General features: G+C 45.2%; 7 protein-coding genes across 10 annotated transcripts in view; 1 reads left to right on the forward strand and 6 right to left on the reverse strand.

Moving 5' to 3' along the window:
• Positions 1-13,282: 13,282 nt before the first annotated feature.
• On the reverse strand, positions 13,283-38,289 carry phf2 (PHD finger protein 2). 2 transcript variants are annotated; one of them, XM_070902337.1, is made up of 22 exons: positions 38,192-38,289; positions 28,928-29,013; positions 28,624-28,738; positions 28,080-28,240; positions 27,099-27,240; positions 26,763-26,949; positions 26,373-26,535; positions 25,255-25,342; positions 25,043-25,149; positions 22,945-23,036; positions 22,749-22,838; positions 21,568-21,921; positions 21,254-21,370; positions 19,494-19,609; positions 19,096-19,274; positions 17,653-17,720; positions 16,691-16,857; positions 15,432-15,760; positions 14,397-14,492; positions 14,195-14,304; positions 13,857-14,109; positions 13,283-13,562 (listed from the first exon to the last, which is right to left on the reverse strand). In XM_070902337.1, the coding sequence occupies exons 1-22, from the start codon at positions 38,287-38,289 to the stop codon at positions 13,465-13,467; spliced, it is 3,216 nt and encodes a 1,071-aa protein (XP_070758438.1). In that variant the 3' UTR covers positions 13,283-13,464. The 2 variants fall into 2 exon arrangements, with proteins under 2 accessions (XP_070758438.1, XP_070758437.1); XM_070902336.1 differs by having other exon boundaries at positions 13,283-13,553; positions 13,797-14,109.
• A 2,929-nt stretch (positions 38,290-41,218) lies between these two features.
• LOC139282866 (constitutive coactivator of PPAR-gamma-like protein 1 homolog) lies at positions 41,219-58,144 on the reverse strand. Of its 3 annotated transcripts, none has more exons than XM_070902767.1 (18): positions 57,671-58,144; positions 56,281-56,527; positions 56,118-56,200; positions 53,328-53,456; positions 52,277-52,367; positions 51,765-51,838; positions 51,413-51,666; positions 50,360-50,453; positions 50,043-50,267; positions 49,687-49,858; positions 48,088-48,337; positions 47,800-47,914; positions 46,532-46,741; positions 44,055-44,250; positions 43,681-43,810; positions 43,468-43,564; positions 42,533-42,544; positions 41,219-41,640 (listed from the first exon to the last, which is right to left on the reverse strand). In XM_070902767.1, exons 1-18 carry the CDS (start codon positions 58,142-58,144, stop codon positions 41,335-41,337), a joined length of 3,159 nt encoding a protein of 1,052 aa, XP_070758868.1. In that variant the 3' UTR covers positions 41,219-41,334. The 3 variants fall into 3 exon arrangements, with proteins under 3 accessions (XP_070758868.1, XP_070758867.1, XP_070758866.1); XM_070902766.1 differs by having other exon boundaries at positions 43,681-43,828; positions 44,040-44,250; XM_070902765.1 differs by lacking the exon at positions 42,533-42,544.
• Positions 58,145-61,460: 3,316 nt separating this feature from the next.
• cass4 (Cas scaffold protein family member 4) lies at positions 61,461-74,116 on the reverse strand. Its single transcript, XM_070902839.1, has 7 exons — positions 74,019-74,116; positions 65,724-66,146; positions 64,968-65,051; positions 64,731-64,847; positions 62,887-64,203; positions 62,640-62,753; positions 61,461-62,466 (listed from the first exon to the last, which is right to left on the reverse strand). The coding sequence occupies exons 1-7, from the start codon at positions 74,019-74,021 to the stop codon at positions 62,053-62,055; spliced, it is 2,472 nt and encodes an 823-aa protein (XP_070758940.1). The 5' UTR covers positions 74,022-74,116; the 3' UTR covers positions 61,461-62,052.
• Positions 74,117-75,128: 1,012 nt separating this feature from the next.
• cstf1 (cleavage stimulation factor, 3' pre-RNA, subunit 1) lies at positions 75,129-82,302 on the reverse strand. Its single transcript, XM_070902860.1, has 6 exons — positions 82,261-82,302; positions 81,709-81,929; positions 81,336-81,613; positions 81,022-81,219; positions 78,170-78,560; positions 75,129-75,807 (listed from the first exon to the last, which is right to left on the reverse strand). Exons 2-6 carry the CDS (start codon positions 81,875-81,877, stop codon positions 75,548-75,550), a joined length of 1,296 nt encoding a protein of 431 aa, XP_070758961.1. The 5' UTR covers positions 81,878-81,929; positions 82,261-82,302; the 3' UTR covers positions 75,129-75,547.
• Positions 82,303-106,684: 24,382 nt separating this feature from the next.
• On the forward strand, positions 106,685-111,351 carry LOC139282883 (endothelin-3; the record flags this gene model as incomplete). Its single annotated transcript, XM_070902788.1, has 3 exons — positions 106,685-106,754; positions 107,170-107,380; positions 111,300-111,351. Coding segments are annotated over exons 1-3 (333 nt in total), but the record flags the coding sequence as incomplete, so codon positions are not given.
• Positions 111,352-136,613: 25,262 nt separating this feature from the next.
• pdrg1 (p53 and DNA-damage regulated 1) lies at positions 136,614-140,018 on the reverse strand. The gene is made up of 5 exons (XM_070902987.1): positions 139,929-140,018; positions 138,903-138,978; positions 138,634-138,708; positions 138,434-138,514; positions 136,614-137,600 (listed from the first exon to the last, which is right to left on the reverse strand). Exons 1-5 carry the CDS (start codon positions 140,010-140,012, stop codon positions 137,518-137,520), a joined length of 399 nt encoding a protein of 132 aa, XP_070759088.1. The 5' UTR covers positions 140,013-140,018; the 3' UTR covers positions 136,614-137,517.
• Positions 140,019-140,889: 871 nt separating this feature from the next.
• Positions 140,890-142,994, reverse strand: part of LOC139282890 (serine/arginine repetitive matrix protein 4-like) — a 3,650-nt gene continuing 1,545 nt past the window's right edge. The window contains exons 3-4 of the mRNA XM_070902794.1: positions 142,933-142,994; positions 140,890-142,859 (exon numbers count right to left, since the gene is read on the reverse strand). The exon at positions 142,933-142,994 is cut by the window's right edge and continues 6 nt beyond it. Of these exons, the coding sequence (XP_070758895.1) occupies positions 141,506-142,859; positions 142,933-142,994 (1,416 nt within the window). The 3' untranslated portion in view covers positions 140,890-141,505. The remainder of the gene's footprint in view (positions 142,860-142,932) is intronic.

Raw genomic sequence — 142,994 nt, forward strand, 5'->3', positions numbered from 1 at the left:
GGAAATGTCCCCATAAAGCATCGCTGTTGACAGCTGCGGCTCGGCCTGCCTGACACCCGGCGTGAAGCTCTAGTCTGCTAACACACACACACACACACACACACACGCACACACACCTCACCGATCATACCACTCCACTGACACGAGACACGCTAACAGGTCAGCCCCCAGCCCCGGCACTGTGGACAACAGGCCAACAGTTAACGTCCTCATTTTCCCCCCCGCTGACAAACAAGAAGAGGAAAGATTACGCTCTTGCTTTTTGTGCAAATGGCAAATAATACCAATAACGAAACCGCATTTTCCGAACCAATCCGTCGGCCCGTGCATGCTCCACTGCGGCACAATTTACTCAGAAACAGAACGCGCGGAGCTAATCCCATTTTAAATGAGTCACAAATTCAATGAAACTCTCTCAAAGCTTACGTAAAATAGAGCAGCCCCAAATTACTGCTATTTGAAATCCTAACTTCTCCGGCTAATCACCTCTCAGAGCAAAGATTTGATTTCAGTCGCAGCTGTTATTAGGGAAAGGTATGCCCAGAGATACCAAGCCCCCCAAAAAAGTGCCCCCCCCCCCCACAAGCAATTACACTCGCTCAAGCATACAAGTTGAAGCCTGGTGCCAAATGAGGTCGTTTTGAAGCAATTTCACTTCCTCGAGCAAATCTCTGAGGCACATTTTCTTTCTTTTTTTTGAGAAAGGACAGACTGTTTACAAACAGACGCTGATTGCATGTGTTGGGCTGTGAGGGAGAGGAGCAGCACACCTGTCCCACACACACACACACACACACACACACACACACACACTTCGCTTTATCGCCTGGGATCTGGCCGCAGCTTCTTCATCTTCCCGGCTGAGACGGACTCTCTCCGCACCTCGTCGGGCCCCCGGCCTCTCATTGCTGTTTGACGATTAACGTCTTGCCTGAGCAATTAATCCTCACGTAGAACCGTTTGCGAAATAGGTAAATGAGGCCTCTTTTTTTTTTTTTTCCAATTTGGCTAACATATTTGTATTGGGATTAAAGCGGCTGCTTGAAATACTGCCTCAGTGTGCTCTCCCTGCAGCTGCGTGGTCCAGAGCCCGGGGCCCCTGCTCACTCTAATGTGCTCTGATGGTCCCACCAGAGGATTTCCTTACACCAACTCCCGGCCCGCCGCTCACTTGATCAGGCCCAGGCCTCAGTGCGCTCATTCATTCATCCCGCGGACCCCCCCCCCCCGAGTATGTGTGTGTGTGTGTGTGTGGGTCAGCGTGTGAGAGCTCACCTCGGCGGTAATGACAGCCCACTGAAAGGGGACCTGTGGTGAGCCCGAGCCAGCCAGATCTTTTCAAGATGCCTGCAATCAGGCGCTCAGGACCGTGTCATTGCACGGCCCCCGTCTCGCGCTCGCGCTCACACCGGTTCGAGCCCCCAGACTCCGACTGTGGCCACGCTGGAATAGCCCCCCCCCCCCCCCCCCCCCCCCCCCGTTGATTCAAAGTGAACATGTCCTTATTCTACTCCCTGAAGCTTTTTTGGCCTCTTCGCAGAACTCTTAATTTGCGTACTGCTTACGTTTTTTTTCTTTTTTTGAGCGTTCAAAGCTTCAAATGCTAACCGAACATCAAACCCATTAAATCTGCCGTACATAATCGGACTCAACGGTGAGGCGTATTTCTCTGTGAAGTTTATTTCCTGTAACACATCATTTAGGGCCAAGTGTTCCCAACAGGTCATTAAAATCCCTATAAAAGGACTAAACTGCAAATGTTTGTGCCACAGGCTGGAAAAACAGCGCTCAATCAAAGCACTTTCGTTTGAATCCCTCGCGTTTCCTCTGCAGTGTGGTGCCCGCGCTTTGAAACCCAAGAAACAGAAAATAAACACGCCGCTCCTGGTAAAGAAAACACGGACAAATTCACTCCGCTTTGTCTGTCTGTCTGTCTGTCTGTCTGTCTGTCTCCCCCTGCAGAAACACACCCACACACACACACAGAGATCAGGTATGGGGTATTATTTACATGTGTTTTATAAGATTCATGTACGTGAAATGAAGATGAACCTTGCAAGACGCGCGTTATATTCTCTCCACGCGTCAGGTCTGCCGTGTGAGGCGTCGCTGCAGGACCCTGGCCGCGTGTGGACGCTGTGTGCAGGCCCGGTCCGCGGCCCAGTCGCTCCGCAGCCCCCCTCTGTATTATCACAGCTGTTGAAGCGTGCCAGTTGAGGGAAATTTTGTCCGCAATTCACCTGAATTAGAAGGCGTAATGGTTTGTTTATTTTGGAGGTTTCGCTTTTTAGCAAATCATTCCTTATCTGTCATTTTGCTTATTGTCCCATTGAATGGCTCCAGAAAAGGGGGGGGGTCGTGGGGAGGAGGGTTAGGGTTAGGGTTAGGGTTAGGGTAAAGGTGGGAAAGCCCCACCTCACGCTCTCAAACAGTGCGATTGTGTGCAGTTAACACATCCGACCACATCTCTCTGGCCTTTTTGTTTATCGGCCTTGTTTCAGATTTCCAACAAAAGAGAGAGACTTCGGGGGGAGGGGGGGAAAAAATGCCACAGTTATTCGAAATGAGAGATTCAAAACGGCTAAAAATAGCTGCTGATTAGAAAGAGTTTTCCCTCTGCTCACGCCGACTTGCGGCGCACATTGTTTCTTCAGCGGCGCACAGCTCGCTCTGTAATCAGCGGGGCGGACGCTTCGAGTCCTCCCGCAGTAGGCCGCATGAGTGAGGCCCGTCAAGATGGGAATTATCACAGGACGGTCTATAAATCACGTCACGGGATGCACAAACACGGGCTGATGTGGTGAACATCTTGAGTCACCCAAAATGCAAACGGGGGGGGGGGGGTTTATACAGACATCTCACATGAGCATGGGGATATTGTTATGCTTATCAATTTTCCATTACGCATTAGATTTTTTTTTTTCTTTCTTTCTTTCTTTTTTTTTTTTCCGCCTCGGTCAGAACTTGCTCGTTTCCGTAAACAACTTTACAGCATTCGGAGGGTCAACGTCCAGAGGCTGGGGAGGGTGGGGGCGGGGGATGGGGAGGATAATTAACAGACAAACAAATAGCTATTTGGAGGGAAGTGGCTCAGCTAGCCGAGCGTTCCTTGATGTGCGGGCTGAGTGTGTTGTAATGGCCCTGCAGATGTCTTTAGCGTTCCTCCCCATTGAGATGCGGTCAGTGTGGGATGTGGAGTGGAGGTTTTTCTTTTTTCTTTTTTTTTTTGTGATTCTTTTCTTTTTTGGTTGCTGGGGTTTGAGGGTTTACACAGAGCCCGGGCAGCCTCGGCGTTCTAAATCAGCCCGTCACACACCACTGCCTCCCCGTCAGAGGCCTATCTGCTACCACTTAACTCAGAAATGCAACAAATTTACTTATAATTACTTAAAATTTGGTCGTGCTTGTAAACACTTGCGCTCTGACAGTTCATTTATTTTGTTTGATTGCCGCCGACTATTTATAGTGGAGGGCCGCCTGCATGCAGATTCCATGTGTCATCTAGATTCTGCAGCGAGACAAAAGTGGCTGGGATGATTATCCCACTGCTTTCGGGGTGTTTATTTACTCACTGAGGTCGAGCAGAATGCGGCTGTAATTGACATGCATTCAAGCCTGGGATGGCAATCCTCAGGGCTCTCTGGGAGTGTCTGACGGAGGCAAAGAACGCTCCTTATCTCCGAAACTCTGTGTTCCGCGCAGAGCGGTCGCTTCGGCTTGTGACCGCCGATCGCAGGTTGCATGTGTCTATGACTCGCCAGTGGAGCTTTTAGCTGCTATTTTCCTCCAGAGTTGGTGGAGACCATAGACTGTATACAAAGATGGACGACATGTCAGCTCCGCCAAAAGTGAAGCCAAAACGTCTCGATCGCCCCCTGGTGGCTGGCTGCAGTATAGGTCATAAGCCCCACCCCCTCCATGTTAGTGGTAGGGACATACACATCAAATAGATTATTCCCAAAGACGGTTTCTGTCATTTCAGGTTGTTCTTATCACGCTGATGTTTGTTCAAGTGTTCGTTTTTCAATTATTATTATTATTATGATTTCAAGTGACAGCTATCACTGACTAGCGATTGGACCGGGCGGGTGTATGGGCGGGATCTCGATACTGCGGCTCCACCCCCCCAATCACCACTGCGCAGACTCTGGCTCCAAATGACGTCACCAGTGCAAGATGGCAGCGGCCATAACATGGCTTCATGTTTGTACAGCGGGAGGAAGTGGAGACGCGTCGGCCATCTTTATATACAGTCTGTGGTGGAGACACGTCGGCCATCTTTATATACAGTCTTGGGTGGAGACGCGTCGGCCATCTTTATATACAGTCTCTGGTGGAGACGCGTCGGCCATCTTTATATACAGTCTGTGGTGGAGACACGTCGGCCATCTTTATATACAGTCTCTGGTGGAGACGCGTCGGCCATCTTTATATACAGTCTGTGGTGGAGACGTGTCGGCCATCTTTATATACAGTCTCTGGTGGAGACGCGTCGGCCATCTTTATATACAGTCTGTGGTGGAGACACGTCGGCCATCTTTATATACAGTCTCTGGTGGAGACGCGTCGGCCATCTTTATACACAGTCTACAGTGGAGACGCGTCGGCCATCTTTATATACAGTCTCTGGTGGAGACGCGTCGGCCATCTTTACATACAATCTGTGGTGGAGACGCGTCGGCCATCTTTATATACAGTCTACGGTGGAGACGCATCGGCCATCTTTATATACAATCTGTGGTGGAGACGAGTCGGCCATCTTTATATACAGTCTACAGTGGAGACACGTCGGCCATCTTTATATACAGTCTCTGGTGGAGACGCGTCGGCCATCTTTATATACAGTGCATGGTGGAGACGCGTCGGCCATCTTTATATACAGTCTCCGGTGGAGACCAAAACAGAGCTAAAACAGAGTGAATATTGAACTTACACACAACTCTTCGGGAATCTTGATGTTGCTCTGCGTCTGCCGGATGAGTAGGCGATTGCTTGCGAACATGCTTTGCGTGAAAAAAAAGTTTGTACGCTGATAATATGTCAGCATCATGTCACAGTTGTGTACAGTGTCATGCGGCTTTAAAAGAGCGACTTTTTTTTTTCCATTGTAGAGACCCTTTAAACCACTAAATACTACAGCGAGAACAAACGGAGAAGTCCAAAACAGGCTCATGACTCCTGGAGGGAACCAATGGATTCAATCTATTATTAGGTCCAATTCCTTTTTTTAAGATTTGCAGTTTTCTCGATACACCCCCGTTCTGTTCCAAGACACTGACACTGATTCCCTCGACTGCACTGGTATTCACATGGGGATTTTCTTCACCCACAAGACAGATCTGTGGCTAATTGACTTGTTATTTAAGATGTCCTTTGGAGCGCGTAACACAAACGAGCAACTTCTTCTCCCTTACAGAAAAACTGTGGGAGCCATGGAGGCGAGATGAGGCCAGCGTTACTCCGACGAGATATCTCCCGATTTTAATTGTCACCATTCCAAAAAAAAAAACAAAACGAAAAGACCCTTCGCTGATTGCTTTGACTTCAATTTAATTTCATTAAAAGCAGTGACTCTTCTTGGCCGTGCGCTCCGGTCTGGATCATTTCTGCTCAGAGTTCACATGGGACTGATAACGCTGCTGCTGACTGATCAAGTACAGAAACTCGCAGATGACAGAAACCTTGAAGGGAGAAAAAAAATCTTTAAAAATCATTTTGATATATTTCACCGCCGGTGATTTGGACCACCGTCGCGTCGCAGAAGGCTGCGCGGGTAAAATGCCTCCTTTCGCCGTGGTGGCCTTTAAACTCCACTCCGCCTCGCAATAAAGCCCAGTGTCTGCAACAACATTCATCTTCATAATAGAGCCTGGCTGGATTTGCCCCCCCCCCTGTAAGGAGCCCAACTTAGCTGGGTTAAAGGAAAGCATTACAGCCAGCAGGCATGTGACCGCATAATTTCAGCCAGAGAGGCCTACGCTTCCTCCGTTTGCTGTCATTATGCCCTCAGTAAGCCACATAAAGGCCCAGCCATCCTGCGGAGATCACTGCGCTCCTTCGCCGCTCCGCCTGATTGGCTATTATCTAAATGAACCAATGTTCTATATCAGGGCTTTTGACGACATAACTACCCCCCTGTTAATATTCAGAGGAAGTGCTGGAGGTCAGGGAGCTCCCAGCCGCTTGACCCCGGGGTCGGGGCGAACCCGAGCCGCGGAGTGGCAACATGGCAACGAATGAGCCCTAATGATTTTAGATGGTATCTGTTACACAGCCGCCCAGAGAAAGCCAATCTCTCCGGGGGCAATCTGGCCGTGGAGAAAAAGCAGAGGTTCAAAAATAAACCCCACTTGTTTCAGAGAGAGAGACAGAGAGAGAGAGAGGGGGGGGGGGGCGCAGCACGTCATTGGAATCCCCATGCAGGACGGTGAATAATTACACCCAGATGACCCCCGCAAGCAGCTCTGGATGCGCCGCCGGTGGATGCATCGTGCGTGCGGTTGTTTAGGGAACCGGAGTCCAGGAAATGCGGCGAATGATTTGGACTGTTTGTTTGTTTACTCAGTGCTTAAGTGACTTCAGCACCTTGTTAAAGAGGTACCCCCCCCCCCCCCCCCCCCCCACCCCCTCCCTCCCTCCCAGCCCATCACAGGAGCCTCTCTCCGGAGGATTAGGTGAGCATTTGCTTCAGTCGGGCTAAAAGAGAAAAAAAAAAGAAAAAAAAAAGAAAAAAGGGGGGGGGCTTTTGTGCAGCCGTTTAAGACACTTGTTGATGCGTGGCATGGCTTTGAGTTTCCCTAAAATACTCCTGTAAACATTGGGCTTACGCGCTGCAACAAAACCATGACCTTAAAGAGCGCTTTCAAAAGCACCCCCCCCCCCCCCCCTACTACTGCGTGTAAACAGAGTAATTGTACTTGGGAGACTCCCCAGTGCCGGCTGAGTGCAATTTATTGCCACGTCACCCACAATGAAATCGGGGGCCGTTGTGATAGCAGCAACGCAGGTAACAGTTCTCAGCGATGGTCTTTATCATGACTGCTAACACCGCCACTGCTATTATTATTATTATTATTATTATTATTATTATTATCACAGTCCGCCCGTACTGATGTAAGTTTATTTATATGATATAAATAAATCAACCTATAATTGAATATAAATATAATTAGATAATGATGTGTTGGTTGGTATACAGTTTTTTTTTTATTTGGGCTATTTTTTTTTATTTTATTTGGATGAGAAAGCCTTAAATTTGGTTATTAGAGTTCTCATCATATCATCATCATGCTCACTTAGATTTTACGGAAGAAAAAAAAAATCTACAAATATGACACTCACAGCGAATATAACAGTAACAGTACAGCTAATTATATATATATATATATATATATATATATATATATATATTACATTTAGCAAGACTCAAACATGAAAAAAACGAAATAACCTGTAGAAAATCACAGACGGAACTCCAGTCAAAAACATGCCTTTTTAGCATTTGGCATTTCTGTGACGAACCAACGTCTCGTCACGCTGCAATCTGACGTTCCAGCTCGCCGCTATCGCCGACGTGACTTCCGCTGCGAGTCAGACTACCGAGGATGATGATGATGATGATGATGATGATGATAATGTCAGAGCAAACAGATGCGCTGTCGCCGATCTACTGTATTCTGCCCGCGCTGGCTCCTATAAACAAAAAAAAAAAAACCCCTCTAAAAATAACTGCTCAGCTCTGCTGACAGATGTCCGCGCTTGTGTGTGTGTGTGTGTGTGTGTGTGTGTGTGCGTGTGTGTGTGTGTGTGTGTGTGTGTGTGTGTGTGTGCGTGTGTGTGTGGGTGTTGCACCGAGTTAAATATGTTGCATCTGTTGTTTGGCTTCTCTGTTTACGGAAATCTATCACAAAGTGCAGCTCGTCGGTGTTTATGTCAGGAGGAGGCCTTGGTGCGGCTCTTGTGCTCAACTCTTGACGGGATCACATTCATTTGCCGGGAACCCGGTGGGGTGGGGGTGGGGGGGGCACACCAGAGCCAGCGGCTGGAGTTGGACACCAAAGCACAAAAGATGGTCAGAGAAATCTCCAGAACTTTGACAGCTACCAAAACTTTCTCTCGGACATGGGCAAATAATTGAAATAAAAAGAAACTCTTACATCTGGTTTAAGGCGTCGAACAACCTATTAATAAATACATAACAAAACCTTGTGTGTGTGTGTGTGTGTGTGTGTGTGTGTGTAATTAATAACGCTCTCATTTATGGGTGGGCTCCCGCTTTCACCCCGTGACACGTCGTTTCCTTGATGGGCGTCAAAAAATTAAGGATGAAGTGTTGTTTTCCAGTTCCAGAATCTCAGGCCCGCCAAAGGTTAAGGAAACACGCCGCCATAAAACAGAGCCTCAGTGTTTTACTTGCACTTCTCAAGCTGTCGGACCTTTTTTTTTGGGGGGGGGGGGGGTTTAATGCTGAGGCAACACTGTGTTTTGTTTGACAACGGTTTTTTGACTTTTGTGCTTCCTCTCGCTCCATTACTGAAGGATCTTTAAGCCCCCCCAACTTTCAGAAAGCTTTGTCGGGGCAGCGGCGTGTGCCCCCCCCCCCCACACACACAAGTCCACCTGTCCAGGAAGAGTGGACTCCGATGCAAATCTGCCCCATGGTAATAACCTGTCAGAAAATATTTAGAAATCCTTATGAAAAGTAATTTCATTGATACATTTTTGGGAAGCAAACCAAAACACACAGGGGGGGGGGTGTGTGTGTGTGTGTGTGTCAGCGAAACGCCAGCAGAGTTCCTGTTGGCTGACAGAGCAGTTAATCCACGCCGAGCTCCAAACAACAAACTGCAGAGGGACACAAGCTTTCAAGTCTGCCACTTTTCATCACGCATCGGGGGTGGGAGGGTGGAGGGTGGAGGGTGGGGGGGGGGGCAACCCAGGACTCTTTGTGGGTAAATCGCTCCGGGGTCCCGCACACAAGTGGCGGATCTCTGTAGCTTTACCAATCTGTTGGCAGAGGAATCACTGCGCGTTATTACCTGTGACATCCCTGAACTCTGGAAGAATGGGATGCATAAAAGGCAGAGCAATGTGTGTGTGTGTGTGTGTGTGTGTGGCGGGGGTGGTGGGGGGGGGGCATGGCCACACAAAGGCAAAAACTTAACCTGACATTCCTGCGTAATTAAGACATCTCTCACGCGGCACGTTTCTCCTGACCACTGGGGACTCTCACACGGGACCAGAGGGTTTTATCAAAGCAACCGAGGGGGGCAGGCAGCCCCCCCCCACCCCCCACCCCCTTTCACATCTGCGACCACTAAGCTGAGCGCAGCGCCGGCCATGACTGCAGTTAGACTGTAACACTCCGCAGGCATTGTTTTTAAATACACTGACGTTTAAATTGTGATCCCACTTGCCCTCTCCAGGAGGGACCAGTGGAGCTGACAAAGACGCGCAGGAAGGAGGCGAGAAACCAGAACTTGTTTTGTTTTTTTTGTTGCTACATGTTTGATTAGGCTTGAGACTGCAAAAAAATAAAAAAATAAATAACACAATTCAACACAATCCAGGTATTTTTTTTTTTTCATCCGGGCGCAGCAATGTGTCTCAATTTCTGGGGAAAAAAAAAAACTCTTTGGACAAATTGTATTGAAGAGGCTGAAATGTTCTTCCCGCACTGGAAGCAACAGGCCGGAGATGCAGACAGAAATGACTAGAGGTTTTGTTTTTTTGTTTGCACATAATTGACTTTTTGAATGCATTATATTAGGGAATGAAATCTTGCAAAAAGAAAAGCACTGGAGGCTTGTCCCAGCAGCAAATCCCCGTAACTCTCGTTGTCAGTGTGGTGAGAACGATCCCGGGAGGACAACAATTCGTGTGATTGTTTCGTTTTCTGATGTCGGAGCACTTGGCGCTCTTGTGTTAACAATTAGCCAACAATAACATCTCACTTTGACGCTAACCAGGGTGGAAGCCCGGAGGGGGGGGGGGGGTCACGACCTTTAACAGCCGCGATCGCAGACCTCCTTCACACACACACACACAGATAGGATTGAGAAATTACATAAAACATCAATGTGAGGAAATGCAGATTCCCATGAAGATCACTGCGCGCGTTTTATTGTGGTGAAATCAATTGCGTCCAGATGCGGGATTAAAACAGGCCGCAGTACAACGCATGAAGGCTTCGCGTGTGATCAGTCTCTAATTACGCACAGCGCGAGTTAATTGACGTATTTTTGGTTGGAGACACTCACTTTAAATGTGCAATAACTCATTTTTTTCTCTTAATCTCCTCATTGATGTTTCACATCCCGTTTCCTTTCTTTTCTGTAATTTTCTGTAAAAAAAAAAAAAAATCTGGATGTAAATTGACATTCAAAAAAAACAAACAAACAAAGAAAGAATCAAAATGTGTATTAAAAAGCGTATTGAATGGTCAAATACATGCAGATCAAGCCTAACCCTCAACATTTTTTTTTGGACTCCACCTAGTGGCGTAGACTCGCTGTTGCTGGGGAGTTTAACACTTCACGGGGGGGGGGGGGGGGGGGCTGCGTGGGGCCCAGATTTAAGGACGAACTCAAATCTGGTGAGGCATCAAAAGCAAACGCGAGGGAAATATTATTTCTCGACCGAGCAGATCCCGCATGAATCTCATGTGTGCATTATACTTAAACGCCGCGACACCCGGGCAGGGCGGGGCTGGGGGGGGGGGGGGGGCGGGGGCGTCCTCGGGTAAAAAGAGGCCGACTACTTGAGAGCATTTTCACGTTAATACATTTTTAATGGTGTTGACTTTGGCTTGGTTTTAATTAATGACTTGGCTAAAGCAGCTGCTGAAGCTCCGGGAGACCGAGCGGGAGTCCAGAGGTGGACCAGAGCCAGATCAGTTTGTGATGCTGTGATTGGACGCAACTACGAGGCATGGCAATGTGAAGCAGGGACGACAACAACAACAACAACAACAACAACCCCCCCCCCCCCCCCCCCGAACATGTTTAGTCGTCACCACAGAAGCCGTCACAACATTGCAAAGTGGGAGAGGAACACATTACAAAGTAGGTTTTCCACAGTAACTGTATTGCAAAAGTAAACAAGGCCGACAATCATATCATATTCAACAACAATATGCTTGTTCCTCGGGAATATGCCATTTTTCTCTCCATGTCTTAGAAAAAGTGAGCCGCGATACTCAAACAGAATCTGTCTAAATACAGAAAAATATATAGATTCAGGTCGAAAAGGGTTGTAAATACTTACTAGTTACTGTAAATAACAGTGAGGGAAGACAGCTACAACAGGTATCATCCACTGTCCTGGCACAGTGGATGCATTTAATGGGTCAGACATACAAAAATAAACCACGACCAAAAAAAAAAGCAAACACACGTACAAATAATAATAAAAAAAAAACAAAAAAAAAAACCTGAAAATATGTCCCACTGACGGAAGAGTTTGATCGGAGCGCATCTCATGCTGTATCTGAAGTGGACGCACGGTTTCCATGTGTGGGACTAAAACGCTGCCGCTATTCCGAGTGTAAGCACATTAAACCGCGTTCAAAAACGCCTTGAACGCATCAAAACAAGAACCGCTGTGATGGCGCAGCTGCGTCTAATTATAATATCAACAATAACAATAATAATAAAAATAATGATGATGATGATGATGATGATGAGGTGCCACATGAGAAATGTTGAACCGTGATAACATCGACATTGAGTGAAGACAGGATGGAGGTTTAAAAAAAAAACAAAAAACGTGGATTCTAGTGCGTAAAATGTTTGTGATGCCCCCAAACACCACCCCCCCCCCCCCCCCCCCCCCCAAAAAAAAAAGAGAGAAGAAAACAATAACTGTCTGCTAAGTAATTTCACAAGTTGATGAAATATTCAAAAACAAAACCAAACAAAAAAAAAACTCTTTAAGAATTGTACAAGTATAAAAAAGCTACAAACATTAATAAATTACATCACTGACACATAAACACTTCACAAGGTGCTAGTAAAATAATTCCGAAAACCCTTCAAGGATACTAGAACTCGAACAAGAGGCTGGTCATAGAAACTTTTAAGAGTTGTTTTTTTTTGTTTGTTTGTTTGTTTGTTTTTTTTTCCTTTTACATCATTTTTTTTTTGTCCCCTCAAAGCTTCGTCTCTTGTTCAAACAGAATCACAATACAGTTAGCTTTGTGTATGTAAGGCCATATGACAATAAAATGTTATTACGTCTTCAGTTGTTTTCCAGGCAACACCGAGAAAAAAAAAAAGAAAGAAAAATAAATTTAAAAAAATGAATCTCTGCTAATAAAAAAAGAAAAGAAAACAAACATTTAAAAAAAAAAAAAAAAAAAGGTAAAAAAAAAAAATTAGCACTATACTGCATATCCATATATATATTTTTATTCGTAAAATTAGCAAAAACCGGTAAAAATGTAGAATTAAGCCTAAAGGGGGGGGAAAAAAGGATACAAAATGTAGTAATTTAAAAGGCTATGTACAAGCTACATTCTATATACTGTACTGTGTGACGCCGTAAAAACGCAGAGATGAGTCTCGGTAGCCGGTGCTGCCTGCGAAAGCAAAGGAAGAGAGAGAGAGAAAGTATCCCCATGTAACTGCAGACCCGACATGGACGAGGCTTATCATTAGCTACAGGTCCCACGTTCAGAGTCAGGAGACCCTGCGCCTTCTCACGCCAAGAACGCACGGGCCTCCACCTCCATTTAGGCCTATGTTAACGCTCGGCCGTGAGACGCATCCCGACACACACACACACACACAGGCACACACACACACACACACACACACACACAGACACACACACACGCTGCTGTTCGATACACTTTGTGCTTTACAGTCGTTGGGCAAATCTAAATAAATATCTGCAGAGTGTTCCAATAAGGAGACAAACGAGCCCCGATCAAAGACTCTGCGACGCCCGCCGCTCGGCACGTGTGGCAATGATAAGCTGCGTCCATGTTAGTGGGAATTAATGTGTAAAAAATCCCCCCAACCCCCCCCCCCCCCCACCCCCCACCCAAACCCAAGCGCACATGCAACTGAATACATGCAAGGGATACTTTCGGAAACAATTTTGGAATGACTGCAATGTACTTCTACTTCATGTTTTAGCAACCCCTGATAAACTGACAGCTGTAGTAAAATGAGACATGTTCTCTTAAAAAATATTTATAGTAGGTTCTGTACACTTTAATATCTGAAAGTTATAAAGTATAAGTAGAGGCAAAAACCTATTTGAGTGATGTTCTTCTTAGAAATTGAAAAATGCATGATTTTCTTTCTTTCTTTCTTGCTTTTTTTTTTTGTTCCCCATTGTTGGCTTTAATCAGTGAACCGGGGGGGTGGGTGGGGGGGGGTGGGGGTTGGGTGGGGGGGGGGTGAGGTTGGGATGGGACCCAGCTCATGAATTCCCAGTCCTACAGCAGTCTGCTGCATGCTACAGGAGGAGCTTTCCATTTCGATGGATCTTTAAAATCTTTCCGAGTCTCTGTTTGGCCGTTGCCATGCCCTTCTTTAGCCGCTTAGCTGCGAAAAGAGGGAGAGAAGACAGGAGATGAGGTTAGAGTGTTAGTGCCCCTCCTTGCATGTAACAACTTCTTTTCATTTTTCGAAAATCGTCGCTCCCTTATCAAACAAAATACTACATATCAAAACCCTGCCTGGTCTGCATTCTTCTTCCCCTGCCTCCGTTGCTCTGCACTTCGTTTCGAGGGCCTTAAACCCGATGCTGTTTGGTGTAAACTCTCCCGCAACCTTCTTACAACTCACCTTTGGCGTCCGCCGACCCCGCGCGATCCCCCTTCGCCGTGCTGTTGCTGTTGGTGCTCGTGGAGTTGGCGCTGTTGTTGGGAGAGGACATGGACGGCCGCCTCTGGCTGAGAAAAACCCCTGGCGCCATGGGCTGCGGGCCTCCCGGCGACTTGACCGTCCCGGTGTTGAACTCGTGGTCCGTCAGGCTGCCGTCTTGGGAGTCCAGATTGTGCTCCGGCGAGCTACTGTCCTGAGAGATTTTCGGGTGCTCCTCGATTACCACCGCCTTCTTTTTGGTGCTTTTCTTCTTCTTCTTGGTTTTCTGCTGCTCCTCCTGTTGACGCACGTTTGTTTTAGTCGGGCGGTGCTTACAGGAATAGTTATTATTATCACGTATAAATGGCGTCATGACATACCTGATGAGAAAGCTTTGCTGCAGCGGCGGCCAGGCCTGTTTCTATGGAGGCCACCCGGGCTCCGTCCCTCGCCGGCCGCTCCTGCCGAGGAACTGAGGGTCCTACACGGGCTGTGGTGGCATCGATATATGAGGGCTCAGAACACATTTATTGCGTAAAACTGCAGAGGGTTACAACTTTCACTGGTAAGGCGAGCGCGTACCTGTCGGGCTGTACGGAGTGTCGTCACTGCTTTTCCGTTTTTTCGATCTGGATTTAAAAACGGGATTATCCTCTTCGGACTCCAACGAGGGGTACACTGAAATCAAAGGAGATTACTGACATGTCACGCGTGCTGGGTTTTCAACGAGGGGATGTGGAAAATGAATCCATTACCGGCCAATTATTGTCATACATATGTGAAGCATAGCATGTGACTTAGGTGCACTTATTTTCTGCGTTCCGCGCATCTAAGATGGTGGAAGTTTCCAGTGACAGCACGCAGGGCAGCTGCGAGACAGCTGTTGACTGCCCCCTTTCTCTCTGCCTGCACACAGCAACAAGCATTCCAATCTGGACATTGCAATATCTGATAATTGGATGATCGAGATAAAAAGAAAGAAGGGCTGTTTACGAAAGAAGGAAAGAGTGCCAGTGTGTGTGTGTGTGTGTGTGTGTGTGTGTGGGAGAAAAGCTTCACGCTGGCCTGAAGAATGTTCCTGCTACAAACATCTAATTAGACACTAACTAGAAGTTCAAAAAGCGTGTAAAATAACAATTTGGGACTCGTGTTAATGGCTTATTAACAAGCCAGGACGTTCCAAACAGCTGTGTTTGGACGGGGTTCACAGAGAAAACATTTCAGTGTGTGTGTGTGTGTGTGTGTGTGTGTGTGTGGGGGGTGGGGGGTGGGGGGGGATCACAAATTGGAGCAACACGAAAGGGCGGTTTTGGAAAGGAGGCACGAAAAATAAACATAAACCCTACACATCTACTCCTAATGAATAGTTCCAGGCCAAACTTAAAATTAGGCCCCTGTGTTGATCCATCAGGGGCCAATCCGTGTTTTTTAACAGCACCTGTTAGCAGCAGTGACAATCAGGCAGGGCGGATAATTATTTTCCCATTGGTTCGCTCAAAAAGTAACTGTTAACTCCGGCCCGACCTCGGTGAGCTCCACTCATCTGGCCCGTTTTGAAACTTCAAACAGCACAGGAACAAGAGGAAATGTGGGCTTTTTTTTTGGGGGGGCGCTCACCGTAATCGGAGTCCTTGAAACATGCGTCCATGTGATCCTGGTCGTCGTCGTAATCCAGACTCTCGATGCTGCTGCTTTTCCTGGGTTTCTTCGGGAGCCGCTTGGTGGGCCGCTTGCTGTTGTTGCCGCCGCCGCCGGCTCCTCCGCCGCCGCCGCCGCCGCCGGCCTTCTTGCCGGCCTGCGCGCCGTGCGAGTTGCTCTTCGACTGGCTATTGTTTTTGGACTGGCTGTTGCTCCACGGCTGCTGCAAGCTGTCTGAAGACGACAGGTTGGCCATGGACAGCATGCCCTGAATGGCCTCCTGTGTGCTGGGAGATGCAGGTGGCTGACTGTAAGTACGTCAATAAAAAATACACAACAACACAGCCATTACACAGCAGTCAACACGCTGGCAGAGGTGAAGAGTGACTGAGAGGAATAATTGAAAAAGGGCTCGGAAGTCCATGTAAATGTCACCAAGTTGTGCTGTTGAGCACCATTACCGTTTGACACCTGCAAAAGATTACAAATTGTACCGAACCTGGAAGTAAAACAGTCAAATCTAAATATCCAGCTACGTAAATATGCTCACACACCTATTAAGCTATTAAGCTGCCGCGCTGCAACAATGAGCAAAGTGACTTATCAAACACTGCTACAAATCACTGCGCCCCCCCCCCCACCCCCCCTTACCCCCTCCTCTCTTCAAAGCGCCAACACAATTTTGAGAAATTAACATATTTCAGCCCGTGTTTTCTTTTTCTTTCTTTCTGTCTTTCATTGCTCATTTGTAGCTTTCAATGTGGTGGAAATGGACCATCAAGAGAAGTTGATCATCAAGAGCTGAAGAAAACTGCAAACAGTCAAAAGGCAAAAGGGAAGAGCCTGGAGCCACGCAGCGTTTGATAGATTACAAACATTGACTTAGCACAAACTGCTGACAGAGCCCAGCGTAAACTGTTGCTTCAGTTGCTAGTTGGTTTTTCAGCTCTGCGCGACGTTATAAAATTCAGCTTTTTCATCCATTTACATCGCCGCCAAGCGGGCCATTTGTTTGTCAGTGGGTTGCCCCATTAAGGTGGGGGGGGGGGGGGGGCGTAAGACCTAAATTGAATTCACTGAAAAGGAGAAAAAAAAAAAGGTCCAGTGGGAGCCATTCAGGAGAGTGAACGCTGTGCATGTACTTGTAACTTGTTTGGATGCAAAGGTTCCACTGGTTGCTGGAGGCAATGGATCGAAAGGGGCAGAGAATAACAACGTCAAGGGGGTGGTCAGTCTACCTGTTGGCGCTGTAGTCAATCCCACCCACTTGCTTGCTCGCTTGCAGCAGGTCAAGGATCCCTGCAGCGCTGCCGCCCTTTTTCTTGACCTTTGAGTTGCGACTTTTCACCTCAGGCTTGGCCTCTGTGTCTATGTGCAGGGTCTCTTCGTCTGAGGAGTCGGCGCTCTGATTCCGGAGAGAGAGAGAGTGAACGGAGAAGAAAACAGACATGAGAGACGCAGCAACGGGCGGAATACAGTGTTGCGTCAAAGTTAAGGCATGAAGCCATTCGTGTGCCCGTGTGTTAGCTTTGCTAATGACTTTGCTTTTTCCTGCCGTTTCATTGCTTATTATGTGACCTGGGCCAGAATAACCCACTAGGGTGCCTCCTCGTGGGCAAAACTGAGCTGTGGACCCCCCACTGACCCGCTCTTTGTGGTTATTCTGTGTAACACAAATGTATTTAGAAATATGCACCATGCACATTTTGACAGACAAAACAGGTACTAATACAGCCCTCCCTCAGGGCCTTGGTCATCTTATTTGATATTCCCATATTTTAAAAAAAATGACTGAAAACAAGAGACACACCATAAATGTGGGGCTTCTGCGACCCCCCCAAACATCTGGATCCCCAGGGCAGTTGCCCACTTTACCCATTTAGTAATCCAGCCTTGGACTGCAGTTAACTATAAGGTTATATTGACCTCTCGTCAGTAAACACAATAGCATCTGGTAGAAGTCTGTTTCCCCTCACAAGTGCGTGGTGGTCCACAGCTTCTTCTCTGATTTACCCACAATGCATTTTTCAACATGATGCTTTTTTTAAATGTAGATGGAATGTAGCTGGCTTCAGCCATTGGACAGTCCCTTCATGTGCATATGATCAGATTAGAAATGCTAGTATATTAGCTGTTTAGCGTCACAATATTTGATTGTTGTCAAGCTCGTTCGTCAAAAGGGATGTCATGCGATGTGTACCTTGGCCACCAAGGGTTGGAACTTTGGTTTCTTGGCAGGCTGAATGGGCTCTCTGATGTCAGACAAAACTGGAAGAAAAAAAAAATGAGCAAATCAATGAGCAACAGCTAAAACACAAATATTTTTTTCATTGTTGATAGTAGGGCTGGGTATGCTAATGCAATAACTTAGATTGGCATTTTGTTTCGCTTCATCCCTTCAGGGGATTATTCTGCTTTGCTCTGTGCTAGCCTGGTCACTCTCTACTGCCACCCACATTTTCAAACAGACGCGTCGATGAGCACTACAGCAGGCCTGTTTAAACCACCGAACGTACCGGAGCTGTGATTCAGAGGATTGGAATGGATCTGGAGCGTAGACTGCGTATAAAGATGGACGACATGACAGCTCCCCAGTATCTGTCATAAGCCCCGCCCCCTCCATGTTAGAGTACGGGACATCAAAAATCAAAAGTACACGTACAAATACATTTTCCCCAAAGATGGTTTCTGTCGTTCCAGGTGGTTCTTATCACGCTGATGTCTGTTCATTTTCACAAGTTTGGTTTTAATGAGTTATTTTATGCTATTAAAAAGAAAACGGGGTGAAACGTCATGATTGACAGCTGTGATTGACTGTAGTGTGCTCGTGATTGGGTTGGGCGGGACACTTGATCCCGCGGCTCCACCCCCCCCCCCCCGATCACCACTGCGCAGACTCTGGCTCCAAATGACGTCACCAGCGCAAGATGGCATCATGTTTGTACAGCGGGAGGAAGCGGAGACGCGTCGGCCATCTTTACATACAGTCTGCGGTGGAGACGCGTCGGCCATCTTTATATACAGTCTGCGGTGGAGACGCGTCGGCCATCTTTATATACAGTCTCTGGTGGAGACGCGTCGGCCATCTTTAAATACAGTCTCTGGTGGAGACGCGTCGGCCATCTTTATATACAGTCTATGTGGAGACGCGTCAGCCATCTTTATATACAGTCTCTGGTGGAGACGCGTCAGCCATCTTTATATACAGTCTCTGGTGGAGACGCGTCGGCCATCTTTACATACAGTCTATGTGGAGACGCGTCGGCCATCTTTATATACAGTCTATGTGGAGACGCGTCGGCCATCTTTATATACAGTCTATGTGGAGACGCGTCGGCCATCTTCATGTACAGTCCATGATCTGGAACAAGGCTTTAACCCTCTTTTATGTACCCAAATATGCCAAACTGCTTAATGCATTGCTATTAACAAACTAACTTTACCTACATGAAACATAGGTTCCCTGATTTAGACCAGGAAATATCGGATCATTTAATGCACATTTTTTTCCCACACTTTTCGATACTCAATGCTTTGGACACATTTAAGTCGACTTTCAAAAAGTCCTGAGGCTTGATACCCAGCCCTAGTTGATAGTTTAAATAAACTGAAACACTACAAGAAATTAGTCCACAATACTCACAGGACTGATCTCTCTTAACGGGGTTCTTTTTCCGCCTGATGGGGAATTCGTCAATCTTCAGCTCCCCCTCATCTGAGACGTACTCGTACTCGTCTCTCACCGGCTTGGTTTTGTCCTCTTTTAGGTTTTGTAATGATCCGAAAACACTTGAGTTGGTCTGAGGTTTCAGCGTCTTGGAGCTGAAAAGGAAACCACGGGACAATAAGGGGGCGATGCGAGGCTCAGCCAGACACTCGCAGTGGGAAGTCCTCGGAATGGGCTCTAATGGATATGGTGCTGATAGCCGCATAGCTCTATAATCACCATAATACACCACATGAGACGGGCTAACGCGCTCGCCTCTAAAAGGACCTCTCATGAAACGTTTATATAATCAATCACAGCCATTCCATACATACCCGAGCATTTTCTTGTGGGACATGGTAAAGCTGAATTTGTCTTTATTGCTTGACAGCAGCGTTCTGTCAAATTTGCACTCTTCCTCCATTTTCAGCAGGGAGTCCGGTTTGCTATTCTGTAAGGGTTGAGAGGGAAATAATGTCAGAGGAAGCAAATGAAATCACCAGGATGTTAAATGACACACTGCCCCAGGCCGATATTGACTGATATTATCTCATCACAGGTTGGTGTGAGCATTACCAGTCGAACCTTCCGGAGAAGCCCTCGATGCTTGTACGAGTCGATGGGATTGGCCAGCTACGTGCTAGCTAACCCTGATTGGCTGTTTGACTCGGACCTGGTCCAGTGTTTTAAAAAACTAAATACAAAAGGGGGCGGGTGCTCACAGACACATTTTTATTAAAGGAGCCCTTCACTTAAATATTAGTTAGTGACGTGCAACAGTCAAAAAGAGTTATTTCAACCAAAATTATAATTCGATAATATTACAGTAGGCAATTCATTGTAATTAAATGTACAAAAACCATGCTGGGAATAAGGAGAAACACTGTAGCTGTCATCAAACGCCGAATACAATTAACTGCAAAATTTGCAGGTGTAACGTATCAAGTTATCACACAAAGGTAATTTTGTTATTTGACTAAAAAGCAAAAAAAAACAAAAACACAACACAATCTCTATTCTGTAGAGCCGCAGAAGAGAGTCGTTTGACTCAAATAAAAAACGTTACTGTTAAAAAGACTGAACTCATCGTGGTGTTAATCTCCACAGATCTTATTCACTTATGACATTTTCTGACCCAATTTAAACTAAACCAAAATCTACTGAGGGGAATGCAAAACAGCCGCCATAGAAATCACCACGGAGCAGACTGTGCAATTAACTGAAATCCAAGAATACACATTTTCAAATATTCGCTCCTCAACCATTTTGACTCCTAAATTAAAGGCATGTGACAACGTGGCGTAACCCGAAACTAACATTTCCCATTGTCCCATGTAATTTTATTTTTTATTGTAAAATTTATATAAAATCGGTAGTAACACACAGTGTAGGCCGAATTGCCCGTCACGCTACGCAGAGGAGCTGTGAACTTTTACATGAATCGACAGTGAGAAGACGTGGTCTCCGGTGACCTTGGTAAACATCTAACAGGGCTTCTACTCCCATCTGCAAATGTTTGGCCTGATGTGAGGGAGCAGTTGGATGGAGATCCTTGGAGGGACTGCGAACATTCCACAGCAGTTTGGCATTGAATTTTCCATGAAACTAAAGCCCTCAAATGTCTTCCGTTCAACTAAATTACACTTTTGCTCAGAAAAAAAAAAAAGGCCTTCCCCTGTCGTTCAGCAATAACGATACAACAAACTTTTTTAAAAAGATGAGGGCATATGTAAATACTTAGATGGAACACGGTGGATATGGACGTGGCGTAATTCCATTAGGTAAACTCTGGGAGGGTGGATGTTTCTGGAGTAGCTCTGATGAGCTGCAGGCCTCAAATGTGCGACTTAGGCCACATCATTATTTTTGCTGATTGCTTTGAAGTGAAGTGTGCAAATCACTTTTGGATGACCCTGCTTTTTTTTTTTTTTTTTTTTTTTTTGGTTCAGCTGCTCAGCTGTAACCTTCACAACTGCTCGAGTCTTCTTTACGAAAGGACGTCAAGCCGTCAATTTGCTTGAACGTTGTGATATCATTTACTCTGGCCAGTAACAAGCAGCCCTTAGTTTCAATCATGCGCTGAAATGATCTTTACCTTATACTTCCATTTTGCTTCAGTCTTGTTTTTATTCTGCTCTCTGATTTCAAACTTCTCCACGTTGTTCTGCTTTGATATTTCCTTCTCTGACATACTCAGGACATTCTTAACAGCCTGAAAAACGAACATATTTGAAGAAAGACACAATTATGAACAGAAAACATCATCCAAGAGTAACTAGGGATTATTTCTTGCCTATTTCTGCATATATGGTTACATTTGCTTTCCGCTGGAAGGGATGCAAAAATACAGTGAAACATAAAGGATACAAATAATAATTCCAATTTACACTAACATCACCACCTGCTCACCTTCGTCTTTTTTGGCTGGTCCATTTTACTCAAGATGTCTTTCGCATGAGACTCAAGAGCTGCAAAGCTGGAGGGTTTAGGAGGCGGCGACGACTCCTTTGCTTTCTTCGCTTTCTTCTTTCCTCCCTCCTTCACCTTCGGCACCTTCGGTGGCTTGGGGGCCTTGGGCATCTTTGGGGGTTTGGGAGGCTTGGGAGGTTTCGGGGGTTTGGAGGCTTTCTTCCTGGCCTTCTCTCTGCTGGGCGAGGGGACGTGGGCCGGGGAAACGGGCTCTTCAGGCTCAGAGTGGGTGGACGGTGGTTCCTCCACTGGTACCTTAATGCTTGGCTCACTCTTGATGGCTTTTGTTGCATTCTAGAAACGAAAAGCAGGGAACTGTGTGAGCTATAGTTTTGTAATTGGCAATTAAACCCAACCAAGACAATTAAAGCCCCCACTGAACAGGGGCTGAAATGATTGATCAATTAGTTGATCGCCAATAAAAAAAAATCAATGACTGTTTTGATAATCAAATAAAGACATTATTTATTTATCAAAGTAATTCCAAACATTTGCTGATTTGATGACCACATGATCATCATTACTCAAATCACTCTGGCACCTTGTGACTGCCATTTGTCATGATTTTTGACATTTTGTAGGTTCAAAGCATGGTAAAAAAAAAGGATAGACTGATTGATGGTGAAAGTGGTCAGTTGGATCCCTCCACGTGATTTTGTCCATGTCCAAAGTTTGATACCTTATTTTCCCAAATTGAAGTTCTGGTATTAAACTGGTGTCTGACCTCAGGTCCGTGAGCCCATAGAAAAAAAGGGAGTAGGCGCCCGACGTGTGCTTGATTTTTGTGATTTCCCGTTAGATAACAAAACAAAGAGAATGCCTTTGTCATTTCGAAAGCAACAAGTGGACAAGCTAAAACTCTGAAGTTTTGGGGTCATTAAAATGGAAAGGGTTCATCAAATTCCATGGTATTTTTCCATCAGATTATGTAATAGTTCGGTTGCAACGTTGGCACTAAGAGAAAGGTCATAGAGTGTCATATTCTAAAAACTATGAATATCCACAGCCATTTGTTTTCAACGGGCAACTTGACAAGGACCAAAATGAAGAAAAACTACAGTTTTGGACTCGAATTTAGTGCTTGATCACATTACGTTCATGCCATAACAAAATCAAAATACCTCTGACAGTCTGATCTCTTTGGCAAGATCCTTAATGAGCTGTGATGGTTTCATGTTCTCTGGAAGCTCATCCTCGTGTTCCAAGAGGGCCTGTCACAAGGAAAACAAACAGAATTGTCATTACCTTTCACAACATCTTAGACGGACAACTGACACACACACACACACACATATATGTATCCCAATGCGTCCATACCTGTTTTTTAGTCCAAGCTCTGAAAGCTCCATTGATGATTTTGGCACCATGTATCAGGTACGGGGCTGGTTGCTTATTTGCTTTATGTAAACCTGCAGAAAAGCAAATGCAAATGTTTCATTCAATCAATGAATGAATAAGCCTCTCACAAACATGACATGAGTCTGTGTTGTCATAAAGGGACACCAAGTCAAATCCTCGGTGAACAGGAGAGAGACTCTTGTCAACGGGGTGACTGTGTGTTTCGACTTTAAAACTGTCCTGTTACCAAAAAAGTGAACCAGAGCTGAGCCCCGAAAACAGCCAAGTGACGTGTTACAAGTTCAAGGCGCATCGAATGTAACTTCTGTGTGTGCGCAGTGTCACTCATGGAGATTCTCAACAAAAAGCGCCATTTTCTGTGTAAGCTGTCAGCAGCTCAGTGAAATGAAGCTGTACAGTATATTTAAAAGTGGTTTTGTGTGTTCTATGTCAAACTTAGAATGTTGAGGTAAAGCAGTGCAGATATTTTCAGATTTTTGAACTGCATTTCCCGTGTGTACTTGTACGAGAAAGTTCCAGTGTGCCCTATTCGATTGTCATTTTAAGCTTAAAAGATTCCCCTTTTGTCAAACAGTAGCTCTGAGAATATATATATATATATAACATATATGATAAGGATCCCTTAAAAAATGAAATATTATATTTAAAAGTCCACGGAGAAATGCACACAGCCCGTATTCAGACGCTGCGCCTTTAAACGAGCCGTCAGGACTTCCTGCAAGGTTGTGATGTCACAACTATACAGTCACCGCACTCAGCCACGCCCCCCCCCAGCAGGTCATCTGCTCTAATCACAGCACCACCCACCAAGTACAGGGACGAGCTCATCCACCCACTCAGTCTGTCTTAAGTTATTGGAGCGCTCTGCTCAGGAACTACTCTTCAGGTGTTTGGAGGTTGTTCAGTTTGTCTCAAACGGCTTGTTTCAGACAGAGGGGGGGGGGGCTGAGGGGCTGCAGAAAGGGCCAGGAGGAGATACATAAGGACTTTTTTCCAACTGTGAATCATGCGAAGCTGCTCGAGTGGAGTCCCAGAATAAAAATATAGAGCTGAAATGAGCAGAACATGGGGGCTTTAAGAAATAACCTGTCAGTGCTCTGAGAATGTGATAGCTTCATCGCTCAAACCTACAGTACCTTCCTGTACTTAACTTATTTGTTAGCCAACATATTCACAGATACCGATACATCTGGAATAAGCTAATGTCGTCCAGGCTCTTTTGCAAACTCCCTGATACGGTCCTTTAAATAAACCTAAAACAAAGTGAAGTATTTACTCCAGATGGTACTCCCTTGATGGCTTGTTTAACTTTTGCAAAGACTCGCCAGTCACAGATTGAACTGCGACGACTACAGCTCTGATTTACGTGAAATTACAGTTTTAATGTGGACTGCCGACTTCATTTCAGAGAAGCCCTGTCCTAATATCTAAGGAGCTCTATCAAACTGAAGTGGATTTACAACCACAACAGGAAATTATTAATAACATCAAGGCAAAAATACGAGCAGCAGCGAAGTGAGCCTTTTTTTCCTGGACTGAAAGAGCTGACCTTGTTAAAAAGAATAATGGTATATTAATGGCAAGGCCTTGTGGGATAGAAGTAGTGTGCGCCACACACAATAGCAATCTGGCTTTAACGCACACACACACACACACACACGCACAGAAAATGGTGGAAACATAAACAGTTGGCCCAAGCCAGCTGAGGGGAGTTTAAACACAGGCTTGTAATGGAGCAAGTGATTCTAGCTGAGCCAAACCTTTTGAAGCTAATCATCTGTGAACTCGGCGATTCACCGATTTAATGACTGAAATAATATTAAAGCATCCAGCTCCTCATCTGCGCGGCAGACACTGCAGCCCCACGCCGAAAAAAAAAAGAAAGAAAAAAAGAAAGAGGCATTTCTGACAGTGTTTGTGTTTTCTCTTGCCTCCACGCATTCTTTCAGGAAGAAACGGCGAGTTGAATGAGGAATGCGAGTTTTACATTCAAATGCCGCGTATTGGAGCAAAATTGTCATCCGCAAATACACACAAAGTGATTAAAGAGTTTAACCTTTGAATCGCTCCAGGAGATGTCGTCCCACATACCAGCACGCCGTCTCAAAGTTGAGGAAGGGGGTGAGAGTTTTGACCTTTAGCCGCTTCTCGATTTCGTACGCTCTGGGGAGAACAAGACAAGAGGTTTCAGCTGAACACCGGCTCCAATGTCTGCAATTGAAACAAAGAACAAACACAACAACGACAAGGCAGCACAAAGGAACAAACCTCATCTGCATCTCCACACTCAGGTTGTGGACAAAGTGTCCAGAGAACGCCAGGCAGTCGACCGGAGTCAGTATTGCATTGATCCAGCCTGAGGGCAAACATAAAGTGCGGTCATTGTAAATAACAAAGATAATCATTCACTCAATATCTCTGATGAAAGGTAAAGAAAGAAAGGAAAACCATTACTAGCACTTGCTGCAATCCACCATGCCTCATTATTCTGTTATTTCATATATTTTGTTATTTTCGTTATTCTTTATTATTCTAAAGCTCTTGACAAACAACAAGCAGAGCCAACGTGCTCACGTAACAGATGATGATGTGCAGTATGACGCTGTTGACATATAGATGGATGATATCATTTTGTCTATCATCCTGAGACTGACCCTTTATACTGTGGCAGCTCTGCCTTTAATGTCAATGGGTGGGGTTTTTTTTTTTATGATTTTCACATGAACATAATGGAGTCCTTTCATTTGTCAGGTATTGAATTTGCTGGACTGACCAAAAACAGACACTGCCGTCTTGTTATTTTGTTCATGAACAATTTGTTTAGTTTATAGCACAACACACAGTTCATCAATATTGTGATATCAAATTACATATAATGTGTTATTTCCATGTGTTAATTATCAACGGGGGCGGGGGGGGGGGGGGTCTATCTACATCTATAAACTGGACAAAAAAAAAAATGAAAATGAGCACTTGTTATATGTCAAAACTTCTTTCAGTTAACGGAACCAACCATTTGTTTCGTTTACAGACCCTGGCATGAAGTCGGATTACCATTTCTCATATCTACTTTAATTACTTAATTTGTGAATTAATAACATTACAGTGCCGTCTTACAGCTTCTTACATCGTGTGTTTAAAAGATAAATAGACCTGCCAATATCTAAATCCTCAAAAAGAAATGATGCCTCCAAAAGCAGGAAAAGATTCCAAAAAAATACTTGTTTGAACGAAGGTCCCGCCTTTGACCGTGCAGATAGCCAATCATAGTTCAGGGGTGGCCCCGTGATTACATTAAAATTGGCGTTTTTGGGTTCGCCACTAGAATTTAAAATGAAGTTGAAGTGTTCAGCTGTATATACACATGACCTGAGTGCAGCTCTGACCTGATGGGATGAACAGAGTCTGCCCTTGCTTCAGGGTACATTTGTAACACTTGTCCACCTGGTCGGCAAAGAACATTTCGCTGTGATTGGACGACGATCTCCAGCGCTCGTACAGAGACAGGTTGGCAGAGGTGGGCTTGATGAGGAAGAAGATCTTTTCTCCCTGCAAACACAAACACACATCAGACTTTCTGGCACCATCAGCGTATGAGTGGCGGACGTTTAATATATTCCACATTTCCTCTAGAAACATTCAGAGTTTTCAGGGGAATCCGCGGCGTAGAAACTGATTCCTCATCACATCGGAGGCAGATGACTGTCTGATACCTATTTTTTGTTACAAGGCCAATTCTGACTCAACATACTGGTCCAACCATGAGTGTGACGGACCTTTAGGACGTGGTACCAGACGGAGGCGCCACCGCACTCGATGTGGAAGTCTGTGTAGCTGTCTTTGACACAGATGAGACAGTATTTGGTGACTTTTGGCTTCCCGAGCAGAGCGTCATCGGGCCAGTAGTTTTCTACCCAAGACAACCGCCGCACAATCTGTGGACTCTCCACTATGCTGTTCATCCTGTCCCAGAAAAACAGAAAAAGAAATGAACACCAGGAGTTTTCCAGACTGGCATCTTCAGAAGCCAAATCTCCCTTTCACAAACTTCATCTCAAACGTCCCCATCAGACATAGAGTGCGTGTGTGTGTGTGTGTGTGTGTGTGTGTACCTTGTGTCGGAGAACTCCAGGTTGATGACGTTTAGCACTTTCTTTCTGTTTGTGCTATAGTAATAATCGACAAACTCCTTGAGTTTCATCTTGCTGTCGGTCTGTTTGGTGACGTCAACGACGTCCACGCCGACATCGGGACCTGAGACAAATAACAGAGGGCGCAGAAGACGTGATAAAACAAGCTGGAGGGAAACTAACCGCCTACAAGCTAAACGTTTTCTTTAAACAGGAAACTGGTTTATAAAATATGTCAGTGTCAGTATGCTGTTGACGTGCAACAAGTGATCTCACCACCCCTGCACGGGGGAAATAAAGAACAGATGCGCCCCCTGTTGGAAAGCAAAGAGTATAGCACATTTTGTCTCCTTTGATTCTTTTAACTTAAACACAAATATTAGACAGAGTACTCATTCTAGGATTCAGGATGTGCATATATGTGTTCCCTGCTCATGCTCTTATTTTGAAAGCACTGCTCAAAATAAAAGTTATTGTAGGAATACAGGGGCACTATTGAAGCTGCACCTGACACTGCGAGTGCAGTAGTAATAGTCGTAGTAGTAGAAGAGATAGAAGAGTAGTTCTACAGTAGATCAGTAGCAGTACTAGTACAGTAGTAGCAGTAATATTAGTGGTGATTATTGCTGTAATTGTAACAATAGCATTTGTAGTAGTAGTGCAATAGTAGTGTATCAGCAGCAGCAAAAGTAGTAGTAATTAGAGTAGAGGAAGTAGTAGTAGTAGAATAAGAAACAGTATTAGTAGTTATAACAGTAATAGTAGTATTGTTAGTAGTGGCATAAAAAGTATTCGTAGCAGTACTGACAGTTTTACTCATACCACTAATTCCAGTAATATTATTAGTGACAGTTACAGTAGTGATGGTAGTATTAGAAAGAGTAGTAGTAAGCAGTAACAGCAGTAGTAAGAACAGTAGTGGCAGTAGTAATAGTAGTAACAGCATCAGCAGCAGTTCCTCACCGACATAGTTCTCCACGTCACTGATGTAGAAGGTGGGGGCAGGCATGGACATGCCCAGCCCGTCTTTCTTCTGAGCCAGGATTGGCTCGTTGAAGCCGTTCTCCTCCAGGTAATCCATGGTCAGCTGACCACCGCTCAGCTTCACCACCACGTCGTCCGCACTGGAACCCACACACACACACACACACACACACACACACACAGCCAGAGTGAGTGCAGGCCAACATGTTACATGTGTGTCGAGGCATTTTCACACATAAAATACAATGAAATGAATTCATTGAATCAAAGAAGTCAGCAACATATGAAACTACCTGAGGACAGATCTAGAAAAGTTATAAGACAGTGCCCCCTGGTGGAACCATTAGTAAAGTGAGGGATGATATTGGCAGGAGGACAATATTTAAGAATCCCTAATGAAATATCAATATGAGGACTCATTTCATTAAATGTGATCCCAGTTAGAGATCCCTAATTGTCACCACTCTATCTCACATCATTACCCCAGCTGTACGGTTCCATAATGAGTCCAAAATGTCTTTACCTGGGAAACGTCCTACTGCGAAGCTCCTTTATGAAAACCTGACTGCCGTTCTGAACAGCTTTGATATCTGTGCTTTGCCCCGTGTCATGTTTGCTCCAGTTCTTTTTCTTTTTCACTGAGGAACAGAACAGAAAAATGAAACAAAAAACATGGGAAACACTTGCCGCACTGCAAGAAATGACTTGAACAAAATCATTTTCGTTTCATATTCAAACGTACAACAATCGCATGACAGAAAGTTGGCAAGGAGTGAAAGCTGAAATGATCAAACCCCCCCCCCGCCGCCCCCGGAGGGGTTACTTACATGTAGATTTGCCATGGGTCTTCTCGCAGTTTGGACAGTGATATATGTCAATATCTGGAGCGTCATCTTCATCCACTTCAACACAGCTGAAACAACACAAGAAACACACAGAAAGTGACCTTAAAGGACCCATTTTCCAACACGTGGAGACGTTTCTTTGTTGTTTTTGAATGTGCCTTCCTTTCTTCGCTTCTCTCTGTTTCCTTGCCAGTCAGTTTCAGAATCGCTCACGGCGACATCATGCATGCTTTTATTTCGGCCAAAGTTACAACCTCCTCGCTGCGATGACAGCAGGGCTGCGGCTAACATGTTCACGGTGCAAAGGGTCGGGACAGTGAAGTAGACGGTAGTCTATAAATTTCCTTCTACACACATGCACATGTACAAGCCTTCTATATTTTAGCGCCGTGGTTTTAAAGCACGGCTGCCGTGAGAGGAAGTGTTGGTTGCTTTGATACGAAGCCGTTCGCGCCTTTCATGTAATGATCCCTTTTACACTTCACACACAAGTTTTACTTTACTATTTATTTCTCATAGAACTTTTTGGGGACTTGAATGTAACCGATGCGAAAGTCTCTCATGTAAAAACAACAACCGCGTTAGAAATATAAACTGCGGCCAGAGGCCCAAGCGTGAAGAGAAATCATAAATGTATGACAACAAAATCAAGTGGTAGGGTTGTAACAACACACACAGGCGGGAAAGCGATTGATTTGAAAAACACTGCATTTGCCTTGTTTCAGATGATGACAGTGAACGTCCCGCTCTTCACCACTCTTTCAGACAGCAGCTGTCACGGTCTTTTGCACAGCAAATTCCTCCCATTTGGAGCCGCTGCTCCCAAACTCAAATAAACTGGGAGTTTCCCCAGAACGTTTCCCTTTTTTTCCCCCTGTGAACTACACAGCTTTACTATACCGCCTACTTGCTTTTTACTTGAAGGCAAACACAAGAGTAAGTGGGTGTGTGTGTGTGTGTGTGTGTGTGTGTGTGTGTGTGTGTGTGTGGACATAGTGGTAATGCCTAGTTCATGACATCCTTAAGCGGGTGGCTTGGAGGAAAACTCCTAAAAATTTGTAATAAACAGCTTTTTGTGGTGTCAAAGAATTCATGAAGAATCTGCGTGAGTGTGTGAAGTAGCAGAAAAAGCCCATGTGCTTGGTTGAGACATGTTTTTACCAACTTCGGAGTTAGGTTTGAGGCTGGTTTTGTCTTTCAACACTGAGAATTAAGCATCTCACCTTGATTACAGTAAAGCTGTGGCACAGCTCTAGAATACTTCTGCTGACAAGCTTCGGTCTGAGACTAAAGGCACACCGTAGCATCAGATTACCTCAGCTTTTTTTCCCACATTGTTGCCGCGTCGGTTTCAGAATTGATTTCACGAGTGTAGGGTATGTTTTTAAAACCTGGGCCAGGTCTAAACCACATCCAAGTCCACTTTATCGCTTTATGAGCTGCAGTGCAGCGTCATCCTGGAACATTTCTGAAACTGACTTCGACCTTTGACCTTCCTCTGTGGGGTGGCAAGAGAAAGGATTCCTCAACCGAGACTGACAAAATATAGTATGATGCATTTCTGTACTTCTACGATTCATGTGATAACACATACAAATGTATGTTTACCTCTGTAATGTCAGAAACATCAATCAAACACATGTTAAATCACACGGCCACAAACAGGGGAGAGAACGACACCGCCAATGATACACCTGAGAAGTGAAAACAGTGTTTTGCAGCGCTGTTATACTCAAAAAACATAACATGGGCAGAGGTGTGATGGCCCCAGGGACACCTCCCAAACCCAAGACTACATGGTTAGGCTTATGAGACCAGCACGGGCAGCCAAAGGAATCGGTTGGCTAGCGTTTGCTAGCCTTTGCTAGCTCAGCTACTTGTACAGTAAAGATGTAATCAGTAGAGAAGCGACGACACAACTGTTCCACCGCGCAATTACAAAACGTATAATTCAGTCAAATAATACACAAAACACATTAACAGTCACAGCCTGAACAGCCGAGCCGCTAGTGCTAGCTAGCACCTTCCAGCCTTACCGAGATACCGGTGCCATGGAGGGTTGTCTGCTGGTGAGCTACCCGTTCTATTACAGAGGAGACATTTATAAAAATAAAAATAAATTTTAAAAAAAGGATACGTTTCACGGGTGTGAGTCCGCGCAGTCATGTCGTACTGCATTTGAAAGTGAATGCTATCGCGAAGGAGGTGTTGTTTTCAAAATGAGCGATCTCTTCGACCTTTTCAGAGAGTGACGTCAAGCTAGCAGCACTAGCTAGCACGTAACCGAGTTCATTTGTTAGCGAGCAAATGCCCGTCCTGTTACGGTGATAAGGAAGTCATTTCAGACGTAACTGGGTAATGTCAGCCATCAATTACAGGATAGGATCAATACTATGAAGACGGCCGACACAGCCGTTCTCGGCTGCGTCCAACGCGGCTAGCAGCGCACGTCGCATCGCCCCGAAACATTTCTACTAGCCAGAAGAACGACTGCAACCAGGACGACGAGAGGTAGTTACAGACACTCGCTCCAATGCAAATCTGTTTACAGTGTTTCCACTGTGGATTTGTGGAAAGACATACTGCTTTTGAATTTTTTTTTTTTATTCAATGTCAGGTGTCTCAAAACCCCTGCACATGAAACTAAAACTACTATGGCTAGATACCACTAGGCTGTGACACCACTAACACTTGTGTTTTTCTAATACAGTAACTGAGACAGAACCACAACACTGTGATGTCAGTGCGGTGAAAGCCTAGAACTAATCCACTGACAGTTTTCAGGCCTTGTGGACTTCCAACAAGTGCTTTTGACGAACAGGAAAGGTCTTTTTGTCTGCGCCAAATGATGCCTAACATGTACTCTGTGTGTGTGTGTGTGTGTGTGTGTGTATGTAAAAATGTATCTGCGTACATCCAGCATCTCTCTATCAATAGCCAGGGTAGTCCATAGACATGAGTCACAGACTGCAGTGAAGTAGAGAAGTGATCGAGGAATGGCCAGTACAGTGGAGAAAAAGGTGTATGTGTATTACATCTGGAATGAAATACTGCCGAACAGCGAGAGGCTTTTTGCAGAAGGAAGGATCCCTCGAGGTCAGGGGGGTCGATCGGGGCCTGCGGTCCAGAGTCTTACCACGATAATCACCGTTATGATCGACCGAATTATAATTGAGATTAAAAAAAAAATGAACCTGCATCTCCGTTTATGGTGCTTTTCATAGTTTTAGAAATGGATGTACTGTGTCCAGTGGTTTTTTTTTTTTTTTTTTTAAAGTGTTACATCATCCGAGAACAGTGTCTCCATTGATTGTCAAGAAGTGAAAAGTCAAGATCCTCAAGTTCTCCCCTCCTTGCCTGAAGGCAGTTCTGACATGATTGTGCATCTATAGGTGGCACATTGGTTTCCATATTGACTGATGCTCAGTATTACAAAACCGCCGATTGTGTGATTACTGTAATCTTCTTTCTTTATCAAATATTATTGAATTCTTTTTCTGCTTGGGTGAAAATCAATCAATCAATGAGCCTTGCAGTTAATGCATGTTCTACTTTGACCTGTCCCTGGTAAGAAACAGTTTTCTTATGAATGTTGAATGGCAATCGACTGCCAGTCAGCTGTGATTTCAATATAGAGTTATGTGTTTCCATAGGTCAGTCTGGAGGAAAATGTTTTTAATCCTGAAGATGTCTTTAATGCTGTTAGGGGGTCCCAACCAAATGGCCAAATGGTGACGTTAACTGACCAGAAACAGAGCCGTGCTGACATCACGGTGGACTGATTGGTTCATTGTAAGGCCGCGTAAGTAACTAGAGAGAAGGTATGCAATGGCTATGCTCAGCTTTCAGTAGCGCTGTAGCTCCCATGCAAGTTTGCTGTTAATACTGGTCGGAGGTTTCACTTCTACTTTCTTCTTCTTACATTCACGCACTGTTACCTGATCAGCTCGTCTTCTCTGTGCCATCGGGGCTGCAATAGATGAATGAATGTCCTGCCATTGCGCACTCAGCACTTCCTGAGGTCCCTTTCTCCGGTGAACCGCCAGAAGGCTTTTACTGTGAAGCAGCTGCAGGACGTGTTGACTTAGGCTTATTTTATGCTTGGTAGCCCAACACTCTCTGACAATTGTATCTCAACAGAGGAGACTATGTCTGTCTATTGTGCACACTACCCTGCAGTTAGTGACAGTAGAATAGTTGTCCAACTCTGCAGCTCTACAGAGCTTTTTAGCCTCGTTTAGCTCGTTGTTTTGGTTTTACAGCACTGTGTCACTGCTCTCATCCACCTCGTTTCCAGAAGCAGGCAGCTGTTTTCAACAATGAGAGTGAAAACAGCTCTGATAAACTCACTGTGCGCTACCTGCAACATGACAGAAGCCCCGCCCCCTACATGTTAGCGGACGGGACATGAGCCAAAATTTAAAAAAATCACGTACATGTCAAATACATTTGATGGTTACTGTCATTTTAGGTCGTTCTTATCACTGGTGTTTGGTCACGTGTTCATTTTTCTGATAAGTTTGGTTTCAATTAGCTATTTGATGCTATAAAAACGGGGTGAAACGTCATGATTGACAGCTGTGATTGCCTGGGTCGGGTGGGTGTATGGGTGGGACCTCAATACTGCGGCTCCACCCCCCGATCCCCACTGAGCAGACTCTGGCTCCAAATGACGTCACCAGCCCAAGATGGCAGCGGCCGTGTCCGGGAGAGTTTGGCTTCATGTTTGTACAGTGGGGAGGAAGTGGAGACGCGTCGGCCATCTTTATATACAGTCTGTGGGTCAGACTGGGCTTCCCCCTCTGTCCAATGTGGGGTTCTAAGCAATTAACAGAGCCAAGCATGGTTGCAGTCAGTGTTTTTCCCCCAAGAGGCATTAATGACTCCATTATAACGAGGAAGATGCCGCACTACGAAACACGCTTGGACCAACTTGGACAGGAGATCGGTGCTTTATTACTATGAATACTGAAATTCCAATTGTCTGGTGGCTGGAAATATGAGTTCAATTGCTTCACTTTGCGTTTGCTGGAGGTGGAAGGAAGCAACTATTTGGTAAGACATATATATATATATATAGAGAGAGAGAGACGAAGTTCCACTAGCTTCTGTAACTTAAAGCTACAGTAGGCAATATTATTGAATTATAATTTTGGTTGAAATAACTAATTTTGACCACTGCATGCCACTAACAATATTTAATTGAAGGGCTCCTTTAAAGAAATGTGATTCTGTGAGCACCTGCCCCCCCCCCCTTTTGTATTTAGTCTTTTAAAAAAGTGGACCAGGTCTGAATCAAACAACCAATCAGGGGGTTCTGTGTCTTGATTCCTCTCTTCCAACCGTTCTGATTCACGCTCCAATCCAGAAGGTGGAACTTAATTAATTGTATGGGCTGTTGTAAATATATGACACTCATACGTTTACGTTCTGCAGGTAGAGAAGGCCAGCATTTCTGGAGTTATTAAAACATTTACAAGTAAACACAGTTACAGTATATTATCATTATACTATTTCTGAAATACATGAGAGGATATTTACGAAGCACTTAGTATACTTTCAGACACTTAAACAGGTATTGGACATTACAGAAACTCCTCTCTCTCGCGTTTCTAACAATAAGCGACAGTGAACGCTGCCTAACACAGAGCAGATTAGTGTGGGTCAGGTAAGATTTTTAAGTAAGACTAAGCTGAAAGTCAGCGGTAAGACCGGCTTTCACTCCAGGGACTGGTTATCTCTCCGACACAAACTACAGCCATTTAAAGAAAGATGGATTTGAAGGGGATTGGTGGTCTGTCAGGGGTCAAGTGTGTGACGGTGGTGGTCAAATGATCCAACACAGTACAGCAACTGCTTGCGATTCATTTGTCAAATTCTAAAAAAGCTACAGCTAAAGGAATATCGTGCGTGAAATATAAAAATTGCAATACACACTGGCCTCAGTGAAGGTGCACTGTAATGAACACTGCGTCGAAGTGTTTAGTCTTTGTGTTAATCCTGACAAAATAGTTGTAAATTGAAGTAATGCCATTCATAGAGATAGTGCAGGAACTAACCTATTTGCTGTACATGACTGACTTTGTCACTCAAAAACAAACTTGAATGTTAAATGGCATAAACATAAGATAAGATAAGATAATCCCCCCTCAGCGGGGGGGAAATTTGCATTGATCCAGCAGCATACAGGACAGTGCAATAGAGACATAAGTAGAAAATCAAGATATAATAAATAAAAACAATAAAGACTGTTGTAAAAAAAAAAAAAAGCTACTAAAACTAAAAACAACAACAACAACAACTGTGATTTACAAATGTACAGATTTACAAACGCATAATAATGGCATTAAGGGCTGTAATATGAAGCAATGACACATCTGAGGAACATGCTCTTACCCTGAGGCAAACTGCAAGATCGTTCTCTGCGCGTTCGGTACATTGATGTGTTTAGCCTAGCTTAGCACAAAACCTGGAGGCTTTTTTCCACCACCAGGGGGCGAAACACACTGACAGTCTTGGTATACTATCATAGCATGAAGTTGCAATGGCAAACACTAATGCTAACGTTAGCTATGACGTTAACGTTTGACTCATCCGACAGCAAGATTATCACCCCATTGGAGACACGCTTCTGTCCAGTGCTGTCCAAATGTACGGCGGGTTGACCTCGACAGACACTGAATCTTTTAAGGCCGACAAAGAATTGTGACCAAGATGTGTACGTGACATATGTACGGGGACATTTTACAGTTGATAAATAAAATGACGTGCCCGTTTCTAATTTACCACCAACATGTCTTTAGCATTTCTGTACAGCAACGTTCTGTTGCGTACGTGTCAGCCGACACGTCGATACATCTGTTCTAAGCTAATATTGGCCAATAATATCAGTCAGTTTATTATTCCCTCTCCTTTAGCTGTGGTTTGGTCTCCGCCAGCTCCTGTGTAAAAGATCTGGGCTCTTAAGCTGCTCGATGACTGACTTTCCTCACCAACTAGTTCAGTCACTAACTGTACGTAGTGTGTTTACCAGAGCCAGCTGAAAACATGTGTTTTCTGCTTTCGCATGAAGGGGTTGACGAGAGCGGTGAGACCTAACCCCTGCAGTAAAATGGTGGAACCATTAAATCAAAAATAATGAGCTAAAAGAGGCTAAAAAAGCTCAGCGGAGCTGCAGAGTTGGGCAATAACCCTCTGTGGGTTTGACCCCTTTCACATTACACACATTCATTTAATACAATACTAACGTAAAAGACTATTGGCTAATGCAGCAATCCAACACCTCCAAAAGCTGACTTGTGTACATGTCGGGACTGTTCATTCAACACAGGGCGAAACAGAAATGTACTGTAAAAACAAAGACATTGTGGTTTTAGGAGCAGTTCGCTATTTCCTGATCAACAACAGCTGGGCACAATAACTGCAAACAGCATGTAAAAAAGCCCTCTCCTGAACACTGTTGTGGCTCAGACACCGCCTGCAACCAAAATGACTATTAGACGTAAATAAGACAGCCTAGAAGTTGTGGGAAAGTGTCGTGTGTGTCTTTCACCCCCCCACCCCCCCCCCCTGCTGTGTGTCTCTGTGAACCCACGCTTAACACTAAACTGATTTCAGTCCTCTTATCCGACTCCGTGACAACAAATAAGCATGTCCCACCCGTGCTGTTACTAGCGTCGTTGCATCTCGTCACTTGTACTGCACCTCCAACTCATCTGCTGTTCGGTTTGTTGGCGTGGCCGTCATCCGGTGACACCGTGCTGATGTCACATAGGACCAGATTCGAGATGTGTGACTCGATTTAAATAACCTTATTTATTCCTTAATGGAGGTTCAGCTCTGGAGCCGGAATGATTGGGTTTTATCATAAGCAGGGGTGTATGGGATATCTTTCTTCTTTCCTTATTAACAAAACATAGTTTCTCCCTATTCAACAGGGAACATAAACCTTTAAGACATGAACTCACAGAATTTCAAACTGTATATGTGTGTGTGTGTGTGTGTGTGTGTGTGTCATAGTGAGCAAAGCTGGTGTAAGTTAGTAAGGGTATAAATTCAATGCATTTTAAAGGAAAATGTCATTATACAGTTTGTTTGGCTCATGCCGATGCGTGACTAAAGGTCACCAGCATTTAATTCACCACTGTGATAACGCTACATGCAGCCCAGGCAGCGGGGGGGTTAGCAGGGAGGGAGGGAGGGAGGGGGGGGGCATTAAAGGGTTAACGTTCAGGCGCGTAAATACTGTCCATTGCTCTGAAGGGCTCGTTCGCCCAACGAAACGCGATTAACAAACGATTTAATGATTTATAAGCACAAAAAGACACCCCGAGTGCAGCCGAACAGCGCGAAACAATCCAAACACAAAGGCGGCTGCAGGGGCTGACTTGTACGGCAGCAACAACAACAACATGAGGGAAATATAACATGATGATAGCAGGGATTTGGTCGAGATCACTGCAGCTCATGCACGGCGGGGGAAAGTGATGAGCGGCGGCGGACGCATACGTCTCCGTCTAACCGCCGTGAAACAAAATAGCAATTAGCCGTAGCTCAAAGTACTGACAAACCAGCCCAGTGAATGTTAATAATTGTCTTCTTTCACCACCACCCCCTCCACTCCACTCCCGCGAAAGCTTAAGGGCATCCAACACGGGCTATTGTCAGCCATAGCTGCTGCCTGGAAGGAAGGCTGCGCGGGGCTGAGCTCAGACTCGGGGTCGTGATTTTTCTACCGTGCTCTGTTTAAAAACACTCGGCGAAAGCTACGAGAACGGTGGGAATTTGACAACATTCACAGACAGTACGCGCGAAATATCGACTTGAAGGCGGTTAGGAAAGAGGGGAAGTAGGAGAGAAATGAGCAGCGAGTCTGCCGAGGCTTCCCCCGCTGCCTCCGCCGCCCGCTCATGACAACGGGAATGGTTTAGTTTGGGGCTATGCGGGGATGTTAAATACCCATTAAGTGCAATTAATAGACAAAACCCGCACCGAAATCACTCAATAAACCAGCGTAACTTTTTAAAAGGGGAATATGTTTAGTGTTATTCGCGAAAAAATGTCACAACCCCGGTCGGCTATATTTAACTCCGCCTTCTTCTTCTTCTCCAAGCGGCCTCTCTTCAGATGTAGACGGGCGACTGAGAGCCACAAAGCTGTCAAACGCGCCGAGACCTCGCCATTTTTGTTTGTTTTCCACAAATGCAAACCGCCACAAAAACACCACGGTGAGCAATCTGGCCTTACCTGCCGTGGAACCAGTCCTTGCAAGCATCGCACTCGATCATAAACTGGGTCACGTCGTAAGGTAATCTGCAGATGCAATATACTGGTACAGTCGCCATGTTCAATTCACAACTACGTCGGGATAGACTGGGGGGGCTGCAGGAGGAACAACGTCCTGCAAACAATATGATCCAATATGATCTTCCCCAGAAAAAAAGCCAGGGGCAGACCCGCCGGACACATGAACCTAAACGCACATCTCCATCGCACCACGGCCGTGTGGTGGAAACGATGGAGGCTCGTCGTAGCAGGCTTTCCTGAAATGCATTATTATTATTATTACTATGTGCATGCCCCCTGGTGACTGTACGGCACCGAGGCGGTCATATTAGGAGCCAGAACAAAACGGAGCCTCGATGTCGTTGCGAAATAAATAAATAAATAAATAAATAAATAAAAGTTACGTCAGGGGAGCAGGTTTTTAAATCAGCGGAGCTCAAATCAGATGAATGAAGGTCCGGATCAATCAGGATTCTTTTTTTTTTTTTTTTTTTTTTTCCCACAGCACATTTGAACGCAGCAGCCTCCATCAAACGCAATACAAAATAAAAGCTTTTTATTATCAGCCTCTAAACTGCTCATTGTTGTTAATGAATACCATCAGGTAAGTGTAGATATATTCTGCAGCTATTACACAATTGCTTACTAATTACGTGCGAAGTATAATATATTAAAATTAAATATTTTAATATATTATTCAAATAAAATAAAACATTTCAGTAGTGCAAAATAATGCATAAAAAAAGTATGGTCATGTATATCATACTGTTATATTACTAAGCAAACTATAATATTATTCATTAGATTAAGAAACAAATAAGATCATTGTTAATAATTACAGAAGCCATTCATTTTCTACACATTTTTGTCAGACATCATGACATAGTAAAATATCTTTGTATTTGTCATTATATAGGGACAGGGTCTTAAGAAAAGGGGGAACACGTCCTGGATTAGCAATATTTGGACATTTATGGGTTATCCTACGATTACACGCGTTATACATGTTGGGGTTGTTAAGGCTGACTCTGATTTTAGATTGAATATATTTTAAAATGTGAGTGTTTGTAGGCAAAAAAAAAACCCTAAATGAAATCAATATAGTGGAGGTTTGGTTTTATCCATTCAAGTTTGAAACAACATTCACACTATGATCTAGGGAGGTAAAGCCTACAGAATTGTTTTTTTATAGTTAAATTTCTAAATAAAATGTAACATTTTGGAGTTGTTTGAAGTACTCTGAACATTTTACAGACATTGGTTGGTGGCTAGTCAATATTTCTAATGCTGGGCATTACTATATTCATCACTGGAAAATTACACCAATGATACCAATCCCAAGTCAAGGTCCACTTACAGGTTTTTCCAGGAGCTTTCAACCGTATCACACATCTTCATCAGCGGAGATTGCCCAGTTGGCATGGCGATGGATGTCAACTTGTGATTTTAGTACATTTTTTCAACCGACAACTGCTGGGATTGTTTTGTGTAATCATTTTTTCCAGACTAAAAAAAAAATGCAACATTGATAAAATCGTAGGTTAAACTAGGAAATGCCATGGTGAATTCTCTATGTCTCGGTCTTAACTGGCGTTTAAGATCAGAGGATCAGCTTAAAATATACTTTCCATTTCCAGAAGGCAAAGCCTTACAAGCTATAATTTAGTAATTTTGCCTGTTTGCATTTAGAGCAGATTTGCTCACTCTGCTTTTAAAAATGAATGCAGGGATTTAAATATGCAGAAAGTCAGTCAGTGAGCAGGGAAAAGGTGAAATATTAATGCCTACATGCTGTTACAGTATGATGAGGGATAAATAAACAAACCAACAACCACTTGTACTAAAAGAATATAGTTTTATTAAGCACTGTAGCGAAGTTGCCTTCAAATACACCACAATCCATCAACATTCAATCAAACCCAACAGCAGTTCATTCTTGTACAATCCGTGAGTTAGGAAGAAACTGATCAACTTACAAAGAAGGTAACCTATTTAGCTCTTGGGGGGGGGGGGGGGGGGGGGCTTGGGGAATTTTCTTATCACTGATGAAAGATGAGAGCAGGAATCAAGTCAAAATTTGAAATGATGATTCTGGTGTAGTAGTAGTATGAAATGTATGTACAAAAAAAAAATAGATTACTGGCTGACGGCTGAAGTCTTAATTGGAAGGTCGAGCACGTTGCTACAAAAAAAGGGTGAGGATTCTGATCAAAGCTTTTCAGATATTGGACTAATGCAGAAAACAGCAACAGAGAACAATATAGTGTGAATACACCATTTCAAAGAGGCTATATAACTATAACTTTTTTTTTTTAATTTTTTTTTTTTTTTTTTTTTACTTAAAGGCAACAGAGCTCAATATCACAAAAAAAAAAAAAGAAAAAAGAAAACAAGGTCAGAACAAATCTCTTAATAACAATTAACACCTTTTATGGGCTATCACTCATATTGGCCAGTTCTTTCATTTGCAAATGGACACAGTACTCCAGTGAAGATGGAAGAAAAGGGGACAACATGCATAATAAACTACACACCTCTTAAAACTGTGAACCATGCAGAAGGTTTGTGTTGAAACGGTAATACTACAGCTCTACGTTTGATTCAAGAAACCAAGTTTGAGTATCAGATCTATGTTTTTGCGTCCGATTTTGATTGTTGCTTAACAGCTAAAAATGTGGTGACCAAGGCGGATGTGCTGCATTTTGCTTTTCTCGTTACACGTTTGGTTTTCATTAAGCGGCTACGGTGACAACACAAAAAAAATGGATATCCGTGCTAATGGCGAACACACGTGGCGCCAAGTGCTGAAAGAGCATCAACCTGTGAAGAACTAAAATATTTCAAGCTTTTTCTTGAAGCTTTAATGTTCGACCGAAAATTGAAAAGTATCATTCTCATAAACATGTAGAAATCTCGGTAATGAGGGAGTGAACGACTCCTTAAACTAGCAGTGCGTCGTATCTCGTGGTCACCGAGAGGGATCTGAATTTCATCTCTTTGCTTAGTCTGACAGGGAAAATGTACATTGACTGTAGGCTTTCCAAATTTCCACATATCCTAAACCCTTTTCATCCTTCATCCCTCTCTAGAAAAAAAATAGGCTTTTACTCTTCTTTTTTTAAGACGGCGGCCTCCAGACCTTCATCTGCATGGCAGCCGCCGTCTACATTTAGTGCATTTAAGTGAGGATTAGAATTGCACGTCTTGGAGCCGCTGCTAAAGGCACTTTCAGGTTGGATGAGAGCGCTGCGTTCCTCTTCGCCTCCGTTCAGCTGGTCTGGCTCTTTGTCCTCCACGCCGTTCTCCGCGGTCGAGCCGTCGCGTGGCGCAGGGGAGGATTCCCTCTCCTCGGGCTGGGGCTTCTTTCTCTCCTTAGCTGCATCGTGTCCGGATGTATGAGCGGGCTTACTCTGGTACACAGAACAGACCAAAAAAAAAAAAAAAGGATTTTAAACTGGTGGCAAAGACAGTGCAACAGTGCCTGTGAGGCTTCTTCTTCAAGTCATGTGAGACACACGGAGAGAATACAGATGTGGGCTGAACTTGAGAAGCTAATTAGCAGTAAAATAAAAAAGGGGTTTGAAAACGGCACAAAGACCTACTGAGGGATGTTTAGTTCCCACTCATCCCGTGCTGAAAGCTCAAACAATGGTTGTGTATTCTGCTGTTGCACTGTAATTAAACAGTGAAAAGAGCAACAGCTGTATTTTGAGCTGTGAAGCAGCCGACATGATTATCCCACATTCTTAAAAAAGGGGATACTTAGAGGCTGAATTTGTATTTCACCTATAGCGTCCTGGCCCATATGTCTCCGTCTAGATCCATTGCATTTAAATGTAAAGCTGTTTGTTGTTGAGTTCATCAGCACACTGTGCACCCCTCCAGCGCAGCAGGTCCGTAGTGCACAAACCCCCTGATCACTCCTTTAGCACCACCATCAGGACAGAACGTCCGCTTAAGACACAAGACACAAAGGGACTAAATCTGAGCGGCCAGGCTGCGATTGAAACGACCGACCACGTCTGTGCTTACCAGAAGATGGAGCCATTTCTGTTTTGGACACTTGCGTGAGCTTTTCAAACGAAACAGGCGTCCATGGACGACTAGTGCGGCACAGTGACTTGGATGTCAGAGTGAGACGGCGAAGAAATGATTGAATTGTCTTCTTCAGGTCTGCATGCATCGCTACTATCTGTTATTCAGACATGGCAGGCCTGCTATCGACATGTTCTGAGGTCACGAGCAGGCCTCGGGGATGGATGTTGCCATCGAGTCTTTAATGCAATGCGAGTGTGAGGGGACGCTTGGTGTCCCCTTCTCACAGGCCCCGTTCATACCTGGTATCAACATGCGTCCTGGGTGATCCGATCACAAGTGGACAGCTGTCTTTCTGTGCACGCCTGGCATCTGCGTCTCCAGTGACCACCTGTGATCGGATCTCACCCCCCCCGCTCTGTATGCAAATAAACACGTACATAACTTAACTAGCGTTTGTTTTTAACCTGAATGTGATGAACTTCCTGTTTATCAGACCACAAATGAGACAAGAATTAGATTGGAAAAAACGATAGATGCTGCTGGAGTGTTTCTGGGGACGGGGCCTCACCGATTACTGTACAAAAACACACAACTTTATCCACTGATTTTAATGAAACTTAATCGTGTTTATGCAGAAAATATTGATGTCTGATGTCCTCCGGCTGCTCTGCCTCAACTCTCTCCGTGATTTACGGAGTTTCCTGATGCTTACTGGTATTACTGGCACAAATCTTAATTTGTCTGACTCAAAACTCTTTGTAAAGAGAATATGCCATCGAGTAAAAACATTTTTAACCATGGACATTTAAGGATGGACTGCTAATAAATAAAAACTGCATGCAGAGGAGAAGCTACCACTCAGAGCATCTCAACATCTCTGACCTTGAGTCACACTGATTTTGACATTTGCACTCATAGACTGAATGACACGATAATGACATTTACTCGCATATCAATATTCAAGAGGAGGGATGCATAAATAGCTCACTGTGGGAAGTTCACGTGTTTCCCCTGATGTCTGCCTCTGTAGCTTTTTAGTGTGGGACAGACACACACACACACGTGGATTTATTAACGTGGCAGCGCAGGGAAGATTTCCACTCTTAATCTGTGCGTGACTCGCTCCGACTGTGTGTACTGATCATTGTAATTGCGGAGGACGTGTCTTCCATGTGAAGAATGAGTCATCACCGACTTACTAGGTACGCTCCCTGACTCTTGAAGGCCCGCGTGTGGTACCTGCCTCCTCGACCAAACGTCCTGAAGACGGGCGTGGAGATCACACCCCTGGGACGACTACGGAAGACAGAAACAAGCCCGCATGGTTTACAGATGAATAATCACAGAAAAGAAAAAAAAAAAAAAAAAGGTAACAAAAGGCACAAGACACCTCTTCTTCTCTCTGTACGTACCCTCTATTTGGTCCACCGACAGACACCACCTGGACGGGGAAGCCTCCTCTTCCCCGGCTGCGTCGAGCTCCAGCCCACTGACCCACCACAGTGCCAGCTATCTCCAGCTTCCCGCCCTGCGGCGAGATTCCTTGGGAGAACAAATGGTGTTAATGTGAGCAAGTGCACAGTATGTTGAACTGATCTTAGTGCCTGGTCACAGACACAGGGAACACAAATACAAAACCGTTCTCAAGGATTCAGCTGGGGTTTGGTTTCGTTTAAGGAGGGATGGGAGAAAATATATAGTTCTATATAAACTAGTAGGACGGCAAATTATTTTAAAACCAAATACACAACTAAAAAGGCCTGTTTCTGATAGTGGCTGTGCTCACCAGGCATCCCTCGGCCTCTCCCCTGAGGAGGCATCATAGGGGGTGGCGGGTAGAACGAGCCAGTGGGGTGGTGGAAAGGCATCCCGTGAGGAGTTTGTGGCGGTGGGGGGAACGGAGGAGGATAAGGGGGCCGAGTGAAGTTGAGACCTTCCAGGATGCTCTGACGCATCTTCTCCACCTTGGCAACCAGCTCAGCCTGGGGGGAGAGAGAGACAGAGACAGACGCCGAGAGTGAATTTCTGTCTGGAAGAGGTGACCAGTTTCTTTGCTTCTTGTTTGACCAAAACTTTTCACCACTAAAAACCAAAGTTTTATTTTTTTATTTGTTTTAGCGGGATGGGGCTGCCTGGTGTAAGACAGTTAGACTTAATAAAACATCTTGCTTAGTGCAGCTTTAAGCTATTATTCTGCCATTTTATTCCTGACTACCGTGGCAGTCGTGGAAAATTATTGTAATTCATTTTAATATTGATTCAAATTGAAAAACAAAAAATTATCGTATCAGGCAAGTCAGTGCAGTTATCAAAGTGTCTAATCAATAACAGTCTATTGTCCGTCTTGAGCGTCTCCCTTACTTATTTGAAAGGGCACAGAAAACTAAAACTCATGAATTTGTAGCTTAACAAGTAATTCATTCATCCGTTTATTGTGTACGTTGTCTTGTCTTAGAAATGTCACCGGTGGCTGTAAATTGCTTCTATGTTGTTTCTTTATCTAAATGCTGTGATCTTTATCTCCTGGCTCAGACGCCGTTCGGCTCACAGGAGGGAAAGATGCTCCGCTGGGCCTCCTCACGTGTGTGATTGACAGTCATTGGTCTGATCAGAGTTGACAGGCGGTGCAGGACTAATCCCAGGTGAAACGTGTACATTTGGAGAGATTCCAAGTGGCCACAAAAAGCGCGCATTCCGAGCAAAACGAGATACAGAGCAAACTGAGCTGCAACCTGTTGAGTTCAGGAGGCGTCACTGCGTCGCTCTTCGTAGTGAAATGGCAGCGATACGTAGATTTGTCGCCTACACGTTTTACTGTTACATCAGCTTGTTGCATTGCTAACTCGTCATCCAACCACCGTAACTCAGAAATCCATCTTGTGAAAATGATCAGGCATTTGAACTGGGGGCTCATCGCGGTCTGATATACTGTTTATGGCTGTAACCCCTCACACTGTGTGCCAGGTTTGTGTTGCCACAGCAACCTGCAACAGTCGTTTCCAAGGTTGTCATATATATATATATATATATATATATATTATTTGCATTTAATTGAAAACACTGGTGATCTTTAGTCATTATTTGATGTTTTCTGAAACTTGGAATGCAGGGAAACCCATGTGCTTCTTTGTGGTTTTAAAACGTTTCTTATTAACAAACTAAGTTACGTTTACATTCATTGAAGGTCTGACAAATGTGTGTCAAAAAACATTAACAGAGCTTATTTTTTTTGAATGATATCCTGCCTTATTTACATCAGCGTCTACGTCGTCTTCGGCACATTTCTACGTTCCTTCGTAGCAAATCCTCCTCATATTTGAGAAGCTTTAACCAAAGCTGCATCCGACAGTCTTTGTAACTTGAACTGAAAATATATATTATCACGAAGTCGGTGAAAGGTTGTGTTTTAATTCATGTTGATGAATCAGATTTGAGACTGACGGAGCAGAAATCATCGAGTTTTGTGATTGTTTATGTTTGTATGTAAGTAGTTATCTTAATAACCTGCGTATGAGTTAAGCATCAGAGCGCCTCAAATTATAGAAACATCAAGCTAATGTACAGCAACAGCACATAGTGAGCTATTGGGCTAGTTAAAGCTACAGCAGGCAATAATATTGTATTATAATTTTGGTTGAAATAACTAATTTTGACCATTGCATGTCATTAACAATATCCAATTGAAGGGCTCCTTTAAAAAAAATGCGTGTATGAGCACCCGCCCCTTTGTATTTAGTCTTTTTAAAAAATTGGACCAGGTCTGAATCAAACAACCAATCACGGGGGTTCTGTGTCAACCCAGAAGGTGGACCCTTCTTGTTCGTACAGAGTCGATGTGATTGGCCAGTTACGTGCTAGCCAACCCTGATTATTGTTAGTGACATGCAATTGGTCAAAATTCGTTGTTTCAACCAAAATTATAATAATTCAATAATATTGCCTCCTGTAGCTTTAATGCAGAGCGTAACTTTGTGCCCAAGATGGCCTTTTTTTTTAAATCTGATATCTGTGGTGGTGTGAGGTTTATATGAACTCCTCAAAAAAATGTGGACATGTGTTCCCAACTCAGACAATTACAGTGGGCTATGTGAACCATGGACAGACTTTGACTTTTTGCTATAGCCAGCCATAGCAACCAGAAGCTAAGAGACAACACTGCAAATGGATGGCAGCGGGTCTGACGGCAAGCGTGCGTCCTTTCAGAGCAGCTATAAACCCTTAAGACGGAACATGTTGACTTGCGGCTGGTGCGGCTGAAGCTACCTGACCATCACAGAGGTCAATGAGTTGGGCCTTCTCCCGGTTGACCCTGATGAGTTTACTCTGAAGCAGCTTGCCGTCAAAGTACATCCAGGGACAGCAGTGCTCCCAGGGAATGGGCTGTCCGCACGCATCGTTGGCAAACAGAGCCATGTCTACTCCGCTCATGAACAGAGCGGCCAGCTGGATTCCTCGAGGGTCCAGGTTGTTGATCTGTGGAAGAGAAATATTCAGACTTATAAAATGTCCACATGAAAAGAAAAAAAAAAAAAAAGGACAGTATGTTCCTCCAACAGCCCCACTGAGTATTCAGATACATAAACGCAAAGCAAAGCGCAGAGCAAGTATAAGCAGCCCATTCAGCCCCGGCTGCCAAAGTACAGAGGTACACAGCCTAACCCAGCCAAACACAAAAAGCCGGCAGACACAACCGTGATGTTCTGGCAACAGCGGAGAGCAGACAAGGCCGACAGCTACACACAGACAGACCACAGGGATGGAAGCGCACAGCTCGTGTGGATGGTTTACATCGTAGACTGTATGTAAAGATGGACGGCGTGACAGCTCCCTGAGAGTGCAGCCAAAACATCTCAATCGCCCCCTGGTGGCTGGCTGCAGTGTAGGTCTTAAGCCCCGCCCCCTCCATGTTAGTGGATGGGACATGAGCCAAACTAAAAAAAATAATAATAATCAAATACATGTTTCCCAAAGATGGTTCCTGTCATTTTAGGTTTCAGTTCTTATCACGTTGATAAGAAGTGTTCATTTTTCTGATAGGTTTGGTTTTAATGAGTTACTTGATGCTATAAAAACAGGGTGAGACGTCATGACTGACTGCTGAGATTGACTGTGGTGTCAGATGGCCACAGCTGTATCTGGGATATCCATCTTTATGTACAGTCTATGATTTACGTCAACAAAAAGGCCAAATTGAGAACCGAGCTCCTGCATTTTTACCACTCGGTCTGACACATGGAGCTGATAAACCATCCACACATGACACAAAAGAACCCCTCCCAGTCACTCAGAGCTCGACAGAAATGCATCTTTTAGTGCAAAGCTACGGTTTCAGGAACAACATGGGTTTGCTATGTCTGCAGAGTATGAGGAGTGTCCAGAGAAACAGGGCAACATGAAATGTAGCAGGAGTCAATTCTCTCACATTTAGAGCACTTCAATACACAATTGACAAGATGGCAGATTATGGCCAGGACAATCATGACTTGTGTGCATTTCTCGGACACCCCTCATAATTAACACTACAAAATCACCTTCAGTTCCTGCAGCTGGTCAGGCTCATAAAGTCTAGGAGAAAGTGCTTGGGCTAGGAAAGCGTCAAGTTCGTTACGACGCAAAATTCTTACTCCTGGCCAATGTAACATAAACCTGAAGCAAGACACAGAAGGTTAACAGTGTTACAAACACCAGGGACCGATCACTCCCTTTCAAATTGACTTCACATTGGACTCCCCTTCTCAACCCACACATTGAAATCTACATCCTTTATTCTGCGTGTGAGGCTACAAGTCTGACCTGGATTCCCCCCGCGATCTACTCACCGCAGCACACAGCAGAGCACCAAGAGGGGCGTGGGGACGCTGGCGGGGTTCAGCATAGCCGGAGTGTCGGAGCGCATGCAGGCCAGGAACGCTCTCATCCTGCGGTTCTTGTCCTCCACGGCCTTCCCCAGCCACAGCTTCTTAAGGTTGGGACAGGTCCACTCCCTGAAGGGCAGAGCCTCCACCAGCTCTGGAGTGTGGGGAGACTTCCCCTTGTAGGCGGCCCACTCTTTGACCAAGACATGTGTATCTGGGGGAACGCCATTTTGAAGAAAAAAAAAAGGTCAGGGTTTGTATTTATCAAGCAGCCCAGGATCTGTCCTAGAAATAGTACTGAAAGTTAACCTGGGACTAGAAGCACTTCTACACTTCCTACATTTACTGGTTTTAATGAGCTAAAATGACAAACGCTCTCTGGTTCCAGCTTCACAGATGTGAGACTGGATCTCTTTGAATTAACGGACTGTTGGGGTCAGATAGAACAAGGCACTAGAAGACATCATTTAGGGTATGGTATATGTATGGTATAAAGCCGGTAATGAAAATACTCCTCAGTTAGTTGCATTTCTAATGTCTAGGCTTTATGCGCCTGCTGTAGGTAGGTACGTACCGGTAACCTAGGTTAAGCAATCTCAGTTACACATGAACAAAAATATTATGCCAAAATTAATGAACACTTCTCATAACGGTATTTACCATTTGCATTAGGCAATAAGTGAACTCTGAAAACCACATCGTGTGGCTTAAACTACAAATGTGACTCGACTCGCGTGACACATCCCAGTCAACCCTCTCCAATCGCGCTGATTTACAGTGAGGCGCGTTTACACGCACTGCAGTAACCGCATTGCTGTACATGCAGTACGTCAGGTTTCTCCAACCTCCACTTTTTAAATTTTATTTTTATTTTATAACTGTAGTAGACCGAGTTCTTCCTCACAGCAAGAATGTGTTCAAATTTCACATATAGTCAAACTGACTTATCCAGACTTCTAGAGAATCCTTTGTGTTGGTTTCAGATTCAGTTGGACTAATTATTATTATTATTATTATTATCATTATTATTATTAATTGTTTTTCAAAATACAACAGCACATTGCTCTGTTTAATTAGCTCTCCTTTCATCCCCTCACTCCGCCGTCACAGCGGTGGCTTTCCTCTCTCGCCTTTGTCATGCATACTTGTGAAAAGCTGATTGGAAACCTGGTTACCAATATTAAAAAAAAAGAAAAAAAAAAAAAAAAAAAGGGGCAGAGAAATCTACCAGGGGAGAATCAGGTTTCTCGTTTACATCTACATCTCTTTCCATCTCATTAAGAAATCAGCTCACTGGAGAACGCTGACTTGTACCTGGTTACTGAAGTGCATGTAAACGCACAGAGGAGTCACCAGGAGATACATTTTGTGGGACGAGAGGTTACGACACCTGCTGATTACTCCTAGTCCCAAAAAAAAAGAAAAAGAAAAAGGTAGGACCAAAAATGCAATGCTGAGAATTATTGGCCAGTTAGGACTTATTTCCTTCTCTTGAGACACTTCAACCTCAGTACGGGATGTGATAACGGTGCCATAGAGGAGCTTTCTAGCCACAGGACTCACATTCGGGGAGGCAGTTCTTCCTCATGGCGAGTCTCTCAGCCTTCTTCCTGGCCTCGGCCAGGCTGAAGAGCACTCCGTAAACATATTGACGGATAGGCCGAAACAGCTGCACTGCTGAAGGCAGGTCTTTGTTAGCTTCATCTTCAATGGTGACAGATAGCTTAATCTCTCCCTGCAAAAACACACTGTTACCTGAGTGCTGCACAAAGCCACAAACTACTCACTATAGATACTTCACATTGCACACAAATATGGTGTCTGTGTAGGCCTACGTGAACACAATCAAGATAAAAGACAATATCAAAAAGCTACAAGCAGCTCATCAGAATCAGTCTAGATGAGGCCACGCCCCTGACCTTGGTGAGAGCATGGTAGATGTAAGGGTACATGAGGCCCTTCTTGTGCCTGTGCTCGGCCACCCGCAGGACCTCGAGGGCCACGACGGGGAGAGGTGGGATGGTGATGTCCATGTGGTTCCTGGTGGGCATGGAGAGCAGGGAGGGGATCTGGACGTTCAGGCCGTGGAGACCTCCAGCCTGTGATCCCGGGCTCACAGTGGAGGTCACCTGACAGAGATCAGCCTGAGGACAGACGGGACACAGCATGTTTTTTTTTGTACTTTAGTTACCTTGTGAGATTTCTGATGTACTCAGAAATGTGATGTTTCACTCACTTTCGTTTGGTCCCCCAGGTCTCGCTCTGGTGCGCTTTCAGAATGTGGAGTATATCCGTTTTTCTCCCATCCTTCTTTGTGGTCACCAACATGACTGAAAAAAAAAACAGCATACATTTGATTCAGCCTTTGTTGTTTGCTGCTTAACCTAGGTTACTGGTAAAATTGTTCAATAGCATGTTTGATAGTTTGACTTAAATGCATTAAATGCAAACCGCCATGAAAGCACATAACGACTACGCCTCGTCTCATAAACAGCCTATCATATCCTGTGATAACAAGGGATACAAGTGCTACAGGTGGCACGCAAAACAGCCAATCATTTAACAGGTGTGTTGTTCAAAAATGAGTGTAGACGGTGAGGGAGAAGGACAGGTCAGCTCGCGAGTATGGCAAAATCAAAGTACGGCGGTTAAATTCAAAATAAAATGATTAAAATTCAAGCCTTTTTTTTTTCTTTGTTAAAAATGATGAATAATTATGGATAGAGTGAAACATTTCATCGTGATATATCATATAATCAGTCAGCATTATGCTGTATAATGGGCAAAAAACGTTTTGTTTTTCCCAGGACAATATGATGTCACAGTGAAGTTGACCTTTGACCCTTTGGGTAGAAAATGTCATCACTACATCGTTGTATCCCATTAAACACCTGTGACATTTTGTCATAATTACAGCATCAACAGAGTTGTTGCAGGGATGACGTGAACCCTGAAGTTAGCGTCAAAAAACCCACTGACTTCCAGACGAGGGGACAGGAAGTGATAAAATGCTGACTCATTTCCGGGTTTTAGGACTCATTCCTGCAGCACTCTGTATGTTGTCACCGTTAGGGATGGTGATTACAAATGCTGTAATAGATGCAGGTTACACGGACTGAAAGCACGGCGAGATTGGCCTTCACCGTCAATGTTTAATGCACATACCACAGTGTTCCCGGAACCTGACAGAAGCGGAAACGGCCGGCTGTGGGACAACGAAACGCGACAGCTTGACGGTCGCTCCATGAATGGAGACAGCAACAGACAGTAGGCGCTGTGCTGAACTCACTTGGCAGTTGCGCCGGCGCTCTCTTCATTCTCCGAGGAGGAGGATGTGGAGGAGGCGTTGAAGAAAGAGGCCTCTGTGTGGTTGGGGCTGCCGGCCCGGCCCAGGTTGATGGGAGAGGACCTCTCATACAGCGGCGTGTGCTTCCCTTCATGAGGAATGTGGCTGAAGCTGTTCTGCTCCGGGAGGCCTTTCTCCAGTCCGGAGTCCCGAGCCAGGCTGCGCTCCACCAGAGGCTTCGGGTGCGAGTGCCGGACCTGAAGACGGTCGGGAAAAACAAAGACATGTCCTTCTCGTCAAGCTGAACCGCCCGCAGTACTTCACTGCTGAGGACGGGTCTGTTTCCCAGTCTTACCCCAGGTCCTACAGGAATGTTGAGCATTTTTAGAGGTGGTGCTGCAGCAGGCACTCCCATGTGGTTTGGACTGACTGTGAAACACATACAGAAAAACATGTCAGCATACAGGAGCTGCTGTACAGAGCTGGAGTTACCAGTGAGAACAGGGTTAAATAGAATACTAGTTAGAATACTTTGAAGGCTTATTCTAATATAGACGTATTTAGACTGTAAATACTAATATACTTACTACTTTTAAATATCTTAAAAGTGTTTACCAACGATACTGGATTTCTAATGCTACCAATTTTGATATCTGAAAGTAAAAATCCAATAATGATATATGATTTTTTAAATAATTAAATCCTGCGCCATGGCCTCGTCGGTCAACTCCTCGTCATGTGATGAATTAAATCTGACCGCTGCGGCACACAGCAGACACCCTCAGTTTGTAATTGCGGCGTAAAACCCGACAGAAGTATCCAAGCCCAGACCTCAAGACCACACGTTATCATTAGAAAGAAACCCACCTGACTGTGGAGGGAACTGGGGGGGTTTGCTGGCCGCTGAGTAGTACTCCACCGCCTTCTTGAAGCGGATGACTTTATCATCAGTGCACGACTACGAGAACAACATTAAATAAGGTTAATGCGCGCAGAGCAGTCAGAGGAGAGGTGAATTATCTGTCCACAGAAGAAGGAAAACATCTCAGTTAACATATTATATTTAGATTATCATCATATTTTCTGTTATGTCCGGAAGGTTTGAACGGTTTCTCTGCTTAAAATGCAGCACCTTGGATCATTCAGATGAAGATAAATCATCTTTTTCAGTTTTTGTATTTTTAGGAAACCGCACGCTGTGAAAGAGAAAACAAATGCATTGATATTTTAGGCAGTTGCAGAATAAATGAGAAGAGGAAATGGGGACTCTGGTATAATGACGGATTATATCCTGAAACAATGGAAATCTTTCTACTGTAGATGGGGATTGTTGAATTTATATTTTACTCCACACTGTATACATTATGTCTGTCTGTAACAGATGCTGCATAGCAGTGCTTAACTCAACCTTGTATTGCTTTCTTTTTGTACGTACTTATTCTACAATGCGGTTAATGTTTCCTAAATCTATATTATGCGTTCTACCACCATGGGGTGTATTCACCTTGTTGAACGTGATATTCTAGCTGGATTCTGCTCACTGCTTTGTATTGGCCATGTCAAAATTTAAAAAAAAAGCAGTGGCTAAAAATTAAAGTCACATTGCACTTTCAAAATTCTACAAAATATGTTTTATTGTTTTCAGAACCGTTGACCCTGATGCTACAAATGTAATCATTCCTTCAGGCTCTAGACTACAGTGAAGTCTGTCACAGTTCTTTTACTGCTGCGCCACTACACATTCAATTCATTGTCATTTATGGAAATGTTTTGCAATGGAACTTATAAAAATAGGTGCCAGAAACCACGGCTACACAACCACTCTGTTTGTTGGGATCCATTCAACAATCTGAAATGATACCCATCGTCTCTCAAGTATACAACAATGAGTGTCTCCAATGAGCTCTACTTTTCACACCTGTGAATGCTTGAAGATGTCCTCGGCAACGGCCTGCAGGTCGGCGACGTCTGGGATGTTGCGGACGTAGTCAGCCACAGCCTTGATCACAACGTCGCAGGGTGGGAGCACAAGCTGGTGGGCACGCACCTGAGGAACGACAACGCACTGCAGTTCACAGCAGGCCAATGTCAAATAAAGCTATTTATAAACCGGTGAGTACAACAACAACAACAACGTCCTAAAATAAAATGCATTTGACCTGGAGTCTGGCACATCACACACACTGGTACATCAGAAAAAAAGCATGCACAGTAAAAACAGTAAATCTCCGGTGTAGTTCTGCATTAGACAGACTGTTGCATGTCACTGCCGGTTTAACTGTGCGATCAAGATAATGATCACATTCAATCTGCTTTATTAAAAAAGGTCTTCTTTGGGGAAGTTGTGTATTCTGTTTTAACCATGCATCATTAACCCAAAACTGATCGAGAATTCAAAATTCGTTGAAGCTGCCGATACACCGTTAGCTTCCGCCTGCCTTTAGATGATAGATTTAAGCTCGGTGGCTGGATGTGTATGAAAGAACCAGACATTGTCTTACGCAGTTGTTAATCTTTTCTACAGCAGTGTGACGTATTTCTGAGCGGGATTTAAACCAACTCCTTAAGACCTGATTGGGTCACTCACACAGGGGCATGGCCATCGTTTGCATTGCTAGATCAGGAGATAAAATATATTTCCTATTTCACAGTGTCTTTTAAGTGCCCTGGCTACATTTCTGCCGGCGAGCCCCAATTTCAAATGTAAAATGTAATTTTCTGTAGCCCTCTAGTTACTCTCCAGATATGACTGAGGATCCTGACCGGCGAGTATCCAAAGCTCTACTTGGCTTGGCATGTGCGGTTGGCCCACCAAGAGAGATTCACAGATAAACAACTGTCCAAGTGACAGCAGCTGCGGAACGACACCGTTTGTACAGAGCAACTCGAAACACAACACTTACATTAGTTTGACAACAATTTTAGGATCTCGTCGAGTATGAACGTAACGCATAGTGCAGTTTCCTTCAATAATATTTGCAGCGTCCATGTGATAAAACATTTTTTCTTTGCCAAAGATGAGATTTTTATGTCCCAGGTTGGATACTGACTACAGCAACCAATACAGTGAGATTCATGTCATGTAAATATGCATTGGTCCTTTGGTTATTTAGTTTTTTTTTTAACTGCATGCCATTTTAAAAGTTAATGACTGTATAAAACATGATATTTTGGGGGGGGGGGGGGGGGGCGGCAGCAGTAGAAACCATGTGAGCAGTCAGTGCGTGCAGTTTGAAGTCCTGCTGAGTGTCATTCAGCAGTGAAATGTGTGTGGTGTGTGGGTAGTTAAGCATCAGTCGGGCTTGCACATGTGAACCAGATGGCTTTCTGTTTAATCACAGCTAGCCGTTTAAAAACTAACAGCTGAACCATGTCCACACTGCGCCCTTAAACTGTCCAACACTGCTGTCATGCAACTGTTAAGACTCAACCAGTCAACAATCCACAAATATCCTATTTCTGCACATTGGCTACGCATTAAAAAAATGTTGTCGAATCACTTACGTCCAGCTGGGTGGCAGCTGGTGGTCAAGCTCACAGCACTCTTTAAAGCATTTGGCAACGAAGCAGCGCTAACATTCAGGCTCCTGTTCCAGAAAGATCCACCAACAGCTCCAGATCGATTTTGGTGTCCAACGTAGTGATTTTTAGCCGTCAACTTTCACCAGACATGCAGTTCGCAAACCCTGCTTTAAACCTCACGAAAGCTACTGGTATGTGCAGGACCGTGAACTTTCCTCTCACTAAAAGAGGCACGTACAAGCATGTTGACCTCCAGTCTTTTGAGTTCAAAAGCTCATGGGGAATCGGCAAAGAAAACCAGAAATGTGTATTAAAGTTCAGCCAGTTTAAGGATGAGAGTAATTATACCTTTCACCTGGGACATTTCTGTACTTGTGTTTTTGTCCATGCTGGTCTGGAGTGGGCTGTTTCCCCCCCCCCAAACTGGCTAACATACATAGGATCTAAAACCAAGTGTTCAGGGGCTTTAAAACTGTACATATCACTGTAAGATTGGGAGATTATGGTGTGATCTGTGAATTTGCTGCGGCGCTGGACGTACTCCAGCAGTTAAGTTGTAAATGGTAAAAGGGTAATGATTAAGTGTACTTCCATAAAGTTGGAGGACTCTCAAGAGACAGGTGTACGAAGCAGAGATATCCTGACTTTCCTTCCTCTGGAATGGGAAGAGAATTCACACGGCGGCCATTGATTGTATGGAATCTGACGAGGCGTTATCATTTCACCGCTTTCCGATTGATCAGCAACTGAAAATACATTGGATAGTGAAAATCTGGAGGGACATTGGTACATTTTTCAAGGTAAAGCAACATATTTGATAACCCATCATATCAATATCTAGCGTCTTCTCAGGAGCTGATCAATGGAGAAGCGGTGAGATGATAGCGATTTGCCAGATTCCACACAATCCAATCGTAAGACTTGAAACCTGGAACACAGCAGTACGACATGATAACAGCATTTGAACTTCCTACCCCGAGCATGACGTCAGAAGAAAATGGCCGCCGTGTGAATATGGTCTATGGCATGATCGGGGATTATTCTCCTCGACTCGTCAACACTCCTCCAGAGCCGCAGAAGACATTACACAGCTGTTTTCACAGGCTGAATTAGCACTCCTCGTGAGTAAACAGACCACAGCTCACAGCTCTCTTCTACCAAAAGAAATTGTTATTAAGACCTTTACCTTCAAAGATGCTAATGGGTGCTCTGGACCAAGTAAGCTCCAGTGAAAGGCAGCCAAGTCTTCATCAGGCAGTATGTGGTTTCCTATAAAACACAGTTGTGTCAGTCAGCCACATGTAACCTAACAGTTCCATTTATATTCTGTCCAGTAGTACCACACCAACCTAAAAGGGATGCAAAAATGACAAAACGGTTTGGGTTGAGATCAAGCTGTCGCGCCACTTCATGCATCAGGTACTGGCTGGTGGTGAGGCTTTTGCCGTTGCGGCTCAGCTTGAGGGCGTGGGCGCTGAAGTAGTATGGGATGTTGCACAGAGCATAGTCCGAGTCATAGGCCACCAGGCCGTGGAAGCCGGTCTCCCTGCACAAGGCTGTCACTTCCAGGTGGTGGTCCTCGATGCTCTGGACAACCTGAGGAGTGTCCCGAGACAGGATATTAGGCTTCGTATGGGGTAAGGCCTCAAAATAAACCTCATGCACAGACATGGTTTGAGCCGCTCTTAGTAAATAAGCCCGACACAGCTGATACTCAAAATACAGACTTCTGACATCTCCCCCAATACCTCAACCCAGACTCCTGCTCCGATGCCGCCAGCAGAAACAAATCTTAAATGATATTATATTGACTAATAAAACTGTATTTACATATGGCTCGGGTATCTGCCCAATACCCAATCCACTTAATGAAGTCCATATCAACCCTGATACCAACACGGCATCCCTACTTTTTTTTGTTAATTTACACGCAACAAACTTCAAACGCGTGACAACAGCTCTACAACGCTGCATGCAGAAACGAGCTGCAGCTTCACTCTTTTTGCATGCTTTAGTGCTGAGGATACTCAACTAAAACATGTAGGTAACATTTAGGGGATGTAAGTCATTGTTTGCAGTGCTGATTAACGTGCTGTTTGTAGTACTGATCAGCGTGCTGTTTGTAGTACTGATTAACGTGCCGTTTGTATTCTCAATGAATCATTTTAGTCAGGTCTAATGAAAGACTGCATTACACAATTTTTCAGAGCTCGTCCAACCAAAACCAAAAGATAGTGTGAGCTGCTGAGAGATCCAGCAAATATTCACAATTAAAAAGCTGGAAGCTGTGAATTTGGGGCATTTTTGTTTAAAAAATAAATATATAAATAAATAAATGAATGAATGAATGACTATTCTGCCATTTGACTTTATGAGTTCCAGAGTTACTGGTTTCTTCTGGGACAGTCCAGTGACTCAGTTGTCTTTTGCTCTGCTGGGACTCAACAAACACCTGGCCTTTAATTAACGATCCACACCACCTCACAATGTTGATCACATGCATTCACAATGCCAATGTAATGTCACACAATGGGAAAGAGTTGAGTATTAACAAAAGCAGGGCACTGGCTCCACTGCCGACACCCCTACGGGCACACTGATTAACTGTGTGGACGCAGCTCTTATCATTGCTGAAGTTGGCAGTGATGAGCAGCAGCTAGCAGGCTAACCAGAGAGCCTGCTAATGTCTGAGGGCGGTAGTCCAGACGAGCGGCTCTACCAGGCCGAGCTTTCACTCACCCCGACGCGGAACCTGAGGAGCGCCAGTCGGATGCAGTGGGCCATGCACACGGGTGGGAGGAACCACACTTTGGGCGGCGGGGTGCCCTTGTTTTGGACGTGGCTGATGATCTGCTGGGCGGTCTGCCTCTCGTTCACCTGTCGCTTGACCCACTCGTGAAGGCGGCCTTTCTCCAGGGCGCCATTGAAACACACCAGGAGCTCAATGTTGCCGTTGAAGCAGGCCTTGGAGAGGGCGGCCAGGTAGCCCAGCATGTGGTTCCACTGGCCCCCGCTGACCCAGTCGGTGTAGAAGCCTCCGTAGAGCCGGTGGAGGCAGTTCTCTGCGTCCACCAGCAGTCTCAACGGACTCTGGGGGGGTCTCTGCCGACCGCCTCCAACCATACTCCCCCGGGCCAGCTTCTGGAGCTCCACCGGCACCACAGCGCTGGGGCAATTCTTTTCAATGTACTCTTGGAAACCTTGAACACCCATGTTGAGCGTCTTGTTAGGAAAGGCGGAAACTTAAAAGTGACTGTTAAAAAAAATAAATAAATAAAAAAAAAAAGCGAAATATCAGAGGAAATTAAACCGAATGGGGGTTGCAGTGCGCCTCTCCCACTGACAGTGACCGACAACCGGCTGGTAGCTGTGGGTTATCGCAGGGGTTGGAGTAACTTCGAAAGAAACGAAATGAGGCGGCTATTCAGGCACCGTGAGTTGCGTTTTGGTCCATGGCTGCCGGCTGCCATGTGTTGGTTCACGGAGCCATGTCTGGAGTTGTGAGTCTGTCCCATGGATGTACAAAAAAAAAAAAAAGAGTGAGAGGGCGACAGAGGGGAAACACATGACGACATGACGCAGGAGGCGCGTACGGAAGCACGCGGGGAATCCAAGAGGGTTCACTGCTTCGTACTTCCGCATTCGTCTTGGCGTTTCAGGCGGCTAAAGCGAAATCCGTTGCTAAATACACCGACTCGTCAGTTGAGAGACAGTTGTTGGCGTTACGTTTTTCTATATTTTCTGAAAACTTTAATTGTACAAAAAATGCCTCTTACGTTCATTTTTACTCAATGGGTATACCGTTTCTACTTGTCATCCAGCGGCCATAACTCTTTGATATGTAGGCTTCCTTTGATAGACTGTACAATGTTATGGCCAGTTTCCAAGGGTTGGATGTCACCTATCTCGACAAGTGTGCATCTTTGGGTTTGAGGGTTTTGTTTCCGGATTTGTGGTGGGGTGGTGGGGGGGGGGGGGGGGGGTCACACTTCTACGTCAAGTATCAAGTCTTAAAAATTGTATCTCCATACTTTTAGTGCAAACAAACCAGCAGGTCGGTGGTTCCCCCATAGTTTAAAGTGGCTTCTTTAATGTCATCTTACAATAGAGGTAAAAGTAACTGACATTTTGCATATTCAGAAGTTCACCATACCTAGGATGAATAGTGAGAAAAGTGCTACAAACAAGTGACATTGCAGTGTGGTTTGCTGTGGTTCAACAGGTTTTCAGAGTAGGCCTTTCAGGGGCTTCTCAGCAGACTGCAAGGCTTCTCTGCTCTTAAAGCTCCCACGTCATGCTCATTTCAGCTCTATATTTTTATTCTGGGACTCCACTAGAGCAGCTTCGCATGATTCACAGTTGAAGAGAAGTCCTTATGTATCTCCTCCTGGCCCTTTCTGCAGCCCCTCAGCCCCCCCCCCGTCTGAAACGAGCTGTTTGAGACAAACTGAACAACCTCTAAAAACCTGAAGAGTAGTTCCTGAGCAGAGCGCTCCAATAACTTAGACAGACTGAGCGGGTGGATGAGCGTTCCTGTACTTGGTGGGTGGTGCTGTGCCTGGAGCAGGTGACCGGCTGAGTGACTGTACTGACTGTACAGTTGTGACATCACAACCTTACAGAAGTCCAGACGGCTCATTTAAAGGCGTAGTGTCTGAATACGGGGCTGTGTTTCATTTCTCTGTGGACTGAGCGTTCTGATACTTTCACAGTATTTATACAGCACCTAGAGCTGCTTTATAATCAGACAAGACATGGAAATCGCACTTTCTACAATATGGGACCTTTAATAAATGAAGTAATGTCCCTGCTGTCACCTCCTAATGTTCCGTGTTACTTTTTTTTTTTTATAAAGCCCTCATGGAGCAGTTGTTTCGATCTGAGCACTTTCCTGGAATTTCTCCTCATCATGTATCAGCCCAGAACATTTTGAGTTTGGTTTTTATAACTACAATTTTATAAAAAATTTAATTTCAGAGAAGCAGACACCTAAATCGCATACTGTTAAAGAGTGTGACTGTGATATGTAAATATATAGATATATATTTAATCTAAGTAAATTCCAAATGTCCTGTGTAGATAATCACAATTTCCTTCAGCAAAAAGCATGTGAATGATGTTGTATCCCAACACTACTGATAGAGGGCAGCATACAATTATGAACTGCTTGTGTGTGTGGAGTCATTCAGTAGTGGACCTCTCCTTTATTCCCCTATATATATATTTTTTACTTTGTTTTCTCAACATTTTAGCCAGTAAGGTGATCTAGACCCTCTGTAAACCAAGGAAGCAGACTTAAGCTGTGATGACAAGCGCTCAACCTGCTGAAGTGCATATACTGCACACCATTTGCTATTAAACAACTGAAAACACACCCGGACTCATAACATATTTCTTTCCATCCCTGCTCTTCGAGATACCCATCACCTGTCTGTTACTTTTAGAATGAGGTACTGATAATTGAATATCGCATGCCTTCAGGTTTGCTGCGTGGTAATTTGATTGAATACAAAATAATGAATATGCACCCCGTAGACACGATATCAGCTATAATGAAGGTCTTAAAACTAGATTTTGAAACGGGACCTCTTCAAGACATGGCCTCATGATCAGGCAATAAAGCAGGACCCCCTTGAAGGCCCTTGAAATTGCACGTTAGTTGTCCAATAGTTGTGTTTGATTGTAGTAATGCTGTTTTGGGTATCAAACTGTGAAAAAAGAAATACAATACAATTTATTAGTTAAATCATGCAGAAATGTCAGATGTTTCTTATTTCACAATGTGGCCTGAAGGCAACCATAACATAATCTTAATTAGAGGGTCAAAATACAAAAAGTGTAATGACTGATGGAGTAACCGCATATATTAGTTGTATTTTCTTTCATTGTACCTGGGTTATCTTAATGACAGGACTTTCTTTTTGAAAAAAAAAGTGTAATCTATCAATGCATATATCGCATGTTCCTATTGGTACAACTTTTCATACTATTCTTGAAAGTGAAAGGTCCTCATAGTGTTGGCATCCCATAGGCAATAAGTGGGTGGTAAAAGGTTGTAGGCAAACACTGAAGCTCAACCAACCCCAGGGTTCCTGTTTTGTAATGACTCACTGACCCCCTGTAAAGGCAGTGCAGTGGAAAAGTTTCAGTTCCACTGAGCAAAATAACAAGTCAAACTATTAAACTCTATCAAAGCAGCCAAGATATCGTGACGTTTAGTCCCTGGTATGGGTAAATCACCAAAAACACTGGATGCTACATTTTAACTAACCCTAACCCTCTCATAATGCAACCAACAACATCTATTCATTAAACCCTCCCTGCCTGTAAAACACCTATTATATTAAATCATAAATCTGTAGACTTGGCAATAACTGTGATATAATCAGATTCAGCTGACCTTTCTGTGTAAAATACCCTTTAATTTTGTAATATTTTGGAAAGAGAGCTAAATAAATATCCTTTCTACGGAGGCCACTACTGTTTTCTCTATGTACGCTTCAGACAGACGTTAACAAAACAACAGAAATAGTTTTCAGCTTTTCATTTTAATATCAATAAAAAAAATCCAACATATGTTGTACTCAGTCTCTTGTCAAGAAAAGTTTGGGAATGCATAACACATTTTTTTTTTTTTTTTTTAGAATATTTACATAGATATTCACAAAAAGTAGACTGTATCAAACTACTACCCTGGAGAGTATACCTCTTACACAATAAAGTCATAAAATAGATAAAACATCCACATAACATATTCAGAGAATATAAAATTGTTGTTAATCATATAAAACAAATCATATTTTACACTTTATATGTAAAATTACATTTTAAAATGGGCTTGAGTACAGTATCCTAAATGTGTAACTCCGCTGTGCTGAAGTCTTTAATTTCAGTACAAATGCAACTCCATACTTGGAATTGTTTTGCTTGTCCCAGCATCATTAACATTTTAACCAGTACCTGCATTCATTATGATAACATTCAGCAAAAAGCAAAGATCTTTTTGGCTAGTGAAGCTTGAAGGTAGTTGGATATGAAATGAATGTATAAGGAAACAGATCGCTAAATGACTGAATGATTTTTGCTGTACAAACAAATCAATATGCTTGACACGTGTGCTCTCAGAGGTCAAGCGATATCCGAAAGTGCTGTGCTCTTTGTGCCAGTTCCTTTGCAAACTCTTGAGCCTCTTGCAGAGCTTGCCTATCTGGGAAATGCAGTGCCGCCTTCTTGGTGGCCACAGCCAGTTGCTTCAGGAGAGCACACAGGTGGTTGCTCTTGCACAGGAGGCTCTGGCTCGACCCTCCACGTTGGGCCTCCCTGTACAGGGTGTCCACCAGTCTTTGGCCCACCATGATCACCAGCTTACTTTGCGAGATGAATTTCTCTGGTGGCTGGCCCTCCCGAAGACTGCCCACAAATCCCCCAATGGCTTTCTGGAGAGCGCCAAAGTAAAGCCGGCAGTGCTCTGACAGGGAGGACAGACGGTGTTCTTCTGTGCCACTGCCGGACTGAGTGGAGTGACGCTTATCAGCCTAATCAGTGAAGAAATGTAACAAAGGAGGTGAAGATGACCACATATTCACCTGAAATCCTGGATAGCGACATTGTAGATAGATGAATAAAAATCTAGGCAAAGGTGTTTTTTTGTTTTCATCGTGCTCATTGAGTAGGAACAAATGCCTTGAGTTATGTTACTTACGTGTACCTTGTCAGAGTCTGGTGTGACATTTTCTTTTGGTTCCTTCTGCACTTCTTTCTGCACTTCTTTCTGCACTTCCTTCTGCACTTCCTTCTGCTGCTTTTCAAAATCATTCTTAGTCTGAGGAAAGGCAATAGCAAAAATATTACATTAGTAAGTATGCCATGGTGTTTTCCTTGGTTAAAAGCTCAATATTCAGTGACCAGAGTAACCTATATTATTTGTAATGACTTAGATGATTAGAAGCTTTCACCTGTAGCTCTACATAGTCGTTGTCATCTTCCACTAAGTCCCCTACTTGTTCACTTCCATCAGGACTTGTCTTTGTTTCTGTCTGACCCATGGTGTTGAGAGGCTCTGGATCTTTCTGAGGGACTCTGAACAGAAGTTTGCCATTGGCATTGATGATGGACACCAGGCGCTTGACGTCCTCTGGAACAGTGCGCGCCACCATAACGAAGCGCTCCAGTTGGTCAGGTGTCTGGACCTGCCCCAGGTCCTGACAAAGTGTACTGAGAGGCCAGCCAGCCATGTTAAGAGCACTAACTGTTTGTTGTAGGATCACACCTGAGTCTTCTACGATGGACAGCTGTTTGTAGAGCCTCGTCTGAAGGTTGGCATCGGTCAAACGGCGGGCATTGCCCTTAATGTCCAGGGCAAAGTTTAGGAAGGATGTCAGAGAACACGCAATCCCCTCTGCTGCTTCTTTGATCTCCTTCAAGTGTTTCTCCAGATGTTTTTTGCTCCTCCAGTGACTGCTGACAAATTCCATGAGACGGGGCACGGCCCTGCAAACTGACTCCTGCAGGTCTAGAAGTCTGCGACAGGCCTCGTCCTGGCTGAGCGTCACTTCCCGCAGAGGCTCTGGAGAGGAGGAGCTCAGAGCCAGAGAGTCACAGGAGCTGGTGGAGGAGCTGGAGGCCGTGCTGATTCTTTGACTGTCTGCTGCAGACAGACGTAAGGTTCTACCTCGCTCGTTGTCCTCCTGCGCCAGTGACTCCCCGCTTCCTGGAAGCTCACGGAAAGACGTACAGGCCAGGAAGTTCCTCATTCGCTGCAGACGCACCCTTGCGAGTTCACGAGCATTGCTTGAGTCACCCCTGCACTCTAGGGGTATATGATCACTGGGGGCATCACTGAGAACTCGGGTAAGGGGTTCTTCCTGGGGTGGAACCGCATATACTAACTCCTCTGTGAGCTTCTGTGTTAGGGGCTTGTCATAAATCGGGACCTTTGGCAGCACTTTGGGTGGACTCGGGATGTCAAGAGAACTGGGTTTTGGTATATCATAAAGCATGTGAATTGGACTGCCTCTTTGAATGGGCCAAGCATGTGCTGGAAGAGTGTCATAGAGCTGCCTGCAAACACCTTTGGAGGGCATGGTATCATAGGGGCCTTGGGGTGGACTTTGTTTCTCAGGAACTACTGGCACATCATAAATCCACTCAGGCTTGCAGGGGTTGGGAAGGGTGCTGTATCCGCTGATCGTATTCTCTTGGGCCTCTGTGGCTGAGGGAACTGGGATGTCATAGTTTGGGTCCAGAGGCAAAGGCGGTGGAACTGCATACACCTGTGCACAAGAAGAAAGTTGTCGATATCACAGTTATGCAGAAAGAAAGGCCCTTTAGGAATGAAGCAGACATTCATTTCTACTTTGAAAGTAAGTGCCTCAGTATGCCTGTGCTTGTCAGATTGTCTAGGAGCATCAGAAACCTCCAGTCCACACCTTCCAGTTGGTTTGGGGCATGTCATGGTATGAATGTCTCCCTCAAGCTCTTGTTTCATTCTTCACACAGCTACTTTTCATGTCTACAACCAAGTACAACACCACGAATGCCTTTAAGAAGTGTGCACCGTTATCTCCATTTTGTTCTATTCACTGCATTGAGGCTACAAAGCAGACAGTGAGTTCTTGGAGAGAGATCAGGGAGGCCTTAAAACGTAGTCAGACGTCACGTCCTATGAACTAGTTCATTTCCAGCATACTGAGCCTTTAGCAGAGGTAAAGAATGTATAAAAAAAATGTTGAAAGAAAGATTGCATTTTAAAGGGAGCACATCATAAGTTCCTTACTTCATCAATCACTCTGAAACTTACATAAGAGTCTCCTGGACTGCTGCACCTTAAACTCTCCGGAGAGTCAAATCTTTTTTCCAGCTCCGAAATTGGAAGCAGTGAGTGCGTTCGTGGCATATGTCTTGGAGTTGTTGATGCCTGCAAATAGAATATCATAGTAACAGTAAAGACATCAGACTCGTACCAGTGGCAGAATATCTAGTGTCTAGATAGTCACTACTTGTGATGCATTTTGTTGTGTATTTTTTGGGAGCTCACAGTGAAAAGAGAAGCTCGTCTTGCTTGGCTCGGGACATCGTAAACCTCCCCTTTTGGACTAGACACCATGCTGAAGAATGAAGGCTGCAGACAAGACAGACAGGCTGTAATATTGGGGTTGACTGGCAACACTTGCGCTGCTTTGATCAAAGCTACGTCTACCTCGTTGACCCCTACATCAACGCATTTATGGGGACAGTGTTTGCTCTGAAGCCTGTTGAGAGTGCCAGAGAACCCTATTATGCATGCACTTTGCCAATTAACGCAGCTCTATAATAGAAACCATGCAGCGCATTGAATATTAGGTGGCTACTGCAGAAGGGAACAGGACTCCCCTGGAGCAGGAGAGGAAATGGCGAACATGTGGGTATACTTCTCCCCACCTTCTGCTGCACAGGCACCCATACAGACACTTCTGTCTTTTTGGAGTCCCTGGCGGCATGAGCTGCTGTTTGCAGTTAAAAGTGTCTGAAGTCTGTGTCTGTTTGTCTTTTACAGGCCCATAAAGACCCCGGTGCTGCATGCCTGTCCCCATGGAGAGGCCCCTGGTCCCCATCTGTAAGCTCTTTTGCCAGCAGGGGTTTCACAGCCTTGCATTTCTGCAACAGTCTACCGCTCTAATCATGAGAGTGAACGCTTCCCCAGAAAAAGGACTAACTTTGACCTCAGAGCAATAGGCAGACTCGCATCTACATTTAGGTTTTTTGCTCTTTTCTACATAAGTCCAATCTTACAAGTAGAAAAAACGGTCTGTACCTTGTTTCCCTCAGGTCCTTCTGTGCTGTGCTTAAGTGCTGATGGGACTGGACTTTTTGAAGCCAATAAAGGAGTGGACGGGACCTTGTAGATCATGTCCATGCGTTCATAAGCTGGGCTGCTGGAGGGTCGGGGCACACTTGGGATCTGGTAGATGTTTTGTGCATTTTCATCAGTTTTAGCCTCAATTAATTGGGGTTTTTCTGTGACATGGCATGAGGAGGCTGCAGTAGTTCCAGTCTGTGGTAAAAGCTGCAGCCTGTTTGCTGGGGCCAGTCCGTGCCGTCCATAAAGAGAGCACATCCACCATCCACGGGTGCCGGCCACATTTTGATCCATCACTGTGACGATGTCCCCTTTTCTGAAGGCAAGCTCGTCGGCACACTCTGCAGTGTTGTCATACAGAGCCTTCGCAAGTTTGTTCTAAAATAAAGAGCAGAGAAAATGCAAACGAAAATTAGGAGACAAAACAGTGTGCGGCACATTTTAATGACAAAAGCAAGATATTTGACACACGGTAAACCTCACAGATCCACATTTAGATGGAAGTACATAGATGGAGTACCATCTATTCCACAGGTCTTGAATGCAATCCATTTTTTTTTTTTTTTTTTTTTTTTGCTGCCGTGGGCTATGACAACATTTCCTCTTGCAAAATGTTGCTACAAGTTGCACATTGGAGTCGTCATCAGATTCACGAGCTAAAAATTGCACAAAGCCATTTCATAAATCACAATGAACACAACTAAGTCACTCTTTCCCCGCACTGATACACGGATTGTAAAACCACAAGAACAAGAACAACAGTTTTGAATGACACCTTTCTTCGCTCTGTGTATTTTCACTTCCCATTTGTGCTCCCTGCAGAGAGGTAAATGGAAAAACAAGTTTCTTGCAAGCATCCTATGCCGTCCCTCCAAAAATACATTGAATTGTGCAAACGAAGTCTCATTTCACTCCACATATTTTGAATCTGATTTGTTCTCAGCAATTGAAGAATGACCGCCGATTATTATGCATTGATGTTGGGTCCCTGTGAAGTCGCTGCCGCGTGTTGATGCATTCTTCATAGTCATAGTTCATAAACCACCACCACTACCACCCCCCCCCCCCCCCCCGCGCTCTTTTCTTGACGTGTTACTGCAGTGTCAACTTCTTTGCTGTGGTGGTGTCGTGTTGTGCAGGGTGTGAATAATGAAACATGCCTCTCAACCAAAACCACTAAGCAGAGCTGAACACACAGCGGTGCTTGTGGTCTGACTCGCTGTGTAGCTACACAGAAAGGTGGGTGTTGACGCTTATCTCATCGGTTCGTCTTTTCAGTTCTCGCAAGAAAAAATGTATAATTAGATCGCTATGCGTCATAGTCATCTGGCCAGCGGCGCAATCTTTTTGCGGCCCATGAGAGGATTTTGACTTTCTACTGATACACCCACATACCACTGGTCCATTTTCATATTGTCAGCCACGCGCTTTTCCAAGCCACATTTGGCTTTCTGAAGCAAACGCTGTTCTGCTGAAAATGTACTTTTTTTTTTTTTACAGGTGTTTGTGCAAGCTAGGGTTTACTGTTGTAGTGAACCCATTTGAAACTAGCGTAGGGTTAAGAGACCATATTCCTTTTCTTCCCATGATATTTACAAACCACACCTCTTTCCCTGATCTGTCGGTTGGGTCATCGCTGGTGGCGATGGCCAGGGGTTAACCATCTCAACTCAGCACTCAGCGGACACAAACACGGAAGCATCACACGAAATCACCCTCAAGGCTCGCCAGACGTGTGTCAGATCAAAATTTGAATGTGCAAATATACAAATCATCCAAAACATCCACAGTACATCATCCCCCCCAATTACATCCGCAGCAACGTCCGGAAGCAAAAAGCATTCAAGATCGAGAGAAACATCATCCTCACAGGTACAGAATACTTACAGAGAGCAACCCACCACCCAGCAAAGCTGATCCACGAAGCACACATGGGCCATCGGAACACCCCTCTCACTCTCTCTCCATAACCCTTCCAAACAAACCACCATAACTATCAAAATCCCACCTCCCATGATATATACACGAACATACACACATGTACACAATCACACACGCACGCACTTTGCAAATATATATATATATTTTTTTCTTGCTCATTCCAGTCGGCTTTCTCTAGTTCTTCTCATTCATTTATCTTTATTTTTTCCTCATTTATAAAACCAAAGATAATTAAAAAAAATTGTTTCATTTTGAATTGGCTCCTCCCCACATAGTTTTGAATCTCTTCCAGCCACAAAGACAAAGGAGTCCTTCATGGGAGGACAAGTGAGACGTAACATTGTTAGAGGCTAACTATCTCTTTGCTTTCTTTATTTCACCTGCTTCTTTCACCTATTCCTTATCTGATATGTGTGTGTGTGTGTGTGTACTTTCCATTCCTGCACACCAGTCTTCTCAAAGGTACTATAGATCCACGCACTCTTGGTTTATATGTTATATTATTTGATTATTATTATTACTGATGCACTAACATATAAACAGGATTTTTAATGGTGTAGGTGTGGCGGAGCTCATTTGAACTATTTTATACACTGCTTGGTGGTTAAATTTGTAAATCTGTAACAATGCTTTATATTTTATAAGCTAGTCAAAATGTTTGTATGCCAATCTTAATTTACAAAGTAAGTAGTGACATCAACTGTCAAATAAGTGTTTTCCCCCTTGAGAAGCATAAAAAGGAAATATTATAATAATTCAATATTGTAATACAAGTACCTCAGAATTGTACATAGGTTCCTGCGTAAAGGTACTTGGCTAGCCGAGATGCAAGGGCAAGACACAAGCATGAGGAATAAACAAAACAAACACACACCACCCTCAGCTGATAAGTGTGTGTGTGTGTGTGTGTGTGTGTGGGGGGGGGGGTGCTCCTCTGCAACAAAGAGCCCCATTCACCATCAGAGGCCAACATGCCCAGCACCTGTTGGGATGCAAGCCTGTGGAGCACACTGACCGCAGCGGCGGACTGTGCCCCCCAACCCCTCAGCACACACACTGACACACTCACTCACACACACACACACACACACACCAAGTCTCAGCAAACCCCCCTGCCTAATCCCCTGGGTCGTGCTACAGACATAAGATGACAGTCAGGGGCCGTACCGCGAAGATTTACGTCGTTGTACTTTCTCCTTGGAATCATCGGCTCACAACACCCTAAGATGCCACGACAAACTCTCACGCTTGTGTTACTCCTGATATGACGTGTGTGTGTGTGTGTGTGTGTGTGTGTGTGTGTGTGTGTGTGTGTGTGTGTCTGCAGAGTTTCCGTGCCTGTAATTGAAGTGGGCCACACATGCCATTTAAACCGCCACCTACCATGTGACCTGATTATTGGCGACACCTAATTTGATATTTACCCCTTGTTTTCAAACCGCAACTCAACATGAGCAACTATCAGAATTCAGGTCACTTGTCCCCTCCCCCCCCCCCCCCCCCGCGCCCCGTGCTGTGCTCACCCTGATTCTGCGTCTGCATGTCGATCACCGAGTACAGTAACAAAGTCAGATTCAGCTGTGACTCTTTTGGATTCCTGCACACGCCTGCTTGTGCAGATCAGCCCCCCCCCCCCCCCCCCCACCACCACGCCACCCCCGACAGCTGGCCTTCAGCACTTTAAGTGCACAGCTGTCTCTGCCTCTCTCCCTCGGCCTCTACCGTCTCTCCCGCTCCATCCTGTTCACAAATGAACATCAGCCCGGCAGACGCAACGCAAGAAACGCTGTTCAAAAGAAAATTCCAGATAGGAGCTTCTGTTCAGGCAGCAAGCCGCCTCACGCCAAGTTAGGCCACTTCAGGCCATCTCAGCTGTCTCTAATCAATACAAAGCAGACGACAGTAGCGCAAGTGGGAAAGAGTCATAGAGTCAGTGGTCTTGCTTAGTAATGTCTGCTATACGGTAATATTTAACCTTAAGATAGATGACATGAGCTAACATGAGCCACTGGTCAGAACAGACCGGTTAAGGTTGTACCAGCTCAACTCCTGTATGTAGTGCATTGAAGTGAGTGATTGATTGCCGAAAACAACGTTTTGATAAGATTTTAGGGTTTTTTTTGGGGGGTCAAACTACTGTCTCCGAGGTCTAGAGTGAAGAAGCAAAACATGGATGTACAAAATGCAAAACACGTGCCCAGTGGGTTCACCAGAGCTTTGAAACTACGAGTGTCACCTTTCACACTACGGCCATTTTTATCGATTGTTGGCATAAAAAAAAATATTGATTAAAGCTGCTTTAAAAAGCAGTCCGCAGCCCAGTTTTTTCACCCAAACCCCCCCCCCCCCCACCAACAAATCCATTTTTCCCAAAGGTGGTTTCTGTCATTTCAGGTAGCTCTTAACACGCTGATGTTTGTTTTTCTGATCGGTTTGGTTTTAATGAGTTACTTGATGCTATAAAAACAGGGTGAAAGGTCATGACTGACAGCTGAGATTGACCGTGGTGTGCTCGAGATTGGGTGTATCTACGGGACCTCGACCTCACGGCTCCACACCCCCCCCCGATCACCACTGCGCAGACTCTGGCTCCAAATGACGTCACCAGCGCAAGATGGCAGCGGCCGTATCCGGGAGAGTTTGGCTTCATGTTTGTACAGCGGGAGGAAGTGGAGACGCATCTTTATATACAGTCTATGATTCAATTTTTCGATTCGATTTTTTTCTACACACACTGAAAAATTCATCTAGTTAGGTAACTATGCTATGCAGCCATTGACGTGCATTAATCAGGTATTTCGTAACTGCGCTAAAGGCTGGAAATCCCCACTTTTGAGTGATGCTGTTGGGTAATTGCAAACTTTGCCCCATATAATCAGAGAGCACCTGTGGAGACACAAAATTGAGTCAACATAATAAGAGCCACTGGAACAGGGACCAGACCAGGAAGTGGTTCCCAGTGTGGGAACGACGACTCTTGGTTCACTCTGACCTTTCGCCCCTTGACAGCCTGGGCACGACCCCCGGGGTCAGGTCGGCACCTCATCCATTATACATTCAGACACATGCCAGGTCCAGCACAACACCCATGGAGACTATGAACAAACCTGCCACACACACACACACACACACACACACGACTAAAAGTTCACTAAAATGTAGAAAAAGGTTCATTTTCCCAGACAAAGCGGAGGGAGCAGGGTGTTCAAGATGATCTCTTTTCTTGAATTTGGACAGGAAGTCAGCCTGTAAATATGACAGATTAGACTTTCCCACAGTATCTTAGATACAAAGACAGGGCGGGGGGGGGGGTGGGGGTGTACGAGGAGGAGAGACAGGGACAGACAGACAAACAGAGGGAAAAACACTGAAAGAGAGAGATTTGTATCCCTGTAAATCATTTTCTGACGGGTTGGGAATTTGTTCCCGGTCGATGATCAGTTTTATCATCTCAAACGATCCTCATGTGACGCGCTTCCATGGAAAATCACCTTTGTCAACCCTCTCTCCAACCCAAACAAGTCCAAGAGGAGGCTGTGGGAGACTAATTCAGGCTCTGTGGCAGTGACTGTGACTCGCTATAGCTGCCCTGGTATTTCCTGTAGGGGAACTGGTGAGAACTATGTCAAAATCTCATACACAAACGCACACACAGCTAATGACAACTTCCAACCAACATTCCAGTTCATCTTACATCGTATCTATAGCAATATAAGACTAACGAAACAGTAAATAGACTTAGTATGTTTCAAAACTAAACTAATTATGATATTAATGCGCTAAAGACGGTGAGCTGGTGCGCTCCAAAAAACGAAACCACTTTCAAGGAGATATTTAGAGAAGTATGAAAGACGGGGGGGCCGACAAATGAGCTGATTCAGCTCCATTTCAATGTTTGCCTATGGCGCTTTGGGTCAAAACAAGACTTTCTGACTTGTTGAACTGTAACAGCAAACAGAATGAGAGGAAAATACTGGAAGGTGCAGTGCAGCAGAGTAGTCTCAGTCATCTCCAGGACAGTTTGTTGCCTCCCAGAGGTATGACAGTTAACGCTGGATGACAGACTGGATGTGAATGTGAGCAGCAGCAGCAGCAGCAGCAGCAGCAGCAGATAACAGGCGGCAGCTCGGTGGCAGGAACTTATCTCGCTGCTCGCACTCTTTGTTTTTGTTTTATTTATACTCACACTTCCTCAGTCTCATCTTCTGCCTTTTGTCGGACCGAGTGCATTCCCTATGTGGCCGCTTCGTGCGGACCACTGCGCCACCACGTTGCCCCCTTGCAGCTGTCGCGGCGTGAAAGCGCACGTTGGGTCTTTCTCCGCACAGTACCTTTTGCCTACCGAATTAAAGGCGCCACATTAAACATTTGAAGATGGCTGCTTTCTTCGCGGTTATCTTCAACACTATAATACCGTTAAACAAATAGGGGAAACAAGCCTATACACTGCTTTTAACTTGTGTGCAACATGGTCAGATTTGCGAGAGGGCTCGCTTAAAGGTGCCTTTTTGGGGTTTTTGACCACCGTTGGTGCTGTGGAGCAACGTTTTGATAAGATTTTTGGGGGGTTTTTTTTGGGGGTCAAACTACTGTCTCCGAGGTCTAGAGTGAAGAAGCAAAACATGGATGTACAAAATGCAAAAAATTCCAAAACACGTGCCCAGTGGGTTCACCAGAGCTTTGAAACTACGAGTGTCAACTTTCACACTACGGCCATTTTTATCGATTGTTGGCATAAAAAAAAATAGCCCTGTTTTTTCACCCAAACCCCCCCCCCCCCCCCCCTACTAAAACCAAACCTGACATCCTCTTCTTCTAAATGGGCCTACAGAGAAGTGGTTGCGGAAAGCCCCAGTGCTGTTGCAGGCCATGTCGCTGTGTGTGCTTGGCGTACATCCTCGAAAAACGTTTGGCCCTTTTGAGGTAGATTAACAATCCTCAGCAGTTAAACACGGTTGGACGGTGGCTGGATAACATAAAGGCACGCGGTGGATCAGACCCGACGTCCTTCATCGAGATGTGGCGGCCTCCCTCCTGATGCATGAGCCCTCATGACTGTCTGACTGACTCCCCGCTCTCAGACGCTAAAAACAGCAACGACGCATCACTCAAGGGGCGTCCCAAAAATAGCTCTCTATGAGCTCAAACAGAAATAAATTCCAACGCACAGGACGGAAACGAGATTGCTTAAGCTGCCCGGTTAGTCATCCGGCCAAGCCGGTCGGCGTTTCTAAAGAAGCGATGAATAAGATGGGTCTGCTTTGCATGGGAAAACGTCAAGATGATGCACATCCTTTCCCTCCACTGTGAGCTACAGATAGGACCTGGGAAGATTACGCTTTGTTATTATTAAGGGGTGGCATGGTCCCGGCTCCCCCCCCCCCCCCCCCCCCCCCCCCGTCATGTCAAATTGTCCTTGAGCAAGACGCTGAACCCTAAGTCGCACGGCAGTAAAGCGCTTTGGGAGCCGTGAAGGTTCCTATATATGTGAAGACCATTTATTATATTAATAAAGGCTTTTTGAATATTTTCCACCAAAAGAACCCCCCCCCCCCAAACCAAATGAAATCAACCAGAACTAGACTGCAGAGGAAGAGTCAGGCATAGGCTTCATCTTCATCTACCTTGCAGTCCCGGTCTAGTGACTTTGCAGAGACAAAAAGGCCGCAAACGCATTCAGAGAAACGAACTCGCCAGCAATCAGTGATCAACCTTCAAAAAAACACTCCAAAGGCATCAAGCTGGACCGAGGAGGCTGAGGTTTCAGCAGCACGGGAGCCCAAAAAGGGTGCAGAAAGTACAGTGCACTCGCAGCAACAAATGTGATCAGCTGTTTGAAGAGCTGAGAGCTCGTGTGGCAACATTTATAGGTTTTAGGCAAACGAACCAAACACTAAGGCGACCTTTCACGTTTAAGAAATGTTCGCCAGCAGCCCGAAAACTGATAATCTCCCATCTGAAGGCCGCGCGCGTAATGAGGCTCATGAAGTTTCACTCTCGGATCAGTGTCAGGATCGGGGGGGGACCCTCTCAGGTTGCAGCCCACAGCAGGGCAGGTCAGAGGGACTGTGTGTGTGTGTGTGTGTGTGTAGAAATAGGCGGTAGCTGACACCGCAAGTTAAATAGAAATCCAAGCAGGTGGTCTTACAGGGACTCTCCTCTGGACAAGCAGAGCGGATCCAAAAGACATCACAGCGTACATTCGAAATCATTCAAACATAAAAAGCAGACTTGAGCTCATAATTTAACTTATTGTCAACTTCTTTTAAAGGTCATTTTTTAAGTGAGAGGCAGCGGAGCAGGACTCACCATGTTTGTCAAGGAGCAGTTGTGTCCACACAGAGAAATAGGTCCGTCCACGGAGGGTCAGTCTTCAGTCAGTGGACCATCTCAGCCATATGTGTGTGTGTGTGTGTGTGTGTGTGTTTGAAGACTCCTGGGGATTTAGTCCTCCTCTGTCTCGCCAGCATATTGTCTGAGCTGTCACTGAGAGCCAGACCGCTTTTTACACCCGGGGTAGGGGAACCGACGTCCATGTCATTGTCAAGAGCCGCTTTCCTGCAGCCCCATTGGCCCAGAGAGACACCCCCCCCCCCCTTCTCTGCAGCTGCCCCTCCCCGTCCACTGTTTTTCTTTTTTTTTTTTCTTCTCCATTCAGCTTCATGCCACTCTCTTTCCCCTCCATCTTTCTGATAAAGCAGAAGTCCACCGCTCGTCACTAGTTTACTTTTCCAACTAACTGAAGGCATTTTTGTTATGGCGTTTTTTTTAATTTTGTTTCCTCTTTTCTTCTAAATTTGACGTACTCCCCCCACCCCCACCCCCCCCCATATATGCGAGACATTTTGAGGCAGGAAGGGGGCAGGGGTTGTTTGAAGCTGAAATTCTTGTGGCTTTACTCGTTGTTGTCTGGACAACACAGACAGCAGCGTCTGGGGGGGGGGGGGGGGGGGGTGAGCTGGGGTTGGGGGGTTGGGGAATGCAGAGGAGTGATGGGGCAGGGTGACCTCCCAGTCAGAGGGTGCAGGTCGGGAGTCGAGAAGGAAATCAGGAGCTCTTGTCTCCTTTTCTTTCACTTTTCAGATTTTTTTTGAGGATGTCGTGAAACACAACAAAGTATTGTTTTGCCAACAGAAAGCTAATCTGACATTTCAAGTTTATGAATTTACCCACAGACAGAAACAAATACCACAATAAGTACATGCATAACTATGGCAGTGTGTGTGTGTGTGTGTGTTGTGGCATATCACGGCTCATTTGTGTTCCCTGCAGTTTGCTCACTTTCTGCAGCAACAACTGTGGTCTTAAAATATCTACAGGATATCACCATAGCTGCGGTTATGAGCTCTGAAGGTGGGTGTGTGTGGGGGGGGGGGGTGTTTCATCATCAGAGACAGAGAAGAGACTCGTTCCTTTTAATTGTTTAATTTAAAAAAAATCTGAAATTACAACAAAAGGACATAGACAACGTATGACGACAAACCAACTCTGCTGCCGCCAAGTTTCCAAGCAGTGAAAGGAGTTTTAAAAAAAAAAAAAAAAAAGGTCAGGCTTTCAACTCGATAAGACAAAAGTTATCAGCGTATCATTCACAAAGTGTTGTTGTCAAAGAGAGGAGACAACAGTGTCCTCGCTCTTTACTCTGAAGATGGTGACAACTCTGTCTTTTCTTCGGTGCTGCGCCATAAATTCCGCTGCACAGTTTCAAATGCAATGAGAATGACACCGTAGATCAGGAGAAAGTGACGAGTTCACCGAGGTCGGGGAGAGTCCAGCATTCGGTCTGGTCCTCAGCGAGTGGAGGCGGAGCGGAAACGGTGGGGCTTCGGGATGCGCCCTCAGTCTGTGGTGGTGCGGCGGTACCAGAAGCGGGCCCTGAAGTCGTCGCTGCAGGTCATGAAGCCCGGATTGGTGGGCGAGTGGACGATGCAGCGGACGATGTTGTTGTGTCCCAGGGACAGGAGGTTTTTCCTCTCTGCTGTGCGCGAGTCCCAGCAGCACAGGCTGATGGTGCGCTCATCCGGAAGTAGCACGTAGTCCTCTGTGTGGTTGAACACGCCCTGTGTGCGATGCATCTGACGGCCGCTGAGCCCCGCACCTATAGCAGACGGGGGGGAGGGGGGGGGGGGACAGGTCACTGGGAGGGCTCACTGCACCGCAAACGCCAAAACTTTAATTTACGATTCATTAACCATTGGCTCACGCCGCCCCCCCTTCAGTTACGTCTAGGTCAGGCAAACAAAAAAAACAGGGTTTTTATGGACAGCCTCGACTCTCCATGTCAGTCACCTGACCTCACACTGATCCATACTTACAAAAAGTAGAAGCAAGCTGCTGTCCAAGTGTCTGCTGGACTTCAGCCAAAGCAGACAGCTAAATATTTGCAGCCAAATATAAATGAAACTTTAAGATTATGGGCTGCAGCTAACGATTATTTTCATTATGGATTCATCTGCCGATTATTGTCACGATTAATCATTTAGTCTATAAAATGTCAGAAAATTGTGAAAAATGCTCATCACAATTTCCCCCGGAAACCCAAAGTGATGCCTTAAAAATGGCTTCTTTTGTCCGACCGACAGTCCAAAACCCAAAGACCCTTCATTTAGTCTCATAAACGGCAAAGAAAAGCAGCGAATCCTCACATTTAAGAAGCTGGAAACCAGCGAACGTTCGACATTTTTGCTTGAAAAATGACTGAAACGATTACCAAAATAATTGGCAACTAATTTTCTTTCAATCGATTAATCGTCGCAGCTCTAATGTCCAGTTATTTCCTAAAACTGGGGCCAAGTGTGTTAAACAGCTCTGATTCCTACACTGTTGGTCAGATGCGGATGTCAGCACCCTCAAATTAAAGTTGAGAGCCAGAGTCACAAACCCGACATGCCCAGCGCAACGAAATGTGTCACTAAGCTAATACGTCGCTAGCTTACTGTCAACTATTACTGTGCGGTGTTAAATCAGCACCTGTGAGCTCCAAAGTGTCTAATGCAACATAATGAAATCAGAAGTAGACGGTTTCCATAGTGGAGGGATCAAAGGCTCAGAAACAGTTCTGAAGAAATTATATTTACTTCACTCTGCCCGCACCACAAGAAAAAAATAAAATAAAAAATCCACGCTGTGTTCATTCACACCAAGAAGGACAGAAAGCGTCACTCTGTCACTGCAAAAAAGAAACTGCACCCGCTGAAGAAGATGGCGTCACCGCTCGCTGAACTTTTCCGAAGGCCGAAGGTTTAGAAGAACAACGGAGGAAGCTGCGACACAGCAGCGTGTTCCTCATAAAGTGGTGGTCAGTGTGATGCAACAGTTACTCTGTGACGGGTTATGAGATTTGTGGCAAGTTTCAAATGTCCCTTCGGCATGTTTTTTTTTTACGCAAACTGAAAGCTTACTGTTCCATTTTGAAAATGTTTCTGATCAAACTGTCAGCTGCTTCAATTAAAAACAAGGGCACGTCGTCACTACTCCGCTAGGGGGCGCTGCTGTGTGGTACACTCTTCACGTCAACTTGTTTAACGGAGAAAATATCATGTTGAGCAAAAAAAAAAAAGAAAAATGTAAAAAAAAAAATCACACTTTGCATCTTGTTGAGTTCCTTCCTAATTGTCTCAAATAGACTTTTTTTCCATTTTGTGACTTTGTTTTTGATGACACAAGCGCAATATCTGTATTTCATGCTGCTAACGCTGCTATCTGCAGATACGCCTCGACACACTTTGGAGTTTAACATTTATGTTTGGCGTACATAGTATTTATTTGGCACCTTTTTTGTTTGTTTGTCATACGTCAGTTTGTGTATACTTAATCTGATGTAGGCTGCTGGGATAAGTCTGGCGCCGTTCTACTCCTCCTCCTCCTCCTCCCGCAAAACTGCGCGTTACTGTTTTTCAAAATCCGTGGCTTTAACGGGTCCAGTGAGCCCCTCCAGAGCCCAGGACGCCGAGGATCAAGTTCCGTTCGTCTGATTTAACAGTAAAAGCTGTAAGATCACAGAGTCTACATGCGTCGTTTGCTATTTTATGTGGCGTTTTCTTTTGCGGGGATTTAAGCATTTCAATGCCAGAAGTGTAGTACATACTAGATGCTCACAATGTGTATAGTTTTGAAAAGGTACCGTGCTTATCTGCTTTGGTACTTCCTTTTCGCGGCTGTGACTTTTCCTGTTTTTGTTGTTAAAGACAGAACTCCTAACAGTTCCTTCTCGTTTTTTCTTTTGGTAACATAGATGCACCTTTCAGTACACTTTTATTTCATTGCTCACAATCTATAACATAGTAACCGATACATACACTGCACTTTCATTCATGCGTTGTCATTTATATTTTTCTGTCTGGATACATTTTGGTTTCATTTTGTATATTGAGTATCTAGTATGACATTTCCCTTTAACACCCCCCCCCCCCCCCCGTATGAATCTGTATTGTGGTTCAAACAAAACACATCCTCCTTACCTGTGTACTTGACCAGAGTCCGGCCTGTAGAGATCTCCCACAGTTTGACCACGGAGTCTTTGCCACTGGACAGGATGTACTTGGAGTTCTTGGAGAAGATGGCGGAACATACCTCGGCTCCGTCGTGGGCCTTCTCGAAGGTGGTCACGCAGCGGTTGGAGACGCCATCCCACAGCTTGATGCTGCCGTCCTTGCTGCAGGTGACGTAGCTGTTGGCGGTGGGGTTGTAGCTGACGCCGCTGATGGTGTCCGTGTGCTGGTCCAGCGGGTTGCACGACACGAAGCACTGGAAGGTGTTGACGTCGTAGAGGCGGAGGGTGGGGTGCTGCGTACCCACCAGCAAGAAGTCGCCCGATGGGTGGAAGGAGATTGAACGGAGCATTTCGGCTTCCTGCAGGGAAGATAAAACGAAAGGGGGGGTCGGATCCAGATCGATCGGGATTAAGAGCGAGGGAGAGGCGGTTGCTGCGCTCAGGTGAACAGAGATGTACAGTGTAGGTTACAGTTTGCCCATGAATAAATGCTGCAGCTCCTCAATAAACAAGAAGTGCCCGCGTTTTGCTTCCCAGCTGCTGGGTGAAAGTGAAGCGATCTGCCGTGGAGGACAGCAAAGTCTTCCCTGTGCTACTGAAAAGGGTCTGGAAGCTAGCAGCTTTGGTCCGCCAGGAGGAGAGGGTTTTCAAAAAACTCCGTTACTTTCTTTCCTGTTATTAATTTATTTGTTAATGTATTCTTGTCTCAAAATATAAAAAAGTGACATTTAACTCGTTGAGTGGTGTGAAGACATTATTATCTGGCCTCAGGCAAGGAAGGACACTTACGATTCTTGATTATGACGTTGTATTTGTCTGTAATTAGCAAATTTATGCTGACTTACAATAAAACCAAAAAATGACATTTAGGGAAGTTGGACTGATCTGTTGAAATTATACAGAAATTGAAACACGAATGAAGTAAATGGTTAAAAAATGCACTGCTGGCATGATCAGCAGAGGTTAGGCCCGAAACCAGCTGGAAATGAAGCTGGCATGATCAGCAGAGGTTAGGCCAGAAACCAGCTGGAAATGAAGCTGGCATGATCAGCAGAGGAGAAGTTACATATGAGGTAAGTGGTGACAATTCACCCCCCTGCCCTGACGTGAATAGACCATTATATGTAAATGAGGTCTGTATGTTAAGCCAGTGGTGTTAGTTCATTTCAAGTTGTGTAGGTTGTTAACCCCCAGATTCTGTTTTGCCATGGGCCCCACACTCATTGCCTATCACAAGCACGTAAGGGCAACTTAGAGCCCTGCTCTAGGCGAATATCAAAACTGACCCCCCCCCCCCCCCCCCCCCCTCTATGCTATAATTTCCATGTAAAAGAATACAGACCTAATTACAAAAAGGTATGTAATTCCTCTATATTTTTAGCCTAATTATGCTCATCACTTAACTATATGAAACAAATTACCAGCTGATTATCAATTCGGAAAGAGAATATAATCACACAATTATATGGTTGTAATTTCCGAGACATTTCAAGGAAGTTACTTGCTCATTATCATCAATTTGTCTCAAACAGATGCAGAAAAACTAGTCCATGCATTTGTCACGTCTAGGCTGGATTATTGCAATTCCTTATTATCAGGCTGTCCCAATAAGTCCCTGAGGACACGTGTACTGACAGGAACCAGGAAAAGAGATCATATTTCTCCTGTGTTAGCTTCGCTGCACTGGCTCCCTGTAAAATCCAGAATAGAGTTTAAAATCCTTCTCCTGACCTACAAAGCTCTTACTGGTCAGGCACCATCATATCTTAAAGAGCTCATAGTACCCTATTACCCCACTAGAGCACTCCGCTCCCAGAATGCAGGGTTAGCTTGTGGTTCCTAGAGTCTCCAAAAACAGAACAGGAGCCAGAGCCTTCAGCTATCAAGCTCCTCTCCTGTGGAATCGGCTCCCAGTTTGGGTCCGGGAGGCAGACACACTCTCTACTTTTAAGAGGAGGCTTAAAACTTTGCTTTTTGATAACGCTTACAGTTAAGGGCTGGCTCAGGCCTGCCTGGACCAGCCCCCCCTAGTTATGGTACTATAGGCCTAGACTGCTGGGGAGACTTCCCATGATGCACTGAGCTTTCCTCCTCTCCCTCGTCATCACAGTCCAATGCATGTTACTAACTTTATATCTTCCCCGGAGTTTCTTTGTGCTTTCTCGTCTCGCAGGTTGCTGTGGATCGTGGTCCTGGTACGCCTGGGTGCTGCCGCCATGGGCCTGCCTGACTCTCATCACTACAGTTATTATGTTTTGTCGTAGTTCTGTTGCTATTAAAGCTGCTATTGCTATTAGTACAGATGTAACTACTATTATCAGTCATATTTCCAGTATTATTATAATTATAGCTGCTATTTCTACTGCTAGTGCTGCCATACATCTCTGCCTGTCTGTCTGTATCTCTACGTCTATCTCTCTCTCTCTTTCTGTCTGTCTCTCCCCCTATCTCTTTCTCCCTCCCTCCCTCTCTACGTCTATCTCTCTCTCTCTCTGTCTCTGGTCTTTTGTTGTGATTTGGCGCCATATAAATAAAATTGAATTGAATTTAACCAGGAAATAACGGACATGGGAACAAAGCGTTTGCGTTTCCTCACGGCTATCAAGTAACTTCGTATTGCTTCCCTGGAAATGTATTAACAAAATGACCAGCTGTTTATTACCTGCTTATTGGGAGATAGCGGAATATAATTATGAACTAATGTTGGGGTTATCTGGGGTAAATGTTGGGGTAACTGGGGTGTCCTACTCACCCACTTACCACTCACCTTACTCCACCTCCCAAACTTATGACAAACTGGTAAACTGTACGGAATCTGACCTGTATGTACTTGAATGCTCTTTTTGCAGACGGCTTTGAGTAGTCAAACAGTTTTAGGGTGTAGTCTCTCGAGCCAGAAGCTAGGATCTGTTCAGTCGGATGGAAGGCAAGGCAGGTGACTTCGTCGACGTGGTCGTACAGCGTTCGAATCACAGGGTGATTCTCCATGTTTTGCTGTGCCGTTTCGTTCATCATCACCTGACGTATCAAGAAAAACACACACACACAAAAACAAAAACGGTAAACATAAACCTGCTGGATTTAAAAAAAAAACAAAAAAAAACAGTGCACACTGGTCTCACATCTGCCTCTACCTCAATAGGCATGGCGCTCTTGGCCAGCATGCGTTCAGTATCCAGGATCTTGATGGAAGCGTCGGCAGAGCCGGTGGCAATCAGCTGGCCATCGCGACTGTACGAAGCGACGCGGCACGGACCCTTGTGGGACGTCACGTAGCAGGTCTCGTACTCGGACGCCTCCGGGGACATTGTCTGGACATCGGCGTCGAATTCCAGATCGATACCCACGCCGGGTGCCACCGTGTCCGAGCGGCCGATGGCGTACTGGACCGCACTGTCATCATTCTCCATCCCTGGGGAGGGAAAAAAAAAGGATGGAAATTGTTCAGTTGGGGGCCTCACACACACACACACACACACACACACGTCAGACATGCAGAAAACGCACCTATCTTTGCCAGCTGCATGAGTTGCTCGGAGGGTGAAACCACACTCTGTGGTTTGACCTCATTGATGAGACTGTTGGCGATGTTGGTGTATCCATCGTAGAGGAGCTGGCTTATGATGAGCTTGTACAGGTGCTGCCGGTCCTTCAGAGTTGGTTTGGGACGATACATGGCGCGTCAGCGTGACCACGGGCGGGCCCGTCCACAGTGACAACTTCGCTGGCTGTAACGAAAGACACAACGCGACACAGTTATGACACACAGCCAGTTTTGCTAACATGTCTAACGCAAGTCTCGAGCATATACACCGTTAGCCGGGAGCGCGTTGACGTTGTGGCCGCCCGCAACGAATGAATGGAACTTGTGCTTAGCAGTGCTGCTAACGACGTTAGCTTTGTTGCGACAGTTACAACGGAGCGAAGACAACGGCGCAGCTATAACCGCGAACCGCGTGGACGTCTGCACTGTACAACAACAACGGCATTATGCGCCGTTCAAGGACGTGTGCTGAATATTATTGCTCGCTGTTCGTTTTAAAAAAACGTTTGATTCACCCTCTTCAAACTTCCAATGGCGCTCCTGGACCCAACCGTGCGTTACGCTTTACGTATTTGCGTCTTACGTCACGGCGCTGAAAGACGTGAGGGTTGCCTTCACGGTAAAAACAGCATTTTTCACACGTAAAGTTCACCGTGCGGTTAATTATCAAACACCGGCGTAATGCCTCCATAGTAAATGAGACAAAGAACAGAGGTATTCGGTGTAACACCCTAAGCTGTAAAATGTGACGTTTAGGTGGAGAAAACCGCGGCCGCGCAATGATTACATTTGTAAAAAAAAAATTATAAATGACATTGATCACAAACAGACGTGTCCTTCGTTTTACTCTGCGACAGAAAGTAGCTTAAGTAAGCAAAAAAGTAAAGTAAGACTCTACTACAAACTACAACGGTCTTTTTTTGTCATTAAGCTATTAAAAACACGAGTACTCGATGGTGCATTTACAAGGTACCTGAAGGCAACATACCTTCCTTTGCAGGCCAAAAATATTCTCAAGCGCAAACAGCACATTCTCTTTCTTTCTGTCTTTCTTTCTTTCTTTCTTTCTTTACCTGTCCATATAAAACCAATAGCCACAATTACCTTTGCCTATGATTACTGTTGAAACAATTAGTCTATTAGCATAACATTAATTGACAACAATTGTGATAACTGATTCATAGTTTAAGCAGGCTGATTTTTAAACAAAAATGCAAAATGTGAGCCGTTTTCCAGCTTCTAAATCTTGAGGATTTGCTGCTTCTCTTTATTTTATAGGATTTTATATATAATATATATACAGTGCTTAACAAATGTATCAGACCACCACCCAGTGAAAGGTGTTTGCCCCCGCTGCCCTAAATGAACAGTATTGCTGATGACCAAAATATTTGATGTCTCTGTAATGGTTAATCCACCAGTATGTGCAAGCCAAGCTCTTTAATCAAAATGATGTCTTTAATGCCAAAATATAATTATTGTTGTTATCCATGAATTCTCAAATTTACTGTTTTACAAAAAAGCTGAAAGAAATAGTAAAGCACATTATTATTTTTTGATTGAGATGCCAGATTACAGTTATTTACTTGCATTCCTGAACAGAAACATTTGTTTTAATGGCTGCAAGAATGCAAGCTGTTATCAGGGCCAAAGGAGGTCGTACAAAACATTAAGATTTTTGGTTAATATATGTGAATAAGGACTATTTAGTCGTTCCAGTTTATTTGCCTAATAAATAACAATACAATTTTTTGTTTGAAACAAGTTTTTGACAGATTTCTAAAATATTTGTGTTTTCTCATATTTATGACAGGTGGTCTAATACATTTGTTAAGCACTGTATATACATCAAAAAGCCACCGTGGGATCTGGGAAACTGTGATGGGAATTTCTCTCATGTTTCTAACATTGTACAGACTAAACAAAACAAAACAAAAAATCATTTCTATTTATTTGTGTTTAAACCTTATTTCACCTCCGGATGTGTAGGCCTTACACTCATGACCCAGCAGAGGGTGCACAAGTACAGCATCGAAAAGACATACAGAAAGAAAAGCTGTAATAATTCAGCCCAGGTTTTGATCTCAGCTTTGTTGCTATAATTGCAGCCTTTGGCTTTGCAGTCTTAAGCGTAAAAAATGCCTTTTTGCAGAGCTACCGAGCACATCAGCCAACACTGTGTTATAGAGTAATACAGAGACGATAGTTATTGTTGGTAGCAGTGCTGAAGACAAAAGTGGGGCATGAGACTGCTACTCTCCAGCTACTGAAAAGGCATAAGTGAACATGTAAGTGGATAGAGGCCTCCAGCAATTCAACACCCACCCACACACAGTCTCTCAGTTGCCACTTCCTGCAATGTGGCTCGTCAGTTCAAACGCTGGCCAAAAACACAGCAATATAGTGTAATACATGCAGATGGATGGCGGCAGCGTAGCTTGTCGGAGCGACAGGCCTATTCAAATGATATCGCTCGTCATTTCACGTGCAAAAATGCAGCGCTGGACCCATTCAAACGCGAATGAAGTGAGCTGGATATTTCCCTTGGGTACCTCCAGTCGTCTGGGGCCATAACCAAGTCAGTTTCAGAGTGCAGACGCTCCTCATACGTTCATGTAAAATGTGAAAGTGAAGGACGAGCAGCTATTTGTCTCGAGTGACTGAAGGTGCACTTTACTTGTAGTTCTCGCATGCTGACATAAGCTTTTACATGAGGAGGCGGCTGTGACCGCTGCGATGTCAACATCGGGCGTGTAACTCAACATGTGTATGACAGTCCCGCTCCGTGGCTAAAAATACACGAACAGCCGTATTCACATGACTGAATATCTAAATAACTGCAACAAAACAACAGCTTGTAACAAAGCAGAGATTCAGCAGCTGGGTAGACCAGGAGGAGTGGCAAAAACACATTTTCTTGGTCCCCGGTCATTGCTGACCATCAGCTGTAAGATGTGACTCAACTTTGTATCCTAGTAACCTCAGCAACATGGCCAACAAAACTATCTATCAACAATTTAAGTGCCTGTTGACTGTTTTGGAGAAGACAGCTGCACAAGTCCAAGTAGACTATACACACACACACACACACACACACACACACACACTGTGATTTAAAAAACATTTCATCGTACTCTTTAAAAACATGAAAACATGCCTGACACCGTGCTTCCATCCTGCAGGACTGTGAGCCGTGAGTTAGAACACATGCGTGGTAAGTGGTGTCTTGTTACCATGTCAACACAAAGCATGTTCTCAGCGGACCAGCCTGCAGTTGCCTTGGAGACCAGCTAGAGTCTGAAGCAGTGAAATAACATAAAAAAATAAAAAATTAAAATAAAAACTATTTGTTTTTCTTTCAGCAGATGTCACCTGATAATTGCATGGTCGATCCCACACGATGACACACTGGTTAAAAAAAAAATCAGAGCTTTGGAGGTTTGTAATTTATTCACATTTAAAAAACGAAAATGTAACAAACTTAAAGCGGCTGCAGTCAATAATCTTATTATTATTAGTATTAACAATGGATCAAATGACCACGTGACGCCGCCCATTAGCATAGTTTCCAACACACGACCTGCCAGACACGCCAAACAGCAAATAGGCAAAGCTAGCAACTAGCATTTAGCTACGAAACGGCCAGATATTTGTTTCTCAGGAGCTGGTGGAGACCAAAACCGAGCTGAAAGAAGAGTGAATGAATGAACGCTAACGTTAATGGGTGTCTGCTGAATGTGTGAGCTGGCAAGTGTTAGCCACATCAACTTTGTAAGGTGGTAATGTGCCAATGTTGCGTTCACAGCTTGTTGCGCTGCTCCCAAGTGGCCAAAAATATCAATTAATTGAGGTTTAAACTGCAAATGCATTTTATTAATTATTCCCTACTGCAAGATATAAGGTACCACTCAACTATCCCAGCCAGCGTACTCTTCTTCTTTCATGCTGTCCAGACAAGTGCATAACGATGTCCCAGCTGTGTCACTGACATTGATCATTAGGCATTGCTGTTTGGAGGAAAAAATAGGGTGCGCATGTGAAAAAGTACGTGTTGCATTTGTCTTTTTATACCGCTAAAAAATGAGAAATGATATGTCCATTGACATATGAGTCAAACAAATAAGCTGGTTGTGGTTATGTGGTATTACTTTTATGGACATGGTACAACGACAGAACATTTGATTTTTTTTGTACACATCATTCGTCGGGATTCTTCAGATTCCTGAGTTTGCAACGTTGCATTATAATCTGTATTCGGGTTTCTTAAATCCACAGTTTTGCTGGTCAAAACCAGCAGCAGCAAATCCAGAAAAGCACGAGTACAAATGAGACGTTGTGGTCTCAGAGAAGGGCCACTGTACTACCGTATGAGCACGTGCGGCGTGAACTGTTGCGGTGGTAAATGGTCCATACTGTAATGTGGCTGGAGGTGGGAAATTCACTCCAGCCACTCACAACTCATCCATTTGTTCTCTGCAGGAGAGTGTGAGAGCAGTGCATGTACAGCCAAGCAGCCACATCAACATTAGCTTTGCTGCACCCTTGTCTATGTGGGTGTATGAAATGCAGTGTGTGGGAGGAAGTAGGTAGGTGGGGGAGCGAGTAGGCTTTATGTGTGAGCCAGAAGTCCTCAGAAGGTACTGCCTCAAATTGTTGACGGTAAAGTCAGTCAGTCGGCCAACGTGACTGTTGAAGGTAAGCTTGCTGTCACTGCACTTCCTCTGCCAAGCCAGTCGCTTTCACTTCTGCCCCACACTTTGTATTAGCCTTAAATCCCTCCATCTGCGCTCAGGGCCTCACCACTCTGTTGCTCCGCGTAATCTGTGTTTTCAACTTGTCCTCCGGAAGTCTTTGTTTGACAGCCGCACACCCACCCAGCCAGCCCTTCTCCTTCCCTCACTCTCCTCCTTCTCTGCCTCACCACTTTCATAGTGCATCTTCTCTCTCATTTGCATTTGTTCCGCTTCCTCGTGACAAGAAACAGTTCATGTCAAAGACCTGTGCGAGAAAATCAGACTGGAGAGGAACAACACGGTCTGGGCGACAGGACAGACTGGTGCGAGCAGGTACGCCGAGGATGGGGTTGTTCAGTGTAGAAGTTTTTTTTTTTTCGAAGCTGGATAATTGTTGCTGATTGAAGCGCAGAGCCAGAAGGTAAGTGACTTTTGCCGGCTCCTGCCGTTCTCCTCCGAGTTTAGGCCTCGTCACGGCACGCTGTGGTTGCTTGTTGTGTTATTCTTACCTACACTGTGTGATGGCAACACCATCAGATGTTTCCTCTTTTCAAACGGTCCCTTTTACACAAGTCAGAACAATAGCTGGAAATTAGATTGACAGCGTAGATAAGACTTTTTCGCACAATGACACACAAAATCTAGAAAGTCTTCTTTTTTTTTTTTTTTTTTGACATTTTGGTGCTACCCATTTTTGCTGCTGTTTGTTGTTACTACAAGCAGGAGGTGTTTTTCAGTACAGCTTTTTGTACCCATTCCACCCAGGACACACTTTTGCACACAATTCTAAACTGACCGCAAGCGCTTGTAGAAACAAACACCCCTCTCAATAACTCAAGGGTCCGCATTACAATTGTATTTCTTTATGGAGTTGCAGCATGTGTAATAACATGGCATATTTACATAGCTGTAAGGAGGAGAAAGCGCGTTACAGTAGGAAGGTAGATCGAAGTTCCTAAGCAAATAATGTTTGGAAATTAAAACACACTCACACGGGGGCTTCTCGTTTTCATGGAGAACTCCCTCGAACATGACCAGAGCAGCAAACTTTCCTCAGCTCACAGCAGCACAAAAAGTATTTCACGTGGGCGTGCTCGCGCTGTTACAACTAACAAAGAGTGCGCTCCATGCCAACTGTACCTCCGTGGGGTGAATTATGCAAAATCACAATACATGCAGGAGCAGCATCACAGCAACAGGAAATGAAATGCGTTTGATCTGGTGCGAAGCTACGCATCTTTTCATGTAGGTGGCTTTACGCTTTGATTCGATTACTGCACAAAAGTGGCGAATATGCAGCCCGTCAGGAGACAAAGCTGCCACATGCCACTGTGAACATCAAGGGTATTGCCGTTTAATTGGCTCAGACTGGTGACAGAGGCAACAGCTAATGTCAGCAGACACATTTGATTCGCGGAGATAAAAGCCTCTGCTGCGCTGTATGAGTATCTGATCTCACTCCCTCGTCCCTCTCCTGATGTGAGTCACTCTCCTGCATCGTTCCCCTGTGTGTGTCTCTCTCTCTCTCTACTGTATATATATATACATTTCACTCCATGTTTTTGTCTCATGTGAATATAATTCCATATCCACGTTATTACTCAACCTTGTGCTGTAAAAATAATCAATCAAACCCTTGAACCCTGATATATTCCCGCCGTCTTCACACAAAACACATCTCAACATATCAGAACTGTATTCCTGCACCGCCTGCTCCTGAAATTAGACAGCAGGGATTCAAATGCCTCTACTGTGCTCTGTAACCATGGGTATTATTGCTCATCACAATGACATCACTGAGATAAAGATGTGCTTTTATTTTGGTGCTGTAGAATTGCAAAAACACATCTCCCTGGATTTATCACCGTGCAAAATCCAGACTGGATTAATTGCTCTATTAGCCATCTGTCCTAAAGTGCACTGCATTAACTGCTTTAGTACATGTATTCATCGCTCTGCTCCTTTCCTCTGTTCCACTGGTGCAATAGCAAAATATTCTCCAGGAGTGACGTCTCTTTTTATTTTTTAAGAACAAGACCTAGAAACACCCGTGCTCAAGTAGACAGATCTACCCCGTTTGATCTGAGGCAAAGCAGAGGTCTAATGCAAACTGCTCTTATCTTACAGGTAATTAAGAGACCTGGCGCTGGTACATCACGACAGCAGCAGTGTTACCATGGAGACTGGCAAGCCAGGATTGGCGAGTGCTCCGGTGCACATCAACTCCGTCACAGCGCAGACAGAGAGGAGGATGGACATCCAGGCCCCGCTGAGGGCTGTTTACATCCACACAGTGCCTGCTCTACCAGCGCAGCCTTACCCCCAGCTTCCCGCAGCTGCTCGGGAGCCAGCCACACTCCACCTGGCCATGCCGCCGCGTTACTCCAAGGAGACGCTTCCCTTTCTGACACTCCATATTGCTGGAGGGCTGCAGTCTCAGCCAGGACTGAGTCTGGCAGCTGCTGCTCCTGCAGCCAGACCCAAGTCGGCGGGAAAGCACATGTGTCCTCACTGCGGACGGGACTGCATGAAGCCCAGCGTGCTGGAGAAGCACCTCCGCTGCCACACCGGGGAGCGGCCTTACCCCTGCACCACTTGTGGAGTTTCTTTCAAGACTCAGAGCAACCTCTACAAACATAAGCGCACTCAGGCTCATGCCCGCCTCTCGTCTGAATCAGAGCAGAGCAGCCTGAGCAGCCTGAGCAGCCTGAGCAGCCTGGACAGCATGTCCAGCTCCAAAGAGACTTGTACCTCCAGTTTGTCTCTGGATGAGCGCAGCGAGGAGTTGGGCAGCATGGAAAAAGATGCCACATTACCTGCTGCTGAGATCACTTGTCCAGCCGGGACCGCAGAGGTCTATCCTGTAAAGGCGCAAGGCTCTGTCAGTGAACAGAGTGAGTTGACTTCTGCGGGTCACAAGACAGAACCAAATGAAAGTGCGAAGGTGGCAACAGAGGAGGAAAAACAGAGAATGGAAAATGAAAAGCCTCCGCTGACTGCGAGTCGACATCTTCCCCTTCAGAGACAAGAAGCCACTCTGTTCTCCAAGCAGTGGGAGAGCTCTGTATCCAGAGGGAAATCGCAGAGCCATGAGAGCACCGACTCAGGCTTCAGTGAGAGCAGTGACCACTACCCAAGCCCCGGCAGTGTTTTACCTGACCACAGTATGGATTCCCTCACCGAATCCACCAAGGAGCTTGACGAAACCACCGGCACACAAACGCTTTCAGAACCAGGCCAAGGTGGACAGGAGCCCAAAGACACTACAAGGGTGCAGGAACAGAAGACACTGGAGGAGCGCATATCTAAGCTGATTTCGGAGAATACAGCTGTTGTGGAGGACAAGCAGCTGGAGAATGTAAGACCAAGAAAGACAGTCCTGTCAAAGCAGGGTAGCATCGACCTCCCCATGCCGTACACGTACAAGGACTCCTTTCACTTTGACATGAGGATCAGTAAGACTCAGAATGTTGGGTTACAAAGAAACAAGAAGCCTGGCCTCTACAGCTCTGTGCCCACCCAGGGCTCCACCAACGTGGAGCATGCCCCTTTAACCCGCAGCAACTCCCTCCCTTTCAGTGTTACCCTCCTGCAGCCTGAGCGGAGCAGCCCAACCTCCTCCTATCAGAGTGATTATGTAACACTCGTCCGAAGGGGAAGCTCTGGCCAGATCAATCCGACAGGTTTCGCAATCAAGCCTGTGAACCAGCAGTCATCCACCCACCGCCCACTGGTCCGGCAGACTGCCGTAGACTGCAACCACGCAACAGACGGTCTCTTCATGAATTCATCTGTGGAGGAGGCGTGCACCGGCAGTCTCAGCTGCGATGGGGACGGCGGTGACATTTGTGGAGAGCCAAGCAACAGAAAGTTCCGGAGGAAGAAAACACAGAAGTTTGCCTACAACAAGTGGTACATGTACGGCGGAGGGACGTTTAAGAAGCTCTACAACTGTGAGAAAGGTGGTGATGACAGTGTTATCAAAGGCAGAAAAAGTGCAACAAACCCAGAGCATGAGGTCGTTCAGGGTTTACAAAAAAGGTTATCAGCAACAGCAACAACAGGCTCAACAAACAGCAGTGCTACAGTGTGCCATCCAGGTTGCCCTCCTGCCAAACTACCCCTCCTCTCCGCCGTGGATTTTAATCTAAAATCTGGCCAGCTTCATACTTCATCATGCGGCTCTCTCAAGACTCCACTCCGGAGAAATCTGTCTTTGTCAATACTGCCATTACCTTCAGTTGGATCACTGGTTAGCCACAACACAGACAGCATGAGCAGAGCCGGAGCGGGGAGGTTGATTAATGAAGAAAAACATACTGAGTCCAGCTCGCAGCTCTGCGGAGCCCATATTCCCTCTGACAGGAAAAAGCAGAAAACCGATGACAAAATAATTTGCCCTCTGGAGATGGAAACCGACCCAAACACACTGACTCATCCCCCTCCCTCTGTCGCTGGCAGTGCGCCTCAGCAGGACACAAATCTCAGTTACATTAACCTCCAAAAAAATCAAAAACATAGCGAGCTCAAAGGAGCTCTCTTCCCGCCACGCATGATAAATGCAAATACACTGTCTGTTAGCTCCTCGCCAGCCACCTCCACCCCCTCCTCTGCCGTGACCAGCTTCTTGCCCAAGTACCAGCTCAAGTTACCTAATGCTGCCGAACCTGATTCAAACCCTTCACCGCATGTTGTGGATAAACCGGCAGGAACTGACGGCCGCCCTTTCACCTCTTCTCTGTCGTCTCCTCACACTGAGCAAACCTCACCTTCGGTCACAACTTCTGAAAAGAAATGTAGTGATCCTGTCAGTTGTGAAACCAAAAAGACGAATGCCCTGAGCTCCACACGAGGCCAGCTCATCTTGCCCTGCACAGCCGCGACCCTTTGTCAGGCTGACACATCAAGACTCAATCAAAATGCGACACCTAGTATAACTGTAGTGCGCAGGCAATTTACAGCAACCACAATAACCACAACCTGTCTGCAAGATTATCAGGCAGGATTATGCAGCACGTCGATACAGCCCTCAAAATCTGCAGGTGGCTCACCCAGACCTGGTGCACCTGTGGCCGTGAACTTCCCTGCTACACCTACCACAACGACGGCAAGCAATCAGATACCTGCTGCCGCCACTGCAGCTTTCTCCCAAGGTCACCCTAACCCTCCTGTGTCACACACATCAGACCACTTGAGCCCCGTAAACAAAGCATATGCCAGCTCGAACACTCCAGTCGTACCATGTCACATCGTACCGTTGGACCAGATGCAGCCAGCTGCTCAGAATGTGTTTCATGTTCACACAGCAGACCTCCAGATCTGCCTCCAGATCATATCTGACGAGCAGCTGGCTCTCATTGAACCCCAGATCGAGAGGCAAGCAGGGAGCACCCACCCAGCAGTAGCCCCAGAAGTGATCCAGAACAAAGCTCAAAGTTCTGTCACCGCGGGAAGTAGCGATGAGGGAAGGGACCATCAACAACCACGACATGAAAAGGAGTTGGACCAAAGTGAGTCTTCACCCGCAGTTAACACGGAGAGAATAAAACCTCCACTGTCTGGACAATTTGGGAGGGCAGAGGCAAATCTCCACCTGTCTGAACACAGTAATTCCACTCAGGCTACAGTATCAGCCGAATCTAAGCCTCCTGAAGCACTAGGCTTGTTGCAACGCCCACACAAATACAGTCATGTAAACACAGTCATGGAGACTCAGAGCTCTGCAGGCAATGTTATGTCAACTGCACTCAAAGGTGTAAAGTCAGGAAGGAGCCAGACTTCAGAGGAGGAACATGCCCTTTCTCTGAACCGTGGTTGTGAGGAGCAACTTTTGCTGGACAGGAGGGTCAGCCAAGGTGGACTGGTCTCTCAAACACTCTCCGGCCAACACAAGCTCAGCGTGACCTCTCTTTCTCCCGGCGCAGTGAATCAGAATAGCACGAGAAGTGAGCTACCGGGAAAAGAAAGGCAGCATAAACTTCAAAATCAAGGAGCCTCGTGTAACGTAGGCCCGATGAACGCCAAGGGTGAAGCCTCTGCGTACAAAAGCAGCGGGTCAGAAAGCGGAGAAACCCACCCGCCTCCGCGGGTTGGGCTCGGTCAGGCCTCCGTTGCCGCGTGTGCTGGCAAACTCTCTGGATCAGTTTCTTCTTCCGTCAATACATGCAAAGCTCCAAGGCAGTTGAGCCCACAAGCATCCACCTATTGCAGCCATCCAGCGGAATCTACATTGCCAGAGGCTCTGAATTCGTATAGACATGCAAACATGGGACGTGACAGGGTGGGACCGTCGGACGATTCTGCCCCTTCGCATGAAATGACTCCAAGTGAGCCACAGGACGTAATCAGCGCAGCCCACTCAGAAAAACAACCGGGTCAGTTTACTTCAGCGTCTCCTAACATCCAGGTGGAAAGACCCAAAGACATCCCAGCTGTGCTTACAAGTATTCAGAGCCCTAGTGCGGGTATATATATATATACACACGACTATTTTCAAATATATTAACATTCGTATTAGATAGGATCTGAAGGATATACAGTGTAGCGTGTGAATTTATCATTGACTTGGCTCCGCACCCTTGCACATTCAAATTAAACAATTTGACAACAGCTCAGGTCTTGTTTAATTATATAACGTAGCAATGACCGCAAACACACAGCACAGACGCGTTTTAGACAGGTTTCAGGGCCAGTCAGTGAAATGTTGTTGACTTCCTAAGTCGGCCACCTGACTTCATTCCAACTGCTTATGTATTTCACTGCTGAAGACGCTACATTACCGGGACCCTCAGTAATTTGGGCCTTCAAACAGGTTGTCTGTTCCAAAAACTAGTTTTAATACCTTCATTGTGTTTATATTGAGTTGCTATAGCGCATGTTCCCATGTAAATGCGTCGACCTGAGAGTGAGAGAAGGCGGTGGTGATGGTCGTCAGGGTGTCCACAGGGGGCCCACAGCTCATTTTTCTCTCTCAAGTAATTGTAAATCCCCCCAAAGATTTGCTAAAACGTACATATGATTTAATGACATTTATCCTAGTTTGTTCAATACAGTTAAGTGTGAGGAGACAGAAACTAGTTTTTACCACAAGATGGCAGTATACGCCCACCGGTTGTCAGAATGGAGGCCCTGTGTGAAACTGATTTTGTGGTACTGCGGAATCACCAAAACCCACAATTTATGTGGACGCCTTCTCGGCCTTTGTCGAACATCTTAAATGCTTACTACCAGGGATTTTAATTACAGACAAAACAATCAGATGGCAGTTTGCTGAAAAATGAAACCATGGTGAAAATCTCACAGTCCACGTGGTTTTAATTCTTACCATAATAATTACTGTGGCATGTGTGTTTACGTAAGCTGTTTAATCTCCACTTTAGTTAAAACTGACAGATAAGCCGCGATATTGCGGATTCACCGTCCCGAAAGAAAACCTTTCGTTTGCTTTTCTTCCTTTAGGGCTTATGCACGGAGCCGGACGGGGCGCAGACTGGAGGCCTAAGCAGAGCCAAGAGGCTGGAGAGACAAACCGCCAATGCATGGAGGGGCAGGGTGGTGGAGGAGGAGGAGTGGCGGCCGACAAGGTGCCGGGACAGTGGTGCAAGGCCGAGTCTAATTGCAGATACACGTGTTTACAACATGCGGCAAGGCCAGAGGTGAGGCTGAATGAATTCACTCGCTGCTCACTGGATGATTGTTTCAGTGTTTACATTCCACACACTGGTATAATTTAAAAACACACATAGATATGAGATCCTGAATACCTGCATCTTTGTGACCTACCCGGGCCCACCAACCACCACCTCCTTCTTCACACGTAAACAGACGACACACATGGCACCGAAAAAAGAGTCAGAATGTTCTTTCCAATTCTGCATTCTTTCTAAATATGTTTTATTGTTTCAATTATTCTTGAACTCCTCTAAACCTCCCCACAAAATCCCTCTCCGTCAGATGTGTGCAGACCGTCCTGATCTGGGGATCATGTGGAAGCAGGTTTGAGGCGTATTGGGTTACCATGGCACAATTGGTTTTAATTTTCAAAGACATTTACCAAAAAAAAAAAACCCAAAAAAACAAAAAAAACCAAGCCAGAATTGGTGTTTTTCTTATGAAATATTTGCGGCAGAATAAATATACGATCCCCAAGATGTTTCAAACAGAGAAGAATGTGGTTCAAAGGGAAGAAAAACATTTACACGTCACAACAAATATGCTAAACAAAAATGTATATCAACGGCCACACACGGTGGCAAGTCAGATATAAATTACGAGGCTTAAGAACCTTTTTGCCAAAGTTTAAAACATCGGTAATCCATTATGACAATAGCAATAGCAGCTGGCGGCAATTACGCTGGCGTAAGTCTGTTTTCATGGCGGAGGCTCCTCCATTTTCTTTTCAAATCTCAAGGTGTTTCGCTGAAGAGCAGTGCGTGGAGCACCTGAACGCTCCAACAATTTCATTTCCCTGTGATGAGCTCTTTTTTCATAATTCCACACGAGGAGCTTTGTGATATTCGAGCAATGCAGGAAGCTATTCAGACGGTCGGAAGGAAGGAGGACAATGGCCGTATTATTGTGATGGCATAATGGTAACACTCCTCCTCAACCTCTTCTTTTATTAACAGAGAGAAGACAGAAAGGTCCAGGTGGATTCCTTTAAAGGCTCTTGGCTGTCGGAGCAGCATCTTCAGCATCTTCCCCGGACACACTCAGGAATGTCTGACTACCCTCCACAGGGCCCCCAGCAAGCTCCAAGCGCGTCCAATAACCTTCATTTACCTGCCGGCAGCAGCCAGACCATCCTTTTCAATTCTCCACAGCCCCCGTCGGACATGAGCAACTTCTATTTCTCACAGCAGCACTGGGAAAGCAGCACCGTCCATAACCAACGAACGCAGAGCTCGTGTGAACCTAATGCAAGTCAACACGTGAGAGCACAGGCCCAGTCAACGCAAACACGGAGTGCTTTTCCGCCGATTGGCTCCGGCCCTCCACAAACTCAAACACTTTCACACCAGGACTGGACCAGGAGTGCTGCTGCAGGCAACAACGCCACGGCAGTGAGCTGCTGTGCTGAGTTAACATTAGGAAGCGATAAAAGTGTCTCTCCCGATGTCAAAACGCCATCGTCCGCGCACCCCAGCCAAGATTCTTGCTCCGTTCAAGTCAGTAAATCTACCGCTGGACCGACCGGGGACACCCAAGCGCCGAGCAGCAATGTGCTGGATGTTAGTACCGCGCTGCCGTCAAAGCCTCTCGCGTACCAAGGACCTGATGATTGTCAGGCCACCGAGGACGATGACCTCACGAGTCAGAGCTGTAACTCTGGGAGGCCTGACATCGCCAGCAAATGTCCGTCTTTTTTCTTGGCCGGGCAGCTTCACGGCTACCAGCCAGCCGAGTGTCCGACTGGCGGAGTGAGGCCTGTGCAAAGCTGCCAGGGGTACGCGGAAGACACCAGCAGCAGCGACGACGAAGGAAAGCTGATCATCGAGCTTTAGATGAACATGCACGTTTGGAGTTTTGTCCGCTGTAGATGAACGTTATCGGAGGCCGAAGTGATATCAGTGGCTGAGTTGAGCTGGGGCCAAATGTGTAAACTCAAAATCAGTCAAACTGTGAATGCAAAATGTTTTTTTTTCCTCATGAATAACGCATTAAAAGGTCGATGGCCAACTTGATGATGCTAATGCTGCGCTCGCGCCACATCGCGTCAGCCTCCTACTTGTAATTCCGAGTCTGACCGTCAGGTACTCCAGCTATGACACCTCCCACGCGGCAAAAAGAACCACAGGAATCAACGAAGCAGTCCCGCAACAGCTGCGACAGCTCCGTCCAGTTAAAAAATCCATCCGCAGTCGATTGTGGTAATTCAAAAGGAGCGATACCCTGTTTGTATCTGGCCTCACTCGTTAAACAAACAAAATATGTAATGTGTTAAACGTGGCTGATTCAGGTTGACTTCCTGTTTTTCCCGGTGTGACTACAAAGCCAGCGTTTGACAAAGGTTTCCGTCCTGCGCTCATTGGGCCTCAGCGCGTACTTACGTCTTACGCACCAAATCTAGGATTCATCGATATTTCCTCCCCTGCATTTGTCGGCCGTTAAATTTTTACGAATGCCTCGGCCCAAATGTGTTAAATAAACCATGACGTGTTTCCTCCTCATCGATTATTGTCACGATTGAAATAGTCAGGGTAATGATCGGCTACTCCCACCGATGCCCACTGCGTGAAATTACACGCATGAAGCCAGCGGCTGATTGGTAGCCCATTAACAGGCGTGCAGGGTTATATCCAAGCAGGCGTTAAGATGACATATTGCAGCTCAAGCCTATTTTTTTTTTTTATTTACACCCGAGGGAACACTTTGGACAAAAGTGTGCCGGTCGTGAAATTCTTTCGCTTTTTTGGCTTTTCTCCGCGAAAGACCTCGAGGCAACCCTATTGCCTTATACAGAGGAATGGGGGGGGGGGGCGTGGCGTGGCGGCGCGCTGGATTGCAAATCGATTTTTACAATGATTCTGATTCACTAACATCTGCAGTGGTGGTAAGAACAAAATGTGGGTGTGCTTGCTTTCACAGTCTCATGTCTTTGTTTGCTTCACGAGTGTTTAACCCCAACCAGCCCCAAAGAAATGTTGTGTTCTACTTCTGCTCTGCCCACACACGCTTACACACACACACACACACACACACACATATAATTTGCCACAAATGTCTACCTTCCCACGCGCACGCCCTCTCTCTCTCTCTCGTAAATTCTCCGTAACCCCTCCCAGACAGCACCTGTGCGTGTGAGTCACAAAATATACCCCTTTAAGTTGATTCTATTCTGCCAGGTCAGATCACAAAGGCGAGGCAGGCACCGGCTGGAGGGGCATGACCCTCTTCCCCAGTCTGGGTTGCGTGGTGAGTCAGCAGCCGGGCGATATGCGGCGGGAACAGGAAACGGGTGCATGCGAACACTGCGCATGAATCCGCAGTCACAGCTCGGGCTGACTCGCTTGTCAATCCGCAGGCAATTAGTGGTCATGAAACTATTTGGACTTGACAGGTGTCTGTGTGCCGGAGTGCTGAACGAGCCCCGATGCATCTGTTCAGGCCTGTTTGGTGTGACATTTCATGATGAGTTTATAGTGCTATTTGACACACACACACACACACACAGTATACAGTTCACTTGGTGAAGTTACAAGCTGATTTATCATTGTGTTGTAAATATATCGATGTTTGTTTTTCCTTTTCATTTTCTAAGTTCGTACATACTGGTTACAGGTCGCGCAACTTAAGCACAACTGGCAAACGCAGATTCATTTATCTCGAGCCCCGTCGCACGCGGCTGTGTGTTTGCGAGCGTTCCAGCAAAAGAAGAGGTCAATTAAACCCGGATCCGATCGCGTGGGCCCCGTTCTTCAGTTAAACACCCTCGAGCCTGTCTGTTCATCTGATGGGTAGAGGCCGGGAGCTGCCGGTCCCGAAGTGTTTTTCTATTGAGCAATATTGCCAGTGTTTCATAACATGGAAACACGGCACTTTCGTTACAATTCTTTTTGTTTTTCCGAGACGTCGCGATGACTCCGAATACTTCGAGTTACCCTCGAGTTTCCGAGCTCCGAGCCGTCAGCCGTCAGCCTTTGGCTTCCGCCTTCAACTTCTCAGTCAAAGAAGCAGATGTTTTCTAACGCAGTTGTTATTATCTTTTTGTACCGACGAGTTTCATGCCGCTTTAAAAGGGGACTTTTTTTTTGTTGACTTTTTTATTTCCTAACAGCAGACATTCACCACTTCAGTCGGCGTGTCAGTGCGTTTTCCCACACACCCTTCCAGTTGCGTAAGACATATTTTCCCGCTGCTCAGCTGTACACAGGCCGTAAGACAAACAGCTTTTTTTTTTTAATACCCCTATGTGGATTGTAGACAGGCCCTTCAGGTGGCCCAACATTTTCGAACATGCAGAGGTCAACTATTTAGACTATTCGTTTTCACATTCGCGGTTCTTCGATCCTACTCGCTTTAAACCGACTTGCTAGCGTCGACAGCCCAGTCGCTCTGTGACGTGGATTTGGCGACATTCTGCGGGCCCTAACCCAGTCCTGCAAAACAGACCAAGGTCCAGAGGTCTCTAGGAATTGTGAAAAGCGAATGACGTGACCGAAAGACGTCAAACGAGAGACTGGCCGGCAGCGATCTGTCTTCCATGTTTTGGAGCATTTTCTCCAGTCTGACCAAATGAACCGGACTGCAAGAGAAGAAACTACACTTAACAAACCCCCAGTGAGAGTTTCACCGAAATGTTGTTTGAGCCTCTTAAGACTGATAATGGTGAAAACAAGAGAGAGAGAGAGAGAGAGAGAGAGAGAGAGAGAGCTTTGCATCACATTGTTATTCTGCCATTTCCTGCTTTCTCCTGCTGCTGGTTCCGTTATATTCTGTGAACAATCTGTGGACTCTCAGATTATGCTCTATTAAAGAATAAGGCCGGTGGTGCTTCATCTTTTTTTTTTTTTTTTTTTTTCTATAATCAATAATCAATTCCTCTGAGGAGATAAAAAAAAAAACAACAGTGGGCTTATGATACTGACAAGTGCAGTCACAGCCTGATATAGCTGATGCCTCTGCGCCATTTCGATCTTTCGCTTTATTATCAGAAAGTTTTCTGAACCCAAATACACAAGTACTACAAACATAAATATGTTCATTAAATTCATTAAAACATAAACATGAATGTCACATCAGAACATGACAAACAAGTGGCTCCACAGTTTGTCGGGAAAGTGCCAAAAAGCAAACACAGGAGCAACACCGAGCATCGTGACATTGTCCAGATCCTTGCAACCCGTCATAAACTCCAGCTTCTTAGAATTGATGCCGTTCATGTCTTCCCCCAGACTCTCATCACTACAGTTATTGTTTTTAGTGATAGTTCTGTCATTATTTAAGTTCTTATTGCTATTATTAGCAGTGTTTCAGTTATTATTACAGCTGTAACTACTATTATCAGGCATATTTCCATTATTATCATAATTATAGTCGCTATGGCTACTGCTGGTGCTGCCATACATCTCTGCCTCTCTGTCTGTCTCTCTGTCCCCCCCTCCCCCCCCACCTAGAGTCTGGTTCTGCTCGAGGTTTCTGCCTCTTAAAAGGAAGTTTTGTCCTCGCCACTGTCGCCAAAGTGCTTGCTCATGGTGGGAACTGTTGGGTCTCTGTAATAACATTATAAAGAGTCTAGACCTGCTCTCTTTTGTAAAGTTGTAAAGATGACTTTCGTTGTGATTTGGCGCCACGTAAATACAATTGAATTGAATTGAAAAACATGTCTTTGCTGTGAATTTCTTTGAACTTTGAAAAGAGATTTTGATCACATTCAAACTCGGTGACTGAAAATGGAAATGGAGTGTAACAAGTTGACAATATCCAGTGTCCGATAGCAGACACTTACAGAAGCGCCTGTCCCCCAAATCAAGACAGGAAATGTCTGGGACACTGAGGCACTGGTGGACTCAGCAGCAAGATTCATTCGTCCAGAATTTCAGTCTTAATCACAGCAGTTCCCTTGGTGGTTACTGAGTACCTCCATATGAGGAGGATAATAGGATATAAGTACACAAAAGGTATGAAAAAGGTCCATATCACCGTTGACTTAAAGCTGAAATTTTTGCAACTTTATTTTGGTAAAAGAAATCATAGGTTTTGGTCATCTGTATGGTCAGGCGCTGTTGCTGAACTTGCTGTTTATGTGTAATCATGCTCCTTGGCCTCAGGTAGCAGCTTGCCACAATAAAGACTGTTCAAACCACCACCTGCGACATGATCTGTAGTTTTGACAGCGACGTGTTGAAGGTCAACCTTTCCACTTTTTGCAGTGACTGATTCATAATTCATTATTTGTCTATGCCGTGCTCTTATGAGCAGCTATTGAATGTGCTCTACATGCATGTCAACTTCAATTCATTTTTCAACTCCTCCTCGTGTCCTTGTGTTTTGGCATCTCGCCTTTAAAAAGTGTGCGAAATTGACTGAAACAGGGCACCTCCTTTCCTTCTAGTTTATAGCTGTCTGTTATTATTCAACCCCTTATTATTTAAACTCTATGTTGCCTGTAGGCGTGAGAGGTGGTTTATCGCTACATGTGTTGAGCCAGTGAGAGACAACCTGTCCCTGGGTGAGGCGCGGCCCCTTTGCTCAACGCTCAAAGCTGATAGACTCCCGCCCTCCGTGACCCTGAACAGGACGAACACTTTCTCAAACAAATAAACGACTTACAAGTTAAACACTCTCTGAATTCAGCTGGAAGTGCGCTCTCTCAGCTAAACTGGCATCGGACCACTCCGAGGTCACATATTGTATTTCCTATAGCCCCAGCGCCCACCTGGGTCCTCACCTTGAGTATGGATTTCACTCAACACAGCATGGCTGTGACAAGGGCCTGAAATTAGACAAAAGTAAACAACAGGTGCCCCCCCCCCCCCGCATACCCTGAAGTGGTAATTCTACCTGGGCCAGCTCCGGTCCATAAAACGCAGAGCTGTCCCAAAGCGCGGCCTGCAAGGTGAAGGGTTTACGACAGCTCCTCACATGCAGGCACAGGTTAGAGCCAGTCTGACCATTCAAGGCTTTAAAAAAGCTGTAAAATCTTAAAATCAATTCTGAGACAGGCAACCAGAGAGGGGCAGCGAGGAGCGGTGTGATGTGGTCGGTGAAATGAAGTGCGTCGATAGTCGAGTCTGGGGGCGGAGGGGGGGGGTTAAAAACGTGGATTTCTAGATCTGCAAATGAAAGGAATAACCTCTAACCTAATCTTGGTTAGATGATCCAATATGAAAGCCATCCCTTCAACTTTAGTGCCACTGCTCACTTTTCAAACTGCCCCCCATGTTTGAGAACCACTGGGAAACAACACAAAAATAGTGAGGTTTAATTAGTGTTACAACTTCTCACGTGAAAGTGTTCAGTATGCAGATTCACAGGAAGCATTAGACACTAATTCAAGAAGAAGGTGAATTTTGTTCTCTTCGGACATATTTGACCCGATCTGCAGACTGCAGACTGCAGCTGTCGCTGACGGAGGGCGGATATACATTGTTGGTCAGAGAGAAATTAAGATTTCTGTCGACGAAGCAACTCCTGACATTAACTTTGGCTCAGTCGGCTCTGATCTCAGCCGACTGCCTGGACCATAAAACTCGACGTAGCACGCCCTCTGATCATTCATTGAGTTGTTGTTGTTGATTATGGCTTGAAGTCACGGAGTGATTAATGCCTCCGCTGCAAACACTTCAATTCCTTCACAGTGACTGAGCGCTGACTGCAGCTCGTGAGAGTTATTAAGGCCAAAATAGCTCTGATGCTATTCATCACACCCCGAAGTTGACTGTTGGCAGGATCTGACTCAGGAAGAATCAAAAGAGTCTGGATAAAATACCAAAACCCATTACTCTACGCGGCCCATGCTGAGATAAATCACCGACACCATGTTTTTTAATGTTATACAGAAACATGACTTAGTGTCTACTCTTTTTTTTACAGTGTTACATTCACACTGTACACACAAATCACAACAGAGGTTATCTCATGGCACTTTACATATAGAGCAGGTCTAGACCGTACTACTAATAATATTATTACAGAGACCCAACAGTGCAAGGAAATACCTTTAACAGGCAGACACCTTGAAGACTCAAACCCCCCCCCCCCCCCCCCCCAAAAAATGCACACCAGTTTTTCAAATCAGTATTTACGAGGTTTCAAACCTGGAAAACAAACTAATACAGCGGGAGGACAGTGCCACATTTGAAACTGTGAAACTCTGCTGGCGATACACTGTAAAAGGAGCGCTGCAAATTAAAAAAAGAATGTTTGCAGAGATAGAAAAAAAAACCTTTTTTTTTTTATTAGATTTCAAGCATTCAAACACTGAGTTTCAACCTTTTCAAAGCTTTTTTTTTTTTTTTTTTTTTCAGTTTCAAAATATGACATGATATTCATCCCATAGGAGAATAATAACCACCGTCTCCAGTGGCTCGTGAGCAAAGGACAGTGATTGTTTTGGGCAGGTGACACGTGAGTGTGTGCCTTCCTTGCAGTGGTAAAAAAAAAAAAAAAAAAAAGAAGCTCTTTCTAAGTGGCATTGACATTAATGCAGCTAAAAACTCAAACCTGCAAAATAACCTTACGTAGCAGTATATTGTGTAGGTCACTCCATTTGTCTAGTTGTTGCTAGAACGCGCAGATATTACAGCTACAGGGTTGGGAAAAATGCATTAGCATTGCTGGATATCATGGATATGGAAGAAACCAAGTTACAGTAAGTATGAACACTGCTGTATTGGTAACATTTAGGGCTGTAGAGAGTCCTACTACTACTGCCACCTCAACATTAACACAATCCAACAGGGGTGAATCAACAGTTTTTTTTGTGGGTTTTTTTTGTACATCGAACAGATTCACATTGGTGGGATTCATTGCCGGATTGCTGTACGGTGTTCATTCCCCAATGACTAATGTGACTCATTTTGAAAAGCTGGTGGATCCCAGCTTTATAGAGGCATGTTTCAGGACGTTGTTTTTGTTTGTTTTTCACGCCTCAGCAAGTCCAATCTTGTGATAAATACCTTGACACTGAGTAATCTACCAGTGTGCCTGTGAGAGCCGTAGTGCGACTGCATATTATTTCAAAATACACTACATGCCCTCATATCTAATTTAACTGTAAATGTTGCGTGTGGCCTTGGTGTATACTGTGGTCCAGGATTGGTCACTGGGGTCAAGTCCACACACATTCTAAGTAGTGACTTTATAGTGTCAAACAATGGACAAGTGGGCCCACACCAAGCGTTCCAGTAAGATTATTTCCCTGTGGATCTATGTGGAATGGGGGGGCTCTAATTGCAGTGCGTGCATTCCCATCCCGTTCAAGATCACCAAACCAGCACTGCACGCCAGACGCCATTAGCCATGTGTGTTTTCTGTCAAAATACCACCGGGCTCTAGAGCGAGACACCGGCTGGAAACAAACGCGATCGAAGATAAGATCTTAAATGACCGAGCGGGTGAGGTTGGTTTGAGGTTGAGCATCTCTTGGCCTGTTTTCACACAGTGCCTTTGATGCAGGGGCACAGTTAGACAGTTGATGTCACCCACGGAAATATATACTGTAGGTGGAGTGATTCCCAGTGAGAAATTTTTGTTATACTTAGAAAGCAGCACATGGATGCCAAAAGAAGGAAATGCCTTTCCTGCTTCTTCGGGGGAAAAAAAATCAACAAATCCACACAAATTACACTTCTGGTTCCCATTACTCTCAGTTTCTTTGGGACCTCGTAGTCCGAGACAGACAGACGGACGGACGGACAGTGCTTGATTCAAGGCTTGGAGCATTAAGCAGTAATCCCCCCCAGTGATTTCAGGTTGAAAACAATCCCAAACGCAGTTCTTCAAGTTTATCTTGCTGCAATTGATGCTGCCGTTGCCATCATTTTAGAAAATGAAAAGGTTTTGTGGATCGTGTTTGAAGCGTGAAAATGTATTTTCATTCGTCCAAAACGACTTAGCACATTCTTTATTGGGATTGTAAAGTATTTGAACATGATCCAAGGCCGAGCAAACTGAGTTGGCCTTGAATATTACTTCACGGAAACGACAACTCTGCCCCGCGCGTGAGCCTGATTCAGTGTTGGACATGTGTTGGAACGGTCTGGTCAGCCTGTTTTCTGAGACACCTTCATGTGTCTCCGAATGTGTGTGGATAGATAGAACGCTCGTGTGTTTGTGTGTGTGTGTGTGTTTTCTTCAAGCGGCTTTGACTTCCTGGGTGCCATTTTTTGGCAGGTCAACAGACAGATCGGTCTCCTGTTTTTGTCTCGGGTCGCAGGTTCCCTCTCGACCAAGTGACGGTATGGTTTGCAGGACTTCCTTGGCGGCCTTGTGGTCTACGACGTGCACCATGTATGTTATATGTATGTTGTATGTTTGTCTTCACCTTGTCAACTGTCAATTAAAAGTGCAAATACAACCTCATTTGGGGAAATGAGCCTAGCCTACCACGTATACCCACCAATATACGTCCAAAACGCACTTATTACAGTAACATGTTGTACTCGTTTGTTTAACACGTACACAAATTGAAAAAGGGTTAGAAATGTTGCTTCCTTGCTCTTCTCGTCTTTATGAATACGCTGGCTGTCTGATCACCACTGTGTCTTTGGGGAAGGGGGGGGGGGGAGTAGTTGGATTTGTGGTACAACATACCAATGAGCCAATTATCAGCGTGGAGCTTCGCACAATTACATAATTGTGGAGGAAGACTACAATATGACCAACTACGGCCTTCTCGTGTTTCAAAAACAACACCAATTGGTCCAAAACGGTGAACCTGGGGCATTTTTTTTTTTACCCCCCCACCCCCTGGGGCCCAGGGACAGTTGCCTGCTTTGCTCTGACTGGCATTGAAACCTTCTCTTAAAGCCTTTGTTTAAATACCCTCATGTCCGTAAGGTCTACGCAGACCTCTACAGACCACTGATCCGCTAACTTCGAGTGAATGGACGACGCTGAAAAATCAGTGATGCTGGCCTGTTTGTCGTTGTGGTTGTGGAACCCCTGCAACTCCCTTGAGGCCCCCCTGTGTGATGGGAAGGTCACCAGTTCCAGTATGTATATAGATGGAGAAAGTAAGGACGAACCCCTAACACAGGTTTTTGGTCAGACCTTGTGTCTGTAATATGTGGCTGTGCTGTAACTAAACTGTCCACAGTGTCAAACTCTTGCAGCTTGCAGAGGTACCTCAGACTTATTGATCATCTTATCAGTGAAATTAGAAGCTGCCATCATGGCAAAAAACAACGATTTTGTTGATTTTCCATCCTCACCTCCTCCATCACCGTCTGGTACGCTGCTGCCTCCACCAAGGACAGACGCAGACTGCAGCGTATCATCCGCTCTGCAGAGAGGGTGATCGGCTGCAACCTCCCGTCTCTTCAGGACCTGTACTCCTCCAGGACCCTGAGGAGAGCAGGGAAGATCGCTGCCGACCCCTCCCACCCCGGACACCATCTGTTCGACCCCCTCCCCTCTGGCAGGAGGCTGAGGTCCATCAGGACCAAAACCTCCCACCACAAAAACAGTTTCTTCCCCTCTGCAGTCAACCTGACAAACTCTCACTGACCCCCCCCCCCCCCCCCCCCCCCGAGAACACAAACACAAGCTATAGGTTATATTAACGTACATCACCCCTGTCCCCACTGCGTTACATTAACGCACCCACCCCCTACTGGACACTTTACTTTATTCTGGTCACTGCACTGTTTGTTATTTATCTTATCTTATTTTTATTTTTATTCTTATTCTTATTTTAGCTTTTATATTCTACTTATTTGTTATCAAAACAACAGCACCTTCAGACCACAGCAAATTCCTTGTAATGTATGTTACTTGGCAATAAACAGTTTCTGATTCTGATTCTGATTCTGATTCTGATCTGATTCTGATCTGATTCTGATTTCTCAGGACAGGCACATTTTCAGGAAGTAGCCTAGTTCCTTTTCAAAACACCGATGGCTCTGTTTTGTAATGATGCTGTTCTTAAGGGTGTGGTTTCACTTACAATTCACACACACTTGCGCTGTATTAAATATATATTGGAGTTTTTTTTTTTTTTTTTTTACATGAATAAGAAAATCTAATTTTAACATTCCAAAATGCTGAATTTGATGGCTGAATGTACATCATGCAATTCACATACAGTTCAACATCATTTTGCTAAAGGCACAGCGGTGGACCGGCTCCTCCCAGGTTTGCCGGAAAAGGCTTTTATTTTGAAAGCCGCATCAGGATGCATGAGTGAATTTGCAGCCGACTTGCCTCTGAGCTGTCCAGCCCGGCTCCTCATAAGGCAGAGTCAGACTGGGGGACGCAGAGTCGTCAGCAGAGGCTTTGCAAAAACCAGGTTTCATCAGGACCTCACTCCACCGAGATAAAAAAAAAAAAAAGAGATATGATGTTTCATCAGGACTGCTGACCTCCACAGAGACAAAACGCTGAAGCAAACCTGCGCACCCTTTGGACTTGGGGAGCTTTTTGTTTATTATTATTATTATTATTATTATTATTATTATTATTATCTTTTTTTTTTTTTTTTTTTTTTTTTCTTTTACATTTTTTTTTTTTTTTTTAATTTTCAGTGTCTAATGTTTCATGTGCGATGGCTAATGTGTCAGCGGCCGATGTGGGAGTTTTGTTCCTTATCGTGGTGACAGCATCTTTGGCAAACGGTGAGTAGCGCTGCTGTTAGAACGGTGGGTGGCCTTCAACGCACACGGCGCGTTTCCCGCAGAACCAGCTATTTGTGCGCGTTGCTCACGTTGGAGTTGTGGCCCCCGCAAATGTCTGGCTTCTTTATCGTCGCTTTTAATTTTAGATATGCGCTAATAAAGACACACCATGTGTCCCCCCCCCCCCCCAATAGTGAATTCTCATATTCACTATTATGCATAGGCAGTATCACCACACTCGGTATATGGTATAGATATGTGAACTTACATACACAGACACACTATACAGCAGGTCTCATATCTCCGGAGAGATGTGAGGAGAGGAAGTTTACATTCCGTCGATGTTATTTCAGGCTTCAAGGATGTGAATGACAGTTCTCAAATTGCTGTGCCCCCCCCCCCCTCCCCGGTGCAGGTTCCTCGTGTGGAAAGGACGTGAGCCAGAGGAGGGAAGTGGTGGAGGCCGTCAAGCTGAGCTCACCCCCCTCCCCAGGTGGAGCAGGCACCGCTGCCCCCGACTCCCCGGGGGCCAGGAGGCGTGCCAAGAGATGCACATGTTACACTTACAAAGACAAGGAGTGTGTGTATTACTGCCACCTGGACATCATCTGGATCAACACGCCAGAGTAAGAGTCGCCTCTCCGAACGTCCTCGGTTTTAGATCCAAGACGGTACACTGACGACCCCCCCCCACCCACCCACATGCAATCACACAAAAAAGGGGGGAAAAGTAGCCTACTTCCTTTTGGAATATCTTTATGTATATTTCATTATATTCATTGCATAAAGCTGCTTCTATGTGCATGTAGATGTCTTCTTCACAGGAATTAATCAAATGCATGCATATTATATTTCATATATATATATATATATATATATATATATATATATATGTATAGAAATATTCTTACACCCTTAAAATCAAGATGGAGCTTCGGCGACCCCTGATAGGGCTCGGGACCCCCAGGTTGTGAACCACTGCCCTATAGGACAGTATGGCTACATTCGCCCACGCCTACTACATACTACCGACAAATGTAGTATGCTGTATGTACCACATACACATGCACACTGCTTTTCATACCGGTACGCAGCATAAAACTATCAAACTGATTTTATTTTTGCAGTATTTCTGTTTCTACTTTCGGAAAGCGGAAGCAATAATCTTGCAGGTAATCTGCCCCCTGCCTTGTAAAAGTGGGAGCAACCCTTTAAATGAGGCCTTGTAGATCTAACGGGAGTGAAGATTCAGTAACTGGGTGGTTTCTCGCCTCAAATGTGTTGAGAAACAGATGTTGGCGGACTGCTGAGGACGTCTCTGCTGTCCGTGGATACACAATGACATCACCGCGCGTCATGTGGTGCTGCTGCATGCGCTTCCATCGGCATCATTTTAAAGTGCACTGCGGCCCACGCAGCGTCACGTCCTGACCTCTCAAACGCGTTCGCACCTCGTACCGTCATCACGGGCTTTCTGCCTTTTATCATTTGAGCATTGTGTGCGCTGGAAAGCTGTCATCATTAGTACAGGTTTATTGTAGGAGGCACGAATATGCGCGCTTCGGAGAAAAGAAAGCCCTAAGCTTTGCGTTAATGGAATACTCTTTCACTTTTTTTTCCTTTTTTTTTTGAAAGCCGTGAAAGGATATGGGGGAAACCGAGCTGGAAAACAAACCAGGCTTTTTCGTGTAATCCAAAGCGGTCTAGACTCTGAGCTCTCAGGTATTTTAATTCCACTGAGGATTTCTGACAGCGGCCAACTGGCAGTATGCTGTTTTCTGCTCCCACAAGCACATACAGAACATGGGAAAGGCCTTGGAATGAAGTGCAGGGTTAATGTCATTCGCCATTTAAAGCCACGTAGCCGATATATACACGTGTATCTTCTCTTTAAAACACCTGCACTCCTTAAACCGGCTAAACAAATGAGTTCAGAGACGCTGCGTCCATCCAGATGAGGCGGAAAATGTATTTACCGTCCCAGGGGCCACGCCGCGCGTGGAGTGGATCAAGCTGCAGGCGAAAGCGCTTTCCTCTGCTGTCACTCAGTTGTAGCAGCCCAGCTATCGATTGCTAACGGGTCGCAGGGGGTCGACAGCTCCTGTGTAGAGTCCATTTTTCCACTTTTCCACTCTTTTGAAAGGTTGGAAATCTCCTTGGTAGCACGATGGACAGAGGGGCCCGCCCACCGCGTGAACAGTATAGTGCGGCCCGTACGCGCTTCTGCACCTGGTTCACCTTTTAACCTGCTCTCAGCTTTCGCCTGAGCTATAACTACATAATTCCATATTTGGCATGCTTACTTGAATTGAACTGTATTGTTTGTTTGTTTTTTTTTGTTTTTTTTTTACCATTTGGCCTCAATAGTCACCCTTTGACATTCGTCGATTGTCTGCAGCCAGTGTATAAAGTTTATCCTGGATCTAATGGAACAGCTGTAGCTGGTGATTGACGGTTCATGTGGGAGCTAGAATAAATTACCTGATGATTTGCGCTTCTCAGGGGACAGCCTCTAGAGTGTTCTGCAGCTGCTACAACAAGCTGACCTCTTGACTTTTGATTTCCCCATCGCTCGGTGCTGCGACCGTTAATCATTACTGATGTCACTTGGACACTGATTGAAACTGTGCAAACTCTCACAAGGAAGTTTCACGGTTTCATGCCAGATCCACGACTAACCTCTACCTCCAGCTGAACGGCAAATATCCGTCATATGGGTCAGATTCAGACGTGCTTTCAGATGTGTAGCAGGTGGATCACAAATCTTCAGATGTGGTTTGAGCCGTTGTTAGCAGAGGATTGTACTGTACTGTTGCAAGAAGATGTAGCTCCTGGAGATATATGAGTAACTAATCATTCTAAAGGGTTTACAGGGTTTGGCTGGTATATTCCAAAATGAAATCCTCCTGGACCAGATCGGGGTTTAAGCTGCTCACGGCAAGATTTACACTACGCCTCGAGTCAGCAGGCTTACCGTTGAAAAGCGTATCATGTGTAAAATCTGTGCCCCTTCCAACAATTCTGAACGGTAAAAATGTGTGACGTTTGCAAGCCAAGTTACAGGGTCAGGCGTCTCTGCGTCGGCGTGCAGGAGGCTGCTCCAGCGGGATCGGCTGTCATGCCTAAATAGACACAGGCTAAACGAAGCACGGCCCGAATTCCGCATCGAAATCGATGTCATCTCCTTTGGTTGCACCTCTCAGAAGGGAGCACAAAGTGTAAGAAGAGCGCGTTGCATTCTCTCGCTGTAATTCAGTTTGGTCCCCGGGTACACGTGGCAAAATAATCGGATCCATCCATCCATCCCTTCTCGATATGTGCCTGTTCCTATTCGGAGTTGGGCAATGCCAGGATATGCTGGGAAATAAGATTCATTCAGAGAAACAGTACAAACAACAGTACGCTTGTTGTGACTAAGACACTGGCAGGCAGTCACATATCTACGGTAATTACAACAAGGTACTGAAGAAGTACACTGACACAGTCCTGCGTGGAGACCACCTCGGATTTTCTTTTAAGGAAAGTGGTGCGGTCCAAAGGCAACAGGTGGCGCTACGCGGGTTTTGATTCATTCAAGTTCGGTCGTCTTTTCCGCACGTCCGAAATGAAAGAAAAAGTCGGGTTTGTTAGAGCTCGCGGCTCATTTTTGTGTTGTTTTTTTTCCCGTCACTCCTTTCCGGTAATAACAGCATTGTGCTCGCCAAGTTCACTGCCGAGACCTGGGAACATGGTCGATCCGATCAGTTGTAAACAATAAGACCCAAGTTGCCGTGAACTGGAATGATCCTTTAACTTCTGTTTCCAAGCACGCAGCTGCGATAGAGGAACCCTTTAAAGTTCTTCTGGGGATTTTGGGGGCGTTTTAAACCAACTGTGACTGCATCTTACAGCTGACCGTTATTGATACCTTCGCTTAAAAACTCTCTCTTCGTGCATCGAAGCTGCTCGGTCAAGCTGCCTCCGTGCTTTGCTCTTTGGTTTGGTATTTCCACGTCCAGCACAAGCACGCACAGTGAAAAAGTATGAGGCGCTCAGAGAGAGAGCTGCTGACAGGTTTATTTATAGCCAAGCATCGCACAGTGTGTGCGATATGCCAGATGACCAGAGCGGGCTCTCAATATGCAATGAAATGTATTTTTTAAATGCTGTGTAAGCACTTGACTAAAACTGCTGCGCGGCGAAAGTGCTGTAGACTCTCTAGCTCTAGAGCGGTTAAATGTGGTCATTTTCGGCGGCGTTGTGCTGGACTGCATTACTCCGAAAGGTGTTTCCTATGTTCTGTCCCCGTCTTGTATCCAAATGGTGGAGAACAAAATATTAGAAACACCTCTCAGTATAATGCAGTCCTGTATGCGGCTGCCGCTGGCAACAGCCCTCTACAAATCACTACAAAGTCGAGTCAACTCCTCTCTGACGCATTGTAAAGACTATACCTTTGTGTGTAGTGTAATCCCAGTCTAATGTACAGGGGGCCGGGGGGGCAGGGGGGCTACTGTATCTGTCTGGTCAATCAGTGCTCTGTATATGTGTCTTCTTATTTTTTAGGAACACTGTACCATATGGCATGTCCAGTTACCAGGGTTCCCTGCGTTTGAGGCGCTCCACTGGGACTGAGCGCGGGAGGAGGGGGCCGGTGGCCGAGCGCTGTGTGTGCGCACAGCAGACTGACTCCGACTGCAGTGGCTTCTGCATGGACAGGTGACTGTAACACCATAACACCATAGCGCACAGGGTATATTTACCTGTAGGTAACCACCAAGCAACAATGCTTATCCCGCATTACCAGTAAAAGGAGAGACTCTGAGTCTGTCTTTACACAATACTGACATGGCCATGTGTGCACTGAAAGAGTTACCGGCCATGTATTCCCTGACTAGCCCAAATCTAATTTAAGAGATGGGGGACAGTCCTTAACCAATGAGTCTCAGACTTGAAAATAATCTGAGCCTAAACGTTCGTGTGTGAAACCAACCAAAACTGGATAAAGATTGAACCTGGGCCTCTCCTCTCCTCCTTGGTTAGTAGCTAACTAAACATGCATATTGTTGCAATTTCGGAAAAATAATGAAAAGTATTCGAGGAAAGAATTATGGCTAAATTAGCAACGCAACCTAATTTGATGTGGCCTCAAGCATCGCTGTGTATTTTTTTTTGGTTTTCTCCCCCAGCAGGCAGAGGAGGCCGCCCCAAGCAGCGTCCGAAATAGACGAGAGGACAGCAACTGGGCCCGCTATGAAATGAACATACAGGTGACATGCTCATAATCCGAAAGGTGGACATACGTTGTCTTTCGATAAGGCGCCCCCTTTATTTGGAAATGCAGCATGTGTATCTACTGTTTCTGCAGATGGATTAATAACCGCAAAGCTGCTGGGGGGGGGGTGGGGGGGGTGGGGGGGACCAGCGCTCTCCGCCTGCGTCTGCTCGGCAGGTGTGGACAGTGTTTCTCATTATTCTGTCACAACTGAGGACGGTGTCGACCGTGAAAAAAGACTTTGGTGGAGGCATGTTTCTCACACGTGCGTGCTGTGTAATGCGGACCGGAGGCCATTTCAAGATCTGACCCACGACACATCACCACAATAAACGCATCGCATAGCCGTGCCCCCCCCCCCCCCCCCCCCCCCCCCCCTACTTCCTGCGGGGACAACATTTAGCCTGCCTCTCTACGTCAGCACGTGCTCACAAACAGTGACTCAGTGCTATTTCTGAAACATTCAACAGGGTTCGTTTCACAGGGATCTCGACATTTCAGTGAATGAATGGATCCATTTCAAAGTCTTGTGTGTATAAATGTGTATCAATACATAAATTATATTTTCATACAATACCTATATGTACAATAAAGGTATATAATGACATGTTGTATATAAGATTGTATATGTGATCATGCTAATCAGCTGTCCTCTGAGGTAAAGACCCCAGTCATGTAATACAGTACATTTATGGCGCACCGTATCTGTTGTCTGTTGGCTTATTCTTTGGATGATTGGGCCGCCGACTAATTCCCAATGAGCTGACCATCCGGCACAGGTGGTGATTTGTCGTAAGCTATCGAAGGTTTCCCCCGGAAAAAAAAAAAAAAGAAGTGTCACCCATGATTCAGTTTCCAGAGTCTTAACGAAAGGAAGACGTGGATTCCTTGCTTTACATCTGAAATAGTCTGATGCACATCTGGCTTTGTCGAAGTATATTTCAAAATGAAATTGTCACCCATGTAACGCGACTGGAGGAATGGAAAAGAATCTCCTCTTTTCATCATAATCATAATCAAATTTTCGCCCCATTTACATTTACGGTATGCGGAATTCACGTCACGAGACACTGAATGAGGCTATTGCTTCAGCCTATATTTACGTTATCCTTGATTTCAGTAATTGAAACATGTAGACATGCAGGATGACAACTTGTGATCTATAGTTGCTCACATATTGTATCTGCTTGTATGTATTGATGCCTCCCAGTGTAGTATGCATATAGACTGTAGGAAGTCCACATATACGAAGGGCTTGAAGTCATCAACCAAGCTGCCGTGTGTCCCTGCAACTCATATTGGACAATTCTGCAGCCCATGATTCAGGTCAATGGCATTGCAGGAAGTAGTGTGTGGAGGTCGGGTGGTGGAGGGATGTGTCGCGCCTCCAAATTTACCTCTGACCTCTGCATTCTGTCACAATCCAACAGCTAATGTTGAAACCTTTTTATGTAACCACAATATATATATATATAAATATATATACACACACACAGTTTATATAGCAATATAAACCTTAACCGAGAGTTTTACTTACTTACTAACCCTGGCCGCACCAGGCCACACCAGGCCGTGGAGGTTGGGACTTTCTTGCAAAACTTTGGTTTTTAAGTGTACCCACAACCTCATAAATTCTCAAGCACCCACTTTGCCCACAAGTGCTTGTAATGACTCACCAGAAATGTCAAGAGTAGCGACGATAAATGAATTCATTGTGTGAATAAAAAAAGAAAAGGATTTACCATTCTTTGTGGTTGTTCCTGATATTCTTTGGAGGACCATCTTAATCCAAATAACATGTTAAGACACATGGGAAAATGCCACAGTCAGTCCTGGATAAAATGTAATCAAGTTGAACATTCTTGAGTTTTTTTTTTTCTGTATTATCTTTTCATCTTCTAATAACACTTGGTATGAGTCATGCTTTTGAAGGTATAATGAAAGTGGGATTGTTTGCTGTCAGGACTGTGCCAAACCCCCCCCCCCCCCCCCCAAACTCTGGTACGAAGACAAATGCGGTGTTCTTCAGGAAAACTGCACTGACGCTCCTGCTGGGAATTGAACCGTTTTCAGCACAGGCCAAATTGTGTTTCGTAATTATTGTTATTACTGAAAAGCTGCTACTTAATGCTCGGTCTGATTCTTACATATACCATTTACCCTTGGATTAGGTATTGCCCAACTTTCATCATTATTTTGTTAATTTCAAACTGTATATACAAAAAATGATTTTAGGGTTGTTCTCATAAAGACAACTACTGATGCATTTGAGGAGGCTTATCTTTTGTCGAAAAACAGGTTAATTGTAATCAAGTTAAACAAATATATGTCTTTTATTCAATTTGTGCATTTACAGACAAGGTGGCAGGCACCCCCCCCCCCCTCCAACACCACCACGCTCCAATTTGAAACAAATATATTTTATAACTGAAATGTCCTTGATCTTAGGCATGCCTCCTTTATGTATGCATGTGCAACCGAATGACACAAAAGTTCACATCTGGATTGTCTGTCACAGAAGACACAGAAGTCTCCGTTCTAATCTTGTCTCATCATGGGCTGAGTCGTGACCCCACTACCTTCTCCTCTGACATGTTAGCAGAGTTATATGACTTTCCATTTCCTGACTTTTCTACCAGACCGTTGGGAATATGTTACTGAAACATGGTGATGACATGACTTGTTTAAATGTGGACATGATTAAATTATGAAACCATGCCCAACATGTACCATCACTATTTCTCTGTTTGGGGGGTCACCACATGACATGGATACATATACATTTTTCCCATGCATGGCAGAGCCAGAAATGTTTGCTGTGTTTGATGTTTGAGAAACACCTGATCGCAGTTGTTCTAAAACACGTTTCAAACTCCAGGAATAATTTGTTGCGTGATTTAGATTTTCTATTAATAGTCTACTGGCCCGTTTCCACTACAATCCCCAACAACGCTGCTTTCTAAAGCAACAACAAAACACTACGTGTTAACGACCTTTCTACTCAATGCCCTGATGTAATGACTCAAATGTATGCAGATGACACCATAACTTATGTGCATGCCAAGACTAAAGAGCAGGTGGCACATAAATTAAAGGCAGCAATGTCTGGTATCTCTGACTGGCTCACTCAGCCCTGTCTCACTTTAAGTATTAGCACGACTGCATGCATGTATTTCTCAATCAGCCTGAAATCTTTGTTAAGGGTGAAAAGCTTCAAATAGTCTCAGACTTTAAGCCTTTTAACCTTCGAAAAACAGGTGAAAAAGGGTCATCCGTACAGCTAAACTGAACCATAGCAACTTCAAAATCATTAGGAAGCCATTGTTGTACACGCACTCTATGATTTTCCCCACACCTGTCATATTGTACCACTTCTCAAGCAGGAATGAATAATAATTTTAGGCCCGTGCACAGTTTATACAAAAGAACGCTCATAATATTGGACAAAAATCTTACGAGGTATCATCACTGTCATGTAATTACAAAGTACAACTAATTGACCTTTGTTCATTTTGTCCACCTCGCAAACTCCTGTTTAAGGTACAAAATTAACCACAATCTTGCTCCTGCCCCACTGACAACAGAGTTTTCTTCACTATGCTCATATAACATCAGGCAAATCTACCTGTGTCTCCTGTGCAGGTCCACTGAATTTGGCCAGTCAGCTTTTTTTTTGGACAGCTGCAAACATTTGGAACACAATACCCAGCACCATCAGACAATGCTGCACCTTCCCGAGCTTTAAATCACAATTGAAATCATGGCTGAAACACAACCAATCGTGCGTGTTCTCAGATTTGTATGACGCAATGTCTTATTGTATTATTGACTGTCCACTGTCCCTGTTAAGTAAACAAATGAAATAGAATAAAAGAACGAGTGAGAGCCGCGACTCAACACTGAAAGAAACACAGAATAAAGAACCAAAAGGGCCATTCATGAGCTGGAGAAAGAGAGACGCTACTACTCCGTACTATTGATGTGTCCACATTTCACACCCAAATTACGCTAGTTCAGCTGAAGGAACACATAAGTCTCTCCCCGGAGTTTCAGAAGAGTGTATGCAGTGTGGGAATTTTACTTTAAAAATCAAACTGGAAAAAACTCCACCTTTAGTACTGGATATCATCAGTTCAAGTTTTTATTATTTCAGACACCATTTGCTGATACAGCCTGGATTTCTGAAGCTAAGGTTCAAGGTTGGCAATATCCAGAATCACACTTCAACTCCAACCTTTTGATAAATGCGTTTGCTTGCTCTGTCTGAAACTTATATGTATATATGAATATGAATATATGTAAATATCCCATCTGTGAGTGTAGTAGAGAGATTGGTCCAGGATATGTTTAGGCCAGCTTCTAGCACTAAAACAGGAAGCAAAAAAAAAAGGGTTAGGGTTAGGGTCAAAAGTCACGGCTCTGACTGGTTTATAAGTTGGGAACACACGTCAAGAATTCTTTTTTTGAGCAGAGATGCCACCAATGTCCAAAAGAATATATCAATCATAAGCTGCTGACAACCAGCGTCCCGTTGCTTTTAGGACTGGGTGATCAGCGGACGTTGTCCAAGTAGCTGCTCTGATGCGTCATGAATATGGTGCATACTGATCAGGTGTCAGATTCCAGAGTTGGCAGTCTTTGTGTACCGGTGAAACAAATGAGAAACAACTGTGAGGTGTTAGTGAGGTGTTTTTTTTTTTTTTTTTAACTTTGGACAAAACCCAGGCTAGCTGTTTCCCCTTGCTTCCAGTCTTTATGCTAAGCTAAGCTAATCGCCTCCTACCTCCAGCGTCACACTTAACACGCAAACCAGGACCTTGACACGGCTTTTCCTTTGTCTGTGATGAATATGTGAGCGCCACAGCAGATATCGTCTCATAGAGGGGAAGGGACGCAAGGCAGTGTCATTTTTTTTTGCAATCACAATTTAAATCCCTTTCCCATCTCTATTCCCTAAACCTAATAAAAGCCATAGAAAGTGGGGCGTCTAATTGCGATCAATGTCAGCACCCCGTGTGAACCCTGGAAAAACAGATGAGTAATGAAAGGTAAAATGAAAGGACGAACGTTTTCTTTGTTAAGCCCAGCAAAAAGCGGTTTAATTGAAGGATTACTTCGCAAGCTGCAAACAGATGGGTCCTGAATGCCTGCCACCAAAGCCTTGAATAGAATGAGGCTGCAGCTTGTGAGATTTAAAACGATGGACTGTAAAGGCACAGAGCATGAAAACTGTTAACAGGAAGGACAGCTTTAGAAAATGCAACACATGAGGAAGATCCATGCTTGCAGCCTTGCAGGCTGGATGAGTGGGCATTAAAACAAAATAAGCTTCTAAAAATGTCCGGCAAAGAGAGTCCCAGCTTAGGAGTGATTGAACTCTGGGCAAGGAAAGGACAGAAACCTTTACCTTAGTGAGGCGGTGCGGTTGACCCTGTTGCTGGGTACGACTCTCACTCTTTTAAAAGGCGTGACCGGCTGATCAAACAAACATAAGGAAATAAAAGGGCGCTCCCGGTGAAGTCGATAGGCCTAATGTATGTATGTATGTCTTCACCACCGATCATGAATTCAAGCACGATCCACAAAAGAGCGGGGGGGATGAAAGACGAGGCAGCTGTGTGCATGTCGTGATGTGTCTCACAATGTATACTGTTGGGTGGCTGTCGAGCGAGCGCCGCATTCCAACTCAAAGATCACGGCTGCGATTTGTTTCTTCTGGCTCGTTCTCTTGTGAGTTTTTGCATGAGTGGAAAAACCCCCGTCTTCTTTGTAACATTTGGAGCGTTCAGGTATTTAATGTGCCCATACATTTTTTGTGACAGAGATGTGAAATGCGTTTTTTTTTAAAACATCTCACTTATCCTGTTTATTTATAGGATGACCTGGGTTGTTGTTCAGACTGCGTTTAGACTCCCAGAGGATCTAAAGAGAATTTGTCCTCACTGACCTGAACCTGAAATTCCCCAAAGAGAGCTGACGAGCCTCGCCCTCAATCCATGTGTATATGCGTCTGCGCGTGAGCATTATGAACACTGCATGACAACGCAATATATTGATTGATTCCTGAAGTGCCTGTCTGACTGTGGCTTTGAGCTCAATACAGTCAGAAATGGGCTGTTTATTTTGTGGGTTGCTCACCACATTGTTATGAGAAGTGTCCTAAACAGATTCGTCCAAGCTCACACCGCAACCATGATGAAATCTCGCCACAACTGCGAATGTGGTCGAGCTGACTGTGCATTGTTAATGCTGCCCTCCTCCCCAGGAGTTGGTCGAGCTGCCCTCACACTTGCCCTTCATCTTGATGAGCTGTCTAACTTGAAACTGTGTCTTCCCTCAGAGACTGTTTCCCTGCATTGTAGTGAATTTATGGAGTCATTTTGTTGTCGAAATGTGGAGTCTGGGGGGGGGGGAAGGGTACTCTCAGGAGAATCTGGAGGGTTAAATGTATATAATGTAGTTACTCCCGCTGCTCTCATAGCATTGTTTTCAGCCGCAGCATCTGTTTGGGAGCATTGGGAGCACTATCAATTTAAAAGATGATATGTCATTGTTATTGCCATAGGTCACACCAGGGCGGTGCTTCCGGGTTTTATTAGGCCCCAAATGTTTTCAGCAAAGCCCTCGAAACTTTACTGTTCATCATGCCTGGCCTTTCTGTACTAGGTCGTAACTGCATAATGTTTGACATGGAATTTGAGACCCTCCGCCTCCCCATCTAGTCTGTCCTCAGCCCCAGTGCCCATCAGGTCACGCAAAAAACGAAGTAAATATAGTGATCACAATGTGGCACGGCTACATTTACTCAGAACTAAGTCGTAAAAGCTTCAAAACATGTTGTCTCGAACTGGTAGCGTCACCATAGTATTTTAGATTTGCAGTGTGCAGACTGATTATTATGTAGCTCCCGGAGGAGTGGCAAATACCTGAGATTAACAGGATGAATTGCGATAGAGGCATTTACCGAAAGTCAATAACAGGAAATGGAGGAGGCAGCCGGTCGTATCTCAGCCCACTGTTGGAGCACTTGGAGTATTCTACCCGTGAAAAGAATGAACCTAAATCCACCCCTCAAATAAAAAACACCACGCTAATAAAACACGCCACCGCAAACCATGGCACCATCGAAAAGCGTCTGGACTCCCAGCACGCCGACCTCACCTGTGGAAACAATGAACAGAAAAAAAAACTATAAAAGCAATAAAACTAAAATGACCTGTACTAACATACATGTCAGCACTCACTTATAATTTGCAATATTAAATCAATACCTTAAATACCTCCGCACTGATTCTCACTGATTCTCAAGCTACAATAAAAGCCACATGTTCAATACCTCAGGGTGCTTGCACTCCTTCGTTACTGAAATAATAAAAATGCTGAAATAAATATAAAACATAATTGACGATAAAATAAACCACGGGTTTGGCTTTCGCCGGAGCAACACGCAGGGAGCACACAAAGCGCTACGGTCTCATGAATGTGGAGGCAGCCTGCAGTGTCGCGCACCTGCTGTCCATGAGCCTTCTTGTCAGCTTTATGCCTCTCTCTCACCTGATTGGCTAATGCCTCTACATGGGTGCTGCAATATTACATAAACACGATGTAAGAAAGCAAGTCACGGGGCATTAAAATGCCTCAGGAAGCCGAGCAACATGAGACGCCTGGTAACGATGACGCTGAAGTGTTGAAGTGGCCACCGTCCTGCCCGGCCTGAGCCCAGCCTGCGGACTGCCTGACCTGCCCCCATGGACCACAAACAGCAGCCCTCAGGTATGCCTTAATACACAACATTACCCAGTTTGTTTGTTCGTTCAGTGGCAGCTGCTAATAACTATCCTGGGAACCAGATGAATCTGAGCGCTCACGTTTGATTTGCTCTAGCAGACACGTCAGTACTTTGATTGGTTGTAGGTATTTTGGCCTGCGTCCGTTGGAAATTGAGCGGCTCCTGATTTATTCGCATTTGCGAAAACGTGAGGCTGGAATATGTGTTCAAAATTGGACGGAACATTTTGTTATTTTTTCCATAAAACTTGGCAGATGCTAGTTTTTTACCGATGCGCTCCTTTTTTGCTTATGAAATGCATTGTTCCGTAAGGACTGCCACCTAAAGTATTTGACTGTAATGAAACAAAAGGGCAATTCACAATCAGAATCAAATGCGACTATGAGTGTGAATAGTTGTCCGTCTCGATTTCAGCTCTGCGATAAACTGGCAACATGTCCAGCTGTGGTGTGCCCCCGCCACTTGCCCAGTGTCAGCTGAGATCGGCTCCAGCCCACCTCGCCCCTGCAAAGGATATGCGCTTGTAGGAAATGGATGGATGGGTGGATTTTTCTATGGTTTCTTTCAAAACAAGAGTTACAAGGTGCTTAATGAAGTCCGGTCCAACACCAACACTAACTTAACAATAACTTCACTTTTATAATTAGGTTCGGGAACAAAGACCACGCCTCAAACACAGCCCATTTCCGCACAGAAGTATTTTAGCACACCTTATCCGTTCCCTTCTCCTTGACTCAGTTTCCTAAATCTGGATCTGGATCTGGATCTCGCCCTTGGTTATTGCAGGTTTAAGCCTGTGGTAGTAGTAGTAGTAGTAGTAACACGTATGAAACGATCTGGACTGAGACTTTTGCCTTGTGTTTGCCGTGCGTTTACTATTGCTGGCTTTGCACACGCATTGCTTTTGCTCCCACAGGAATTTTCTGACCCTCAATACGGATTCGCCTGCCAAAGAAGGGTTAGGCATCTTTGGCAGCCCCGCCGCTATGACTGAACGTGCACAAATATAGTGAGACCGTGATTGTTTCTCACGTGTTTCTGGTGCGGAAAACTCTTAAATCTGCAAGGGCAGGGAAAGACGACAGTAATTTATTGTGACTGGTGTGGTGGATCACCTGCATTACATAGTTGTCATTCCCCGAGCAAACACACTAGCCCCGAGGGACCAGGGCCCGGTGTTATCGCACCGTCTCGCATGACATGCAAACACTCCGTCGTCAAGATGAAGAGCCTTGCTTGAAGGGTGACGAGAGGTGAGCTAAAAGGTCCTAATAAATCTCTGCACTGCTCTTTCAAAGCACGCAGGCGTCATTCAAATGTTACACTCAAAACACCCATGGTCGGGGCTTTGGACAGGTCAACTGTTTGATTTCGGCACGATCTCACAAGCGCACGACCTGAGGACAAACAGGAAAGGTGAGGACTGACTGAATTCATGACTTCCTTCCACATTTCACCTGTTTGTCATGCAGTAAGGTTAGCCGATGGCAACTTCAGACGCCTAAAAGTTTGGTAGCTGTCAGGCATTTGAATCGCTTTCTTAAACTTAAGATGAGGATTTTGAGATATATACCTCTGGCTCAAAGTTGACATTTCACAGATAGTAAACATTGTCTTTGAAGTGTGTATATTGCCATTTCACCATCCTGACCTATGTGCCCATACGTTCCACCACGGTGTATCAGTGTCAAACTACGGCCGCCCCTTCTATTCCTTCCCGCTCCATGTGATCCTCTCACATTCACCTCTTTCATGCATGAGGCACGAGTGACGACCCCCAATGCCCCCCCCCCCGTCCACATATATTTAAAAAGGGGGGAAAAGTAGCCTACTCCTTTTGAAATATCTTTGCGTATATTTCATCATATTCATTGTTTGAAAACACTGACAAAGCAGAACAATTGAACAATTATCCTAAAGAGTGAACTCAATTTGTATAAAATTCTGAATAGATATTGCATTGTCTTTTTTCCCCTCGCAGACTGGCTTTATGATAAATAACTAAAGACATAAACGTCTGAAGTAAACCTTAAATTTGTTTGTCTTCTTCACAGAAATGAATTAAATGCATGTTACATTATATATTTATACGACAGCACCGTAACGCAAACACGCGATTGTTTGCAGCTAGCCCCTTGTCTGGGCCCCTTTCCTGCAGCACAAGCAGAGGATATGTATCATTTCAAATGCACAATGAATTTTAAAAGCCCACTTTGGAGCACTGGACACAGTTTATGCAGTTAATGGTATTGAGTCATTCACCTGATGTTAAAACTGAGGAGCGTACAATGGGTGCCCGAGCGGGGGGGAGGCTGCGGCTGAGTTAACCACATGGAAGTGCCTGAGCCAATCAGAATGCAGGTCTGCAGTCAGACGCTGGGTGACACTGTAGAGAGCAGACCTGCCGCTGAACGGTAAAAATGTAACTCAGATAAAACAGTAAAAACTCACAAGTTGTGTTTTGTCAGGTATTTTATTTCATGTACATGTAGTTTGTAATTCATATCATATTGTTTTGCTTTAATTTAAATTCAAGGTTAAATTAGAAATAGACATTTAGTTCACCTTGTTCAGAAATGCAATGATGCATGTTAATACAGGTTATTTAAACAATTCGCATTATTTTGTGGAAGTTAAAGGAGAATTGCCAACCTTGCCCCTCTTCTGCCACGGCGGCAGGGTGAACCTCATATACTGTACAAGGCTGCGCCACATCCCCACATCCCTGACGCTGACTCTACCCATTTTTTGACTCGACTTGACTTGGAAAAGACGCTAACCTCCGTCATTCTTCCAATGCATTCCCTCTGCCGCTGAAAGGACTGGAGTGTTAACCATTTGCTTCTTCAATTTCATGGACTGAGTATTATTGTTCTGATGTGTTATTGTGCCTTGATTACTGTGATTTTGTGCTTGCTGACACAGTGAAGTACTGTAGGGCTGAAGGAAGTTGCAAAGTTATACTACTGACCTGATGCTGGATACAAATTGGATACTAGTAAATTTCCCTGCCGTGGGATTAATAAAGTCTAAGTCTAAGTCTAAATAATGAGAACTGAGATTTCTAATTTCCTATATTAGGGTGCACCCAGTCAAACTGGAAAGTAAACAAAAGGAAGTCAGTGGTTCAAACCAAGGGAAGAGTGACAAAAGAAATGAGCTGTTGCTGAATTGAAACAGGTATTTTTGGTATTTCTTTTATTTTCTATCTCTTTTGTAATCGTGCTTTACTGGCAGTTACGACTGAAGTCCAACCAAAATCTGAACTGGTTATTATATCCAGCAACCAGATTACTACAGTGCATGTGAACGCGTTTGCTTTTACAGCCTGATTCTTCCCAGTAATGTGGTTTCTTGTGTGTGTGTGTGTGTGTGTGTGTGTATGTAGTACTAAGTAGTGACAGACGAGAGGTTAGCTCCCCTGCTACAGCACCACGTTCAGAAGACCGTCACAGAGACTCCTCAGGTTACACCAAGTGTTTTTGGCTTTGCCACAGGCTACATTGTTGACAGCTGATCATTTGCAGGGAGATTTAGTTATCTGGCACATTTTCAGTTCATCTGTATCCTGTGAGATGAAGAGGATCCCTGTTGGATCCATGAACTTTGAGCAGGCAAGATACACTTCATCAGTTTGAGTTGAAGAGAAAGAACCAGCTGCTCTCTCCTGCCCAGGCCGCTCCTGAGGGAAGTAAATTCGACAGATTTCGCTGTCCTGTGTAATTCCCTCTCATTTGTTCTGGTTATTATCTGGTTGTTTTCACTGCAACTTTCAAAGCAAAATCTGCAGAGGTCAGACTCTGCGTCTGTGTTAGATTGAGTAGCGCCGTTTGAAAGACACGGATGGTTAGATTTCATGACGCTTTGCTTGTTTTACATTTTCAAAGATAACCAAGCAATTCTGGCAGGAGATACGCAACCAGTTTATTGTTCCATTCCAGCCAAGGAGACAGCATTTCTGTGTTGAGTTAAAGCAGTGCAAATCACTTCTGCTGGCGTGAGTTGAAACAATTTATAATACGATGGAGACTGAAACCAAACTCTGTGACACGTTATTCCTCTCCCTGACGGGCGGGGAGGCAACAGTGGAGAGGGAACGCAGGTAGTTAGAGGCAGGCTACAGACGCACAAAACGAAACCTGATGGGAGATCAGTGGTTATCGGATCGGCACAAGTTACTTGAACTGATTTCCTATTACTCATTGCTCAACAGCGAAGCCAGTCAGTTACATTGCGCGTTACTCAGCCCAGCTCCATCAAATGTGCCTTCGAACAACTCCTGCGTAACGCCTGGGTATTGCCTGCCGGTTTCACACCTGCAACGTTCCTGCAGGCAAGCTCTCTATTCCTGCACGTTTGTTATAAAAACCAAGTGCAAGTGCTGTAGCTGTAGCGTGCAACTCAGTGGGCTGTACAATGTACTCTACAAGTCCATTAATCTTTGGGGCCCAGCGATATTTTTCTGTGACTAACTGTCTTTGAGTTATGGAAAGACGTGAGCTCGACTCAACATCACGTGGTGATGGTTTTTAAAGTTATGTTGAAGTTTAGGATACCATACCAGGCCACTGTGACTTTATGTTTGGACAAATGACTGCTCTGGGTCTCCTAAGGAACTCTGAACTCTCTGGAACATCTGTTCCAGATCATCATATGGGAGGCAGAAGACAGCGATCCACAGCACAGCATGCGTTTACTGTGTTCTAAACCCACTAGCGACACCCTTTCTCTCTGTCTCTCTGTCTCTCTCTCTCTCATTTAATTCAATTCAGTTCAAAGAAGGTGAAAGGTCAGCCAGCCTTAGGGCCAGTTGGCTGAGGCGAGTCCTCTTTATGTTCAACTCCTGGCAGGCGAGGGCTTTATGATGGTAACAGGCAGGGTTGCCCTTTTTAATATGGCTCTAGAATTTGACTGATCTTTTTTGAATACTTGGAAGTAAAGGATATCGGCCTAATCGGGGTTTTTATTTCTTACCTGGAGAATACTTGGGCAGAACTCTGCGTGCAGGATTTCAATTGGGATTTTTTCCCATTTTGCCCAGTCATTTTGCGGCAATGGGCCCCATACCTCACTGCCATAAAATGCAATCGGTTCTATAACTGATTTGAATATTTTGAGCCATGTCCTAATTGGAATTTGGATTTGAACTGAACGCTTGATGGAACAGAAAGCCCTTTTTGCCTTCTCTTCGAGTTCCTTTGGAACTCATTTGTAAACCGAGGTAAGTGTAGGTGTTTGTTTCTTCTATTTGGGTCTCACCTATTTTAAATGCTGGGTCATTTCCCCGCAACTCGATCTTTTTTGGAAGGTGATAATTTTGGTCTTCTTCATGTTAACTGTCAGGGCCCTCTCTCCCTCCCTCTCTCTCTCTCCAACCCAACCGGTCAAAGCAGATGACCGCCCACCTAGAGTCTGGTTCTGCTTGAGGTTTCTGCCTCTTAAAAGGAAGTTTTTAACCAACATATTTTGTTCATTTAAAATCCAGCAGTGGTCGAATTGGTTGCGAAAGTGTTCCAACAAGAGAAACACTATAGACTCCTATAAAAGACTCCTCTGTATTTATGTCAATTGTTGGGATCATTGCAGCAGGCAAACCCAGTGATGTTACTGGTCCCTTGTCCTCATCTACAGTGACACAGACACACCAGCTTATGCACCCACATCATAAAAGGCTCAAGACCTAACTGCAGCCCTTTCTTATTACATTGCAAAGGACATGATGCCATTTCAAATCGTTGAGAGGCCTGGCTTTCTGAGGCTGGAAAAAGTTCAGGCTCAAGGCACAGGGTTTGCTGCAACTACTGACCTCTGTCCCTGGGGAAGAGGGTCTGGTCAACCCTACATCAGCTTCACTATCCTTTACCTCACCTTAGACTGGCAACTGGAATGAAACTGCTTGGAAACTCATAAGATCAACAACACCAGAGAGCTTTTTTGAGAATATGCTGGAAGATTGGAGACAGACAATGGAACAAACATGATCAAGGCTCTTGAAGAGTTTCCAGATGCATGCAGATACACGAAAGATGCTTGAGCATTTCCTCGGCCAACAGCAGCCAGTCTGTGCACCACTGACTGGAGAAAGAGGAACATGGCAACATATCTGATGGCTCAAGGACGCCGACACAAACGTCATGGAGCAACTGTGCCAGCTGTTTGAACCTCTGAGCAAGTTTACAGATGCCCTTGCTTCAGAGGCACGAGTGACGCTGTAATGCATCAAGCCTGTCCTGGACCAAATCACCCGTGATGTTCTGGTGGAACAGCACGAGGAGCCATCCCTAACCAAGGAGATGAAAAGGGTAATGAGAGAATACCTTGACAACAGATATACAGAGAAGGCAAAAAGAGTCATGCAGGTGGCTTGTTGCATTGATTCCCGCTTCGCTTTGGCGATTAGACCCCATCATAATGCTGCCGTATTTAAAAGGGGGTGTGGTAAAGCCATGAGTAGACGGCGTCTAGACGCCGGTTGTGGTGGTGGAAGGATGAACAAAATGCCTTATTGTAATACCTACTTATCTGCAATGTGCACAAAGTGCTGCTAATTGTATTTGTGGAATTCAAACCATTTGTTTGTGTGTGCATCAGCACTTTTTAAACATTTTCAGCACATTCTAACAATACCGTGATAATACTGATAACCATGATAATTGGTCAATATAGTCATGATATGAAATTTTCATACCATTTCGTCTCCACACCAAAGAGAAAAGTGTTTATTTATGGGAAAAGCATTGTCGTGTTTATACAGGAAAGGGCCTTCCTCAAACTGTTGCCACAACGTTGGAAGGACACTATTGTCCAAAATATCACTGTGCGTAACATAGTCAGGGGTAAGGGGCTTCGGTCAAACCACGAAAAACAGCCCCAGACCATTATCTCGCCTCCAGTAAACTTTTTCAGTTGGTATTCAGGGAGGTAGCGTTCTCTTGGCATTTGCCGAACCCCGATTTGTCCGTCAGATTCCCAGATGTTTTCGGCTTCCTCCAGTCATTGGAGGCGTGCTTTACAACACCACAGCCCACGACATGACATTGCACACTTTCATCATAGGTTTCTGTGCCACTGCTTGGCATTAGAAACCAATGTCTTGACAAGCTGAATGAACAGTTCTTGTGCTGGCATTGCTTGTCCGAGGCGGTTTGGTTAAGTAGACCTTGGCAGTGAGTGTTGCAATGGAGGACAGATGATTTTTATGTGCTCGCGCTTCAGCACTCCCTTTCTGTGAACTTGTGTGGCCTGCTGCTTTGCAGCTGAGCTCCTAGACGTTTCCACTTAGCTGTGGCTTTCACAGCTGAGCCCACCAATAGCAACAGGGTGTCCACATATATTATGAATACATCCCCTTTAGCTCCTCGCTTGTCAGACTGGATATTGTTCCAGTCTGACAAGTCTGGCCATTTCAACTCCCTTATTTCTGCTCTGAGGAGACACAAGCGAGGATACACGAGACCCCCCTTCGCGGAAGTCTTTTACCAGACCAGCTGCAGCATCCAAACAAACACTTTTCTAATAATGGGATGTTTATTAGAAAAGTGTTTGTTTGGATGCTGCAGCTTGTCTGACAGCTCTGATACTACATCACAGCATCACTGCAGTTTTGTATTGATGCCGACAGATAACCAGCTTGTGTTGTATTTAGTTTTTTGATTCACCCTCTGGTTAAAATGATTGGATCTAGGTCTGTTCAACAAAAGAACCATAAACAACTTTCTTTATTCAAACTTGGCTAAATCCTGGAATACAGGACAGCGCTATTCAACGCATTTGGATGCAAGGTTGCAGTGGCAGTGGACTGTTTCCATTGAAAGGCCTTCTAATTTGATTGCCGATTAAGAAGGATGAGTTGCCTGGAGACATTGTTCTAGCAGACCGGGGCTTTGATGTCGGGGATAGTGTAGGATTTTACTGCGCTTTATTGAAGATGCTAGCTTTGACAAAGGGGAATAGCCAGCTCTCTGCATATGAGGTAGAAAATACCAAATTCTGGAATTATTCTTTTTAAATTATTTGTAATATTTAAATAGATATGCAATTTTGCTGTGTGGACAAATGAATGCATTACGAGGTAGTCATAAAGGCAGGGGCTTTATGACTACCTCACACTTGTACTGTACTTGGTAGTTATAGCCTTTGCTCCTGTCCAGTTTCATATCGTCCCCGTCCCCACAGGCGTAGATTGACCTCATCTTGTTTGCAGTGTGGGCACTAGAAGTACCTTCAACCTTTCAACCTTCACGGTTCCCAAAGCGCTTTACAACTGAGTCTCATTCACACATTCACACACCGATGGCTACGGAGCTGCCATGCAAGGTGCTGGCCTCCATCGGGAGCAACTTTGGGTTCAGTGTCTTGCTCAAGGACACTTCGGGGGACACTTCTACCCTGCTCTACCTCCCGTGCGACAGTGCAGTGAACCTATGAATCCCAGTAGTCACATGTCATGATGCCGTCATACCTGCTCTACTGCGTTATTTATGCGTAGTTACAACATGAATGGTAATTGGGTAGTACATGTCTATAATGAACAGAAATAACCTTTACCTTTATCTCATGAATCCCAGTTCCATATATGTATATAAGTCCACCGTCCATACAGAAGAGACCCTTGTGGTCCACACTGTTTTCTGGCAGTTGCCTCATATTATTTGCATATAAGTAAGTAGCAAAAGAAAAAGAGAACCCTAACCTTTGTGTCATAACAAGGTCAATTGCAGATCTTACCTAGCCCTGACTTTTCCCTAATAAATACCTTGCCGTAGCTGTAGAGAGCTTGTCGGCCTCTGGGTAGCATATGGACTGGATTTTGATGGCTGCAGGTTCTACAGACTAGTCTTTACTAGTCTGTAGAACCTGCTTCAGTTTCGATTGCTGTTATCCTTTCTGCTCTGGCTAAACCACATTGTTGATGAGCTCTGGTTTCTAGTCTCCTCCTCCACTGCCAGTCACAGGGACTGTGTTAGTTCTTCCTGTCCGTCTGTAATCCTTGCATGCTTTCTGCAACTCTGTTGGAGGTAGCTGCGGTGTCCCTGGCGTCCTATACACAGATAGTGGTTTAGGTAGTTTGCACACAGATTTTGGGACAGATTCTACAGAGTATGTACCTCTGATCCTCGCTTCACTCTTGGACGTTGGTCTGTAGGACGCTCAAGTGTGTGTTGCTCACCTATCCTCCCTGCAATGGCATCATCTAGTTTTTTTTCTTTGTAGATTTTGCCAATGAAAAGTCTATCATCACAACTGGGGGAGCAGGAATCTGAAAGCGTGTATGTATGTATGTATGACAATCTGCATATGTTGGTAGAAAGGAGGGAGAAAAGCAATTCCATATTTCCTGAGAAAGATTAATTATTCAAATAAATAAATACAACACAAACAGCTGACAGGCTGCTTTGTTTTGGAACTTTAAGAACTTATACTTCCTTTTTTAATATTGTGACTCAATTGACATTAAATCAAGAGACTTGACCTTGTGAATTACAACTCAAAACTGAAACTGGAGTTTGATGCACAAATAAACTTGTCTGTTAAACAAGACCAATACATTTCTCAATAACCAAATAAGATAATTCTTTTCAGTTAAACTCTTAATCCTTGATAGACAGATAGATGTATAGATATAAAGGCTGAGGCAATCAGTTGTTGCAATTTTTAACTTCAACTGTCAACTAAAGCATTTGCCAGGTAATGGCGTTTCACCAGACCTCTTGGAATGGTTGACCTAGTAAATAGGTCTTACTCTAGTAGCCTGGCACCAGTGGTGCATCTGTGTACATATTGGAGTTGAAATAGCAATAAAAAGACTCACCCGGGCAGTCGTTTACTACTTTGGATCCGAGGTTGTGGACCCAACTGCACACAAAATAGTTATAAGCCTCAAAACTCTTGTACACCTTTTATCTGGCTAGACGTCGTGTAGCAGGAGGTCTGGAGGACGAGGTCATTTGTGATGTTGACCGCCTCCACATCGGTCAGGTCATGGGAAACATTGCTTTGCTTCGTTATGTAGAGATCACATTCAGTGTGTGTTTCAGGTTTGTGACAATACCTGCTGTGTGCAGGTTCATCCAACCCTTTTGTGTAGTCCCTTTCCTCCATTTCAGTTTGCGCAGTACATGGATTCATGACTTCCTGCCCTCCATCTGAGTCCATTTCTACCGCAGTGGGTTTATCCACTCGCGGTATCCGTTCTTCAGTGCTGCGCATTTTAGTCCAAGCCCACCTGTTGTGTGGGCTTGACCTCGGTCTCATCTTGGGTATAAATTCGACTGAGACCGTACAATCAGCTCCCAAAAATAACTTTTCTTCAGCTATTAAAGGAACCAGAGCTTAGACGGCTGTATCTACACTCATAGAATCTGGAGTAACTAACATTCTATTTAGGGTTACCCTAACCCTAACCCTTCTAAGGCTATCGCTAGTGGGTTAAGGGTGAAGCAGGATGTAGTCTATGCCTCACTGGGTCCGTTTGGTACCACAAGCACAACCACACCCTACTCCACTAAACGAAAACAATAAAAATTCCACGCCCAGCCACTGCGTCATGCAGAACGCCGCACGACAGAGACCCAAACGCCCTGAAGTGGCACCGCACAGTAGAATATCTGACATTCTGCGTGAGGGGATGGAGGCTGGGAATGAATTAAACCCTACTGGGTCAGAAGGCTGTCAGGTGTTGTGAGGTGTTACACGATGCAGAAGAGCCGTCGATGCCTCCACTCTCTGCTGGCAGTCCAATTCCACTCCCAGATAGACGACCAACTGGGAGGGGAGGGGAGAGCTCTTCCTCCAGTATGTCGTGAAGCCAAGGTTCAACAGATGCGATAACACATTCAACGTCTGTAAAGTGGCTTCCTCCCTGGAGTGAGCCAGCAACAACAGGTCGTCCTGGTAGAAAAACACTCTCGTCCCCATCCTGCGCAGCGGCTCCAGAGCCGTCTCCACACATCTGGAAAAAGTGCATGGGGCCTGCACCCCCTGGAGTGAGAAACCAAGGAATTTCCTGTGTTTTGGGATGATGGAGACGTGGACATACGTGTCTTTTAGGTCTGTGGAAGTGAACCAGTCTCCCTGGTGAACACTTTCCGGCACCTGTTTGATCGTCAGCTTGGAAGTGGAAGGGTCTTCCCATTATCGATATGTTGAACAGTGACAAATCGAGGATAGGTCTCACTCCATCCGTCTTCTTCGGAACCAGAAAATAACGGGAGTAGAACCCTTGATATTCCTGTCCCCCGAGGAACCCTGCAAATGGCGTTTTTCAACAGGAGTTCCTGCAGCTCTGATAGCAGAGTGAGACGTTGTTCCTGGGATGACAGGATTGTTGACCCTGGGCCATGGACGGTACGCAAACGCATCCACCCCACTGTCAGATCCACTGTCGCCTCGTTGAACCTGTTGGCCAAGGTCAGAATGGAGACTCCAGTCTCCCTGATGAGGACCTCCCCTCGACTTGATGTCTGCCCCTGTGTTCAACACAGAGGCGTGTCTGTACCAGCCACACAAGGCGTGATGACGGCACTTGTGGGCTCATCATCACACACTGTGCTGGAGTGAGTGACAGAGGAAGTGTGCTGCTTCAATGACTGCCTGTTCGCCGAGAGGCTAAAGGTTGCCAGCTCACACAGTGTGGGGGGGGTGTGTCTGACAACTGCGACTGAATCGGAAGAGTCGGGCTTGGACTGTTTTTCCACAGGAAAACTGATCCTTATGGGAGAATGTTTGTGTTTTAATAGAAAACAGTTGTTGGTAACATTTACACACACAACCCCCCCACAACCCGTCCTTGCCTCCGGCTCTGCTTCCTCTGAGGTTGGATTGGAGCAGGGGGGCAAGGCGCAGCCCCGGCGGCTACTAAGGGATGTCTGTGCCGCTGGCGATGGTCCCGACGGTCCCGCCGTTGACCGGAGGAGCGCTCAGGAGGCTGAGCCCAGGTGACGTGTAGTGTATTATTTTATGCTTCCTCAGACACCGACTTCATGGTGTCCACCCATCCCGGCTGCTCGGAGCCTCGAGGAGGTGGCAGATTGTTGTAACCAGATGTGTCTATGGACCATTGTCTGCCATGCCGCAGTCCGAGCCGTGGAGACAGCCATGCAGGCACACAGGGTCAGAATTGCACTGGAGGCCAGCGGGTCGCCGCCAAGCTTCGGCTCTTCCACAGGTTCATGGAGAACCGTGGATGGAAGTATGCTCTCCGCTGCCTCTCGGCCTTGGGCAGGTGGGCACAGTAGGGGCACGAGGCTTGTGGGCGTGAGAGCCAGGCCGGTGCAGGTGGAAGCTCATGATGTAGCCGGTTTGGCACACCGGGGAAACATGGATCCCACTTTCCGTAAAAGACATAGCTGAATCCGTCTTCTCACTCTTTAGATGTACTTTGCTTTTCTGTGCTGGCAGTTTGCTGAACGAAAAATGGGAGCCGATTGTCCGGCTCTCAGTCAAATTTATAAATGAGGTGAGACCAAGGTGAAGCCCATACAACAGGCGGACGTGGACTAAAGTTTTTTCAGTGCTGCGCACGCACACGAGGGATAAACCCACTAGCGATAGCCTTAGAGGGCGAAGCCTATACGAAATAGAACACAGCTGCGCTGGCGGTGGTAACTGTGTGCCTTTATTGTTATCTGGACAGTTCTTATAATGTAAAATTCCCCAGACCATCAAATAACTCTGCGTTGAAGCTGAGTAACAGCAGATCCAGCTGTGCTGTCATCATCCGCAACTGATGTCGCTTCAGATGGCAGTCGGGTGATGACATTTGTCTAAAAAAACGTGTTCCCTTGTTTCCTCTCGCCTCGCGTCTTTGGTGGGGAGGGATTCAAAAATAAGGAAAAGACGCAAGTGGGAAGCTTCACGCGTTGATGTTTTGTGATATCAAACCTAACACGATGGACGTGATTGGAAATGTGCTTCGTGTTTCTCAAGGCATCACTGCGCTTATTGTCAGGCTATTCCTTAACACTATATCTGGTCGAACCTCACAGGAGATTTCAAGGACCATTCCTGAGGGAAGGAAATAAAAACAGGGAAAGGAAACCTTAGCTGGGTGAGTCTTTCGGCGTAAGACCTGACTTACTGCCAGTCAGGGGGAATAATATGGTCTCTTCACATGGACTGCAAACATTATCAGCGAGCATTACCTGCCCCTTCCTCAGACATTCCAGTGGGGCTACAGAGCTGAAGCTTCACACCAAACCAAGCTGGGACGGGAATGCGAAAGAACAACAGGATAGAAACGTGGCCCGCGATCAGGGTTTAAGCAGACTGCGAGCTTTTGGATGCTTGTTTCTCATTTAACTGACAAGAAGCGAAACTCTTGATGTTCTTTCAAACAATGAATGGTGGCCGTCACTATATGCCGGGGCTCTGTTCAGGTGTATAAATCTACTGTCAGAAGCACTTGAAGTGTCAAAATGGATTGGCTTGTATAAGTGAAAAAGACTGGCCTATAGAAATGTGTTTAACAACTTAAGATCAGTGAAGTCTGTAGGTGATCCGGACTAAGTTTTGGAATGACTGGCCTCGCGGTTTCTGACGAGGAAATAGGATTTTGTGAATATTGAGAAATAAAATCTCATAATTATGATTTTTTTTTTTTCCACACGGGGTCTAAGCACAATAGGCAATCTTCGACTTGGTATAACCTCAATGAGCGCTTGAAAAATCACATGCAGGAATTGCCACATTGTTGGCGAGTAGGACTTGGGGCACCTGGGGATTTCAACCCTGGAACTTTACATCCGCAGAGACGGGGACTTACTGACTGCACCGCTTGGGGGAAACACGGAACCTGGAACTTTACATCTGAAGCAAAAATGATGAAAAAAAAAAAAAATATGACTAAAAAAATATGTAGGAAATTATGAAAGCACTGTAATGACTGTTGATATGTTCAGAACGTGGCGACAGACAGAGCAGTTCATCGTCCCATTTGAACTTGTTCGCGGGACTGAACCGAAAGGCCACATGCAGAGGGGACAAAAAAAAAAAGTCACACACACACACACACAGTAGGAGCGAAGGGCTTTACGGGACTGCTTCTGATTTATGTCTAAACACCATCTGTGAGGTTTTAGCACAGCTGTCAAAAGGCTGCTGGCTTGCCAGGGAATGCGAAGCACCTACCGCACACACACACACACACACACACACACACAGACAACACTGGCAGGCTTCAAATGTAGATCAGCTTCAGCTTCTCATTAGCTGCTATGAAACTCGACTGTCTCGGGTAGCGCTGGCCAAGGAGTCTTACTCCTCCGCGTGAATTGTCCCTGTCTGCTTATTTAGAAAATCTCATCGGGTCAGTTCACCCACAACACAAGGTTGTTCGGTGGAAAACGGTTCTCAATGAAAACTGTATACGGTGGTGTCTGTGGATTACTGAAAGTAACTGGGACACTGTGTCCAGAAAGAGACACTGCTGTCGATTTTTATAGCCTGGCATCAACGTGCGTCCTGGGCGATCCGATCTCAAGCGGACAGTTCCAGGTCCTTCGCACACCTGGCAATTAATACGCGTCTCGAGCGACCAGTTGTGACCGGATCTCACTTCCCCCGCTCCACGTGCAAATAAACGCACATTGCATTTCCATTTGCAAGAAGTAGGTTGGAAAAACATGAGATGCTTGCTGGAGCTGATTACTGTACAAAAACGCACAACTTTATAGCTTCATTCTGTTGGGGGGGGGGGGCTGCTCTGCCTCAACTCTTTCTGATTTACGGAGTTTCCTCATGGACAGAGAGCTTTATAAAGTGACCCGCTGACTGCCCCCAGTGCTCTGGGCTCTCACTGCGGTGGAGAGTCAGCTAGCATTAACAGAACCGCCCTTCAATGCGGCCCAGGACAACTTCCGCGCGCGCAGACTGCTAAAAGAACGCGGCCACATGCGGCCCAGACCACCATCCAAATGCGGTGCGTCCTCAGTGCGTCTCGGGTGCATATTTCCACCCGGCATTAGCGCTGACCGCCTTTGCTTATCTTTCCAGCCCACAACTCAATGCATTTAGTTAAGATTCCTTTCAAACGCGACTCCAAACGAACGATCACGTTGCTGAAGCAGCTCGATGTGGGAATGAGCAACAGTTTGCCAACGAGTTCCCCCACGTCAAATTTAACAGGCGATACGTCGGCGTTGTGTTTAGCGATTATTAACTTTAGGCCTTATAGGCAGATGTCTCAGCAGCACAGATACCACTGGCTGTGAGTGGATAATACGTCTCTTGGGTTATGCGGGTGTACGGACCCTTTACCTGGAAGTGCTGACCGCTGAAGACTTTGCACTGACATCACTGGGGAAAATGAGACATAGCACTGTAGCATAACACTGCGACACTGGACTCCTCACTTCACACCCTCTCAGCGACTAGTGACAATTGTTAACCGACACGAGTCTCAGCCAAGTCTGCAAAAATGCGCATCTGCCCACCTCACATTTGGACCATCAACCGACTTCCTCGAGATCCGACTTCCCTTCATATTCACCTCTGCGGCTTTTTTTGCGGCGTGGCGCATATTCTGAGGTTCCTGCGCGGGTAAACAGCCCACAACTTAACGGTAAATCATTCCTCCGGCTCTGCAGATTGGGATGACGAGTGAACGACGGCAACATTAAGATCTTTTCTCCAGACACCCATTGAGCAGTTCGGCCTCACGGCAGGAAGGAACCGCAGCCAAGGAAAGGTCAAGGTTACTCTCTACCCGGTAAGTTTAGAGTTTGCATTTTTTTTTTTGGGGTGATCGCTGGCAGATAAATGTCAATGTCTCTCCTGCAGGGCGACACTTGTTGGATATGTTCGTTGCAGATCTTTTTAATCCAACTGTTGCAGCAATAGCGCTGCCTCCACACTCTGAACATGTGAAGAATAATAAGGCACACTCACAGTCAGCAGATTTGGCCTTTGATACATCTCCGCTCTACACTGTCAAACCCACTATAATCGCACATATTTTATGGGTTTATTTTCATTCCTCTTGGGGGGCGTGAATCATTTAGCTCTTGTCGTCTCGTGGAGGCCCACAAAATCAGCACGTCATCCGTCATCAGCCTCGGGCGTCTTGATTTGTAGTTTCACAGGTGGAGGACAAATGCTCGAGTGTCAAAGCGTGTCACTTTCTTAACATATCTGTCTGTCTGTCTGTCTGTTATCTGTCTGTCTGTCTGTCTATCTGTGTCTCTATGTCTATCTCTCTGTCTCTGTCTCTCTCTCTTTCGCTCTCTCTCTCCCTAAAACCCAACCGGTCAAAGCAGATGACCGCCCACCTAGAGTCTGGTTCTGCTCGAGGTTTCTGCCTCTTAAAAGGAAGTTTTTCCTTGCCGCTGTCGCCAAAGTGCTTGCTCATGGTGGGAACTGTTGGAACTCTGTAATAACATTATAAAGAGTCGGTCTAGACCTGCTCTATTTTGTAAAGTGTCATGAGATGACTTTGTTGTGATTTGGCGCTATATAAATAAAATTGAATTGAATTGAATTGAATTGAACATAGCACCGTTGCGTGTCTCCTTAGATGATCAGCAGGTTCCCGTCCTTTTGACTCACGAGTTCATCACCCAAGAGCCGGTTCCCCGGTCTGTGAGCGCTGGCACGCAAGCCAAGTCTGAGGAGAGTGAACCAAAACCACCACCACCACCACCTCTGCACACACACACACACACACACACCTGCTACATGACTGTTGTCTCTTCCTTTCTCCCGTTGCCTGAGGCTGTTCATGTCTTCTCATGCTCCACGGCATGTCAGACCAACAAATTACAATGCAACCCCCCCCCCCGTGTGAGTAACTGTGAATACAAGTCATCACCAAAATAACAAACATATTAAATGCATTTATTGACAAGATGGTAAATAAAAAAAAAAAGGACAAAAACAAGTTACAAACAATACGAAAACATACACACTCTGGACATCTGCAAAGTTTTGAGGATTTTGTTTAACTTCCAAGAGCCAATTCTGGTGTGTATTACACAGCCTATTATAAACAGTGCTGCATTAAAACCAGGGTCTTTGAAGACCGGCCGTGAGCTGTGAGGCTGCGAGTAATCAAGGCTCTGCCGTTCTGCTGTTCACCTGCACTGCCACCTTGTGGCCATTCACCAACTCCATGGCCCGAGCTCCCACTCAAACAACCCTCCTGTCCAACCCCACAGAGCAACGGGCATTTTTATCTTGCTTCTACAGTTTATCGCAACTTGGGTTTTTACCCTCATAGCTCTGGTCCTCTGGTTCTACTGGTTATATTACACTCGCCAAAGTGAACTCCTGAGACAATCAGACAGGTTGCTTACTTGGAAGAGAAAACGACATCACCGATTAATCATTAATGACCTTAACATCCGTTTTCCTGCGAAAAGAGGGATTATTACTGACTTTCAGTTTTACCACCAAATACAGCAGTAGCTAATCTGGCAAAACTGTCTGCTTGTTTACAACCTGTGTGACTGTCTGACTGCTTGTGGGGGGGGCATTTTAAAGATGCTTCCACATATTGTACAGAGTACAATAGCAAATAAAACCCCAGTGCTTTTTGTAGATTTAAGACCTAGAATACAATGTTTGACAAGAATTTAGAAAATGTCCCAAAGGCAGGTCGTCCGTACTGTCGATCCTCCAGGAGGCGAATTTAGTGACATCAGACATCATGAGTGCCACCTGCGCGACTGAGAGGTGAAGGCGAGTCTTTGACTTTGTGTCCTCCGAAACATTCAGCACTTCTGACGTCATCTCTTTAAAAGGCTGTTAATAGCTTTGATTTCATCGGTCGAGAGAGGAGAAAGATTGTAGCCTCTCAGCTCAGGTTTGCCTGCAAACAAACAAACAAACAAACAAACAAACAAAAAGACAAATATCACGGTCACCTTTCACGAGACTTGTTTTGACTTCATTTACAAATAGGAGGAGCTGTCAAAAGGAGCTATCGTTCACAAAATCACAGCGACTTAAATGTTTCCACTTGCATTTTGACCGCGACTGAGGCCTTTTTCCAAAAATAACATGAAGAAATTTCCCCCTTTTCCACTGCTTTACCAGAGGAATAATTATTGAGTTTGCGACCCCTCCCTGTTTATACGCTATCTCACGGAACCTGGGCTCTGTTTTTACTCCCTCTTCCAACAACTGAGCCACTGGGGGACATTCAGAGTCTATCGGAGAACAAACAGAAGTTACTGGAGACACGACACTCTTTCGGCGTAGACTCCAGGTGTATCTTATGATGACGGTGGCCCTCTACTTGTTTTTCCTCACAGCTGTCACAGCACCAAGGACTAAGGGTCGAAGGTCAAAAGACTTTGGGTCAAAGTTACAGGACCTTAATCAGAGACTGACAAATACGCGCTATTTCTTGCTCCGCGGGCCAATATTGAGCTGAACTCAAGAGCGGTTTGGCAAACCCGCTTATTCGCAGTTTATCCATGTTGTAGTAGACCTGCCCGCTCAGCACGCTCTGTGCAGCATCTCACAGTGACAACAAGGCTCCAGGAAGCCACTGTTGCCTGGCTGTCGTTCGGCAAAAAAAACCCACCGCGTGTCATTTTTTTTACATATCTGTTTGTAAACAGAAAGCGAATATAAGCACATTCAATGAGCATATGTTGCAAGTATCCAGCTGAACCAAGCCAAAAACACTCTTCATACCCTGCATCTCATTGAGACGATTGACTTTCGCTTTCAGTCCTTTGCGGAGGTCGTTTATCTCCTTGTCCAGCTGCTCTTGGTCTGCAGAGGAGAAACGAATATCAAAAAGCAGCCACAAAACGCGTACAACAGACCTATTTATATTCAAAGTTATAGAGGAAATCTAGCCAACACATTGCGATTTTTTTTCTTCTTCTCACCTTTCTGAATCATCTCTCTCGTCTTCAACTTGGGGAATTTGATGAACATGTTTCCGAAGCAAACCTTCACTTTCTCTGCAAACGACAGCAGTGTTTAGTATCATTTCAAGCGCGGCGACATCAACAACCGGTATGGCAACTACACACCTGACACTCAACTTGTTGTCTCCACTGCGAATTGTTTCCATTAGATACGCCTATGTGTCCACGATATCGCTGTTCCAATATAACAACATATAACTGTGACTGAAATATGAAGGGTCACCCACCTATGTCCAGCATTTCCTGTTTCAGCGCATTCAATGCCTCTCTGTTGCCGTTTCTCTTTGTGTCCAGCTCCACTATCTGAAACCACACCACACATTAGTTCTCCACATTGTTGGTGATGCAGCAACATCAAATTTGCTTTTTTTTTGTTGTTTTTTTTTATTTATTATTGGATTGTGAAAAAGCAAAGACAAGCTCAGCTTCATAGACAGCCGTAAACAGCCATGTGTAATAGGTACAGAGAGGGTTGTAACATAAATGTGAATCCGTTTCAGGGAGGAAATCACTGTAATCAGAATCAGTATCAGAATCAGAATCAGAAATACTTTATTGATCCCCGGGGGGAAATTGTACAGTACCGGTGCTCCCATTCCAGAGTAGAAAAATAGCATAATTTAGAACTAAAGGTATGTACAAAATATAAAAATAAGAAATAATAATATAATAATATTGCCATGAGGACTGTGTCATCTATTGTGCGTGACTAACTGCGTCGCCTTTGAGGATGCATTTCCGTTGCAAGGCGTCTCTGGTATCCGTTGCTGCTTTGTGAAAACAACTGAGGTGGACGAATGATTAGAAACAGTTCCAACGCAACGCAGCCCAATAAAGTTCCAAGCCCCGTTTCCAGGTTTCGCTTCTGTTCCACCGGCTTCCATTGCTCAAAGTCACGTTATTTCTCATCAGTGGCTTCTGTCATGCATGTATGCGTCTGCTACTGTACCGGTTAACTTCCAACAGCTCGCTAAGTAGCAGCTAGCCGTCATAGCTACACTTCTGTCGGGCTGTACGTCCTCTGCTCAGTCGTAGTTTTTAATGTCTGAATATCAGCACAGAGGTTTGTTCGTTTGACATATATAAAGACACCGACCTGGAAACGTGCGTGGCGTAAACAAACTGGCAGTGGACCGCGAATTTAGCTAGTTAGCTTCGGTGCTAACACCGATCGATTCCGATACATCGATTCCTCCCTGGTGGCTCCGCGTTTTGTTAAGAGCCTCGTCGTTACAGAGCCGGCATTCAGTTACCTGCTGTTTAGCGGTGAGGACGTCCTCGGCTGCCTCCTCGACTTCTGTCAAATAATCCAAAACGCGCTGCGATACGGCGTCCATCGCAGCTGTAGGTGCTACGAAAATTACGTCCGGTCAGAAACAACGACCGGAAACGGAACGGACTGCCATGGAGCCGCATAATAATGACGATTCCTCACAAACAGTCCCTGCGTGGACGTGTCTTCCATCTCTGCATGCCGAAGAGTTTATTATTACGCCAGCGAGACTAGTAAAGTGCTGTAGCCTGCGTACCTCTTTGATATCAACAAGTTTGTTGGAAATCATTCAAAACTAGCAAATCTGCAGACCTAACACACACACTTACAATTACACAATCCACACATTTCTGAATGTATAACAAATAGGTGCAATACCCACACCTCTCTATGTGCAGTCCAGTACAATCCCTTTACCTTTATTTATTAATTCTGTGAATTTGTAAATGTGTAAATTATAGTTGTTTTTTAATTTTAGTAGCTCTTTTATATGTCTTTATTGATTTTATTTATTATATCTTGATTCTCTACTTATGGCTCTGTATGCTGCTGGAACAATGCAAATTTTCCCTGCTGAGGGATTAATAAAGGATTATCTTATCTTTTTTTTTAATCTAATAACACGCACACACACAAATATACAGTATATCACATTAAACAGCTTTTAAGGTAATAAGTTCACATGTAGGCACTTTTTTTTCCAGAAATGTCACATGAAAACATGAATTTAGAGTGATTTTTTTGTAGTTTGCTTGATTTAATTGGCACCCCCCCCCCCTCCACCCCTAGCATGATGCTGCCACCATCAGCATGTTGTTTCTGCTAGGTGTTTCATATACCCATCACAGACACATCAGTCAGACCATCACTGTGACTGCCACAGCACTGTGAAGCCTTTTATTTAACAAACGGACCCAATCAACAGATTCTAGCACTTTAAGACAGGACTTTTATTATTTATTATTATTTCAAAATTAAACGCACATTTCAAGCTCTGACTATGACCCCTTGTGATGAATGGTGTGATTCCACTAGTCAAAATGCAAAATGTGTCCTGTGATGAATAACTACACCTTGCCAGTTATTTGGTAAACTTTAATGCAGTTATTTTGTTGACAAACCAAAACAGAACCACAAGTAAAACTGGCTGTTGAAAAATCCTGCATACAAATATACAAATATATACATCGTGTGTTGTGCTGACAAAAGGCTTACTGGGTTGATTTGAATCAAAACCTTGTAAAAAAATACTTTTATATAAATATCCACATGCGTGTGAGGTTTATGTATGACCAATAGCGCATGTAAACATCCACTGTTGCGCTCGCTGATTTGACTGCATTGCATTAAACGTAATGTAAACTAGAACGAGCTGAGGACAAAAAACATCTGGTGAAACGTAACTTATCCACTAGTGAAAAGAAATACATTTACAATCTTGCTGCACTTTTCTGTCAGCCTGTTCAAATACGGAAAAATGCCTGAAACTATACATTCATAATCCAGTATTAAACTGTAGCTGCGGCATACAGATTACACTTCAACTTCAAGCTGCTGCTATGTAACAAATTCGACCTGTTTCGATCGGTTTGGTTTATTTGGAGGGTAATTTTTGGACCCCGGTAAATTGTCCATTATTGCAGTGACGGCATCTGGTTTTATTTCCTGTTCCTTGAGCTCAGCTGTTCTCCTCCGCTCAGTTCCTCCTCTTCTACACTCAGAACCACTCCGTCTTTTCTCTGATGCACCTTGTGGTCTTTCTACTCCACCTCTTCTCTGCTCTGAACCACTCCTCCTCCTGAACCCTCCTGTCCTGTAGTCCAACACATCCCTGCATGCTCCCCAGCGGTCCCTCCCAGCCCCGACACTAGAGTCCCCGGCAGTGGAATGAGGCTTCGGGGTAATACCTTGAACAGGGTTGCGGATGTTGCCTGAGGCTTGCATTCTCCTCAGGTGGCTGCTGGTCCTCACGGGGCTGCTGAACCTCTGAGCTCGCGATGCTGAGCCCCGGTCTGAGGAGTGCACCCGGCTCTCGCTGTAGCTCCTTTTGGGGAACGACGTGGGCCCCCTGTGCTCCAGCATGGGACTCAGTCTGGACTGGCGGGTGGAGCTGTGGGCGGAGCGGCAGCACGACGTGCTGCAGGTGGAGTAGCGGATGCGGCAGAGAGCGCAGGCACACCCGGAGAGCAGGGAGGAGTGACCGGCCAGAGAGGAGAGGAAGGTGAGCGGGAAGGCACGCTGACACTGAAGGATGCACTTTGGGGAGCTGAGGCGTGACGAGGCAGCAGCAGGTGGCCTGTGGCAGCTGGATATAACATCCGACACCGCCGACTTCCCACTCTCCTCCTGGACAGTCTGAATCTGGTGCCACTCCAGCTGCAGCAGCCTGTCCAGGTACCTTTCCAAAGGGCCAACAGGCCTGGGCTGAGGGGCCCCCCGGCCCTCCATGTTGTAGAAGACAGCCAGCTGACTGAGGCTCCATGAGTTAAAAGGCGGAGGGAGGAAGTCTGGAAAGTCAAAACCACCATGACCGCGTCCTCTGGGCCTGCGGCTGCGATAGGAGCAGTCTTCAGCCTCGATAACCTCTGGCCTTAGCTCAAGCTGTGGAGGGACCCGACCAGAGGACGACACAGGAAGTCTCTCTGACTCAGACAAGTCAGTGTCGCTGTCACCTTCCCCATGGCCACTCAGACTCCCTACCTCTGGGTTTGGGGACAGTCTCTCCAGCACCTCAGGACTTGAACCAGACAGGCGGTGGCAGGGGAAGGCTGGTGTGTGTCTGCTCCCTCTGAAACCTGTGTGCTTGTGTTCTCTGCGGCTGCAGCGCTGAGCGGCCAGCTGCGCCTTTGGCTCCATCCTGTCCTCGGCGGGGGGCGGTGGATGGGACTTGGACTCTGCTGTTCCCTGAGCACTAGAGGGAGAAGTAAATGATATCATCTTCACAGCACAGAGTGGCATGGGATTTGCACAAACGTCAGTCTCACCTGTGTTGAGGGGTATTGCGTCTGGTGGAGGGGGTGTTAGCCTTGTGCTTTCTTCTTTGCGG

Source organism: Enoplosus armatus, chromosome 3 (genome assembly GCF_043641665.1).
Source record: "Enoplosus armatus isolate fEnoArm2 chromosome 3, fEnoArm2.hap1, whole genome shotgun sequence".
In the NCBI taxonomy this organism is placed as follows: Eukaryota; Metazoa; Chordata; class Actinopteri; order Centrarchiformes; family Enoplosidae; genus Enoplosus; species Enoplosus armatus.

Excerpts from the sequence above, each read along its gene's own strand:
- pdrg1 (XM_070902987.1), bottom strand. The coding sequence starts at position 140,012 with ATGGACGCCGTATCGCAGCGCGTTTTGGATTATTTGACAGAAGTCGAG. Across the intron at positions 138,709-138,902 it reads ACAGGAAATGCTGGACATAG|AGAAAGTGAAGGTTTGCTTC; the intron begins GTGGGTGACCCT and ends TGTCGTTTGCAG. Across the intron at positions 138,515-138,633 it reads GAGAGAGATGATTCAGAAAG|ACCAAGAGCAGCTGGACAAG; the intron begins GTGAGAAGAAGA and ends TCTCCTCTGCAG.
- phf2 (XM_070902336.1), bottom strand. The coding sequence starts at position 38,289 with ATGGCGACTGTACCAGTATATTGCATCTGCAGATTACCTTACGACGTG. Across the intron at positions 14,493-15,431 it reads TTTCAAGGACTCCGATTACG|TGTACCCCTCGTTGGAGTCC; the intron begins GTGAGCGCCCCC and ends CTTTGATTTCAG. Across the intron at positions 14,110-14,194 it reads CAGCAAAGCTTTCTCATCAG|GAGCAGCAGAAAACCAAGAA; the intron begins GTATGTCATGAC and ends CGTCAACAGGAG.
- cstf1 (XM_070902860.1), bottom strand. The coding sequence starts at position 81,877 with ATGTATCGTCCCAAACCAACTCTGAAGGACCGGCAGCACCTGTACAAG. Across the intron at positions 81,614-81,708 it reads CATGCAGCTGGCAAAGATAG|GGATGGAGAATGATGACAGT; the intron begins GTGCGTTTTCTG and ends TTCCCTCCCCAG. Across the intron at positions 75,808-78,169 it reads GACTCTGGTCAAGTACACAG|GTGCGGGGCTCAGCGGCCGT; the intron begins GTAAGGAGGATG and ends CGTCTGCTATAG.
- LOC139282866 (XM_070902766.1), bottom strand. The coding sequence starts at position 58,144 with ATGGGTGTTCAAGGTTTCCAAGAGTACATTGAAAAGAATTGCCCCAGC. Across the intron at positions 48,338-49,686 it reads GAAGAACTGCCTCCCCGAAT|ATACACATGTCTTGGTCAAA; the intron begins GTGAGTCCTGTG and ends GCGTTCCCCCAG. Across the intron at positions 44,251-46,531 it reads TTGACCTCTGTGATGGTCAG|GCTGAGCTGGTTGCCAAGGT; the intron begins GTAGCTTCAGCC and ends CTCTCCCCCCAG.
- cass4 (XM_070902839.1), bottom strand. Across the intron at positions 65,052-65,723 it reads AAGGACCTGAGGGAAACAAG|CCTTCATTCTTCAGCATGGT; the intron begins GTACAGACCGTT and ends TCTTGTCTGCAG. Across the intron at positions 62,754-62,886 it reads ACGACTATGTAGAGCTACAG|ACTAAGAATGATTTTGAAAA; the intron begins GTGAAAGCTTCT and ends GCCTTTCCTCAG.